Source organism: Perognathus longimembris, chromosome 5 (genome assembly GCF_023159225.1).
Source record: "Perognathus longimembris pacificus isolate PPM17 chromosome 5, ASM2315922v1, whole genome shotgun sequence".
Classification (NCBI taxonomy): Eukaryota; Metazoa; Chordata; class Mammalia; order Rodentia; family Heteromyidae; genus Perognathus; species Perognathus longimembris.
The window spans coordinates 50398396-50542574 of NC_063165.1; the positions used below are offsets into that span (position 1 = coordinate 50398396).

Genomic DNA, 144179 nt, shown 5'->3' on the forward strand with positions numbered 1-144179 from the left:
CCTATGTTGAAGTGTCTACTTGTCAGCAAACACAAATTATGAAGTACAATTCCTTTCTCTTCCACTTCATTTCTTGCTGTCAATTACATGCAGTGCCTTTCCCCTATCATCAATATACATGTTGGGTATCCCTTATCCAAAATGCCTGGAACCAGAAATATTTTGGATTTTGAGTATTTACATAAATGAGGTATCTTGAGGATGGGACTTGATTCTAAGTATGAAATTCATGTTTTATATTTTATACACAGTCTGAAGATAACATACACTTTCAGTGTGCCTGCATTTTCAGTAACCTATTACATAAAGGTCAGGAGTGGAATTTTCACTGTGGTGACATATCTGCACTCAAAATGTGGGTTTTTCCAGGTACTGGTGGCTAGCAACTGTAATACCAGTTACCTAGGAGGCTTGGCTCAGATCTGAGGTTGAGGCTCAAAACCAGTCTGGGCAGAAGTCTGAGAGACTCCATTTCCAAATAACCGGCAAAGACTGAACTGGAGGATTGGCACAAGTGGTAAGAGTGCCAGCTAGGAGTGGAAAAAGCCCAGTGAGAGTGTGAAGCTGAGTTCAAGCCTCAGTATTGGCACTAAAATTTTTTTTGAAGTTTTGGAACATGTTTCAGAGATGTTCAACTTGCACTGTCTACATATCAAAACTTTAATGCATGCAATGCTTTACATGAAACAACACTTGTCTGATTCTACTCTATCTTGTCTTTGTGAAATTTAAATCTAGGGAACGCTTATTGCTTTAGTTTATACATTGTTCTCTCAAATTAATCTGACACAGCTACTCAGTCTCTATTTTTTGCAGATGTAAACAACTGGAGTTCAGAAAGGATGATTTGAACGAGGTTACACAGATACAGCATCAAACTTTATGGTCTACGGGTCCTCAACAAGCAAGGTGGCACTAGCTATGCCACCTTGACAGTACTTCAAGGACTCTGCACCCATTAGCACACTGTACTGACCTCCCTCATGCTTTCAGTGCTTAAATCGTGAGGGGCAGCTCAGTGACATGCACACAACTGCTCACCAAATCACCTTCCACGACATCAACTGTCTGTATCTGTTCCTTCTATCGAGTACTCTGTTACTTCTGTGCCCTAGCGATTGGTCTTAGTCCTCTCATTCTCATTGTTGCTGACAGAAGCTGCTTAGGTTATAGAGGGAAACGACTACATTGGAGATTTGAAGGTTAAGTTTTACAGTTGCTCAAAAATCTAATGGAGTAACACTCTGGAAGGACTAAACAATCGCATATGACTTCAGGGGACTTAAAATACCAACCTTCCCCTCAGGACTACCCAGGAGAGCACAAAGGCCTTGGTCCGCTAGTGCTGTCAGGACCCCTTCCCACCTGGGGAGACTGGTGATCTCTTATCTTCAGGCCTGTGAATCCCCACAGAGCATCATCTCCCACTCTGTGGGTCCGTTCTTCTGAACAATGTCTCTTCCTCATTTCCACACTCCATTTGAATTCTGTCCATAAATTTGGGATTGTAAATAGGTGAATTTTTGACCATTGTATCTATTTCCACTGTATTGGTCTAAAGATATTTTCTATCTTCTGGAACCTGTTAACTAAAATTGTATTTCCTCTAAACCTATCTATCCTAAAACAAGGAATAATTCTACTCGGCAATCTGTTGAGATGTAAATTACTCAGCACAGTATCCAATACCTTTATACTCAATGTTTGCTTTAATTCTAAAGTACATCACTACAGACCATAAGTACCACTCAATGCCTTTCCAATGCTCAATTAGAGATGTTAGTAGCCTCAACCACCCAATACTTGTATCTAGCTCAGTGCTTGTTACTAAGTGCTCGATGTTGAATGAATGAATGCAGGGTCCATGTTTGGTGGCCCCCAGCAAAAGAACAGTCAAGTCAATATTGGACACACAATTACTATCACAGGCAATGCATCCTGTGGTTCCCCTCCCCATCCTGACAGATACCAGTTAAAGCTTATTGAGAACAGGAGAGGTAGAGACAATTAAGGTTACAACTTTGTAACTGTGTAAGTAGTTTGTAAGAAGTCTCTATCCTACAATTCAAGACCATTTTAAAATTTGGGTATGTCTAGCAACTTGGAAGATGTCACTTTTGTTTACAGTATTTTTCATCCTAGCTCTTACACATACATATTATATATTTGCACAGGTGCATGGAAAGAGTAAGTTTTGGTCTAAATGTCATTTTTATTCAAAAAATGACAAAGAAAAACGAACTCCCACATTTCAGTTTTACTTCATCTCTAATCCTTTATATGGATATAATTTACTCTAATATTGGGCTCACCACAGTGGGTGGTGGTAGAAATTCTACAGCTAACACTTCAGGGTAAAAAAAAAAAAATCTTAAAATTCTATCTCCAAACATACAACTAAAATAAAATTTTCCTATCCATTTTGTGCATAGTAAACTGTCAAGTAAGACTCAATGACAACACATTAATTCAAATTACTTTGATTTTATTTTCCATATAATCTTCGGGAGGTGGGAGAAGTGTCCTGTAGATCTCCCCACCCTTCTCTCTCCACCAGTTTGACTCAATAAGATGAACTGGGATCTAGAAAATGTATTAGTAGACTATCAGTGGTATTACTTCGTACAGGTGGGTTTACAGCACCATGCTACTAAGCCACGGTCCCAGGGCTGACCTTGGGAAGGACCAACGAGTTTAAATTGTTCTATGGACCCAGGCAACATTCCTAACTGGAGATCCATTTCTCACATGCATCCCACTGCCACAAGATAAGGTACTGGCAAAATGGTAGATGAAGGAAAACAAATCTATCTACACTAAGGAAAAACTTTCCATGTGTTCTCCTGATGGTGGCTTAATAAAACCTGATCTGTGAAGAAAAAAACCAGTCTTAGCTCTATGTTAAGCACATTTCAAGTCTAAAATAATCACAACAGTAACATCTGACTTGTGTTTAAGCATTGTCTAATAACATTGCACACAAAGCTCTAGTAAAGGCCTTGATAACTGTTACCCAACCCATCTGTTCTATATAAAGTCCATTTCTCTTTACTATTAATTATCTGTGTACCACAAGTTTTGCATATTTGCCATCAGCTATTTGGTTCAGAGTACTCTGAAAAACTCAGCTAGAAAACTATTCATAAAACTGTATTCTGTATTTTATTTTTCAAACAACCAGTGTCCACATTTAAAATGCAGATTTTGCAAATATAAGTTAATCTAATAGTTCAATTTAAAATAAAACAACTTTCTATAGTATCACAATACATAAAATGGTATAAACTCCAATGGCAAAATTATCTATATGACAACAGTGTCAAAAGTTGTGACACTCAGTAAACCTCCTAGTGCCGAGGTCAGTTTACACAACACTTCCATGTTCCATGACTACGCATGAAACCATCTCTCAGTGTTTATAAAGGCTCAGCAATCCATTCATGGCATAAAGACGGGGTCAAGCAAGATTTTTTTTTTTTTACAGTAACAATACAAATGTATTTAAACAAACAAAACCCTCCCAATTGTTCGAAAACAATTATATTTGGAAGGCAAAATATATTTAAAATACATTGACTTACTACTAAATTTCACTGTCAGGTTGCTGACTACTAATGTAAAAGTCTGTATTTAAAAATATCACAAATATCTTATTTAACAGTGAAAATTTCAATATGGTAAGTTTCATTGCAAAGCGACTTTCACCTGAGTAGATTTTGTAATTTAGTGCTCCTATTTTTGGGGGGAAGAAAAAGGACCCACTTTGTAACTGATACTGAGCTTGCAGCTGATCCCTTCAAACTGATCTCCTAAGGGGCCAAGAAATAATCCTCTGTAATGTTACCAAGACACATGACACACCGTCATAGACTTGTTCTGTCATTTTATGAACTCTCAGTATCTGTCATCTGTTTCCACTTAGCTACCCATTCAAGCATTGCAACTCAATTCATTCAGTTCTATACAGCAGTGTCTATATTATATACATGTTTAATTATCAATAGGAAATAGAAAATAAAAATTTACAGTGATTGAGAAAGGTCAGAAAGTGGGATAGGAAGAGTAATACTGTATAATCAGAATATCCTAGTAGCCTACCGGTTCCAATGACAGTTTCTCTTTTATTAGTTGAAATACAAAGAAGTCAAAGGGGATCCCAGGAAAATAACACTATATATCAGAAAATTCAACGTGCTCCACCATCAGGATTTCCATCACACATTTAATTTCTTCTGTACAATTTTTATAAACTTGTTTTTCTTTTCAAAAAATGATCAGACTTCCAGATCAAATTCAGCACTACACAGTACGCCCTTGAAGTAAAATGAGGTTACCTGCTTTATTTGGATACCAAGTTCCCTTCCAGACAGCATTAAAATAAAGACAAGTAAGACTACACAGATAAAATCCAGTATAATTCAAATCCAGCAATGAAAAATTTCCCCCATATTGTTGCAAAATTCTTTCTACTGAAATGCTTTGCTACAATAATAAAAAGCATACATTACATATAAAAGATACCAGTGTACTAAAAAGTGACAGAAGTGGACTAGCAAATCCTTCAAAGCACATTATATAAATGACTAGCATTTAAAAACGTTTCTCCTATAAAATGTAGGTCATATACATTTATAAATTGGCGTTTTTATTTCTAAAGCAGTGATGTGTGTTTAAATAACTTCTGTACAGTATAGTATCTACTCAATTCAAACTACAATAAGTTTGTCTTTCTTTGTATTGAAGTTAAATAAATTTATCTGTTCAGTTGAGAAACCAAGCTTGAAAAATAAGTATCTAAAAATCAAAGTAGAAAGTTCAGAATTGTTGAAATATAGCTATGAAATATGAAGAGAACTATCTATTTCATAATGAAGCTGAAGTCACCTCAAAACTTACGGGCTTGAATCTAAAACAGAAACAAATATTAAAATCCAAAGCAAAGCACAAAGTTAGGTAGGAGTACAGAAGCAAGAAAAAACAAAACAAAAACCAAAAAACCACATCCCTTCCTTCAGTGTGATGGGCACTAAGTTTTGCGGTCTTCCTCCATCTTGCAGAAGAGTGGTAAGGCCATTCAATGCTTAGTGAAAGTGAGTACAGACGAAGCCAGATATAGCCTGTCTCCCCTGCAACTTCAATTATGCTGTGTAAACAGTGTTACGTTCCAATAGGAGGAACAATGGAATTTGCTTATAAAAACTGATTAGAGATAATCATCAAATGAAATAAGGATAATAACTCTGAAATGTTTTTAGAACTTTCCTGATGCTACTTGTAAAGTTAGCACTGCTATGTATTATTGCTTACATACAGTACAACATCATATGCCTTCTAACATAAAGCAGTACTGTGATTTGTTTGTACATATTTACAGATTCTTAAAAACAAGCTGTAAAAACATTACATACTTTCAGACAATACAAATTAGCACATTGGTACTCACTTCAAAACAAATGGAATGCATAACATTAATAAACATCATAAAGGAAGACTCACATGAAAGTCCTTGATTGTCAAGACACGTTTATATATAAACTCTAACTGTGCAGAATTAAAAGATTCAATCATAGGTACATCCTTACTTGATGAACCGTATTTACAGCATGGTATTGCATAAAAAAATAAAATAATGTTTACAGGGTTTTACTTTTTTATCCATTGGATTAAAGAAAGCAACAAACATAACAAGAAATGTTTGTTTGCTTTAATTTGTTTCCTACCAAAGTTTAAGTGAAAAAAGGAAACACACGGTTTTTATTTGCAGAATATAGCAAACACAACTGGAAAATTATTTCCCTGAAATAAAGCAACTTGAAACGGAAAATATTTAAATTAAATTGCAGACTCAAAAATTTTTCTCACTGGTTATAATAGTACTTTTTCAAGTAAAGGTACTGTGAAAACACAAGTTGTAGTTTAAGAGGTTAGTACTACTATGAAATTCAGTACTACAGTAATGCCTACTTTTAAAGTTTCCCGGCTTTTTTTTTTAAACAGCCCTTTAAAAATCCAAATTAATAAAATGAAACAAGTGGCAAAAAGATCTAACCTTGCTGGCACTTTTACAAGTGTGTCTCATCTGTGGAAATGAAAGCCTGCCCTGAGCGTGAGGCCTTTCTCTCTCTCTAGAGGTAAAAGGACCCAACTGCTGGCATCCTCAGCCAGAGCTAAGGAGATGGGATTCCTACCTTATTAGGTAGCACGTTTGTATGTAGATTAAAGAATTTGGGAGCCACTCAACTAATCCAAACCAAATAAAACATATGTGCAATGTAATAATTTAAGTGAACCGGCCCCAACACCTTTGAGATGATGTTTGAGAGATACTACTTCACCTGAAGTGATTGCTTCCCATCTTCAAACATGAAAGAAAGGACCCAAAAAGCACGTCACTCACATTGAACAAAGGTTTAAGGGGTGCGAGAGTGATTTGCTCACTGAGAGAAAATGAGAAACATGGACTACAAAGGCTATCTTTCATATCCTCCATGTTTGAACCAAAAGCAGCACACAAGGCTACTTATTTTTTCCACTAATGCCCAGACAGACATTAAAATAACTTTCTAAACCAAAGTGGGGAAACCCAAACTGTTGAGATGTTTATCATGATGATAATACAAGGTAACTCTGGTAGGCATTTAAAATTTCACAGTAAGAGTGATGACTATATTTTAAATGGTAAGTCAATAAGTTATGCTGGCTAAGTATCAGTTATCTAAAAAATGCTTCTAAACCTGGTAGGAAAGTCTGCCATTATATAGATTTAAAGAAATGTGTTTAAGACAGGAATGCGACACCTGAAATGCTGTTTGCATAACCCCACTTTTAAAGGCCTTCCTTCCTAAGCTTACCCAAACTGCTCGGCAACAGTCACATTCTTAAAACTGTGCTGGTGAAAGTAAACAGAAAGCTTTACACTTGTACCAAGAACTACATCAAGTTTTCAAAAGAATATAATTTTTGATCAGGCTCAATTCAGGAAATAAATGCCTACTCTGAGGAAAATATAAATCCCTATCTAGGGAGAGCACAGTTCCATTTTTAACACCTCACTTGAACGAAGTCTTCCTGCAATTATGTGATGTACAACACAATACACATCAACCTTAAGATCAATAATGGCAGAACTTAAATATTTACTTCAAAGAAGTCTAAAATTCTTGAAAAAATTGACAGCCAACAATGCCATCAAAAGCGAAAACTAGTATTTCAAGAGAAGCTTAATAATGAAGGTATAGGAAACCACATTAAACATAATTTATATTCCTTATCATAAAAACATCAATATATGCAAAATAAACGATGTGAAGTGGGAAGGATGTTCCTTTGTTCCCTTTCTTGAGAACTTCCTTGGGATAACATTAAATAAGAGAAAAAAATAATTTAAATGGATAACATAGTCTCTACTGAAATGAAGAATGAAGACTTACAGGGCCAGTATACAGGTTAAAACAAAAAATTGACAAAGTAAAACTTTTATCTTCCAAGGGTCCTAGTTTTAATTTATCACTAAGTGCACTGTGATAAAGATGGCAGAAGTTTAAAATACAAAAACCAAACAGAACAAATTAAAGAGGACAGAATTAATATAACTAATGTTACTCTTCAAAAATCAAAGCTCTCCAATGTATAACTCAAACCATGGCTCTTCAGAAAAGTATATATGTATATATATAATATTAAAAGCACTATTTATTGTACCATGCTGTATTATTTTAAGACAAAATATAAAAAAAACATTCGTGATATAAGGATAAAGGCTGTAGTTTATTTAGATTTTGAAATGCAACAAAAATTTCCGATCACTCATCTAGCTGAAAAAGAAATTGTAGTTACTGGAATTAGTAAACACTTTTGGTTTGTAAAACTGTAATGAGCAGTGTTCATTAAAAAGTAACTCAAAATAAGCAATTAAAATGCCCACTTTAGTTTTTAGGATAGCTTAGTTATCCAATCTATCAAGAGTCTAGAAAGAGAAGGATTAAACCAGGTTTAACAGTTCCAAAGATACCCCAATTTCTTTTTATTGCCAAAAATTAAAATAGTCAATTATGAGATGATTATGACACAACCATTTCAAACCTAAAAATCTATTTTTTTTTACTTTGAGAGATCAAAAATACCAAATAGATTCTAAGTGCTCTATGTTAACCGAAGTGTATATGTAAAGTAAAATACAATTGAGCTTTAAAACATGGAATATACATTTGTGTAAGCATTATGTTCTTGGGAATGTAATCTACAGAATATTTTTTACTAAACCTTCGAAACCTTGATACTTGCACATGAAAAATCATAAAAAATATCTAGGTACAACTGTACAAAGAAACTGACACTAATATACATACTTTCAAAGAGAAGTGAATGCTTCAACAGTTGTGTGTTTTGGTAAAAGTTTTGAAAGTATGCATATTTTAAAAGTAATTAGGCTTTTAAATAGTGGAGTCTTAGACTATCAGGTTTTTATTACTTTTTTCTTAAAAAAAAACACGTCAATATAATGCAAAATGAAAATCAAGGGTATATGGCATATCATTCTTTTTAAAAGTTGGTTTCTTTCCCCCCAGAGGACAAACTAGTTGATTTAAGCCATACTCTCTTGACATTTAAACTTTAAGTTCACTGTCTGTAAAGTATACTCAGATTCCCTGCTGAAGTGCAATGACTATGCTGAAAAACTTAAAAACAAGTATGAGTAAATTTCACACAATTACTAATCTCCTAAGAATGTACAATGTTATCAGTTAGGAAACAATTGTGTCTTTTTTTTTCCTTTTGAACTTGGTGTAGGTGGAATAGCAAGTTTCTGATCTAAAACAAATAATGCATTGCTTCTATAAAGGTGACATGTAAGGCAGTTCAAAAAATGCTGACTAACCAAACAAAATGCAGTTATTGGATTATCTTGCTATTCATATCAGCTTAACTTATTATAACGCATTGCTCTTAACTCTGTACAGCACTCCATTTTACACAGAGTAACCCCACTCTTGATTAATCTGTTCTAAAGTGCCAGTATTATTTACACTTTTTTTTTTTTTTTTTTTAGCCAAAAGTCTGGCCAGTTGTGGCATCCGGTGAAGATGTCATCCCAGCTCTATTATCATTTACATTCACCAAGGGAAATTCTGAAAATTCAGCACTTGTCCCTGGCCCCCGAAGGTTCACCTGTCCATTGGCAGTGCTAAATTGAGTAGCTATTCCGGCTCTGGATCCATGATATGGAGCACGAAAGGGCTGTTCAAAGGAGCTCATTTGGTAAGCTTGATGGACAGGCTGAGCCTCAGCTTTCTTCTGAGAAGTCACCTGATCCAAAAAGTCCTGTGTTGATGTGGCAGAAGCATGGTTTGTCTCATCACCTGAAAAGGGAAATGAGTGCTGTGAATCACCAACTATTAGTCCAAAGTGGGACTTATCTGGAGTTGTTCTTAGTGGAGAATTCATTCCTGATCGAAAGCTATTGATGGGCATGGCTGCATAGACTTGTTTGTCTATGGAAGAGAATGCTGGTTGATTTGGAAGGGTCTGGTTATCAGTCACGAAGTTAAGGCTTGGGCTATTCAAATAGGCATCATTTTGGCTAGTTCTGTCCAAAGCCTGCTGCAGAAACTTTGAGTATTCCTGCAACATGTTGGCTTTGTCTGATGAGGATGCTTGGGAGCTTGATCCAACGTTCTCTGACTGGGTAACCTCAGGTACTTCTGAAGAATTAATTGATATGCTAGAAGTTACTTCAGTATCTGCAACACTGAAGGAAATCTCATGCTGTCCATTAGCTTTATGGGAATAATGATCCAACAGAGTCTGCAGTACCTCATCTGGAATAACATTTTTGTCATGATTACTTTTAATCTCCACATTCAGAGCCTGTGAGTCTAATATGGATGCTGTGGTGCTTTCATCAATGACACTTGCCACTGCTGCTTGTGTTACAGAAGGCTGGGAAGCTATAGTACCCACGTTCAGAGCATACTCCCTGCTATTGTTACTTGCTGCTTGAAGATACCGCTTCTTCTTCAAAAACTGCATGGCATCATCATAATTAGTACTGCTATGCACAGGTTTACTGGGCCCCTCTTGTAAGGTATCTACCTGATCAATGTCGGCATTGCCTTCTGAGTCCAGTAGAGCTTGTTTATCTACAAGTTCAAATGCATACTTTGAAACTTTGCTCTCTTCATAAGTGGACAAAGGTGAAATTGTTTGACTTTGCTCTAGTGGCTGTTTTAGACTTCTCTTACTATTAATCTTTTTGAGAACCAACTTTGGTGGATGAATTTCTCCTGATGCATCTTCTAAATGCGATCCTCCAACAGAAGAATGTGGCATTTCAACAGCATACTCTGCTACCATGTATTCATCTTTTACCTTAGTACTTGAAGAATAAAGAGGCAAATAATCATTTTTGTCTTTCTTCAGGTCAGATTTGTCCAAACCACTATCTTTGTCCATTCCAGATGACTTCTTTTCAGTTTTCTGCCTTTTCTTTTTTGGCAGTGAGTTATCTTTTGGTGATGTAGAAAAGCCAGAGTCTTCCTCAGATGTTAGAAGGCCACCTTTGATGGCACATCTGCTAAGTTTTTTGTCATGATTTTCATGGCACATACGTTTATGTTTCAATACACGATCTGTTCTGGAAAAATACTGTCGAAATCAGAAGTTGGAAGCAGATTTTTGTCAACAATGAAAAGAAAAAAGAAACAAAACAATAAGTACAATTATATAAATAATCCCAAACTAATTTTCTATTACAAATCTAGTTAATAAGAATTTAAAATCTTTCCAAATAGTTCTAGTAGTAAATAACATCTTCTAATTTATTAGAATTATTTGATTATGTAAGTAGAATAGAATAACTTCCAGCCACCCCTCTTACCTGTAAACAGTATTCACACTGGTAAGGTTTCTCTCCACTATGAGTTCTCTTATGCCTTTCCATATGATATTTTTGTATGAATCTCATACCACATTCATCACAGCGAAATGGTTTTTCACCTAGTACATGATAAAAGGTTTAAAACAAAACAATTATTATAAAATAATTAATTTTTTAAAACCACATACTCTCTTAAATAATGGCTTTTGACAACTGCAATCTGCCCTTTTTAAATGACAAAAGTCTTCCCTATATTAAAGGCTGGAAGCAGGAATACTCCCCTTTCCTCCCTTCTTTCTGTCACGTACATACACAGTATGCTCTCCTGGAGACCAGCACACCCCAGAGTAATACAGACATTCTTCCCATTCAGCAGCTGATATTTCCCGTGTTTTTCTTTTTTTTTGATCATAGCAAACAGTATCTTGAAATTAAAAAAAAACAACAACAACACCTAAATCCTAGGAAAATATTCTTTAAAATCCTATTTATTAAGATATAAAAGGACCTCTGAGACTAAATTTCTAAAGTAATGTTTGTTTACATTGATTCTTTTTCTCAACCCAAACCACCATTTCTCTTATCATCTGGGAAATGAACTGAGTACTATTAACTGGAGCCACAACTGCCCTTACCAACCCCATTGGAACAAAAGCCCTTAAGGACTTCTTAGCTATAAGGAAACATTACTGCGGAGCTCTAAATAGATGTTACTTATAAAAATCACAGTAAGTAATCACAGAGGAGGACCGGAAGTTATCTTAAACAATACTTGTTTGGGAAACTCCTATTTGTACTTATCATATCTTCAACAAAATTTTACTGAATACTGTTCTTCAATCCATAGCACTTTTTAACTCACTATTTGTTGTAGTGAGTTAAAAGCTTATGACATGCTATCTATCCTCAGAGAATTTATGGCACAGTTGAAAAAACAAGATAAACTTATAATGACATCTCACAGAACTATCAAAGTACCTACCCACCTCACATTTTACTGCTTTTGCCTTGATCCATGTTGTTCCTTCAGTCAAGAATTTGGCCTTTGAATGCTCAAGACACCAAATCCACTTTGACACCAAGCCTGAATCCCCTAGGACCCTTCCATTTACCCTCTCCTATGCCACTCACTACTCTTCAGTTCTTTTGTTCTTTTTAATGCCTGTCCTGAGGCTTGAGCTCAGGACCTGGGCATTGTCCTTGAGTTTTTATGCTCAAGGCTACCCCTCTACTACTTGAGCCACAGCTCCACTTCTGGCTTTTTGGTGATCCATGGGAGAGTTCCCCAGTATCAGCCGTCTCAATATCTAGGACTACAAGTGCAAGCCACCAGTGCTGAGCTTAGTTTTAGTCTTTACCAGAGTACATCTCTGTAGGTCAGAACCTAGACTTAACATAGTTCATAATACCTTGTCGATTTAAGCGCCTAATGAATGACACAGCTGATGCTTATTACAGTGAATCACTAGTGAAATAAATGGCACTTGAGCTGGTATGATTTGGAAAAACTTCTTGCAAGTGTTAGAATATAAGCTGGGTAGCACTTGAAAAGAGCTTTCTTGCCAAAATAAGAAAATCTGGGGACAAATAACAGAACTACCAAGAAGTTAAAAAATGGTAGAAATGGGGTCTACGATAATTTAATTTGGCAGCAAGAATATTAATTAAAACTGGAGAATGAAATTTTTGGTAGAAGAATTCAAGGTGGAAAAGATGGCTTTCAAACTGCTCTTGTGCTTCTGCAGAGGTACTGTTGCTGGCACACCAAAAGGTTCAAGGCTTGTCAAGAAAAATTCAGTTTGGGTTTTTTTGTTGTTATTGCTGGCACATGCATGTGTGTGCTCCCACTGGGGCTGAAACTCAGGGTATCATACTATTAGTTGGCTTTTGTGCTCCCACACAGAGATCTACCACTTGAGCTATACTATACCTCTACTTCAAGCTTTTTGTTGATTAACTATAGATTTGACCTACTGGGACTCCAAGCAAAGGTTAGAAGATAAAGCGTTTAACACAATGAATATAGACTAACATAATCATTTTACAGAAAAAGAAATCTTGATGCCCAGAAAAGTTAAAGCACTTTGCCAATAACTAATTAATGAAGTTGGGGCTGGGAATATGGCCTAGTGATGAGGCAAGCGCCTTGTATACATGAAGCCCTAGGTTCGATTCCTTAGCGCCACATATATAGAAAACAGCCAGAAGTGGCACTGTGGCTCAAGTGGCAGTGCTAGCTAGCCTTGAGCAAAAAGAAGCCAGGGACAATGCTCAGGCCCTGAGTCCAAGCCCCAGGACTGGCAAACAATTAATTAAGCAAGAGAAGCTAGGACACAATACCACATACCAAACAAGTTTAGAAATGAGAAAAAAGTAAATGTAAGGTAACAGAAAGTAATCTCAGGCTTAATATTGCTAAAAATGGGGAGAGATTAAATTGTCTGAAGGCAGAGGAACCGGGAGACAAAATACTGAATATGAACACTTTAAACTAATATGGAACCATTACAGTGAATAACAGAGGAATAAGAGAAAGGAAGACAAGGTGTAAATAATGTGGAAAGGCAAAAAAAGTGGTACACATTTTGAAACTGAGAATGCTGACCACAAGTGGCTTATATCCATAACCCTACTCAGGAACCTGAGATCTGAGAATCACCAGTCCAGGCAGGAGAGTCCATGAGACTCTTATCACCAGTTAACCACCAAAACACTAGAAGTGGAGCTGTGGTTCAAGTGGGAGAGTGCTAGTTTCAAGTGGAAAAAGCTAAAGGGTTAGGGATAGCATCCAGGTCATGAGTGCAAGCCCCAATATTAGCACAAATTAAAAAACATAAGAAACTGAGAATGTAGACAACAGAGCCCATTGAAGTTAAAAAGTTAAAGTCATTTTTCAAAAATGAGAAGGGAGAAAAATTCATGAGTTCATTATCACTCATCAATTCTGCCTGATATTCTTGGACTGGAAAATGGCAATATTTCTCAAGATCAAAATATCCAAAACAATCTTAAAGAGAATCAAATTGAAGGATTCACATATCAAGGTTTAAAAAGATTAACTGAAAAACTACAACAATCAAGAAAGATAAAGTGATGTAGTTTAAGGACAAATATATCAAAATACGGAATTCCTATTTTGGAAACCCTTACATTTATAGTGAAAGTTTTTGAAGAAGGTATCAAGGTAATGCAATAAAGAAAGAATAGTTCTGAACAAATTTACCTGGAGAATTTCACACTCATGCAAAAGAACAGAGTTGGACCCTTTCCTTATGTCATGAATAAAAGTAATTCAAAGTGGATCATAAACCTAAATTTGAGGGCTAAAACTATAAAAATAATAGAACAGGATACGATGTCTTCATAACCTTGGCTAAGAATAGTTTCTTAACTACAACAAAAGAACAATTGTTAGGTGTACTCCTGTAGTCCCAGCTACAGGATCATAGTTCAAGGCTATGCCGGGCAAAAATATCAGTGAGATCATATCTTAAAAACAAGCTGTGTTGGAGGTGGGGGTAGGAAGATCTCAGTTGAAGGTTTAGCACAGGCCACGCTAGTATGTAACTACCTGAAAAGTAAACCAGAAGCAAAAGGGTTGTTGGGGGGTTGAGGCTAACTGCAAGCATAAGCCCCTGAAGAGTTCAATCTGCAGACACATACACACACGTGCGTGCGTGCATGCATGCAGATACACACCTGTTGCTTATGGGTTGTGTAATATATGTATTTACATAGTTACACATACAGATACTACTACTACAACACAGGAAAAGAGGGAAGTCTTCCTCCTTCCCCTGTCCCATTTGTTTTGTTTATGGGAAGTTTTTATTCCAGTTTGATACAGCATACAAAAAACTAAATAAATAATTATTTTTCTGTTTCCCTCTTTTTGTGCCAGTAGTAGTAGTGCTTAAACTCAGGGCATGTCACTATTCCCTTAGCTTTCTCTCTCAAGGCTGGTGATCTACCACTTGATCCACATTCCTTTTTCCTTGTTAATTGGAGATAAGAAGCTTTGAGCTGGGATCCTTAGCTCTCAGCCTCTTGAACAGCCAAGATCACAGGCAGGAGCCACTGGCACTCATCTCCCTCTTTCTTCTAAAAGGACAGCAAATAAGTATACATTAATAAAAAACATTTATTAACTGTCCTTATTTTTCTTCAGTTAATATTATGTGTTGGAGCTCTAATTCATAAAAAGAGCTGTAAGTTATTTTTCTGACAGCAGATACTTTGCACTAATGGAAAATTACAGTACACTGTAACTTAACCCATCTCCTGTTATTTCCAAATAGAAATATTTTTAAAGTACACTAACTCATATACTACATTAAAAATATAATGGGCTGGGAATATGGCCTAGTGGCAAGAGTGCTTGCCTCACATACATGAAGCCCTGGGTTTGATTCCCCAGCACCACATATACAGAAAATGGCAAGAAGTGGCGCTGTGGCTCAAGTGGCAGAGTGCTAGCCTTGAGCAAAAAGAAGCCAGGACAGTGCTCAGGCCCTGAGTCCAAGCCCCAGGACTGGCCACAAAAAAAAAAATAAATAAATAAAATTAAAAAAAAATAAAATAAAAATAAATATATTAACTCATTTCTGTAATCCTAGCTACTCAGGAAGCTGAGATCGAGCATCGTTGGTTTGAAGACAGGGCAGCAAAGTCCTGGTGATGACTCTTATCTACAATTATCCACTCAAAAACTGGAAGTAGAGCTGTGGCTTAAAGTGGTAGAGCTCTAGCTTTGAGCAAAAGAGCTCAGGGACTGCACCTATATACCCTGAGTTCAAGCTCCACAACTCACCAAAAGCCAATAAAAACAAACAAACACATACATACATTAACTCATACTACAAGACAGATTCCTAGAGATAGAATTATTGACCAATATATATCTTGTGATTCTGAAACATATTACTGAATTGGTCTCAGATGTCATACATACTTCCACTAGCAATGAGTGAGTTTCCCTATAATCTCACCACTTGTTGTCAAACTGATTTTTTAAAATTTGTGCTACTGAGTTTTGAACTCAGGCCTTGAGCTTGCTAGGCCTCATACTCTACTACTTGAGCCACAAACTTTCTGATGACTGCATATCTAAAAATTGATTTAAAAAAAACACCTTAGTATGAGGTCAAGCCAATTTATATTTCATTTTTTTCTGTGAACTATCATTTCATTTTCACTTCTTTCTTTTGAGGGAAAGAGGATGGTCTTGAACTTTCAATCGTTTCAGCTTCTCAAAAACTAGAAGTGCACCCTTGCATCACCATACCTGGCTCAGTCTTTTTCTTGATAACTTTTTTTTTTCTCCCTAAGGGGGTTGGTCCATTGTCCACAGTAAGTTTTATGATTGTTTCCTATTGTTTTGCTCATATATACATACGTATATATATATATATATATGATCTGAGATGTTATTAAAAAAGGACTTCTTTACTCCAATCCATATTTTCACACACATAGTTGTAATCACTTTTCTTTCTTTCCAGTTGCAGCTTGAACTTGGGGCCTGGACACTTTCCCTGAGCTTTTTGCTCAAGCCTAGTTAGTGCTCTACCTCTTCAAGCCACAGTGACACTTCTGGTTTTCTGGTGGTTAAGTGGAGATAAGATTCCCACAGACTTTCCTACTTGGGCTGGCTTTGGACTGTGGACTCAGATCTCAGCTTCTTAGGAAGTTAGGAAGAAGCATAGAGGCAGAAAAGTGCAATAGACAAGATCTTCCTTCAAGTAGGTCCCATATAACTACTTTGTTGCCTCTTAGTAATGTCATAATATGAAACCAATAAAGAATTAATCCAACAACTGGATTGATCCAATATACAAGCCTTTTCGGGGTAATTAACTAGTAACACCAGGTGTCTTACTGGGATTTGCTTCCTTTTCCTTCTAATTCCTCAGTGCAGACAGATTCTGTAAGTAAACTATGTTTAAAGCTTACCAGTGACCTTCTGATGTTGTTAGGAGAAAACAAAAACTGAGTCCTTAAGTAGCCTCTGCCGTTCTCTCCAGTCTTGCTCACAATTTCCCCTCTGACTTCAGCTACTTCAGCTCTAATCTAAGTGCTCTTGTTTTATTTATTTAATTTTATTTATTTTTTTGGCCAGTCCTGGGGCTTGGACTCAGGGCCTGAGCACTCTCCCTGGCTTCTTTTTGCTCAAGGCTAGTACTCTGCCACTTGAGCCACAGTGCCACTTCTGGCCATGTTCTGTATGTGTGGTGCTGGGGAATCGAACCCAGGACTTCATGTATACAAGGCAAGCACTCTTGCCACTAGCCCATATTCCCAGCCCAGTGTTCTTCTTTTAATTCATAAAAACTATTTTGCCTTTCCTTGCTTGTAGGGTTTTCTTCTAAACGTCTCTGTAAAATTTCCTCAAATTAGTGCTTAAGGCATTTAACATTCAAGAAATTTTATTTATTAGCAACTAAAATATAAAAGAAAACTTTTAATGAAGAATTTAATAAAATCTATGTTGAAAATACTTATGCTGATATCTATGAAAATTTTGTTTAAGTCTAGATAATCAGTTGACAATAAATAGAAGCTTCTGACTAGCTTAAAAAACGATAAAAGATAGACAATAAAAGGTTTAAATAAAATAAATATTGAATTGACCAAAAATATTGAATTGACTGTTAAGTACTGTTGGGAGTTGGAGGCTCATGCCTGTAATCCTAGCTGTTCAGGAGGTCTGAGATTTGAGGATCACATTTCAAAGCCAGCGCAGGTAAGAGACTTGAATTAATTACCAAAAAGCCAGAAGTAGAACTGTGGCTCAAGTGGAAGAGCAAAAAGGCTCAGGGACAGTGAGTGCCGAGGCCCTGAGTTCAAGCCCCAGGACAGGCACACACCACAAGTACTACACTGGGGCTGGGAATGCAGCTTAGTGGTAGAATGCTTGCCTAGCATGCCTGAAGCCCTGGGCTTGAGTCCTCAGCACCACATAAACAGAAAAAGCCGGAAGTGGTGCTGTGGCTCAAGAGGTAGAGTTCAATCCTTGGGCAAAAAGAAGCCAGAGACAGTGCTCAGGCTGTGAGTCTTAAGTCCCAGGACTGGCAAAATAAACAAACAAACAAACAAACAAACGCCACATTTCTAGTCTTTTTTCCTTCCTGTAGTTATTTTTCAGGTAGAGTCTCACATTTTTGTCCAAAACCAGGCTCAGACCTCCATCCTCTACTTATAACTTCCCTCGTGGCTGGAATGACAGGCATATATCACCATTGTCTTGCTTACTGAGATGGAGTCTTTTGGGCCAGGCTGACCTCAAAATATAATTTTCCTGATTTTTGCTTCCCAAGTATCTGCGATTACAGATGTGGATCACTATGCCTCAACATTTCTTTCTTTTGTTTTTTGGGGGAGTGCTGATTCCAGAGCTTGAACTCAGGCTATCCCTGAGCTTTTTTGTTCAAGGTTAGCACTCTACCACTTGAGCCATTGCTTCATTTTTTTTTTTTTTTTTTTTTTTGGCTTTTTAGTGGTTACTTGGAGATTAGAGTCTCATGAACTTTCCTGCCAGGGCAGGCTTAGAACAGTGATCCTCAGATCTCAGCCTCTTCAGTAGCTAGGATTATAAGTGTAAGATATCACATCTGGCTTTCAATAGTTCTTAACTGTGAGAAACTATGTTTTATAAATATGTTATATAAACTGCTCTGATGATGTTCTATCTGTAAAACAGAGATCTCAGAAACAAAGATTAGATGAGATCATGTAAAGTTAAGAACAAAGCATAACACTTTAAACTAGTTCAGTAAATGTTAGTTATTAACAGAAATGAAGATGAAGATAGTAAATGACAATCGTATTTACATATTGGGTATACTTATAACCCAGTGAGTAGGCTATACATCCAAAATGAAAATGTCCTTAAGCTTAATAATAAGCTTCATCAAAGATGAAAATTATTGTAACAAATCTATGTATTAGAAATCATATATCTTATAATTTTGCTCAGAACTTTAGAGAACATGAGAGTATCTTCCAATGAAGGACTTTATCAGACTAAGGTGTCATGAAAATCAGGTTATAAAACACAATTGAAAGCAGCCACAGTCTCTCGGACTTTCCTGCCCAGACTGGCTTTCAATTGTGATCCTCAGATCTCAACCTCGAGTAGCTAGATTACAGGCCTGAGCCACAGATGCCCAGCAAGATATTATATTTGTAGGCAACAAAGTTTTTAAAACTCACTTTCCTAGTATAGAATTGTTTTATTCCCCAGGAATCAAGAACACAAAAAATTATCTTTAAGAAAAATTGGCAATGTTTGTCCATTTTAAAAAATAACAGGTTGAAATCAGACATGGTAAAAATACACCTGCAATCCTAGTACTCAAGAGATTGAGACCAAAGGTTCATAAATTTGGGGCCATTCTTGGTTACACAGCAAAACTCAGTCATTTAAAAATAAAAATGAATGAATGAATGAATAAAAACATATTGGGGTTATTACTTCCTCCAAGAAGGAAGTAAAGACTACTTCTTGCTTTTCTACGTTTTCTTTTGCAGAAGTGTAAAATACTATACACAAATAATGACTATATTTAAACTGGTCTAATCCTAAAGTTCTTACACTAAAAAGCTAGTAAGAAGAGAACTTATTTCTTGAAGGCTTCTGTAGGGTTTAGACTTCTAGCTTATGAAGTAGGCAACACTGAAAAATACAAATTACTTACAGTAATAGCAAAATTGTAAAAAAACAAAAAAACAACCACTATTCACAGTTCATCTAGGAACCATGAGGGAAAAGAACAAAATAAAAACCACTGACCTATTCAGAAGTCAACTGTAGATGAAATAGCCATTTCTGCCAGGCACCAGTGGCTTCACACCTGTCATCCTAGCTAGATAAGGCTGCGTGAGATAAAGAGGATCACAGTCTAGGCAAAAAAGTCCAGGTGATTCCATCTCAAGGAAAGAAGCAGAGTGAAGTACACAACTGTCACCCTAGCTATGGGAAGCCACAAACTGGCCATTCACATTACAGGCATACACACCTGGTCAGGAAATGAGTCTTCTGTGTAAAAAACTTTTAGTGCAAAAAGTATGGTTCAGCAGCAGAGCACCTGCCTAGCAATACAATACTCTGACTTCAACCCAGTGGGGCAAGAATTATGATAAGAAAACCATTTCCATATTTATTTTATTTTTTGCCAGTCCTGGGGCTTAGACTCAGGGCCTAAGCACTGTCCCTGGCTTCCTTTTTGTTCAAAATTAGCACTCTACCACTTGAGCCACAGCACCACTTCTGGCTTTTTCTATTTATGTGGTGCTGAGGAATTGAACCCAGGGCTTCATGCATGCTAGGCAAGCACCCTACCACTAAGCCACATTCCCAGCCCTTATTAATAGTTTTGTAGAGCAAAACCCAAACCTGGTTTCTGAAAATTTTATCTCCTTGGCAAGCTGTCTATGCCAGTGCTTTAGCAATCATAACATCAAGGGCTCACAGTGCAGATACCATGTTAACCACATAAACTGATCCACTTCCTTCATCTCACAATGTAAGAGTTGAGCTCTAACAATATCTATAACCTTTTCTTTCAATATGATGTCCTTGTTTATGCTGATAGAACTAAAACACCAGGACTTTGAAGAACATGAAGAGAAAGCTATTTTTTTAAATCAATAACTGACCTATATTGAAAGAAATACAAACTGTAGAATTAAGTTAGTCAAAGGTGAAACAACATTCTCTCCAACCCCACTCCACTAGCCTAACCAGTTAATAAAAAACAATAATGCCATTATTCAGCTTTTTAGCATGGCTATGCGTATTACATTCAAGAGAAGAGGATCCATATATGTTTTCAGATGTAGAGAATACTAGCTCTGGAGAATACTAGTTCCTCCTTATATAGAAGAGTTGTATGTATCTAAGTAGTGAAGACCTGAAAAAGAATCTTTTTTTTTTTAAAGAAACCTAGTAATTATGTGTAGTTTTGAATAATCTGGCTTATTTTCAAATTTTCTTTTATTTCAGGGGGAGAAAACTCACAAATCATTTCTATAAACTTCCTTATAAATTAGAAATGGTTCCATAACATTTTTATTAAATCTAATAAAAAATTCGGAAAACTGCTACAATTATTTAAAAAATGTAATTTTCCATACCAGAATATCAGATTTCTATAGCAATTTATTATTTAGAAAAATTCGGAAAAATCAAAGTAAAATTAAAAGTTGCACTGATTTTTTTTTTTTTGTGTGTGTGGCCAGTTCTAGGACTTGGACATAGGGCCTAAGCACTATCCACTTCTACTTCTTTTTTTTTTTCTCTTAAGCCACAGTGCCATTTCCAGCCTTTTCTGTTTATGTGGTGCTGAGGAATCCAACCCAGGGCTTCATGTGTGTTAGGCAAGCACTATACTGCTAAGCCACATTCCCAGCCCGCACTGAAGGTTTTTTGTTGTTGTTTTTAAATCCTCAGTCCTTTCCTTACCCTGACAATGAAGGTAGCATTTTCTTGCAGCAAAATGGTCAGTCACAAGGTAAGGAGAATACAATAGATCAGATGTTGTTCTAAATTATTATATATACATTTTAAAGATAGGAAGAAAAAGCCACCTTACATAAAAAATAGTTATGGGATCTGAGGGGAGGAGATTCCATGTTCCCCCAAGAGTCCACCACTCAGAGACAGTCTCAAGCAAAAAGATGGGTTTATTGGAGAGGTGTAAAGCGAACTGACCGGACAGGGATGCAGACTAGGGAGCTGAACTGTGACAGTGAAAAGAGGGCTGACAGGCCAGGGACACACACAGTGCAGATTCAGGAGCAGTCCTCAAATTGGGGGTTTATAAAGGTAAAAATGTAGCACATATGTAAGGGCTTGACAGAGAGGGTAGAGCAAGCAACAAACCAGTTAAGCAAGCCATTTACAGAAGCAGAATTTTGGGGTCAGGTTGACCTAATCTACTCCCCCCAACATTTCCTACCATGTATCCCTAATCAAGATGGAATCAGCTGTACTCCCTACAACAATTACCTTCTCAAAAGCAAATTTGCTATTGACACTGAAGGGCATACTTTAGTAAATTGCTGAGTATTGATTATGAACATGAAGAAAATGATCAGTTGGAGTTACTGTCTTCAACCTTAGCTTCAAGTCCTTACCTTTTCTCTCATAAACCCAAATATGCCCTAAGCAAATAATCTATAATATTCACTAATTGCTATATAATTACTAAAAAATAGCAATCCTGAGGATTTTTGTACTGTGAGAGTTTCCAGAGCCTTAATTTAAACAAATAAAGCTTTAACCAGAATTTTAGGATTCAACCTCTAGACAAGAAAGAACATCCCCTAAACAGTTATTTAATAAAGAAGCCCAAATCTATGAATAGTTAAGTAACAGCTGTCCAGGGCAAGTTAAGAAATGTTTTACTATTTGAAAACGACATTAGGTTATACTCTTTGCTGCTCAGATCAGCCAAGTAGGTAATGTTTTTCATCCATGTTGAAAATGGAGCAGAGAATGGGTTTGGGGTTGAGGGACTAGTAGATATTATAACAAGAGCTAAGGGGATGCAGAAGGCCATAAAAAAAAATGAGGCCTTTCAGAGAGAGGGCTTTCCTTACTACACAATCTTAGAGGATCAGCGGATAGGTAGCCTGCTACTGGCTTAACAATTTAAAAGTGGAGGACAGGGTAAGGGTGTGTGCACTTTGACACAAACAAAATTTAGGGCACTACTCTCCTGCCAGGAATAAAAACCATTTATAACACTGGGGAAAAAAGGCACCAAGGACAGAACAATATAGGTGATAAGAATATTGTTTTGGGTTCTACATATATAATCCCAAATAGATTTAGCTTATAGTTTATTTGACACCTTAATGTCTTTAGAAATAATCTACAAAGGGAGCAAAAAATATAAAGAAGGTTCTGACTAGGAGGTACATTGGGAAGAGCAAGATGCTGGGGAAGAATCCAGTTTGTCTTCAAAAGAAACTTTTCATTGCCACAAAATCCCAGTGACTGCTTTGCCATCATTCCTCTAAAGTCCTCATCTTCTTCTAAACTAATTTCTGAAAATAAGAGAACTCTGGTCTCCTTTTAAATGTTACTAAACAAGCATAAAGGCAGAGCCATACTTGGATTATTGGTAGAGGGGAAAAAAGACAAGGAAAAGAAAAAGAAAGACTCAAAAAGGTCAAAAGTTGTATTTTTTTTTAAACTTCTGGACCCATTCTTTCAGTCAATGTACTGTACTCTAGAATCACAGAGCCTTGAGCTGGAATCTTAGCTCATCATCTACTAGAATATATATAAAAGTTTCAACTTCTATGTGCTTCTCCTACTTCCTCATCTACCAAATGGAATACTAATAGCTTCTGCCCTTTAGTACTAATGTGAGATTATTTAAGAAAACATTTAACTGAAATTTAGAGAATTCTTAATAAATGTTGACTACCCTGCTTATCTTAAATCAAAGATTCCTCCATGGTCTGTTTTCTTAATCAGTGGAATTACAAGATGGTGACCAGCAGTTTAGAAAGAATAACTGGCTTGGCATGGTGGTCGATACCTATAATTCCAACATTCAGGAGGCTGAGGCAGGAGGATCACAGTTCCAGGACAGATTAGGTTACATAACTACTGTTTCAAACAACAGAAAACAGGCCTCTCACTACAAACACATATACACAATCTCTTTCCCCCCAAATACACACAAGACTTCACAATAAGGATATTGGAGTGTAGTAGTATTGTCTCAAAAAACTTCTTTTTCAGATCCAAAACCACTTACCGATTGCTCACAAACATTGACTGTATTTTTAACTTAGCCTCCCGCTGCTTTACTGTGAGGCCTTCCCTAAGTACCTTTCAACGAGTATCATACTTGGAGTACTTCGTAAAGACCCACAACACTTAATCACACTGTGTTTGTCTACGTAGCTACATCTCTAAAAAAAATTGCCTTACATCCTCTCTGTAGAAAACACTAGAGGTTCTGTAAATTTTTGTTGAATAAATGAACGGAACACCAAAACCTAGTAGGTAGGTATTCACAGAAGAAAATATTTAACTAATTTTATTTATCTGGTAAGGTATTATTACAAACATTTGAATTTAGTTGCAAGTCACATAAAATTACTTTCTCCTACAGTATATTCCCTTCCATCTGAAAGTGACAAATATTCACTTAAAAAAACTGAAACTAGCCAGGCTCACACCTGTAATCCTAGTTACTCAGGAGGCTGAGATCTGAGGATCATAGTTTGAAGCCAGCTTTGGCAATAAGCCTGTGAGATTCTCCACTCAACAGCCAAAAAAGCTAGAAGAACTTTCTATCTAGTGGTAGAGCTCTAGCCTTGAGCAAAAGAAGCTCCAAGACAGCACCCAAGCCCTGACTTTGTTTCCAGGACAGAAACAGGAAAAAAAAAAATCGGAAACTAAGTAGAAACTCACATGTAACCCTAGCCACTCAGGAGGTTCAGATCTGGAGGATCATGGTTTCAAGGCCTGTCTAGAGAGAAAAGCGCATGAGACCATCTCCAATTAACCAGCAAAAGGCTGTGTTGGAAGCATGGCTCAAGTGGTAAGAGTGCTAGCTGAGTAAGCAAGCCAAGAAAGTGAAAGGAACTCTGTTCAAACCCTGGTACTGGGAAAAGAAAAATAAAGCTGAAAACTTCCACCCAATACACACACATATTGTATAGTTGCAGCTGTTAAAGCAGATCAGTCACATTCATGCGTCTTGGATATTGCAGGAATGGGGATGAACTTAGGGCTTCTAAGCCATGCCCCGTAGTTCTTTTGTTTGTTTTTTTTTTTTTTGTTTTTTTTTTTTTTCAGGTAAGGGCTTGTACTTTTGCTGGGGTAGCCTTGAAATGCGACCATCCTTCTGCCTTCCTTGTGGCTGGGAGCTGTGTGTCGACACACGTCATCATACCCAACTTTTTGTGAGACAGAACTCATTAACTTTTTGCACAAGCTAGCCTCAAACCATGATCCCCTTATCTCTACCTCCTGAGTACTGAAATTATAGGTGCCCACTACTAAGTTTGGTCCCCACATTCATGCTTCTCTTTAGGGACAAGAAAAGCTGAAAACAAAATATTAGGCAGAAAAGAGGACAAGCTGTCCAAGGATCCCCTTCACACATTCTGCATATTATGAGAACACATCTAAATAACTAAGTACTTAATACAAACAAATGAGAAGAGAACAGAAGAGAAGAGAAGGAAAGAAAACGCCCAAAGAAATAACCTCTTTTATGCTTAGAGGCATCAACAGTCTTCCAAAGTCAATCTTAACTTAAAATTTTAAGGTATAAATTATTTTATAGTGATCTTCCAAAACAAATTTTAAGTCATTAACAACATGACTGAGAAACTGGAAGTTCCTAATCTTTCAAGATTCTATCTCTGTTGATAAAGTAAGCTTCATAATGAAATGGAGGAAAATGGGAAGGGAGGAGAACATTAATACTATCCTTAAGGGTCAAGGCAATTAGTTCACAGACTGATAATTTCACTTACCCTGAACCTGTTAAACACTTACAGAAACAAACAACTATTTCTGAAAAGTTTCCTTTGTTACTGAAAATATACATATTAGGTAACTGTAAAATGCTACTTCAAAGTAACTTACTGGGCTTGGACATTAAAGAACTGACTTCAAAAATTAATAATGATTTACAGAAGAGAAAATTAAGCTGTGATGATCTTAAGAAATAAAAACCTTTTAGTGGCAACAAGTTGTTGCTACTTAACTGAAAACTCTTCCCTACTTCTGAAATACTCATTTTAATGACCTCAGTACAGGTAGCAACACTCACCAGTATGGATCTTCTCATGTCTCTGCAGCAGGTACTTCTGTATGAAACGCATGTCACATTGACTACATTGAAATGGTTTTTCACCTTAAAATAATTTCACATCCATAAATTAGTTAATGGGTAAAACAACAGTTTTAAGTTACTATTTCTAAGGAAATATAAATCTTAGAAGCTCAGATTTTATAAGATTTTAATACATTCACATACTTTTAAAATATTTTTCATTAACAAGTTTACTTGCTCTTGAATTTTCCTCCAGTATTAAAAAAAAAATCATATTCTCACAGTCACAAAATGAGTCAAAGAAAAAGAAGAAAATAATTCAAAATAGAATTTAAAAATCACAAGTTGAGAAAGCACTTGAACCGATTAGAATATATAAAACCTTAACTGTCTCTTGTTCCTATCTGGAGGAAGACATGCCCATTCCATTCTCTGTTCTGATGGCTAACCAGGCCTTTTTGCCCTTTCAGCTTTTCTTCAGAACCATCTAAACACCCCTTTAGAAAAATAATCCTGTCTGCTTTAAATGTTCCCTCTCAAATGAAGTCATTCTTCTTAAGAGCAGTATTGTTTTGGTCTATTCTATGCTGAGAAGCCTTAAATATTCAATCCTGAAATATTCCAACCTTCATATTCTGTCTCCTTCCCTTCAAGCAACAAACTCTTTGTTTTGTTTTTGTTTTTTTGCCAGTCCTGGGCCTTGGACTCAGGGCCTGAGCACTGTCCCTGGCTTCCTTTTGCTCAAGGCTAGCACTCTGCCACTTGAGCCACAGCGCCACTTCTGGCCATTTTCTGTATATGTGGTGCTGGGGAATCGAACCCAGGGTCTCATGTATACGAGGCAAGCTCTCTTGCCACTAGGCCATATCCCCAGCCCCAAGCAACAAACTCTTAAAATAATCTACCCACCGGTTCTGGTGGCTCACACCTGTAATCCTAACTATTCAAGAGGCTGAGATCTGAGGCTCTCAGTTTGAAGCCAGCCCGGGAAGAAAAGTCCATGAGACTCTTAGCTCAATAAATTACTACCCCCCCCCCCCCAAAAAAAAGGCCAAAAGTCAAGCTGTGGCTCAAAAACAAAAAACAAAATGCTTGCCTTGAGCAAAAGGGGTCAGGGACAGCACTCAGGTCCTGAGTTAAGCCCTAGTACCATCACCAAAAAAAAAAAAAGGCGGGGGGGGGGGTGGTCTATCCAAGTCTCAAATTGGTCACAACCCATTAGTGATCTGACACTTTCATTTTGCTTTCTAAAAAATTATTTGTAATCTCTTTGCTATTTATTCCAAAGACTTTCACAATTCAGCTAACCTTCTCACAGTGTGACACTGTTGAACACAGCCTCTTTAGGACTGTCTCTTCTTTTTGGCTTTTGGGACACCATTGTATTTTTTCCACCTTTATTAATTCTGTCTCCTACTCAATTAATATGGCTAGCTTGCTTACCCAGGTCTGTGGTCAGTTTTTAGTTCTATTCTCAACAACTTTATAAATTCAGCTATCATTTTTTCATATTTGACTTCTAAATTCATATTATCATGCGCAGAAAAAGGAATACAGGTTTTAAGCATTTCCCTAGCTCAATGGAGTACTCTAAGGCAAATAATATCCAACTAAGACTAATTTTACAGATAATGTTAATTATTTTCTTATCTAAAGGTTTCCCTGGTTTCTTCCCAACTCTGAAATGATTAGCAATGCCAGGCTAGCTATACTCTTTACATGACAGTTACACAGAGATCATAAAACAAAGACAATAATTTTAATGGCTATATGCCCATTAATTCAATACCTGTATGAATGAAGACATGTCTCTGTAAGTGATAGTTCGTTCTAAAGGCAGCATTGCAGTGCTCACAAACATGAGATTTAGGGGTTTTCAAACCAAGTGATCCATCCTCATTAATTGTAAGGATCTAGTATATTTTTTTAAAAGGCAAAACAAAATAAAGAAATTTTAAAAATTAAACACTAATTTAAAAAATTATAATATAAACAATGGTTACCAGAGATTATAAAGTATTTTTCACAAATAATCTTGAAAAGACCATTAGAACTTATCCTTAATTTTAGGAAAGTAAAACATAACACAATAAATAAAAATCATTAGTAAAATCTTGGAAGCTCATTAAGTAATATCTCACCATTCTGACCTTCCTCTGTCATGCTGGTGGCTAACAGAGTTCTTCCCTAAGTATTCTCTGCTAGAATAAGCATAGTTACAGTTATAGTTTCAAACTCTCATCTATGTAAAGTCTTATGTTTTAGATATGGTCTAAATAAAAAAAAATAATGAATACAACGTAATATTAAGTGGCTATGAAAATACCTTGAGAAAACCATATACTTACATGGAAAGAACATCAAGTTTTGTTTTAAAAAAGTGAAGTTAAAAAAGTGAGGCTTATAACCCATGTGTAATTTTTATTAATTTCTGTACACAAAAGAACACATATAAGAAGATATATGCTTATATATGCATATAAACTATTTTAGAAGGATATTTATCTATACATATGTGCAAACACATTATAGACATTTATATAATGTACACAACCTTTGTTGTAATGCTTGTTGAACTGGATAAGAGATACAGCTGGGAGATTTTATACTACATACTTATAACATTTTTTGAACCATATCAATGCTTTATTATACTATTTTTTTAAGAGAAAATAAAGTTTCCTTGTGATTCTAAGTAGAATCTGGAATTTTCAGCCTACTTATCTCTAGAATTATTCTAAAGCTACCATAAACATATTTCTAAAAATATTTGTTGGATTAATAGGTGACAAGATGAGAAAGAAAGAAATTAATCTTATCTTCTTGGGATTGAGAAATTTTTGTTATCAGGATAATTAACAGAGAGCAGTTTTCAGCCTCATATATTCTAATTTATCGACAACTTTTCAACATGCAATAATAGACTACTTCTTATTATAGACAAGAGGCAGAGAAAATACTAAGATTCCCTTTTTAATTACGGAAGACAGAGAAATGGAAAAAAAAAAAAAGGTATGACGAAGCAAAGGAAACTGGAAGATAAGATCAAGAAGAGGATGGCCCCCTTGAGAAAAACAAGACTGGAAGGGAAGCATACAGAATGCAAGCTAAAGAAATGGTCCACTATAGGGAAAAGAAACATGGGAAGAAATATAAAAGACTATGGAAACTGATTAGGCCTGAAAATATACAACTATGACCCCCTCCAACCTTGAAAAGGGTATGAGTTACTAAGGAAAACAGGGTTTAATCTTTACCTTTTTTTTTTTTTACTTAAAACTGAGGAAAACACTTCTGCCTATACTATATGCAAATGAACTACAATTATTATGCAAATTATAAAGGACTTTTGGGCTCTGGGCAAACTGCCAATATGGTCAACAATGCTTCAAACTTTATGCACCCAAGTCCTAGAAGGAAAACAGTTGGCAGGAGAATGGAAGTGGGTGTCACGGTTTCCTGGACAGTAAGAATGGACAGTTTCACCTCTGGCCAGTTAAAAATTTTTTTCAACTCCTCCAAGTCACACAATAATATGCAAATTAACTGTAAAAAGGAAAAAAAAACCCACAAAACCTTTTTAAATAATGATTCAGATTTTTTCTTACATAAAGCATGTAGCAAAACAAGATAGTAAGTTTTACACATAAAGCAGAATTGAAATGCACCAGTTTTTTTCTTTAAGACATGTTAACAAGTAAGATCAAGGTAAGTTAAGTGCCAAAATCCATGGCAGTTCAATCACTTTTCTGGCACAGCAACTGCAAGGAAAGGCTTGTAAGGAACAAATGTGGTTAACGGTGACTGCCCAAAGCCTTTTATATTCAGTTATGGAGTTTTATTTTAGGTCATTGTTTTCTGACACAGAGGTCATGCTGCATTCACAGTAGGTACAAATCTAAATTCCAAGTTGAATTCTATTTTATTTTACTTATTTATTTTTGTTCCAGTTCTGAGCCCCTACGTGCCTTTTTGGTGATTAATTGGAGATAAGAATCTCAAGCCCAGGCTATCTCTGAACTTTGATCCTACGTTCAGCCTACTGAATAGCTAGGATTTCAGGTATGTACTACCAGCAGCCAGCAGGTGGAATTTTATGAAACACCCTTGGCTTGTGGGTAAAACCAAAGAAAAAGTCCAGCATGATAATTCTAAAAGCAGAAACATAAAGTTTTGGACTTTTGTATTTTTTTCTTGTCCTTTTGTTAGACCAGACCAACAAGTATCTATCTTACCTCAAACAAACACCAGTGGACTTTTCTGATCTGTAACTATTAAATGTATCTAAAAATTTTTTAATTAATTTATTTCTTTATTGTCAAAGTGATGTACAGAGGGGTTGCAGTTTCATATGTAAGGCAGTGTGTACATTTCTTATCCAACTTGCTACCTCCTCCCTCATTTTCCCCTGTATCTACATGTTTTTGTCTTTTCATGTCTAAATGTTCAAAGTTAAACCTGAGGGTGGAACAAAGTGAAATCTATATAAAACTGTTGACATGGCTGCTTTCTAGCCACTCCACACATCCCATATCACTTAACAAGAACAAAATCTTCAAATTATATGAGTATATGACACAGATAGGTGATCATGCAAAGAGCAAAGCCTCTTAGTGGCACAAAAGTAACAAATACATTAATATAGGCAAACCTTTTTTCCTTCCTAGGTAATAGACTTGGCTTTCTTGTTCCATCCTTTCAAGACCTTTTCATAGATAATGATTTACCTGTTCAGGATGGTTGCCCTAGAGATTAGCAATCTAACCTGATACTGAAATTATAAAATACTTTTGCTTTCCCGCCCCCCCCAACAATTTACAAACACCACCACAACAGAGAGATGAACTTTCCATTTTTTAATCCTAAAATACTTGCAGTATCATCTCTAGATTCTTTATCTTGTCCTGTCACTGCTGCTTCAGCAGAAATATAGTATATTATAAAGACCAAGTAAACAGATTCTCCTCTTACCAAGACAGACAGACAGACACAGGGACAGATCAACACAAATGCTAGCTTAAACGTATAAACTGAAACTATTAAAGTACATTTTAAAATAACAAGTTTTATAATATGGTCCTACATTGAGATTGGTTTCTAATCTCCTAAAATTCCAACGATAACTTAGAGAACAGAACTTAAATTATCATCAATTATAATCAAGAGAATTTGCTAAGTTAAAACAGAGGCTCTGGAGCTAAGAGTTTTTATTCTCTCTCCAAATCCAATTAGACATGGAATAACAGTACAACTCCTGGGACATAACAGTCACCCAGAGCAACAATCATCCCAATATGATCTTTGTAGCCAAGTTCCATTTTTACACTGTCTCTCTCTTCAAGATTTTTTTTTTTTGGGGTGGGGGGTTCAGTCCTGGGGCTTGAACTCAGGGCCTGAGCAATGTCCTGGCTTCTTTTTGCTCAAGGCTAGCACTCTACCACTTGAGCCACAGCACCACTTGTGGCCGTTTTCTATATATGTGGTGCTGGGGAAATCCAACCCAGGGCTTCATGTATATGAGGCGAGCACTCTAGCCACTAGGCCATATCCCCAGCCCCTCTCTTCAAGATTTTTCATTACCTCTCAGCTTACCAAACTTCCATTTTTAAATGGCAAGCTTCTGACCGAGCCAGAACAGCAAACTCATTGAAATCATAGCACAGTCCTTACAACTAATGTTCAGTATGATGACACTGAGCTTATGAAAGGTTCTTTCTTATTTCCTGATTTTGAAGATGTGTTCTAAAAGGTGGACATCATCCATGTTTTTTTAACAATGGTTCAGTTCTATAAAGAAATTTTCCCAGAATGCATTAACTGTCTAGGAAAATTAGATGCATAAAATGCAAATATAGTATTGTGTTCATTTTCTTCCTTAATATCTTAAAAGTACGAATTCATATTTTGTTTTACAATTAGTTCATATTTAAACCCACTTCTTCCTAAATCAGAGCAACATATAAAAGGTAGGACAAATGCTTGGTACATTTAGTTCTCTACTCCTTTTAAATAAATGTTCTCATTTAGTATCATTCAATTTTAAATGTTTTTGATAACAGAATCTCTAATCTTTCCTGGGAAGCAACTGTATAGTAAATTTCTGGGAAATTATCTATATAATTCATAATTTATTTGTATATTGGATATGTCTTACTTTTTAAGTGCTCAGTATAACTTTGAATATTCCATATTCATTCAGATGGCCTAAAGAGTTCTAAAAAATATATTCCTGGTTCTAAAATCAATACCTGATAAGAGACGAGGAATATAACAGGCACTCAAATTACTTTTCAATTACTAAAGAGTTTGAAAAACCTATAAAATTTATATTAAAAACTTTGTGTACACAACATCTCACTAAAATAGTACCACTTACATTTTACTGAACGGATTTTTAGGATTCACTAATGTTAACCTCCAAGTCCTGATAAAGCCCTTCTGTTTCCTAAGACATACAAGCCATCCATAAACTTCTGGTATTAAGACTTGAGGATCTCAAGCTTAATCTTTTAAAGAATAAAAACCCTGCAGAAAGAATCTCTTGGGATGGGGCCTATGTATCTATATCTAGAAAATGTCCTGAAGGAGACTAGCACAGAGCCAGAAGGGAGAATCACAGACATAAATGCAGTGAGGCTAAATTAAGTTTGACATATGTTTTGAACACTTCCAGTAACATTAGCTATTTGTGGTGCTAATATAAAACAAAAACAGGTTCATTGGGCAAAAGTGATGTTAAGATAAAATAGTAAAAATGATGCAAACGTGCATAGCATATCCATACATATGAGACATAAGTAATCACAAGTAGTCAAAAAAATAAAGCTTGGAAGTCTAACAGGAGATTTTATGGTTAGTGGCAAAAAGCTCTAAAATGGCAGTCTTTTTTTTATAAAGTTCTCTTACAATACACATGATTTTGTTTTTAATGTTTACAACATAATTACCAAGAAACTAAGAGCTAGAGGCATATGCATATATACACAATTTTGTTGACTAAAGTACAGCATATACAGGAGTAAAACTCCACGGAGTAAATCTTTCAAACAATTAACACACAGTTTTACAAAATGAATATCAGGAAGATAAAATGATTTAAACAATTTTGAAGGGGGGTAGGCTTGCTAGAGGAAGGAGGGATAGATGAATCGAAAGGGAACAGAGGACAAATACAGCCAGAATACTCAATGCACCTATACAATAAAGGAAGTGGGAAAGGTAAGTGAATCTTGGAGGAAAGGGCAGGAGGGATAAGGATAAATGATGGTAACGTAGGGGAGACTCATCAAGCAATGGACATGTTAAACTATAACCCCTTATGTAAGCATTTGACGTTCTTTAGAAAAAGAACAGACTAAGTTATAATTCAGGAATGTCTTCAAAAAGCTATTCAGAGCCAGGCACTGGTGGCTCACACCTGTAACCCTAGCTACTCAGGAGGCTGAGATCTGAAGACCACAGTTCAAAGCCAGCCTGGGCAGGTGTGTGAGACTCTTATCTCCAATTAATCACAGAAAAAAAAAGCCAGATATCGTCCTGGGGCTCAAGTGGTAGAGCACTCGCTTGAGTGAAAGGAGCTCAGGGACACCACCCAAGCCCAGAGATCAAGCCCCGTAATAGACAAACAAACAAAAAAAACCCATTTAGAAACAAAAAATTGTGGAACTACTGTGTATGTATGATTGATTGGTAGTTGTGTTTTTGGACAACTTATTAGAAAGATTAAAGTAGAGGGGAAAATAATTTGTAAATTATGTAGCCCTAGACTTGATATAACTAAAGACAAAAATCACAAAGAGGAACCTAAAAAAGAAAGCCCACCAAATTGATTTATATTTAAATGTACTAATGTTAAAAAGAAAACGCTCAGTCCTAAAAGAAGAAATTTGTATTTCCTGTACAGATTCCCAATCTGACACAATGATGACCACAAAAGTATTCATAATGGCAAGTCAAGATTTGGCAGTGGGGGTCCTCATATACTGATCCTCATGCCCCCTATTCTTCTGTTTTTTTTCCCACTCAGCTCACTCTTCTAATAATATTCCCAAAAATTACTCCCTAAACATTTTTATATAGATTACACTTAAGAGAAACTAAAAATCATTTACAAGAAATTTAAAACAAACAACACACACACAATGGTAGAGTGTATGTGAGAGAGAGAGAGAGAGAGAGAGAGTGTACTGGAGCTTGAACTCAGGGCTTGATTATTATTCCCTTAGCTTTCTCACTCAAGGCTAGTGCTCTACCATTTGAGTCACAGTTCCACTTACTGCTTTTTGATGGTTAATTGGAATTAAGAGTCTCACTGGCTTTTCTGCCTAGGCTGGCTATACATTGTGATCCTTAGAGTTCAACCTCCTAAGTAGCTAGGATTATAGGCACTAAATCATCTGTACCCAGCTAGAATAAGTTCCTTTTATGAAAAGCTTTCAGTATAACTTTTCTTAGCACATTCTTAAGAAAAATGTAAAACAACTTCTTATTTATATACACCTAGCCAGGCTTGACCCATACCTCTAACTCCAGCACTTAGAAGGCTGTGACAGGAGGGCCTCAAAGTACAGGCCACTTTGGATTACATGCAGGACACTGTCTCAAAAGAAGAGGGGATGGGGGTAGAGGGAAAAGGAGTGGAGAAAAAAATAGCCTTGCTCTATTATGTGGAACACAAGAACAACTTAAAGTTAGTTTTTGGTTTTCTCACACCTGCCTGTTACTTCTAATCACTTCATCTTTCTAAGACTTTCCTAATAACTGTTCTAAAACTCTGTTTTATGTACACTACTTAGAATAGATCAAGTCATTTTGCTGTTGTTTTTGTTTTGAGACAGTGGATCACCATACTGGCCTTGAGTAGCCTAGGCTCAAACTCACAACATTCCTGCCTCAGCCTCTTAATTGCTAGAATAACAGTAGGTACCACCTCATGGGGCAAGATATACAATACTCAGTTAGATTATGTCTTTCATCTTCCCACTATGTAGATTTATAAATACTACCTTTAGAGTACAAAATACTCCAGTGCTGGTGGCTCACAACTGTAACCACAGCTACAAAGGGGGCTGACTGAGACCTGAGAACTGCAGTTCAAAATTAGTTCAAGCAGGAAGTACAGAAATTAGCCAGAAGAGGCAGTGTGGCTCAAGTGGTAGAACAGCAGTCGTGAAGGGGAAAAAAAAAAAAAAAACAAGCCACAACTCAAGGCTCTGAGTTCAAGGCCAGGTACTAGAAAACACAGACATCTATGCTAGAATGTGTATATACAAACACAAAGGAAATACAAAATAATAAAATACCAATGAGTTTATCTCAATCTGATAAGCAAAACAACTCCAACCATTTTATCTATATTTTGAAACACTTAGCCCATGTCATCAAACACTCAACATATACTAGGAGAAAGCAATCTGTTTTAGTTTGAATTTTTAAAAAATATGATACTTCAGAACACCATCAGAAAAAATGAGATAATAAAATGCCTAGGAAAATGTAAAACTTACATTAATCATAATTTAAAACCTTAAATTACATTTTCTGTAGATCAATGGTAAACCCAAAGTAAAACAATTACTATTAAGATTTTTAAAATTACCTTTTTACTCAAAGCTTGGAAATACTCTATATATGAGGAACTTGGTTTATCCACTAAAGAACAACAACAAAAAGACGTATCCTAAAAATCACTGGGAAAAATATGACACCAAAGAAAGAAAAGAGAGAATTTCATAAAACATAAAAAATATCAATACAAATGAGAAAAACAAATTTAATATAACCAGAAATTCCAATCTTAAACAATAATTAGACTCCTATTGAAAGCTACAAAAAGCAAAGTTAAAATCCAAGGCTGGTGAGGGTGTAGACCTCTCAGGTCCACCTGAGTAGGAATATGACTGGTACAACACAGGGAAGGAGTGGTATTTTAAAGTTCATGTTCTTTGATTCAATGGCAAACCATTAATAAATGCACAAATACTTCAAGTCCAGCATGACTTAAATAAACTTTAAGATAATACATCAATTATTAAATATAACATGATTTTGTGAAAATATTATGTGCTAATAAAAATGTTTACAAAAACTATTATTGGGCTGAGGATGTAGGTCAGTGGTAGAGTGCTTGCTTAGCATTTTGCAAAGCACTGGTTTTGATTCACAATACCATTAAAAAAAAGAAGGGGAAAATGATTACTAAAGTGTAAAAATAATTTACATATGCTTCAAGGGTTATACGTCAGTAAACTAAATTTATCCACAAAAATCTGATAAAAGGGAATATAGCAGGAAGTCAAAATAGTTATCGCTAGGAAATGTTATTATGGGTTATTTTAGTCTCTAATTTCATTATTTGCTGTAATAGGCATACTTTTCTATCCCCAAACAGTGGTTAACTAATGAACTGTTTAACAACTGGCTTAGGGAATAGAACCACTTGTTGATTTCCATGGTATATACATTCCCACTATGGCTAATTACATATAAGCTACCAGTGGTTTTAGCAAATGGCTAACAAAATTCCTGAAATTTTAACAATAAGTTCTTGCAAGCCAGTCTGAGCTGTTCAAGCCCAACGTAGCTCCAGTTACACCACATTCCAAAGTATACAAGACAAATAAATAATGATGATGATTATGATGTGACTTTTAATCAAGAAAGCAGTCTTATTATATATAAGGTAAGAAAAAAAAGAAAAATAATTAGACATGCAAATCCACTGCACTGAGTTCACAGACTTAGTAGACATACCAAAATTCTGCACATAGTCAACTACCATGTACTAAAGAAAAAATTTTAAAGTACATATCTTCTAATAATAATTATTGCATCAATTAGTCCATTCATTTAGCCATAAAATATTAAAATTCCCATTTATGTCTCATAATCCTGGCTATGCCATACAGCTGTAAGTAGAATGCAGTCCCTGCTCTCATGGAGCTTACATTCTGTTAGAGGTACTCCACAACCTTTTTCTATGAACAACTGGTATAACTTTGTACAAAACCTTAATAGAAAAATAAGTTAATCTAATACGAATGAGAAGCAAGAATCCTAGATATCATTAGTTTTTAGAGAAAATACCACATGGGAAAAGAAAACTACATTTGTAGAAGAGAAGGATATGATTTTTTTTTTTTAAGGCAGAAAAATTGAAAGCTGAGGCCCATCACCTCCAAACACGCATGCATCCCTTTTCACTTCTACCTCCTGGTGGAAGCTGGTACAAAAATGAACTCTACTAAATTACATCAGACATTTACATTTGTCTTTAAGTCCAACCAGGTTCCTGCTCATAAGATAAATCAGGCTTGTGATTAAACGATTAGTGACCACCACCTTAATATATTCTCTTACTTTTGCAGGAGAACGTTGCTTCCGCTTCTTCTTTTTCTGTAAGTCTACTGGCTCTCTGATTTTTTTGTCTCTCATCAGTTGCTCAGATACATCAGTAAAAGTAATTTCCTGTTTTACACTTATCTGTTTAAAAACAAAAAGCTGATTTTAGAAATGCATAAAAAATCCATTGTGACAAAAAGCCATTGTATGTTTAATCCTTGCCTAAGCCTGCACATGGAAGTGCTCCACAGTGCCTATCTCTCTCTCTCTGTCTCTCTCTCTGTGCCAACTAAATAAGAGACCTCATTAATAAGGAGTTGAGAAATAAAGATCGTGAGTATATAAACTAAGGGAGAATAAGGTTTGTTATTTTAAATCTACCTTAAAAACAACTTAAAGATAAAGTGGGGAAAGATGATTACCAGGTCTAGTGGAAGGCTGGAAATGGCCATGCATATCTGTAATCCAAACTACTTAAAAGGCAGAGAGAGACTAATCTTGGTTTGAGGCCAGGCTGGAAAAAGTCAGCAAGAATCTATCTCAAAAACAAACTAGTGGGCACAGTGGCACGGGCCTATTATCCCAGCTACGGGGGAAGCGCAATGGCTAGATGCAGTGGTGTGAGCCTGTTATCCTCAGTGACATGGGAATACAGGCCAGGCCAGCCTGATGTTAAAGCAAGACCCCACCTAAAAATTCATCACTGCTAAAGGGACTCAAGGAGCAGGTAGAGCATCTGCCTAGAAAATGTGAGGTCCTAAATTCAATCCCCAGAATTGTCAAAACAAAAACATAAGCTAGTACAGTAGCACACGCCTGTTAGCCCAAGTACTAAAGAGATGGAGGTAAGAAGGCTATAATCCAACTGTAACAAGGTCAAAAACCTGAGACCCTTCTAAAAAAAAAAAACCAAACATAAAGCAAGGACACTGGAGAGGTGGCTCAAGCAGTAAAGCAAAAGACCTTGAGTTCAAATGCCAGTATCACCCCCACCTTTGCCCCCCCCCCAAAAAAAATAGTTGGGCACTGTAGTGTAAATCCCAGCTACTCAGGAGGCCAAAGTAGAAGTTCATTTAAGGGCCAAACTACACAAATGTTAGACTCTATCTCAAAAGTAAGCCAGGCAAAAAGTTCAAACTCCAGTGGGGTGGGAATGGGGAACCCACTAGTAGAAAACAGTAGAAAAGCAAACATTGTAACATCATTGACATACTAAGGTGATGCTAAAGTTGTAAGTACAAAAAAGATGGAAGTTCCAAAAGTCAATATAATATGGAGGGACAATTGGGATATTCAGATATGTCAGTGTGCTCTTTTACATCAAGAAAACAGCTGGGAGCTGGTGGATCACATCTGTAATCCTAACAATTCAGAAGATTGAGATCTGAAAATTGAAGTTTTTAAAGCCATCCCAGGCATGAAAGTCCATGAGATTTTTTTTTTCCTGTTCATTGTGAGGCTTGAACTCAGGTTATGGGCACTGTCCCTGAGCCTCTTTGTGCTCAAGGCTAGCACTCTTGAGCCACAGTGCCACTTCTAGTTTTTGAGTGGTTAATTAGAGTCTCATGGAGGCTTCTCTGTCCTGGCTGGTTTCAAACCAAGATCCTTAGATCTCAGCCTCCTGAGTAGTTAGCCACCAGCACCTGGCCCATGAGACTCAGAAGTGGAGCTGGAGCTCAAGTGGTAGAGAGCATTAGGCTTGAGCAAAAGAAGCTCAGGAACAGAGCCCAGGCCCTGAATTCAAGCTCTAAGTCTGGCACCAAGGAAGGGAGGAGAGGGGAGAGAAGGGGAGGGAGAAAGGAAAGGAAGAGAGAAAGAGGGAGGGAGGGAAAGAATTAGGAGATGGGAGAAGGGAGGAGAGGGGAAAGAAACAGCACAAAAATCTAAAGGAAGGAAAGAAAACAGCACAAAATTCTAAAAGATCCAATCAAAAGAAAAGACAAAATAGTACTCAGTATTTTCCTCGCCTTTACTAACGACCACTATGAAAACGAATGAGGTTTTAGACAACTACTTTGTACAAGACACAATGCTTATGGTATAAGAGAAACATTCCAGAAAACATGAAAATTTCAAAACTGTGATCCCATCTGTAGCTCTCAGTTCTTCAGAGTTGCTTGTTTAAAAGATACACACCAGAGTTCTAAGCTCACTAACAGTAGTCAATTTTCATCAGATCTGCTGATGTTCAGTCATCCCCCTTCACGGTTACATTTTCAATTTATCCTTGAAATCAAAACATACAAGTATCTTAAAACAAACATTCAACTCAACAAACTATAAAATATGGTAAAGCTTGTTAAGAATCATCGTAAGCAGAATGTGCTAATGACTACATTTTTAAAGACCACAATAAAAAAATATGGTGCAGACGATTATGAGTGACAGATTTCTGGTGTTAAATTGGAAGACAGCTATGTAGAAAGGGTTCATAATTTAAATGCTTAAGCCTGTGTCACAGATTTCTGACTGATAACATGAAAAGGCAGTTTTCATGAATTCCTGAAATGGAAGCACTGTGATAATTACAAATCAAGAAGCTTAGAAAAAAAAAGATTTTTACCTACTGACTTACAGAACAAAGATCATTCTAACAGTTTCTTTTGGCATAAATTATTTAGAGCACAACACAGAATAGTAAAATCACCACCATGACTTTAGAAAACAAACACTGTACCACCAGTGCACTGATGGTTTAATAAAATGCAACTATGTACTCAGGCTGAGTATAAGACAAAGGATACAGAGGCTTTAAGCACTGTGGAACTGTTCTGTCCTATTCTGTACATGTTCCATAGACTAATCCAAACATCTGCCAACTTAAAAACCATAAAGAATGTGGAAATACAGCATAGAACAAATGGAAACAGAGGAAGTCCTTCTGGCACAAGTGGCAGGTACAGTGTAAAAGATTCATAAATAAACATTGCAATTAGCAGCTATTGACAAACCGAAGAATTATATATGTGAACCATTTTAAAGAAGACTAATACAAACAGCTGAGCCTTTTACTGCCACTGACACGGGAACGGGTAATATTAATCTATCATTTTCTAATATAAGGTATATTTTTAAATATGATAAAACCATGAACCTAAACCTACAAGTTTTGGTGAGAGAAAGCACAGTGATCATCAATAGGTACATAATAATTTACACTTTTAGAATGCTCCAGTAGGCTTATCATTCATTCATAAATGGAATGATCTCCTCCCTACCATAACCTCTAAGCATGCTCTAAAAAGTGCATGGCCCAGCTTAAAGTACTCAGAAAAATGCAGGTAAATTATAAAACAAGAACTTATAAATATGACAATAAGAAGACAGTTACAAAGAGTTGAACATAAAAAGGCAAAAAGAACTAAGCCTTACTTTACCCAAGGAAGATGATAGTAGTGATCTATAAAAACTACCACCACAGAAAACCTTAAAGCCCAGCAGAGATATGTCTTACCCTTACCTTGAGAACTCTAGCAGGGCACTGGTAGCTGATGTCTACAATCCTAGCTACTCAAGGAAGCTGAAATCTAAGGATAACAGTTTGAAGCCAGCCGGGCCAAGAAAAATCCTTGAGTCTGTTTCCAATTAACCACCAAAAATGTTAGACTGTAGGTGTGGCTCAAGTGGTAGAGCATCAGCTACAGGAGAAGAAGCCAAGCAAGAGTGCAAGGCCCTGAGGTTCAAGACCTAATCATAGCACATACAAAGAAAGTCAAAAGTATAGAAATATTTGAGATTTAAAAACAAAACCAAAAAAACCTCTGGCTTCCCTCTGATCATTTAAGTTTAACCATTTTACCCAGTCTCATGAGCATCCTCAGGCCTACTTGAAAGCCTCAATCTCAAAGTTCTGCTCTCTCATTATCCACAAACACCATCACTATCAACAAATCTATGCTTCTTTCTTTAGAAATCAAGAATTGCATGGCACTGGTGGCTCACTCCTGTAATCCTAGCTACTCAGGAGGCTGACATCTGAGGATCATGGTTCAAAGCCAGATTGGGCAAGAAAGTCTATGAGACTCTAACCACCAGAAAACCGAAAATGGTGCTGTGGCTCAAATGGTAGAGCACTAGCGCCCAGGCCCTGATTCAAGCCTCACCACCACCACCACCACCACCACCACCACCACCCACAACACAACACAACAACAACAACAACAAAAAGGAAATCCAAAAAATTCACCTTCTAAAACCCAAGACTTGCTCATCCAATCCAAGTTCCCTCCAACATGGAAGTAGGTCCTACAGTTTCATGCTTCCTTACCCCCTGGTTCTGCCTATCTGCTTTTTTCTCAGAAATTTAAAAATATACCTCCTCTTTAATTTCTCAACAATGAATGTAAAAAGGCCCACTATATTGAAAAACTTCTTCCCCTTGATTCTCAAACCTGAAATCTGAGTCTATCTCACTTACTCACTACTTGTCTCTATCTCTGTCCCTCTTAGCTTTTGTGCTGTCTCTCTTAGCTTTTGCTCTCTTGGCTTTTTTACCCAAAGTTAGTGCTCAACCCCTTGAGCTACATCTCCATTTCCTAGAATGACTCTTTTCCAACACTTATTTCATTTCTGGCCTCCAAAATAAACTAGCCATGTTACTTTTATTCATTCAATAGTAAATGCCTACTCTAAGCTAAATTTAGTAACACTAATGTAAAAACAAAAGGCTTTACTGGAATCCAAATACATGCAAAGCACTAGATGTGGAGAACATTTAAGATCTCTTTTCCAAGGTCTTAAAATGTAGAGTTATGATACACCACAGGAATAAAAAAGAGAGAGAGAGGAAAAAACACCAATTTGTAATCCAAGACAACACATGTCACATTCTTACTAAAATGAATGGCACACAGAATAAAGGCAGGAATTTAAAGGGAGAACTGGGAAATGAAGACTTAAAATAAGTGCAGTAAGCTTTATGGATGAAACAAGAGTTAATTAGAAATACAACCATAACATACTTAACATATATTTTTCCTTTTATTTTTTTCTTCCAAATCTGCTTCCTTCCAGACTCAGTAATGCTATTAAGTGATATTACAAATATGTCACCAAATATAGTAATGAGGAATAAGCATGTTATCTGGTTTGTAAAATTGGGAGTAACTGACTCAGTGGAATCATGTTGGACTCTTCCTTCTTTACATTACCAACATTCTTCCTACATGCATACCAGCAAAATGTGTTTCACTCTATTTAACTTTAGGGTATTATCTCACAATGTAGTCTTCCACAAATAAATTAATGTAAAACTTTGCTTGTTGATTGTCTAGTGAGGAATGGGGCAAAACTGCCAGGCTGCCAACAGTATCAATTATAATCTTGCCATCTCAGCTATATAATCTTATTTTCAAGAAAAGACCTAAGTTACTTGGGGAAGGTATTTGTCCTTACCATCTCTCTATATCTGAAACCATATCCATGTGTTCTTACCCACTTTCAATTTCAGTTTTTGGATTCTCACTTACCCTCCCCTACTCACTGCAAGAAAGGAAGGTACCTTTGTTTTTCTTTGTGTCAAATGATTCTGCTCCCCCCATCCCCATCATCAAGGACCTATTGTTTTACCACTTCTCTAAAATGCAGTCCCTATTTCTCTTCCTAAAAGTACAACATTTCCTCTATAAAAATAAATGATCAGAGGATGTAATTTTTCCAATTATTATATTTCTATGGTCAAACATTTCTTTTCCAGTACTAGGGTTTGAACCTAGGACATTGTGTATGCTATGCAAGTACTCTACTATTGAGCTATATAGTTGGCATGACAAACATTTTGAAAAAATAATCTGTATTGGCATGTAGACAAAACTGTTACCAAATTCAGAAAAATGGTTGAGAATAAAAGTAGTGTACAGCCATTTATAAAGGATGTGTTTGTTAACTGGTCACCAAAAGGAATCTGTTCCAAAATATTGCCCAGGAAATTCTCAAGTTTAATCAAGGTGACCAGACCACATCAAGTGTTTAATTGTAAAAAAGCAAGATGCAACACAATTAACTGTACATTAACTGTACTGTATACATTAGCTAAAATTAGCAATATTTGGGGTGTTTATGAAATACAGGAGACATTTAAGGATGCACGTACTTCCAGGATGGTTTGGGCAAGAACAGTTAGGTGTAACTAGACTACAGGGGATTTCAATCTTCAAGCTCACAAAACTAAGGTAGAGGGTAGGGAAAGGAGCACACTGATAGGCCTTTGTGAGTCATGAAGCATTACCCTCTTCTTCTGTCAAATCTCAAATCAAATAAATTACATTTATCAAGCGAAGAAATGGGTAAGTGACCTTTCATTTTGAAAAGATCATAGGATCCAGAATACAAACTCTGATCCACTTTCCTTTATATTTCTAACTTTATATGTAGAGCTTAGGTGTTATATCAGCATCTTACAGTTTAGGTAACTACAAATAAAGTGGATAAGTGGTAACTCTTTTCCTACCCAGGAATCCTATTCTTCTACCCTCTATGACACCATATGAATTTAGTACTCTCCTTTGTCTCACAGCAGTCCTGGATCTCTCCTTCCAGCAATATACAGCTTTATTATCTAAGGGTGTCAGTACATTTACAAAAATGTTTTCAAACTGGGCGCTGGTGGCTCACGCTAATCTTAGCTACTCTGGAGGCTGAGATCTGAGCATCATGGTTCAAAGCCAGACTGGGCAGGAAAGTCCATGAACTCTTATCTCCAATTAGCCATCAGAAAACCAGAAGCGGTGCTATGGCTCAAGTGGCAGAGTCCTATCCTTGAGCAAAAAAGCTCAGGGTCTGTACTCAGGACCTGAGTTCAAGCCCCACAACCAACCAAAGCGGAGGAAAAAAAAAAAAAACCTTTTCAAGTGCAAAGACTCCTAAATTACCTTGATAATCTCTTTGATGTCAAATTTTCCGATTAAACTGCTTACATGATATACTTACCTTCTTTACTCTCTCCCTCTCTCATTAGTATACAACATCATTTTTGCAAAGGTTAATTAACATGTAATGTTATCATAGAATACCTTGGCAAGATATATGAGAATACAATTATAGAAAACCAGATAATGAAGAAATTTGCAAAAATGCAGAAACAATTTTCTTCTCACTGAATTTTGTTTGGAAAATTTGTAGTGAGTTTAAAATGTTATATTATACATATCATATATATATATATAAAACCTTATACATAATGAATAAAAGTAAATGATCTCAGGAATCCTCAATTTTTTTAAGAGCATAAAAGAGTCCCAATACCGTAAAGTTTAAAAACTATGCCAATACAACCTTTTTGTTTGTTTGGTTTTTGTTGCTTTTATTTACTTATTTGATTTTAATACTATAGGATCTCACTATGTAGCCCAGCCTAGCTTCAAACTCAAGATCCTACTGCCTTAGCCTTCCAAGTGCTGGGATCACAGATATACAGTCACCACCACCACCCTAACTAAACATTTAAAAATTTTTTTCCAGTGCCAGAGACGTCAGAGCCTCATGTACTCTACATAAGCACTCTAACCTTGTTTTCCCTTTTTCCTCCATCCAAACTCTTAACACAGATGCCTGGGCTCTACCAAAAAGTAAAGACCTGGGTATACATTCTGTGTGAGTATTTTCTAGTTGTGTCTGCTGAGCTCACTGATCAGGAATGATACCACACCTAGCACCCAGAACTTGAAATCATGGTGCTAGAGAAGCTGTTGTGCTGAAAAAAGGATTGGGATATGTCAGAAGGCCACAGCAGCCAGCATGAAAGAATTCCTAATGGCCAAATCTAAAAGAAAATAAGCAAGAAAAGAAGAAAGGACAATACTGGATTATAACACCACAGACTAACATAAATATCAATATGATAAACATACTGTGTCAGAATACTTCTCCAAGGTATTTGTCAATTGCAAAGGGAAAGATAAAATGTTATAGCAGGAAACCTGGCAGACACTACCTTACAAAGAATGAGGTTAACAGGGTTGGGGATTTAGTTCAGCAGAAGAGCACTTGCCTGGCAAATGCAAGGCCCTGAGTTCTGTCCAGAAAGAGGGGGGGTGGGAGGGGCGGCGGCTATAAAAGATAAAATAACAACAATAATAATAATGCAACTAAAGAATGGGGTTAAAATCACATATACATGCTATATTCTGCCTGGTATGATGGCCTGAGAAAGAACTATCATTTCTGTGGTATTGTTAGAACTGCAGAGCTTCAATCTAACTAGAAAAAACTTAGGACAAACTCAAGTTAAAAACATTCAACTAAATTATTGACCAGCACTTGGAAAAAGTATCAAGGCCAAAAAAGACTAGAAAAGACTGAGTACTTGCTAGAGATCGAAAGAGACTAAAAAGACACAGTTCCTAAATGAAATGGATTTCTGAACTGAATCCTGGAACAGAAAAGGGATGAAACAGGTAAGATGAAATAAGGCTAAAGTTTAATGGCATTTGCAATTTTAAGTTCCTGATTTTGATATCAGTACTATCGTTATATACATTTTAACACTAGGGGGAAGCTGAATGCAATATTAACTCTTAATTCTGCAACTTTTTTTTCTCCTTAGGAAGTCCTGGGGCTTGAACACTGTCCCTGGCTTCTTTTTGTTCAAGGCTAGCACTCTACCACTTGAGCCACATACATACACACACACACACACACACACACACACACACACACACACACACGTAAAGCAACAAAACTACAATATACTCTATGTAGTTATATGTAAGTCTAATAAATTCTTGATAGTAATTATAAACATTTCATCACCTTTCAATTTGTTAAGACCCACCTTACATTCAGTAAAACCAAATGAAATAACAATATCTCAAGAACCTCAAAGTACTAAATACAGTTGCTAATTTTTTACCATACAATTACAGGTAAATAATGACTTAGATATACAGATTTATCAATGCTACAAAACTTCTCTACATGAACATTTTTTGTTCAAAACTGTTAAAATAAATTAATCTTTCTTTAGATCATCCTTCAAACTTCCCTGCCTTGCAATATATTATCTATCTTATATCTAAAGATTTTTTTACTTTTTTTCTTTGCCCTCTATCCAAGATTAGGTCTAACTGTTGTTTTTCTTACCATTTCAATATATATCAATCTAGAAGCTGTATTTCATATTTCCTTTTCTACATAAGATATAATAATAGGTTGTGATTTTCATATATTTCCAGAAGAAGCCAAATTGGTCTTGTGAATCATAATTTGGCCTTAAGAAATCTATACTGAAGAAATAACCTTACATCACAACATCAACATAACAATATAACAAACAAGTACAACTGTCTACTACCCAATAATAAATACTAAGTTATAATACTGCTACATGGCATTATATAATTGGTAACAAGTATTACATTTGACTAATTTAATGACACATTTGTTCATGGTTTAAGTAATAAAGGTAAATATGTAAATACATTTTTAAGAATTTTACATAAATATATGCAGGGTGGAGAAAATTTTACACAAATATTTTTATACTTTATCAACAAGTATGCATTACTTTATAATCTTAAAATGTCCAATCAGTACATATCCCTAGTATTAATCAGAGAAAATATTTATTTACCATTATCTTAACATCCCTAAGTGGTTTTAAAAACTAAAACATTATGCCAACAACATAAAACTGAAAGTCTCGGGCTGGGGATATAGCCTAGTGGCAAGAGTGCCTGCCTCGGATACACGAGGCCCTAGGTTCGATTCCCCAGCACCACATATACGGAAAACGGCCAGAAGTGGCGCTGTGGCTCAAGTGGCAGAGTGCTAGCCTTGAGCGGGAAGAAGCCAGGGACAGTGCTCAGGCCCTGAGTCCAAGGCCCAGGACTGGCCAAAACAAACAAACAAACAAACAAAAAAAAAAAAAACAACTGAAAGTCTCTACAAGATGAATTTGTTACAATGAACACCATCAAATAAATCTCGATTCTCATTTTATATCACCAGCAAAAATCAATTCTAAATGAATTTAAATCTACATGGAGGGGAAAAAAAAGAAAGATCATAAGACTTAGATGTTCACAAAGGAAAATATTTTCCTGCTGTTGGGTTAGGTAAAAACTTCTTATAGTTTGAGAACACACAAGACAGTAACCAAAAGGAAAGGCTTATAAACTGAACCTTGTCTACTTATTATACAGCTCTTAACTCTTATTAATAGAAGGATAAAAAGGCAAGTCACTGTAGGAAATAAAAATTGCAATATGTATATACAACAGATTTTTAAAGAGATTATAGATGGGTAAGAGAAAAGAACACTCTAGTCAAAAAACTGAGCAAAAGAAGGATGTGTTCCCACATATAAATAATATATACATTGTCAAAAAATATGAGGGCAGGTGCGTGGCTCAGATGGTAGAGCACCTGCCTCACAAATATGAGGCCTTAAGTTCAAAAACTGTAGGAGAGGAGACGAGAAGACAGGAAGTCGGGGATGGAGGAGGTGAGTCACTTAAATAAAACAAAAATAAAAATCATACTGCAATTTCACTGTGTGCTGTGGCTAAAATTAAAATTTGGTATTTGACAATACCCAACAGCAAAGACACAAAACAACTCTCATAAAGTGTTGACACCAACCAAATACTTTTGGCAATAAACCCTAAAACTATATTATATATACATACATATGCATATATACATACATACATATGCCAACCTAGCTAATTCAATAAGGCAATAACCAACAGTAATGAGTACAAACATGCATCAAAAGATATATTCAAGAATATTCATAGCAGCACATTTCATAATGGCTAACATCTAGAAACCTCTCTGTCTCTCTCTCCTGGTGATGCTAGGGAATGCCTTGTTTAGTCTAAGTAAGCAGTCTGCACTGGGCCACACCTCCAGCCCACTGGAGAAACAATCAAAATGTTGTTATACTAAAATAAATTACACAAATGATACATTCATACAACTTTTGTACTGCACAGAAAGGAGAATAAACTATTACTACATAACACAAATATGTATCTTCTCAACAATGAAAAACAAAGAAACCAGACACTAGAATACATCATGTTTATGTCCAATCCATTATCAAATTAAAAAAGCTAACAGACCGTGATAAAAAGCACCAGGGTAGTAGTAGTAAGCTCTAAGAATTGAAGATGAGTTGTGACTAAGGCAGATAGAAGAGTGGAGGCTTCTGGAATGATAGTGATGTTCTGTGTCATGATCTGGGTACATGGGTAGTTATTTTTTATTAAATCCATCAAGATGCACACTTAACAATTTGTGTATTTTCCTATATGATTTATTTCCCAATAAAAACATACAGACCTGGAGAAAGAAATGTTAAAAATGTGCACAAACACACATGCATTCATTTACCATTATTTCACTCAAACTCCAAGCTAGCAATGACATAAATGTCAATCCATAAAGGGTGGCTAAATAAATGACAGCTTATCATTTAATTAGCTATTAGAATAAATAAGGCGGTTTTAAAGATAAAAAAATGAATCTTTATAAAATATGTCATATGCAAATTTCAAATGTATACATACCTTAACATTCACAGAAAATATATGCATTATAAGTTTAAAAACATAACAGAAACATACAATGCTTGCTTTTGAATTGAATTTTATAGAAGGATATCAATATTAGTGCTTTTGGGAATTAAAGTAGGTAAAGGCTAAAAAAAAGTAGGCAAAACGAAAGTTCTGTTTGTTTTGTGATGCTGAAGGCCAAGGCCTATCTAGCATGTTAGGAAAATGTTATACCACTTGGCTAGACTCCAGCCCAAGAATTTTAACCTTTTTCTCTTCCATACTGTTTTAGTTTGGTCTTGGTGGTGGTGATGATGTTGGTGGTGGTCGTTTCAGGTTTGACTCTGGTGGTACTAGGCAAGTGCTCTACCTCTTGAGCTATTCTCTGCTGTCTTTCTCATATTTACATTTGGGTCCCTCTCTAAGACATTTCCCTTTGTATATGCAAATATTTCAAACTCTGAAATGCTTCTAGTTCTCTGTGTTTCAGATAGAGAATAGCTGATTGTTTACTTATAAAGGTGAGATAAAGCCAGGCGTTGGTGGCTCATGCCTGTAATCCTAGCTATTCAGGAAGTTGAGATCTGAAGCACAAATCAAAGCCAGCCTGGACAGGAAAGCCTCTTTCTTATCTCCCGTTGTTAACAACCATAAAACAGAAAGTGGAGCTGTGGCTCGAAAGTGTTATAGAGCAAAGAACTCAGGGACAGTCCCTGAGTTCAAGCCCCAAAACGGAGGAAAGGAAGGGGAAAGGGAAGGGGAAGGGAGGGAGGGAAAGAAGGAAGAAGGGAGGAACAGAGATAAAGTCAGTAATAATCAATAGTATGACTCTTAAAGACTATGAAGCAACAATATTCAGTCTATGCTTTTTGTTCAGAAACTAATTCTTATCAAGTCAGACTTTAAGAAATGTGACACATGTAAGATCTTGCAAGAAAAGCTAGAGCTGACAGTAGTTACTATCAATTCTCTGAGTTTAATTCATTTACTTCTGAAAATTATATCCAAAGAATATGTCGAAGGAAAAAAGATTTGAAAGTATTTAAAAACTACTCTTAAAACATATAATGAAAAAAGCCAATTCAGTCACTTTAAGACTCAACAGGCCATATACCTAACAAAACTACTAAATTTAGTAATTTTTTTAAAATTGTAGATTGCTTAATTTAATATTTTGCCAGTCCTGAGGCTTGAACTCAGGGTCTGAGCACTGTCCCTGACTTCTTTTTGCTCAAGGCTAGCACTCTGCCACTTGAGCCACAGTCCACTTCCGGCTTTTTCTATATATGTGGTGCTGAGGAATCAAACCCAGGACTTCATGTATATGAGGCGAGCACTTTACCACTAGGCCATATTCCCAGCCCTTTTTAGTAAATTTTAAGAGAAATGAATAGCATTTAAGAATTGGTTACAACTTACAAATGACTACGAACAAGTACACAATGGATGACAAGTTGAAATTAAGTACAAAGAAGACACACCCTTTCAATGGTTAAGCAAATACAAAGGAAAATAGATTTGAAAGGCCAGTTATCACCAGTAAGTGCAATCCTTAGAGTACAAAATGTATGGCAAAAAGCACCTTTTTCACTTTTTTGGTGCTGGTCCTAAGCCTTGAACTTAAGAGGCCTGGGTACTGTCCTTGAGCTTTACTGATCAAAGCTAGTGCTTTTGAACCACAGTGCCACTTTCAGGTTTTTGGTAGTTAATTGCAGATGAGAGTCTCATGGGAGCCCAGCATCAGTGGCTCATGCCTATAATCCTAGCTACTCAGGAGGCTAAGATCTGAGGATCATGGTTTGAAGCTAGCCCAGGCAGGAAAGTCCCATGAGACTCTTTTCTCCAGTAAACTACTTAGAAAAAGCCAGAAGTGGTACTGTGCCTCAAGTGGATGAGCGCTAGCTAGCCTTGAGCAAAGAAGCTCAGGGGACAGTGCTCAGACCAAGTTCAAGCCCCAGAACCAGCAAAAATGAAGAAGCTTTCTAACACAATACTATCTTTATCTTTACTGTCTAGTACTGAAACCATGAGAAAAAAGGAGCCATGAAAAAATGTGAAAAGTGAGATTAAGGAACTGAAAATTTAATGTGCTTTAATTGTAAATATCTAACATGTTAGAAAATAAAAACATTTCAAATCATCTATATACAAGGGATTGAAATTACTCCTAAGGAACATCAGAGCTTAGCAGGACAAACCATCCTCTTCAAATAAGAACAATTTATCTACAATGCTAAGGCTTCTAGGCTTCTTCCTGGAGAAGAAATAATTATCACATGGGAAGCAGAACATTCTCCTTAACTGATGGGAGCTAACAACTTTTCCAAACTTGAACTGGGTGTATAGTTGATACAATGGTCATCCAGACCCCACTTGACCAATTCGGAGACAATCAACTTTAAGCCACCTGCCACCACCTCTGATGACTGGGGACATAATCATGATCAGGACAATTGAATAATCATGCACATCTCTCAGCCTATTTAACCTCTACATCATGGTCCTATCCTGAAGACAGCTGAAAATAATTAGCTGTTCTGTGGCTGTCAGTACCAATAATCAATTTCTCTTCTCTGCCCTTGATATTATCCTTTCTGTATTTGGCATATAGGGGCAATTGGCTGGAATGTGTCTAAAACTTGTTTCATACTGATTTAGAGTAAAGGGTCAAGATAAATTATGAAAGCTAACAATTACCATAAAGAAGAACTTGTTTTTAAATCATTACCGAACACTGACTTTTCCCTAGGGGTCAGAACCTAAAGTTATTAATAATTTGATAAAACTCAAATTCTTGTTCTGAATCAACAATAAAAAAGTTAGCATGAAAAAAGTTTTGAATAAGCATAATGAATAAGTAAGAATAAGCAACTTCTAAAAAAAGAAAACTATTGATGTGGTTAAAAATCCATTGTTTGTGTGTGTGTACATTGGTACTGGAGGTTGAAATGAGGGCCCATGGATTGTCCCTTAGCCTTTTTTGCTCAAGGATGGCACTCTACCAATTGAGCCACAACTTTTTGTTGGTTAATGAAATAAGGAGTCTCATGAACTTTTCTGCTAGTGCTGGCATCAAACCCCAATCCTGAAATCTTGGGTTTCCTCAGTAGCTAGAATGATTGCAGGCTTGAGCCAACAGTGCCTAGCTTTCAAAATCAATTTTTAAAAGGCTTTAGAATAATCTCAAAAGGACGTAAGGCTTATTAACTTTAAGTTTAAAGTCTACAGTTTGGGTTTCTAGGATCAAACTGTTTTATGGTGAGTATTTTCTTTTCCTTTTTTTTTATCAGTCCTGGGGCTTGAACTCAGGTCTGAGCACTGCCCTTGAGCTTTTTTGCTTAAAACTAGTGCTCTACTACTTTGAATCACAGCTCCACTTCCAATTTTCGGGTGGCTAACTGGAGATAAGAATCTCACACAGACTTTCCTACCCCCACTGATTTTAAATTGCAATACTCAGATCTCAGCCTCCTGAGTAGTGTAAACTACCACACCTGGTTTTATGTACATAATTATGTCTCCAAGACTTGCCTCTTACAACTCTGCCTCCCCCCCCCCCACTTTTTTTAAAGTACTGGTACCAGGGACTGAACATAATCACACTCTTCTCTTTCTTTGGGGGGGGGGGGGGAAGCTGGTCCTCGGGCTTGAACTCTTTGAGCTTCTTTTGCTCAAAGCTAGCACTCTACCACTTGAGCCAGAACATCACTTCAGCTTTTTCTGAGTAGTTTCTTAGAGATAAGCGTCTCATGGACTTTCCTGGCCAAAATCCTCAGATTCCTCCCTAAGTAGGCTGGTGCTCAGTTTTAATCTTTTATTTTCAATTTTAAAATGTGTTCATAATTATGTCTCCAAGACCTACCTCTTACCACTCTGACTTCTATTTTTTTAAATGCAGGTACCAGGGAATGGACCCAAGATTTCTTAGTCTTGTTCGATTTTTTCACTCACAGTTAATATCTACCACTTGAGCCAAATCTCCACTTTTGGCTTTGTTGTTGGCTTACTGGAGACACAATCTTCAGACTCACCTGCCCAGGGTGGCTTCAATCCTTGATTCTCAGATCTCAGCATCCTGAGTAACTATGATTATAGGCTTGAGCCATTGGCACACACTGCCTCACTCTGCCTTATCAGTGATACATGAGTAACAAGGATGAAATTTCTCATGTCTACTATGTTCTATTATGAAACAATGTTACAAAAATCCCTTAGCTCTGCCCACCTGTGTGGCATGATCCAGTTTTTCATAGCTTCATTGTGTAATTACTGTTTTCTAGGCATAATAGGACTCAACTTTGGATAACCACAAAAAAGGTAAACGTTTTAAGAGACACTGAAGAGAAATTATAGAAGAATTAAGAAAAGTTAAGAGTAGATTTTAAAAGCCTAGTATGATCCTATATGTAATAATACATATGAAAAAATGGCATAAAATACATGTTATAAGTGATTAGATCTATGTGATGTGTATTGTGGAGTATCTTGGGACTATGATCACCTTTGTCCATATAAAATCTGCACACCAATGTTCACAGCAGCTTTACTATAATAACCAATGCCTAAAAAAACCTTAATGTCCCTCAGTAAGAGAATTATTATTCCATGGTGCAGTTATACTATAAAACATGCTATAATAAAAAGGTAGTAAATAGTAAGAGGGAGTGAAATTGAGATACAGTGTAAAAGTGTGGAGATGTAACAATGAAACCTTCCCCAACCCCATATAACTTATATAAGCCAATAATTTTTTTTTAAAAAGCAAAAGCCCACAGTTAAGAGCTAATATAGTATATGTTAACTTCATAAAATTTGTTTATTTACTTGAATCACTTGAAAAAACTCCTGTTCACTAATGTTTTTTACAAATGTAACCAAATCATCATGGGAAGGTAGCTTAGATGATGGAGAATGAACTACTCTGGATAAAGACAGTAACATTAGTAAAAAATAAAAAGGAACAGGTTATTGATATACAAAACTTGGACAGTTCTCAAGAGCATTGTATTGAATGAATCTCAGAAATTCCTATTATATGATGTCATTAATAAGATGTTCCCACATTGAATAAGTTACAGTGATGGAAAACAGATTTAAGATGGCGGGGGGGGGGGGGGAGGAGGAAGATGCATGACTATACAGGGACAGATTTTTGTCTTTGTCGCCTCCTGATTCCCTATCCTCTTTTTGTCTAAGAACCACTTAGCCCTAAAGCCTTAAGCTGGGGCAAAACAATGTGCTCAATCTCAGTCAGGACGAAAAGACTTGTGCATGGGAAGGCTGCCCAATATAAGATGTCAGAATAGGACTGAGGGTATAGCCCTGTGGTAGACTGCTCACCTAGCAGTGTATGAGGCCCTGGAAAGGATCACCAGCACAGTCAACAAATAAAATAGGACTTCTTTCAAAATGTCAAGGCCCAAGCACAATGAGAAGATTTTCCACATAGAAGGTAAGTTCAGCAGGAGGTATTGGAGTCCAGGAAGTATATGAAGTGTCTGTGTTGTAGTGGAAGTACAGACAACCTAGAATTAGGCATCAGAGGAGAGTGAAGTAAAGAAAGGAATAAAGTGGGTGTGGACCAGCATGATCTATCAAAGCAGAATGCCATAAAGGGTGGGGGGTGTCTATGTGGTGTGAAGGCTCAGTTCAGGATGTCAAAGAACATGTAGGGAGAGAAAGGCATCCATATAGAAATGGAACAGCAAGTACTTCTGAGGAGACAGGATCCTAGACCCATGTTTATAGGTGATCACAGAGTATTTAATAAGTAAATAAAGGATAAAGAATCCAGGTGTGTGTGTGTGCGTGTACACACCTACATACATAGAACATGATTCCAACTATAGACAGGAGGAGGGAAAGGAAAGATGGGGGAAAAAAAAGGGTGAACAACAACAATGTATGAAGACATAGTCTCAATAAAAGCTGTTGACCAACAGAGGTTTTGGGAATGGGAATATAGAAAACAAAGGAGTTATTCTGAGCAAAATACAATATATGTACATCTGAAATGCCATAGTAAAATCCTTTGGTGCTATTTCAATACTAAAACGTACTTTTTTTTTTTTTTTCTGGTCCTGGGGCTGTGCTTCCACTCAGGACCTGGGCTCTGTCCTGGAGCCTCTGTGCTCAAGGCTGGTGCTCTACCACTTGAGCCACAACAGTACTTCAGGCTTTTTCTGTTTATGTGATACTGAGTAATCAATCCCAGGGCTTCATGTATGCAAGGCAAGTACTCTTTCACTAAGCCACATTCCCAGCCAAAAAGTACTAATTTTAATAACTAAAGAAAAATGGCAGGGGCTGGGGATATGGCCTAGTGGTAAAGTGTTCGCCTCGTATACATGAAGCCCTGGGTTTGATTCCCCAGCACCACATATATAGAAAATGGCCAGAACTGGCGCCGTGGCTCAAGTGGCAGAGTGCTAGCCTTGAGCAAAAAGAAGCCAGGGACAGTGCTCAGGCCCTGAGTCCAAGGCCCAGGACTGGCAAAAAAAAAAAAAAAAAAAGAAAAGAAAAGAAAAATGGCAGAAAACTCTAACGTTCTCTGCTGGAGGGTACCTACATAAGGGGGTTGAGTGAACTGGGATGGGGTAAATGAAGATGAATATGAGTCATGGAAATTTATGTCCAAGTAGGAAGAAAGTAAAACAAAATCTAAACAGCATGATAAGGATCAAGATCTTAGCCTCTAAATATTATTCTCTACTAAAGTGAACCAGGTATGAGGCAGGAAAAAGTATAAAGTAAGCCCAGAAACTGTGCCAAGAAGTAACAAAGTGTTCAGAGTGAAGAACAGAAAGCCAGTTTAAGGAGGTGTCCATTGGTCAAAACCTTTTTTTTTTTCAACCAAGGTTTTGTTACATCCCCTACTGGACAAATCTTAATAGAGCATTAAAATAATCTTAGTAACTTTTAACCTAAAGTAAAAATTAAAAACCTAAGTCAATATTGATCCACATAAACAAACAAGCAATTTTTAAAAATGCAACAGGGGAAGGCTGGGACGGTAACTCAGTGGTAAATAATTTGCCTAGCATCCAGGGCATGAGGCCCTGGATTCCAACTCCTAGAACAAGAAAGGGGAGGGGGGGAGGGAGAGAGGAAGGGAAAGGGAAAGAGATGGAGGGAGGAGAGAGGGAGAGAGAAAGGGGAAGGCAGATGGGAGAGAGAGAGAAAGGGGAAGGCAGATGGGAGGGAGGGAGGGAGGGAGGGAGCGGGGAGGGAGGGAGGGAGGGAGGGAGGGAAGACAGCTGAACAGTAAGAGTAACATACAGTGGCACAAACATGGCAACACTTCTATAATACTCCTGCCAAAAATATTTAACTTTGTAAGAAAAAAAAATCAGATAAGCTCAAGAACATTCTCAAAACATAGGAGATAACCCTACTAACAATTAAGTGCAACATAGGCTGATTTTGCAAATTAGCTACTAGAGACTTCAACAGTAACTGATGGAAGAAAATGCGTAGATAAGTAAAAATATCAAAGAATATAATTACACAACTTGACCTAATTGACAATTACAAAATAAACTCCATAACAAAAGCCAGATATATATTCTTTTCAAGTGAAACAAAATATTAACCAATTAGCTCATCTGCTAAGCACTGAAATGAAAATCTTAATAAATTTAAGGACTAAGTTCATTATATGTATTCTCTGACCACAACAGTAAGCTATCAGTGACAAAATATTGTCTCTAAATTAGAAGTTAACATTTCTAATTAACTCATGGGTCAAGAAGAAAAAAGAGAAAAAAATTTCAAAGTATTTTGAATTATACTAATGAAATTAACACCAAAAGTAACTTAAGAGAGTCTGGGGCTTCAAATGCTTATAACAAAAATGAAGAAAGTGGGTCAAGCATGATGAGATATGCATTATCCCAGCTACTCAGGAGGTAAAGTTAGTGAGACTTGTTGCAAAAACAATATGTAAACAAAAGGGCTGGGGGTTTGGCTCAAATAGCAAAGCACTCATCTAGCACGTATAGGCCCTATATTCAGTCCCCAGTACTGCTAAACACACACAAAGGAAAGGAAGCGAATTCTAAAATCAGTTATTCCATCTTCTACTTTAAAAAGTAGGGAAATAAGAGCAAATGAAAAGTGAAGAAAAGGCAACAATAGATAATGAAAGTTTAATCAGTCAAAAGGAAAAAAACCTTGATTCATGGAAGAAGCCAGGAAAATTGATAAATCTCTACTCTGACTAAGAAAGAGATGAGTAAAACCAACATGTCTGCTCAGACTAAGAAAAAGACAAATTCCAATATCAACAATAAGAGCAATATCATCACCACAGGGTAGAGATACAGCTCAGTGTGGCACAGTGGTAGAAGGCCTAACAAGCATGAAGACCTGAATTCTAACTCCTGTACTAAAGAATTACAGCTAACTTTTGTGGGGAGGGAGGAAGTCAAGGGGAGAGGAGTTTGATCTCCTTATGTACCCTCTGGCCTACAACTCCAGATACTATGGGAGAAGGGGGGGGGGCAGGGAGGGAGAAAAGGAAGAAAGATCACCAGAGGCTGGGAATATGGCCTAGTGGTAAAGTGCTCGCCTGTATACATGAAGCCCTGGGTTCGATCCTCAGCACCACATATATAGAAAAAGCCAGAAGTGGCACTGTGGCTCAAGTGGTAGAGTGCTACCCTTGAGCAAAAAGAAGTCAGGGACAGTACTCAGGCCCTGAGTTCAAGCCCCAGGACTAGCAAAAAAAAAAAAAAGAAAGAAAGAGAGAGAGAGAGAAAGATCACCAGAGGTCCTTCAGACAATTCAAGAAACTGGCAAGAATTTGTCAAGTAAATAGTCAAGAGAAAATGGACAACTTTCTTGACAGATACAATTTACCAACACTTAAGGCAAGGAAAGAATTTTAGCCTGGGCATTGGTGGCTCACACCTAGAATCCTAGCTACTCAGAAGGCTGGTATCTGTATATCACCATTCAGAGCCAGCCCAGACAGGAAAGTCTGTGAGACTCTTAGTTCTCACAAACCAGCAAAAAAACCAGAAGTGGAGCTATAGCTCAAGTGGAAGAGTGCTAGCCTTGAGTGAGAAAGCTAAGGGATAGTACTCAGGCTAAGACTTTCAAGCTCCAGTAAGGGCACACACACAGACACTCAGAGAAAGGGGGGGGGGGACGACAGAAGGGGGGGGGGAGGGAGGGAGGGAGGGAGGGAGGGAGGGAGGGAGGGAGGGAGGGAGGGAAGGAAGGGACAAATATAAATAACTTTATATATGTTTTTTAAAATTAAACTTATAATGTAAAACTTTCTACAAAGAGAATTTACCATTAGCCTTAGTGGGAAATCCTGTCAAATCTGCAAAGTAGAAATAATAAATTACAATGAATTATACCAACACTCTTTCAATAGATACAGGAAATACTTCCTATCCCATTTATGATGAAACTAACATACCAACATATAGTCATAAGTATTGCAGAAAAAGATATAGATTAATATCCATCATAAAAACACATACAATGGTAATGTATATACAGGAACATATAAATAACACATCATGATGAAGTATGGTTTATCCCATGACCAAGGTTTAACATTCACCATACTAAGAGAATGAAAAAATAATAATTATCTTGTAATCATCTCAATAGACGCAGAAAAAGCACTTAAAAATCCCTTTGTGGTTAAAAACATCTAAGCAAATGAAAAATAATGTCAACCTAAGAAAAGTCAACTGTGGCTGGACGCAGCAGTAATTCTAGCTAACTGGGGAAGCAGAGATGGGGGATGGTGGGTCTAGAGACAGGGATGGTGGGTCAAAGCTAGCCCAATTACCAAGTTTTTGAAATTCCATCTTAGCTAATGGCTGGGCATCATGAAGTAATAAGCCTGTTATCACCAGTGATAGGAAGCACAAATAGAAGGATTCCAACCCAGGGAATAAAATAAGACCCTACCTGAAACTAATCAAGGCAAACAAGGGTCTAGTGGTGTGTGGCTCAAGTGGTAGGTATGCCTAACTTGGCTAATTCCTATAATCCTAGCTACTCGGGAGGCTAAAATCTGACGACTGAGGTTTGAAGCCAGTCTGAGCAGACAAATTTCCAATTAGTCAGCAAAAAGCTGACCACCAAATGGTGGTAGAGCATCAGTGAAAATGCCAAGTGAAAGCTTGAGGCACAGAATTCAAGCCTCAGTACCAACACAATCTCCACACATACCCCCATAAGAACTTGCAGCCAACATTAATTTTTTTTTGGGGGGGGGAGTGTATACCTTAAAGCACAATGACAACTATCTTTGAAGCAAAGAAATAAGTTAGGGCTGGGAATGTGGCTTAGTGATAGAGTGCTTGCCTAGCATGCATGAAGCCCTGAAGTTTAATTCCTCAGTACCACATAAACAGAAAAGGCCAGATAGCACTGTGGCTCAAGTGGTATAGCGCTGGCCTTGAGCACAGAGAGGTTCAGAGACAGAGCCCAGGATCAGCAAAAAAAAGAAAAGAAAAGAGAAAAGAAAAGGTTATAATGAAAATCACACAAAAAGAACGTTTTTAGGCTGTGAACAGGAATTTGTCAACAAAAAACAGTATAATCATAGGCAATATGTACAAAACTAATAAAAAAAAATACAAGCCAGGCTCTTGTAGAACATACCTATAATCCTACCTACCACAATCTGAGGGTCTAAGAGACTTTTACTTCCAATAAACCAGCAAAAGGTTGGAAAGGTGTGACTAAAGTGGGAGAGAACCAGCCTTGAGAGAAAAAGACAAGGAAGCTCTGTGAGGCCAATAGTTTTCAAGCCCTAGTACCAACACAAAACCAAAAAATAATAGAAGAAAAATAGTGGAGGTGGGCAACTAATCTGAGATGCTTAAAGTATGATAGAGGGTGTAGGGTTAAACAACTGTAGAAGGAGCTAAGAGAGGTCTGATTACAGACTTTGACAATGAGAAACCACTAATGAAAGTTTAACTAGGAAAATGTTACATATTTCACTTAGAAAGATCATTATATAGACAATCTAGAAGACAAGACTCGGGCTATTGCAATCTATAGACTACTTCATCCAACAACAGAATGTATGTTCTTCACAAGATCACATGGAATATTCACCAAAATACTGACAATAAATAATGTACTTCTAGTAATAGTCCAAAGAACAAATCTTCAAGAAAAATTAAGACATACTGAACTAAATGAAAGTAAAAAGTCAACATATCAAAATCCTGTGTAATACAGCTAAAGTAGTGCTTAGAAGATTACAATACTGAATACATATTTAAAAATAAATATCTAAAATTAAAAACCTCTAACATTACACTTATCACACAAAAGAAAACAAATTAAACTTAAACTAAGTGTAAAAAAAATAATAAAAATTAGAGGAGACATTGATTAACTGAAAACAGGAAAGCAACAGAGAAAAATCAACGGGACCAAAAACTATTTCTGAAAATTATCAATAACATTTGAATCCTTCTGTATACAGGGGGTGACTTCTCAGGGAGAAGTTGTTCAACAGATACAGAGTTTCAGTTTTAACATTAAGAAGTTCTAGGGGCTGGGGATATGGCCTAGTGGCAAGAGTGCTTGCCTCCCATACATGAAGCCCTAGGTTTGACTCCCCAGCACCACATATATAGAAAATGGCCAGAAGTGGCTCTGTGGCTCAAGTGGCAGAGTGCTAGCCTTGAGCGGGAAGAAGCCAGGGACAGTGCTCAGGCCCTGAGTCCAAGGCCCAGGACCGGCCAAAAAAAAAAAAAAGAAGAAGTTCTAGAGATTTGTTGTAGAACACTGAGAATACAGTGTTAAAACAGTATGAGACTATAAATTTAATAATGATTAAAATGGAGTACAGTGATCCAGACCAGCCCTGGTATAAAAATGAGAGACTTAAGAAAAAAACCTAATACTGAATGGTCTGGAGATGTGACTCAAACAGAAGATTGCTTGCTTACCTGGCAAGTACAAGGCTTTGAGTTCAAACCCCAATACCACCAAAAAAAAAAAAAAAAAAAAAAAAGATGGGGAGTGGTCATAAGGAATATTCTAAGCAGAAAGTATCAAGACTATGATGGAAAAAGTCCATCTTATTAGATAAACTGAAAGGAAATAGGTTTAATAAAGCAAAAAGAACAGATTAGAACTATATGATGACTGTGATTTTACTAAGCATGGTATAAAAATAAGGGTGTAAGACCAAGATGGATAGTGCACATCTGTAATCCCAGTTAGCACTCAGAGGAAGCTGAGATAAGACGAACTATCAACTTTCAGGCCTGCCTGGGCTACACAGTGAGACCAAATAGATGATAGATGGATAGATAGATAAGACTGATTGATAGATAGGCAGGCAGGCAAAAAAGGATGGATGGATGGATGGATGGATGGATGGGAGAAAGATATAAGAACCTGTGTAAGGTAACTAGATAATAGTGATATGCATTATATGTTTTGTGTGTGTATGTGCGCGCACACGCACGTGCCTATCTTTGTGTGTGCCCTGGGGTTTGAACTCAGTGCCTGAGCACTGTTACCAAGATTTTTTTGCTCAAGTCTAGCCATCTACCACTTGACCCATAACTCCACTTTTGGCTTTTTTTTTGGGGGGGGGGGGTGGCTAGTTGGAGATAAGAGTCTCATGGACTTTACTTCAAGGAGTAGCTTCAAACTGTAGTCCTCAGGTTTCAGCCTCCTGAGTTCCTAGGGTTATAGAAATAAGCTACCAGCTCCTGGCATGATACACATTTTAAGCAAGTAGAGAAAACAGAGAAGATAGAAATGTACCAAGAAAAATTAAAGAAAGGAAGAAGGCTGAGGTTATAGCTCAATTGTAGAATGTGTTCTTAGCATGCGCATTGTAGAGTGTGTTCTTAGCATGCAAGAGGTTCTGAGTTCAACTAAGACACCCCCCCTGCCCCCCGCCAGCCAAACAAAAGTATCAAAAAGGGGCAAGAACTTCAAGGAAAACTCCTGGATTTTTCCTAAATATATTTAGGATTCAAATTCCCTGCTCTTTCAGAAGAATCCAGAAGTTAAACAAGCACTTAAACTTGGAGTACACACAATTCTGACAGAAATAATGTTATCTTGGAAAAGATAAGCTTCTAAAATAATATAACACACAAACTTAATTTCAGCTTTCAAATATGATTAGTCAATATTTTACTAAGCCTGTTCAAGAGCATTATCCTTTGACTATTGAAGAGTAGAAACTGAAATTTCTTTGAAGACATGCAATATTATTAACACAAAACATTTCTAACTGTAACTTCAATGTCTGATAAAAGAATTACTTACAGGGACATTAAGTGCATATTGTAGTCCTTGAGGAAGTCTTTCATGTGTCTCCATCTGCTCTTCATCATTTTTCACTGTCTCCTCATGGACCATGAGTTCATCATGCGATATCATGTCCTGCTGTCTCATCTCACTTTCTTGTAACACTTCTTCTGCAGCAAGGATCTCCTGGTGAGGCAGACTTCGATCTTGAAGTACTGACTCCTGCAGTTCTCCAGACACCGTAGACTGGCCAGACACTCCACCCATTACAACCATTGCCCTGGAAGACTGCATTTCGTCTATGCCGCCACATTTAAGAAATAATCCTTCCAGTTTGTCGTCAATGTTCATGCTTAAGTATAACTGCCTAGAAAGACCAAGTATGGCAACAAAGCATAATAAGTTAGTTTTATATGGTAACATTTTAAAAAATATTAAATTATGAAAGGTATGTATGTAAAAAAAAAGAAAGGTATGCATGTAAACAGAATCTTTATTCCTGTAGTTCAAAATTTTTAAATTTCCAAGATAGACTTCCAAACGTTAATGGAGTAAAACCTAAGTTTTCATTTTGATATTAAAGCACTAAATTTTAAGCTGTTTTATTACTGAAAAAATGGCTGGTCCCACTGGCTTTTGTAATCTTAAGATATTCAGGAGATAGATATTGGGAAAATCAATGTTCAAGGCCAGTAGGGTTCTGAATAGAGATGGTGGGGATATGGGAACCATTTCAACCAGTGGCACATCTGTCATCCCAGGAATGGGAAAGGCACAGGGAAAGGACTGCAGTCGGGTCAACACCAGCAAAATGTAAGACCCTACTTCCAAAAGAAAGCAAGAAGGGATAGAGCATAAAGTCCTGAGATCAAACCCTAGTACTCTCCTGCCATCCCCAAAATAAACTCAACATAAAACAAATTGGAAAAAAGTATGTGTAATTTTAATAATTTTTGTAATTTAAAGGATTCATATACAGACAGAGAAGTCAAAGTAGGAATCCCAAATGTCACCATTTGAAACAGTGTTATCATATATTTTGCCTACCACCACTGGTATTAAGTTTTTCTTTTCTTTCTTTCTTTTTTTTTTTTTTTTGGCCAGTCCTGGGACTTGGGACTCAGGGCCTGAGCACTGGGGTCCCTGGCTTCTTTCTTGCTCAAGGCTAGCATTCTGCCACTTGAGCCACAGCACCACTTCTGGCCGTTTTCTGTATATGTGGTGCTGGGGAATTGATCCCAGGGCTTCATGTATACCAGGCAAACACTCTTGCTACTAGGTCATATTCCCAGCCCCCCTGGCTTCTTTTTGCTCAAGGCTAGCACTCCACCACTTGAACAACAGGGCCACTTCCGGCTTTTTCTGTTTATGTAGTGCTGAGGAATTGAACCCAGAGCTTCATGTATCCAAGGCAAGCACTCTACCACTAAGCCACATTCTCAGCCCCAGTAAGTTTTTCTTAAAAGAAAAAAAAATACATCTAGCTGAGCAAGACAGTACATATCTGTGATACTAGCACTCAGGGACTAGGAGAAGACTACATTCAAGGTCAGGTTGGGCTATGGCAAAAACCTTGTCTCAAAGTACAAAGTTACAAAATTTTAAAAATTATATCTGATGTTGAGGAAGTAAAACACAACAGTCATCTATAGATAAGGAGTATAATTTAGACTATTTTCTTTTTTGCCAGTCCTGGGGCTTGGACTCAGGGCTGAGCACTGTCCCTGGCTTTTTTTTGCTCAAGACTAGCAATCTACCTCTTGAACCACAGCGCCACTTCTGACTTTTTCTATATATGTGGTGCTGAGGAACTGAACCCAGGGCTTCATGTATGTTAAGGCAAGCACTCTACCACTAGACCATATTCCCGGATATAGACTATTTTCAAAGGCCATTTAGTAATATATGAAGTTTCAAAGATGTACACATTCTTTCAGTCTGCATTTAGAAATTTATCTCAGTGAAACTTTCTTTTCTTTACTTTTCTTTTTATTTGGTGCTAGTTCCGGGCCTTGAACTCAGGGAATGGGCACTGTCCCTGAGATTTTTTTTCTCAAAGTTACTTCTCTACCACTTGTGCCACAGTTCCACCTCTGGCTTTTTTGGTGGTTAACTGGAAATAAGAGTCTCATGGGAACCTGACCTGGCTGGCTCTGAACTGTGACCCGCAGATCTCAGTCGCCTGACTAGGTAGGATTACAGGCATGAGCACCAGTGATCAGCAATGGTATGTGACAATCTTGGTGAAATTGATCCTTTGTGTATCCTAGAAACATACACAAAGATATAAACATATGACTATATCTATTTTTTTAACTGTAAGTAAGAACTGTTAACTAGGAAACTGCGTAAAGTTAATAAAAATCATTGAATTGTATGCTTTCAACAAGTGAATTTTACTATAGGTAACGTATCTAAGTAAACTTTCAACAATCAAATCATAACAGTGGGGACCACCCTTTGGGTTTGCAGGAGATCTTATTGAAAGGTGTCCAGAAATGGACATTTCAAAATAATGAAAGGAAGTCTAGTTGCATAGGCATGCTCATCCTGCTAGGTTTTAAGATGTGAATCCTATTACCTGAACTTTTTAGAAGTTATTGTAATAAAGGTGAAACACAAAATAATACACAGTCATAAAAGGTTTTCCTGGAAAGTATTTGAACATGTGGGAAAATACAGTAAAAAAAAACTGCATGTTCATGTCCATATGTAAATATATTTAGGCTTCTCTAAAATGACAACATTAAGATTAAGTGGGTAAAAAAAAAATCTGTGTGTGTGTGTGTCAGTCCTGAGACTTGTATTCAGTGCCTAGGCACTGTCCCTGAGTTTTTGAAGGCTATTGCTCTACCACACCTTCAGTTCTGGCTTTTTAGTGGTTAATTGGAGATAAGAGTCTTAAGAACTTTTCTGCCTGCTTTGAACCATGATCCTTGAGTAGCTAGGAGGAGTAACTAGACATGAGCCATCATTAGTGCCTAGCAAAATTATGTGGTTTTTTTCCCCTCACATTTAACTCTTATGGCAAACTTTCTACACTAAAGTATTACTTTTTACAAATGTTAAAATAATTCCTTTTCGAAGGGGCAGTATTGGGGTTGAATTCAGGGCCCCATGCTTGCTCGGCAAAAGTTTTACCACTTTTGCCTCATTGCTATCACTAAACTGACATATCAAACATCACTGCTACTAATATTCTTAGTCACACATGATTAAACTAATTCAATAAATTGTGGTGGTAAGAAATTATGAACTAGATGCTACAAACATAATTATATTATTTTGTCCATTATTACAGAAAAGTCAAGCAGTATTTTAAATCTGTTCTTTTAACTTGGTTCCTGTAAATGCATGTTCTATTTTGTTATTATAGCAACTGATGTAACAACCATGAAACCCTAAGAAACATCATCTCAAAGAAGACCAAAATGTTGTTTAAAGTAGATTTTATAGATTACATGTATGTATGTGTGGTGACCCTGGGGCTTGTGAGTTATTTTTGCTCAAAACTAGTGCTCTACCACTTGAGCCACAGCTTGACTTCCTGGAGCCCAAGATGATTGAAAGTTATTGCAGGAGGGAATGTAGGGGAGGGGGAAAGGGCTAGATGCCCAACTTTTAGTTAACAGGCCCAGAAAAAGCATCTTTAAGTTGACTGGCATTAGGACAATGAAACATGGCACATTCTCTACACCATTTTTCTAAGACTAGATTTGTCCTATTTTCTTTTTCCATTAGGTTTGTGAAAGTTCTTTTATCCTTAGAAAGTTGTATTTCATTTCCTGTCCAACTTAACTGTGCCCAGGGACAAACTGAGTGAGATGTGATATAAGTATGGTTCACTTGATTTCAAAGAAATTTAAGAATTTTTTGCATATATGTGCGAGTCCTGAGGCTTGAACTCAGGGCCTGGGTACTGTCTCTGGGTTTTTTGCTCAAGCGCACTCTACCACTTTGAGCCACACACAGTTCCACTTATAGCTTTTTGCTGGTTAAAGATTGAGTCTCACTGACTTTCCTGGCCCTATGACTCTGAACTGTGATCCTTGTATCTCAGCCTCCTGAGCTAGGATTACAGGTGCTAGCCACCAGCACCTGACTTTGAAAGATAATAAACAGAGTAGGAAAGAAAGGAAGGGACTTGGCTGAAATCAATTTCTCCTAAATCTCCCCCTAAATTTCCATCACACTGAATTCCTTTACACTTCCAAGATTTATTCTTTCATTATAACCATCCTTACAAAGTGGGAAGGAATAAGAATACGAATCATCAGAGGGCTACCACAGTTATTTGCTCCTTTGTTCGTTTGTTAAAGTGGATGGAGCCACGCCCTCACAACTCTTTGTATGTGTTAATTTTTTTTTGAATAGTGGCTTACTTTCTGCCTGGGCTAGCTTGGAGCTCCTTTCTTCTATTTATGCTTCCCATGTGGGTGGAATGACAGGTGTGTCCCACTGTGTACCCAGCTTTTTATTGGTTGAGATACAGTCTCATGAACTTTTTGCCCAGGCTAGCATCCAACTTCGATCCTCATGGTCTCAGCCTCCCAAGGTAGATAATGGTTACAGGTGTGAGCTACCACACCTAACTAGCATGTGTTAACCTTCCAGCATGTTTTTATTTTATTTACTTGGCTATACTGGGGTTTGAACTCAGGGCTTCAGGCTTGCTAGACAGGCACTCTAACACTTGAGTATGCATTTTTAAATGTTTAGTAAAGCATATGAGAGCTTTGAGATTGCCTAAGAACTACCAGAGGGAAAGGCAAAAACTATGTAGCACAAAACTGGGGGGTATACAAACAATAATAATCTTTTTTTTTTTTTTTTTTTTTTGCCAGTCCTGGGGCTTGGACTCAGGGCCTGAGCACTGTCCCTGGCTTCTTTTTGCTCAAGGCTAGCACTCTGCCACTTGAGCCACAGCGCCACTTCTGGCCATTTTCTGTATATGTGGTGCTGGGGAATCGAACCCAGGGCCTCAGGTATATGAGGCAGGCACTCTTGCCACTAGGCCATATCCCCGGCCCAATAATAATCTTTGTAAGAACATACTTTCAAGTCAGGAGCCAGTGGTTCATGCCTGTCATCCTAGCTACTCAGGAAGCTAGATCTGAGGATCACGATTTGAAGCCATTTGAAGCCAGCTCAGGCAATAAGTAAGACTCTTACCTCCAATTAATTACAGAAAGAGGTAGGAATGGCACAGTGACTAAAGTGGTAGGCACTTACCTTAAGCAAAAAGAAGCTCAAGGACAGCATCCAAGCCCAGAGTTCAAGCCCCAGGACTAGCCAAAAACAAACAAACAAAAAAAAACAAAAACACATATTTTCCCTAAATAAGAGAGCTTTGTACTCCCAACCTTTACCACCATGCTTCCTACTGAAAATTGTTTTTAGCTTGTAAAAATAATATTAACTGTAGCAGTTTAGGTAATTCTTTGATTCCTCAGGCCTAACAGCAAAGATGATTTAAAGAGAACATGTATCTGCCATTTGACTCTACCTATTGTCATTTTCTAATTTAATGTTCCTTATCTATGTGCAAAAACTTAGAAACTAAGCTTAAAAGATTTATGAGTTACCAGAGAATACATAAGCTTTGAGTTAGGGCTTTTAATAAGGAATTAAAACGTGAGCTTTTAACAAACACAATTGTGACCATTATTTCCAAAACTCAGTACTATATAGGCTTGCATTCAGAAGACTAAGTTAACATAAGTATACCATGCAAAGCTGGGTAGTACTACTCATTTATTATCAACTATACAAGGTGATTAAAATTTTAGAAAGTTTTTAAATGAGCTTTACTCAGTTAATGAAGAATTAAACTGGAATTTCAAATCAAGCTTATCTGGCTCAATTCATTTCTACCAAAACACACATCTTTCCTGACTTGAAAAGGTCCTAGACATGTCAATAAGTCATTGAATTCATTCTCTGTTCAACACCTACTCTAAGGTCCTAGACATGTCAATAAGTCATTGAATTCATTCTCTGTTCAACACCTACTCTAAGGATACTCCATTCTACTTGGCTTTGTAAAGGAACCAAACTCTTCAACTGGCTGTTCCATCTCATGACTAAATGGGAGTTTTCTAGTATGAAACTGCTTTTTAAAAAGAACTCCAGTAGATTGGATCCTTTCTACATTTCCTTTGCTTCCGTCCATTTCTCCTTCCCATCCCTCCATCCGTCTCTTTTTTGCCAGGGCCTTAGACTTGCCCAGGTGGCACTCTACCATTTGAGTCATGCTGCTAGCTAAGCATTTTACTGGTATTTTGGAGATAGTCTCTTAAGACTTTCCTGCCCAGGTTGGCCTGGAACTGGGATCCTCTGGATATCAACCTCCTGAGTAGCTAGGATTATAGGCATGAGCCATTAGTGCCCTGCTTTTTTTCTATACTTTGTACTTTCCAATTTCTGCCTATCACTTACACAGTGAATTACCCCCCCACCCCCCCACACACATGCCCGAGTGTCTGTGTGAATACTTGCACGCATGCATGCATGTGGCACGCATGCATGTGTTAGTACTCAGCACCTTGTAATCTTGTTTAGTTTTGCCTCTCAAGGTTGGAGTTCTATCACTTGAGCCACATCTTCACCTCCAGCTTCTTGATGGTTAGTTGGAGCTCAGACACTCCACTTTGTCTGCTTGGGCTGCTGTCAAACCTCAATCTTTAGATCTTAGCCTCCTGAGTAGTTAGGATTAGAGGTATGAGCCACCAGTGCCCAGATCTACAGTGGTTTTCTTTTGGCGGGGAGCCAGTCCTGAGGCTTGAACTCAGGGCCTGGGCACTGTCCCTGAGCCTCTCTGTACTCAAGGCTAGCACTCTACCACGTCAGCCACTGCACCACTTCCGGGTTTTTTCTGTTTATGTGATACTGAGGAATGGAACCCAGGGAGTCATGCATGCTAGGCAAGCACTCTACCACTAAGCTACATTCTCATAATACTTTTTTTTTTTGGCTAGTTCGGGGCCTTGAACTCAGGGCCTGAGCATTGTCCCTGGCTTCTTTTTGCTCAAGGCTAGCACTCTGCCACTTGAGCCACAGCACCACTTCTGGCGGTTTTCTATTTCTGTGGTGCTGGGAAATCAAACCTAGGGCTTCATGTATACGAGGCAAGCATTCTTGCCACTAGGCCATGTTCCCAGCCCCTCATTCCCATAATTCGCTCATGGGTTTAGTGTATCATCTTAAACTACCTTCTTTTCTTCATTTTTTTTCTAAAAACCACTACCAGAAAAACCTCTGACCTTTACTTTTTCATTTCTAATGGGAAAGCAGAAAAACAAAAACAAAAAAAAAAATCTAAATATGGCTGGTAAATCAAAGAACAGTACAAAAGATATACCTATATCAAAGAAAGGAAGTTATAAGATTTAAAGTAAAAACATATATGCAGGCTTCTGTAATAATCCTCTAAAAAATTTTTGTGTGTGTGTGCCAATCCTTGAGCTTGAAATCAGGGCCTGGGCACTGTCCCTAAGTTTTTTTTGTTTTTGCTCAAGGCTAATGCTCTGTAACTTAAGCCACAGTTCCACTTCCTACTTTTTAGTGGTTAGAGATAAGAGTTTCAGAGATTTTCCTACCTAGGTTGGGCTTTCAAAGCATAATCTTCAGATCTCAATTTTCTTGAGTAGTTAGGATTATGGGAATGAGCCTCTGGTGCCCAGCTTCTCTAAAAATTTTGAAAGCACTTTCCCCTTTAGAATATGGACAAAATCTATCTGCCACTTATTACTTTAATTTGCATTCAAACATGAAATACATTTCTCACTTAAAGATCTTGCATTATTTGAATATCTTATTTATCAAGTTTGGCAATAAATTACCACCCATCAACTGCCAATGAATAATGTAGAACTTCAACTACCTAAGTCAAATGGAGTTTAATGGGCAAGCTCAGGAACTTAAATATCATTTTACATTCTATGTAAAGAATAATTTCCCAAGTTCATAATAATCTATCAAAACTCATTCAAATAAAAAAGAAACCTCACTCTAAGGCAGGAGAGATATTCAAGGAATTTGTTCTGAAACAAGTAAAAGAGAAAAGGTCTATCTCAGAAATTACTTTTTATGTTTTTGTGTAGTTGTATTTGGTACTACAGCAGGTTTGTACATGCTAGGCAAGTATTCTACCACTGAGCTACATACAGGTTACAGGCCCACCCTTTACAAATTACTTTTGATTTACATCATTTCCAGCAAATTGATTTGCTTGAGGATACTAGTTACATTAGTATTGGTAACCATTCATAAGACAATGAGAAATTATGTTTTGGGTTTTTGTTGTGTGTGGCGGGTTTTTTTGTTTTGTTTTTCCCTTCCCCCAATCCTAGGGCTTGAACTCAGGGCTTGGGCACTACCCTTGAGCTTCCTTTGCTCAAGGACATCACTTGAGCCACACAGCTCCACTTGTATTTTTGGCAGTTAATTGGAGGTAAGAGTCTTGTGGACTTCCCTACCTGGGCTGGCTTTGAACTGCAATCCTCAGACCTCAGCCTCCTGAGTAGCTAGGATTACAGGTGTGAGCCACTGGTGCCCAGCTGAGAAATTACTTTTTAAAAATGACGTCCATTTTTGGGCTGGGAATATGGACTAGTGGCAAGAGCGCTTGCCTCGTATACATGAAGCCCTGGGTTCGATTCCTCAGCAACACATATATAGAAAAGGCTAGAAGTGGAGCTGTGGCTCAAGTGGCAGAGTGCTAGCCTTGAGCAAAAAGAAGCCAGGGACAGTGCTCAGGCCCTGAGTCCAAGCCCCAGGACTGGCAAAAAAAAAAAAAAAAAAAAAATTATGAGAATGTGGCTTAGTGGTAGAGTGCTTGCCTAGCATGCATGACACCCTGGGTTCCATTCCTCAGTATCACATAAACAGAAAAACCCGAAAATGGTGCAGTGGCTGAAGTGGTAAGAGTGTTAGCCTTGAGTACAGAGAGGCTCAGGGACAGTGCCCAGGAATAAGGGAGGAGGTAACATAGTACAAGAAGTATACCCATGGCCTAACATATGAAACTGTAACCCCTCCGTACATCACTTTGACCATAATTATTTTTTTTAAAGGATGTCCATTTTTAAAGTGCTACTAGTTCAAAAATTCCTAACTAGGAGCATTGTTCACAACAATGGCAACCGGACACATGGTCTTTTCCTGATTACTAACATTAACAACACAAAATGTAAATGGTTACTAGCACAATTATTAACCAAAAAATTTACAGTATTACAACTAGATGAAAATACAATGATTTCTTAATCAGAGAAAATAAATTCATAAATATTCAAACCAAAGTTACTATAATAATTATTAACTTTGGTTATTGGGCATTTCTACATTAACATTGAAGCCTCACTTTAAAATACTACAATCTAAGAATATACTGCATTCCAAATATCACTAAAGTCTTTGAAAATAATGTAATGATGATATTTAGATATATTAGATATTAGATATATTAAAACAGCAAATAGGGGCTGGGGATATGGCCTAGTGGCAAGAGAGCTTGCCTTGTATACATGAGGCCCTGGGTTCGATTCCCCAGCACCACATATACAGAAAACGGCCAGAAGTGGCGCTGTGGCTCAAGTGGCAGAGTGCTAGCCTTGAGCAAAAGGAAGCCAGGGACAGTGCTCAGGCCCCGAGTCCAAGGCCCAGGACTGGCCAAAAAAAACAAAAACAAAAAAAAAAAACAAAAACAAAAAAGCCCAGCAAATATATGCCAACTTAAACTTTTAAAAATACCCTTAATATTTTGGTTTGGAATTCATCTTTGTCTTTTAGGAGGGACAAAGGAGGGCACAGAAAGGGAGGGAGGAAGGGTGAACAAATGCAGTCAAGGTAGGCAATATATACTAAGTGGAAAATCAGCTATGCAACTTATGGGCAGGGACAGGATGGGAAAGAAGGGATGACATTGTCAAAAAAAAAGGAAATACTCATTACTGACATAAAATGGTAACTCCTCAATACACCACCATAATAATAATACCTTTTTTTTAATTTCAAAAAAAATTACCTTTAACAAAGGAAAAGTAAAAGGCAAACTAAAAGGAATCTCACATTTTATTGTTTCTAGTTATTGTATCCGTTACATTTTATGACAATATAAATAACTCATATATTAATATGTGAACTATTGATTATATTAGACAACTAAATTTTTTATAGTCTTATATGATAAAAGGAACATAAAAATACATTTTGAGTAGTTCATGATGTCTGATACCTATAATTCCAGCTACTTAGGATGGGGAGTTAAGAAGTTCACAGTTTGAGGCCAGCCCCAGTAAAAAGTGAGACCCTACCTAAAAGACAAGCCAAGGCGCTGGGGATATGGCCTAGTGGCAAGAGTGTTCGCCTTGTATACATGAAGCCCTGGGTTCAATTCCCCAGCACCACATATACAGAAAATGGCCAGAAGTGGCGCTGTGGCTCAAGTGGCAGAGTGCTAGTCTTGAGCAAAAGGAAGCCAGGGACAGTGCTCAGGCTCAAGACAGGCAAAAAAAAAAAAAGACAAGACAAGTGTACTGGCACATTATTTTAATCCCAGATATTTGGAAGGAAGAGATATGAAAATCACAGTCCAGGAAAAAATGTGAGACCCAATAAAAATAAAGAAAAAATATTCTTGAGAATGGTTTACGTCATAGACCACCTGCCTAGCAGGCACAAAGTCCTGAAGCCAAAACCCCAGATCCAGCCAAGTGTGGTGGCTCATGCTCATTATCCTAACTATATTATGCAAGGCAGAAATCAGGAAGATCTCAGTCTGATGCCAACCTAAGCAGTAAGTCCATGAGACCCCAAATCAACCTATATTATCTAGGTAACGTGGCACGTCTGTCATCCCATCTACACAGAGAGCATAATTAAGCCAGGTGCCAATGGCTCATGCCTGTAATCCTAGCTACTTAGGATGCTGAGATGAGAATCATGATTTAAAGCCAGCCTGGGCAGGAATGTCCATGAGACTCCACTAAACTACTAAAACAGGTCAAAAGTGGAGCTGTGGCTCAAGTGACAGTTACAGTGTTGAGCAAAGGAAGCTCACAGACAGAGCCCAGGCCCAAAGTTCAAACCCCAGGACTAGCAGGAAAAGAAGACAAAACAAAGCAAAACAATAGGATGACTATGGTCCAAGTCAGCTTGTACAAAAAGTCAATCACTATTTGCGCTATCTGGAAAACAACTAAAACTAACACCAAAAGGACTGGAGCTGTGACTCAAGTAGCAAAGCATCTACCTAGCAAGCACAAGACCCTAAATTCAAATTGTAGTAACACACACATACTTTCCTACATATTATAAACAGACACTTAATACCTATCTAATGGATATTTTCAATATATTCTATGTAGTAATAACCAAAGTTCATTTCAGGACAGAATAGTGTTAGCTATTTAAATCAATCTCACTTTGTTTTCAAAACAGAAAGTAAATCTGACACAAACCTAGCATGACAAGCCAGGTAACTGTCTTCCTAGAAAATATGCTCTCCTTCCTGCCTAATAATAAAAACTACGTAAAACATGTGACAGCCTAAGACCAAGCATCCCATTTAACTAGTTATGGTCATATGACAAAGTTATAAGCAATATAGTTACCATCTAGGGCAACAAGATAGGAAGAATACAAATACAGTCCGGTGGTAGAAGAAAGCACACTTAGTATGAGTGATGCCCTGGGTTCAATCACTAGCACCAAAACAAGAAAAGAAAAAGAAAATCAGAGCAAGATTGGAAGAAGAGGTCAGTCTTATCAAAGAATATTGTGTGCATCTATGGATACGTTAAAATAAAACTGCCCATAACAACTGACAACAAACAAATAAAAAGAACTGAGTCTAGATCATAATAATTCTAGAACCTCATACAACTGAACAAGCTTGCGTGCAGTTTTCAAACAAATACAAGTATACTTTTACTAGCCTATAGCAATAGCCAAGTCTATATAATAATTAAATACTACTATTTCAAATATAAAATGATTCCTGAATCATTTGTTAAGATTACTTTTTATAATATAGGCAAATATAAATATAATATGTACAACTGTACAGTAGTTAGTATGGTTTATCATATTCCTAAAATTATACACTTAGATTTAATAGGTCTTTTTTTTTTTTTTTTGGCCAGTCCTGGGCCTTGGACTCAGGGCCTGAGCACTGTCCCTGGCTTCTTCCCGCTCTGCCACTTGAGCCACAGCGCCACTTCTGGCCGTTTTCTGTATATGTGGTGCTGGGGAATCGAACCTAGGGCCTCGTGTATCCGAGGCAGGCACTCTTGCCACTAGGCTATATCCCCAGCCCTAATAGGTCTATTTTTTCAAGCATTAAAATAGTTTCATTCTGGGGCTGGGGATATGGCCTAGTGGCAAGAGCGCTTGCCTTGTATACTTGAAGCCCTGGGTTCGATTCCCCAGCACCACATATACAGAAAATGGTCAGGAGTGGCGCTGTGACTCAAGTGGTAGAGTGCTAGCCTTGAGCAAAAAGAAGCCAGGGACATTGCTCAGGCCCTGAGTCCAAGGCCCAGGACTGGCCAAAAAAAAAAAAAAAAAAAAATAGTTTCATTCTGGGAAATGTTAAGGACAGGAGGACAAATATGCATTGTTAAGAAAAAAAGGTTAAATAAGAAAAAATGTTAAAGAATGAGGAAAAGGCTGACTCTGATCAAGTTGTTATATACATAAAGTGACATATTAAACTGAAGCCCCTTTGTACAACTATTTGAAGAAAATAATAACTATTTGAAGAAAAACTATTGAAGAAAATAAAACCTTTTAAATATTACAAAAAAGGAAACATCTCTTAATTTCACTTATGATTAACTTAATATATACATATACTGTGTTAAACTGAAATTAAAATCTTAAACAGCATCATTCATCAATTCTGACTAAAATTTTCATGAGAAAAAAAATTAAATCAAGTAAAAAAGTTTATTTTGTAAGTAAAAACCAAAGCAGAAACTATTATACAAACCAAACATGAAATTTTAACTGTAAAAACAAAATGTTTTCGTACTAGAAAAAAAATCTATTTTCTCAGCATTCTGTAAAGTAAGTATTAAAATTACCTGAGCCTAAGGTAAAAATGAAGACTTCAAGGAAAGGAAAGCTGTAGAGTTGAGAAAGAAACCATGGTTGAGTTTCTACCTTTCATAGGCTTCGAAAACCTTTATACCACTTCAACCAATTATGACATTCAGTTCCTACAATAAAGCACATACACAACAAACAAAACACATTAGAGGGGGGGGAAATGCAATTCAGATACAGGCATGAGTCACCAGCACCCAACTCATACATGTAGTCTTGAAAGTATAAAATTAAGTTATTTTTAAAACAATATTTCAACACTTACTATATTCTTAAAAGTTCAATTCCTAATAGAGCTATTTATTGCTCAGTATCCTTCCATTTCAGAATTTTCCTGGATAGTCACATTTATTTGTTTTTCCAGACAAAACCTTTTGTCAAAAATAAAATTTGTTGCTTATTACTAGCAAGACTGTAATGTATATAAGTCCTAGTATTCTGAGCAGGAAGAAATCACAGTATTAATTGCATATTTGGTAAAATGCCATTTTTAACAATTATAAGAGATAACAAAAATGTGACCCATATTCATAAAAGTAGCAGTTTATACAAACTGTTTTGGAATATGCCCCACATATTAATTTAGGTGAAAATTTCAAAACATCTATGTTGTGTTAATAAAGGAAACTGTGTTTTAAATACTTTTTTTTTTTTTTTTTTTTTTTTTTTGGCCAGTCCTGGGCCTTGGACTCAGGGCCTGAGCACTGTCCCTGGCTTCTTCCCGCTCAAGGCTAGCACTCTGCCACTTGAGCCACAGCGCCGCTTCTGGCCGTTTTCTGTATATGTGGTGCTGGGGAATCGAACCTAGGGCCTCGGGTATACCGAGGCAGGCACTCTTGCCGCTAGGCTATATCCCCAGCCCTTAAATACTTTTAAATTGTGAAAAGCAGTTAACAAATAAGATACAAATAAAAATTTCAATAAAGGCACCAAAATTATGTAAAAGAATCAAATGGAAATTCTGAGTTAAAGAACATAATCACTAAAATTAAGTTTATGAGAAGGGCTTGTGGGCTGGGAATATGGCCTAGGGGCAAGAGTGCTTGCCTCATATACATGAAGCCCTGGGTTCGATTCCTCAGCACCACATATATAGAAACTGGGCTGGGGATATGGCCTAGTGGCAAGAGTGCTTGCCTCACATACATAAGGCCCTGGGTTCAATTCCCCAGCACCACATATACAGAATATACAGAAGTGGCGCTGTGGCTCAAGTGGCAGAGTGCTAGCGTTGAGTAAAAAAAAGAAGCCAGGGACAGTGCTCAGGCCCTCAGTTCAAGGCCCAGGACAGCCAAAAAAAAAAAAAAAAAAAAAGGCTCAACAGCTGACTCAAGGTGACAGAAGAAAAAAAACAGCAAGCTTAAAGACACATCATAGAAATTGCCCAATTAAACATATAGGAGGGAAAAAAAGACTGAAGGAAAAAGTAAATAAGACCCTCAAAGACAGGTAGGACAACATCCAGCCTAAGTTACGGAGAAGGAAATAAAGCAACATTTAATAAAATTCATGTCAATACTGTGTATATGTAAATAGCCTGGCCATCAGGCCATTTCGAGCCAATAGTCACATCCAGTGCAGCTCTGCACTGGAGACTAAGGGTGTGGTTTGTAAGTATGATCTATGAAATAACTGGTATGAATTCCCATGTACACCTGTGTAAATAGATTTTTTAACTAAAATGTACTTTAAGATAAAAATCTGTAAATAAATGATTTATAAATTTAAAAAAGGTGGAATCACATATGCAAAGAGCTGAAAAAAAAGCAAAGCTATTCTTCAAAAATACAAAAATGAAGACATTCCCAGTTAAACAAAGGCTGAGAAATTTTGCTAGTAGACTTAACTTGCATGAAATACTAAAGCAAGTCTGTCCAGCTAACAAGACTCAAATATAAGGAAAAAATGAGAGTACCAGAAATAGTAACACATCTAAAAAGGTATCAACATACCTTTCCTTATTTCTTCTCTTCTTTAAAAGATATAAGAGGATACCAAGCATTGATTAAAACACAGTTCTGCTGGATTTATAACATACATAGATGGATATGGCAATAGTAACATCCAATTGAGGAGAGAACATGGAGCCATTCTGAACAAAATTCCTCTGTTTTACTGATAATAAGCAAACTGTTATAATGCATACTATAACTTCATCACCAACTACAATAGAAATATCTTTTTTTTTTTGGCTGCCAGTCCTTGGGCTTGAACTCAGGGCCTAAGTACTGTCCCTGGCTTCTTTATTTTGTTCAAGGCTAGCACTCTACCACTTGAGCCACAGCGCCATTTCTGGCTTTTTCTATATATGTAGTGCTGAGAAATCGAATCCAGGGCTTCATGTATTTGAGGCAAGCACTCTACCACTAGGCCATATTGCCAGCCTGAAAATATCTTTTTGAATACAGTTTAAAAATCAGAACAAATCACCAAACTAACTAATATGGCACACTAAAAAAAATTAATACTAAAGACAAGAGAGATACAGGGGAAAAAAACAGTAAAGCACTATGAAAGAAATGGAAAGATGAAAAATGTAAAACCCAATGAAACCTATAATCAAATGACCTAAACAACACAAAGGAAAGGCCAAGACTGTGAGGCTGTGCATGCTTACACAAAAATTAAACTCTACAATGCCAATAAGATACAACACTATGTACAAGATTGAAAGTCAAAAGATGACAAAAAGAATGTATTATACAAGCCGGATGCCGGTGGCTCACACCTGTAATCCTAGCTACTCAGGAAGCTGAAATCTGAGGATCATGGTTGGAAGCCAGCCCAGGCAAGAAACTCCTTGAGATTCTTATCACCAATAAACTACTCAGAAGAAGGGGAGATGGAGCTGTGGCTCTAATTGTAGAGGGGTAGTCTAGAGCACAAAGAGGCTCAGGGACAGCACCTAGGCTGAGTACAAGACAAAGACGAATACACGATGAAGACAAGACAAAACAACAAGGATGACAACAAAGAAGAAGGAAGAAGAAGAAAAGAGAAAGAAAAAGGAGAAAGGAGGGAAGGAGAAGGAGGAAGGAAGAGGGAGGGGGGAGGAAGGAGGGAGGAAGAGGAGTGTATTATACAGTAAACAATACAATACAGTATACAATACAGTATACAATAAAGGAACTAGAGGCCAGGTGTGATAGCTCAGGCCTGTAATCCAGGCTACTCAGGGGGAATCGAGAGGGAGAACTTCAATTCCAGATCAGCCAGAGCAAAAAGTCAGAAAGACTATACATCAACCAAAAAGACAGGTGTGGTGATCACATTAGTAATCCCAGTCATATGAAAGGCATAGGGTCACAGTCCAATGGCATCCCTAGTTAAAAAACATAAGACCCTATCTAAAAAAATAACTAAAGCAAAAAAAAAAAAACAAAAACTGGAGGTGGGGCTCAGTAGGAGAGCATTCACCTAGCAAGTGTGATGCCTTGAGATCAAACCCCAGCACTGCCTAAAAAAATCATAGTAAAATAATAAGGAAGCTGGAGCCGACATATTAATATCAGACAAAAAAAAGCTATGGTAAGACATGAAAGACAAAGAATAGATCTAATAATGATGAAGAATCAATAAACCACAATATATAAGGGGGTGACATTGGCCAAAACACTGTATTTATAAACTGCTTTGTTGTATGGCAACTCTTTTGTACAACTACTTACACATAAGAAATTAACCAAAAAGAGAAAAAGAGAAAGGAAGAGCAATTGTATATGCACCTAAAGCAAAGCCCCAAACTAATAAATAACTAATACTAAAAAATAATTATATTTTTCCTTCTCAACTATGACTAAGAAAAAGAGAAAACTCAACAACTATAGTTATAAATTCAATACCAAAATTAAGAATATAAAAGACTTATACCATATTACCAACCAACTAAACTAGAATATATAAAAAACTGGGATATGTAAAAAATTCTACCAAACAATAGAATAAACATTGTTTCCAAACATATCCAAACATTCTCTAACATAGACCACAACACTAAAACTCTAAGACAAGCCTCAAGAAAAACACAATGTAAAAGAACTTATGTCCTACAAAGTATGTTCTTCAGTCATAACAGAATGAGACATCAAGGGCTGGGAATGTGGCTCAGTGGTAGAGTGCTTGCCTAGCATGCATGAAGCCCTGGGGGTTCAATTCCTCAGTACCACATAAAAAGTCAGAAGTGGTGCTATGGCTCAAGTGTACTAGCCTTGAGCAAAAGAAGCTCAAGAACAGTGCCTAGGCCCTGAGTTCAAGCCCCAGGACTGGCTGAAAAAAAAAAAAAAAAGAAAAAAAGAATGAGACATCATATCAAATTTAATTTACTTTTTGTGATATATAGTTTAAAATATGAATTTATGGTGAATATTTTTGGTATAAGCAACAAATGTAGAGATCTAGCTTTACCTTTTTACAGATGACTAATCAATTGTCCTCATTCTATTACTAAATGACTAATTTTTTTCTGTATTTTTAAAAACACCAGTTATCATTTACTAAATTTGGAGTGTATTTGGGGCACCTGTGTCATTTATTCAACTTTTCCAAGTACCATAGGTTCACTAAATCTAAAATTACTTTTTAGTAATTAAAATAGTTACTTTATGTCTTACTAAGAAAGAAAAAGAATGTCGAACTATGACAAATCAGAAATTCTTGTCATCCAATGACAATGTGGAGGAATGTGGAGGTAAAGAGCTTTAAACTTTACCCAGAATTCTCTACTCCACTCTACTACAGCCATGATAGCACGTTAATACAAAAAGGGCAAATAGTATACATAAAAGATCACATAAACAGATATCTGAAAAATATATGGCCAAAATAATGAAAAACAAGCTCAAACTCACTCATAAGAGGAAAGATCATCAAGGCTGATAAAAGTAGGGGAGAAAACGAGTTTAAATGAAAGAAGTTCAAGGAAAATTAAGAAAAATAAAATCTTTTTCCTATATCCATCTTTTGCTGCATATTGCTCATTAATTATATTACAAAATCTTCCTCCTTTGAATAATGAAATAAAATTCAAATTTCATAACAAAAAAGAGGAAAGATAATCAACAAAAACCATTGATCTCTATAAAATGTTTAGCATTAGCTAGTACTGTCAAAGCGAAAAAAAGTGCTCATTGTGATAAAACTACTGATACTAGCTATACTTTTAAGACTTAAGCAATTTATCCACTACACTATTTAATGTATACACTATTTGTCACAACAGTTTTTCCTTTAAGAATTTCAACTGTTGATATTTTTCAAAATATATGTGAAGATGTTCCAAGAACATTCAAGGCAGGCATCAATAGCTCACATCTGTTAATACTAACTACTCAGGAAGCTGAGATTTGAGGACTGTGGTGCAAAGCCAGTCTGAAAAGGAAAGTCCGTGAGACCCTTATTTCTAATTAATACCAAAAAACAAAAAACAGAAGCAGAGCTCAAGTAGTTGAGTGCCAGCTTTGAGCAAAAAACCTCAGGGACAGCACCAAAGCCCTGAGCCCCCATACTGGCACCAAAAAAGAAATATTCAAGGGCTAGGAATATGGCCTGGTGGTAAAATGCTTGCCTTGCATACATGGAGCCCTGGGTTCGATTCCTCAGCACCACATATATAGAAAACAGCCAGAAGTGGCACTGTGGCTCAAGTGGTAGAGTGCCAGAGTTGAGCAAAAGAAGCCAGGGACAGTGCCCAGGCCCTGAGTTCAAGCCCCAAGACTGGCAAAAAGAAAAAAGAAAAAAGAAATTTAATATGTAACCATGTATAACAATTTAAAAAAATAAATAAAAACCTGTATCCATAGGTGGGTAATCAAAGCAGTTATGGCACATCCAAAAACTAGGACACTCAGAGTGTAATGAGAAGAAATGATATACAAAGAAAAGGAAATCTAGTTAACTGAGAAAAGATAATGAACTTTATTCTGTGTAACTAGTAACTGTGTAACTGATTCTTTTCAGTGTATAAATGTTACATCTAGTAATGCTTTGCTATACATATGTCCATGAGATATGCCAATAGTATAAAAACAAAAGGGATGATCTGGTAAACGCAGAGTCCTACCCAACAGTTCTGAGTATGAGTGTTCACATGCAAGGACATGTTAAAAGAAATAACAAAGACTGAGTAAAATAATGTTGAGTTACCTCTGTAAAATATGTCAGGCAAATGCCCATCCCGCCAGATAACTTAGTTGAAAACTCCAAGCTGTTGATTCTTCCCTTGTCCTACGAAAGTAAAGTACAGGTTATTCTCTAAAGAAGTTGGATTAGACATCATCTTAAAGACAAGCAAAATCCTTTTTATAGTAGATACCACTAAATTAGAAACATAATTACTAATTAATACTTGACCCAACTCTAATGACCTACTAATTACAAATGATTATCACAAAGATGATACATTGGATTTATTAGATTTTCAAACTAGTTTCTAATTAAGCATTAAGATTTCTTTAGACAGGTGTAGGTGGCTCACACCTGTAATCCTAGCTACTCAGGAGGCTGAGATCTGAGGGTCGTGATTCAAAGGCAGCCCAGGCATAAGTCTGTGAGACTCTTATCTCCAATAAACTACTCAGAAAAAGCCAGAAGTGGAGCTGTGGCTCAAGTGGTAGAGCCTTACTCTTGAGTACAAAGAGACTCAGGGACAGCATCCAGGCCCAGAGTTCAAGCCCAGAACCAGCCAGAAAAAAAAAAAAAGAAGAAGCCATAAAATGCAAAAAGTGGAATAAGAAATTTTCAAATTCTTTTGAAAATAATGAAAAACATAAAAATTTGAAAGAAAAAAAAGAAGTATATGGGAGATGCAAAAAAAAGAAAATAATGAAAAACAGTAATTCAAAGTTAGATTATTTTATCAATATTAAACAAGTCTTTTTGATATTTAGCATTTTCTAGTCCCTAGTTAGTAGCTGCTAAACTACTTTAAACAAAAAAAAAATCTTAAAAATAATTCATTTCTACTAAGCACTTAACTGCCTTCCTCAAAGTCTTTTAGTCTACCATTCAAAAGAGCATATGCCTTTCCTCTCAATTATATGTGTGGCGGTGCTGAGACAAAAATCTATTATTACTCAGGTTGAACTTGAATTCCTGTGCTTGGCTCCTCCAACACAAGAAGCTGGGGAACTGCAAGTACATGCACTATGCCATACTCAAAATTTATTTTTAAATGTTTCTATAACAAAAGAACAAAAAGTTGTGAGACTAAACCTACACTAAGAGCAGGTAAAGCAAAACTGCATCTGCTTTACACTGCTATTCACTATTCCATTTTATGAGATTACACATTTTCTCTTTTTAATATTATACATTTTCTATATAATCACTGTATTTGACTTTCACAAGCAATAGCAAAGCTGCAGAAATAGTTAAACAGAAAGGCACAAGAGATAGAAAGTTATTATCAAATAACACATCTTAATATTATGAATCTTTCTGAAAGTTGATGTTATCCACTCCACAACCAAGACATTATGACATATCTCATCACATATGTTAACAATACATTAGCATCAAAGAATATAAGTGGGTATGTTTAAAAAAAAAAAAGACTCAACAAGGAACACATGCTATGCCAAACACAAAATAATTTACTCAAAGTCTTGTTCACAAACACTATTTTTTACTATCTTTCCCATCACAAACTTTCCTTTACCCACAACTGCCCTAAACAACATACTCTTGATTTCTGGAACCCTAATTCATATATCATTCTGACAATTTCACTTCTCCTTTAAATCTACTCTATTCTCTCTCGTCTACTTTTTTCCACCAAGAATGAGAAGAATCTACTAAGATGGAAACTAAATCTCTACAGGTATGAGAACCTATGTTATAAGAATAGCACTCATTCCCTATACTATAGTTTAGATCTCTTCCTTTTCCTGTCCAATTGTCTCACTTCAGCACTTGAGGAATTTGATCAAAGACTTGGCAATTCTTTGATTAAAGATTTTGCTAGCTAAACAGCTCTTGATTATTATCACTTGGGAAGGTATAAGGACTAAGACTAAAAACATACTTTTTGTTTGGTTTTGTTTTTGTTGCCAGTCCTGGGGCATGGATTCAGGGCCTGAGCACTGTCCTTGGCTTCTTTTTGCTCAAGGCTAGCATTCTACCACTTGAGCCACAGCGCCACTTCCGGCTTTTTTCTATATATGTGGTGCTGAGGAATCGAACCCAGGGCTTCATGTATACAAGGCGAGCACTTTACCACTAGGCCATATTCCCAGCCCCTAAAAACATACTTTTAAAGAATATCATCCCATCTAATATATCAATCAAGACATTTCTTAATCAGCCAATAACAGTGAATATTATTAGATATATAATACTATAATACATTTTCCACAGTTAAGAATTTTTACATCTACTTAGGAGTTAAAGCTATTTTCCAACCCGGAGCAGTGGGCTACACTGGTAATCCTAGCTTCTCAAGAGGCTGAGATTGGGAAAACTGAGATTCAAGGCCAGCCCCAGTGAAAAAATCTGTAAGACCCCTTTCTCAACCAATAGCCGGGCATGGAGGCAAGTTTCTATTATCCCAGCTAGGAGGCTTGAGGTCAGGAGAGAGGTTACAGACCAGCCTGTGCAAAAAGAATCCATGAGACTCCATCTCAATAAAGAAGCTGAGCATGGTGCCACATGCCTGTCATCTCAGATACTCAAAGAGTAAAAAAGGAAGACTGAAGTTCAGGCACAGGCAAAAATCAAGACTTCATCTTAAAACAATGTGGGCAAAAAGAGCTAAAGTTTAGAACACCCACCAAGCAAATATAAGGCCCTGAGTTCAAGCCCCAATGCCATTAAAAAAAAAAAAAAGCTATTTTCTACCAATACCAAGTTTTACTTAGCACAAAAGGAAGTAAATTAGTTATTTCATAGGAACTAATTGTTGCCATTCTTCCACTATTTAGTTCTAACAACGTTCTAAGACCACTAACCAGTGGTCTAATTTGTTAAAATAGTAAATTCAGTCAATATTCTTCTATCTGACATCCAGGTACAACACATTAAGAGATGCTTAAAATGCAATGGTCTCTGCCTAAAGAAGTTCACTATTTAGCAGGGATACAAGTACACACACCAGGGCTGGGAGTATGGCCTAGTGGCAAGAGTGCTTGCCTCCTACACATGAAACTCTTGGTTCGATTCCCCAGCACCACGTATATGGAAAACGGCCAGAGGGGGTGCTGTGGCTCAGGTGTGCCTTTAGCAAAAAGAAGCCAGGGACAGTGCTCAGGCCGTGAGTCCAAGGTCCAGGACTGGCAAAAACAAAAAAAACAAGTACACACACCATTAAGTGTTTGGGATATTGTACTAATACAAAAGTAAATGCAAAAGCTTGAACTCAAGCAATCAATCATTAAAAAAGCAAAGTACAGGGCTGGGGGTATGGCCTAGTGGCAAGAGTGCCTGCCTCATATACATGAGGCCCTGGGTTCGATTCCCCAGCACCACATATACAGAAAATGGCCAGAAGGGGCGCTGTGGCTCAAGTGGCAGAGTGCTAGCCTTGAGCAAAAAGAAGCCAGGGACAGTGCTCAGGCCCTGAGTCCAAGCCCCAGGACTGGCCAAAAAAAAAAAAGCAAAGTATAGAGCAATTAATTCTGCCTGTGGTTCCTTCTAAAAAAAACCTGATCTTTTAATGTTGATTATACACATTAAAATTGCAAAGAATGGCCAAGCCCTGGTGGCTCACGCCTGTAATCCTAAACTACACAGGAGGATGAGATCTGAGGATTGCGGTTCGAAGACATTATTATATTGAAGTATTTATTATTCGGTTTGCTTTTTTTCCAGCCTGGGCAGCAAAGTCTATGAGACTCTTATTTCCACTAAACTAACAAAAAAATTGGGGAGTGGAGCTGTGGCTCAAGTGGTAGAGCAGCAGCAGTCTTGAGCAAAAACACTTAGGGACAGCAGCCAGGCCCTGAGTTCAACCCCTAGTACCTGTACCAAAGTGGGGGAAAATCAGTGTAGATAATCCTTATCAACATTATGCTAAAAGAAAGAAGACTTACAGAAGAACAAATATTGCACAATTCCCATTTTTTGAGATAGGGTCTTGTGTTTTGCCTGGGCTAGCCTGGATCATGATCCTCTCCATCTCTATTTTCTAAGGAGTTAGAATCACAGGCATAAGCTACAGGCATGGCTAAAAAAAAAAAATAAAAATCTTTTAACTACTATTTTTCAAAATACTGTCAAAAGTGAAGATAAGCAGATCTGATAAAGACAGTATCTAGAATATACAAAGAACTCTTACAAGCCAACAATAGGAAGGAAACTTAAAAAATGGGCAAATAAGTTGTTAATACACATTTTTAAATGGTATTATAAAGGTGACATACAGAGGGGTTACTGTTTCATAAGTCAGGTAACAAGTACATTTCATTTTGCACAATGTCATTCCTTCCTTTGCTCTCTCCCAGTTTTTCCCTCCTGTTCCACCCGCAAGTTGAAGAGACATTTTTCTGAAGATTTACAAATGGTCAAGCAAGGCCTGGGGATATGGCCTAGTGGCAAGAGAGCTTGCCTCGTATACATGAAGCCCTGGGTTCAATTCCCCAGCACCACATATATAGAAAACGGCCAGAAGTGGCGCTGTGGCTCAAGTGGTAGAGTGCTAGCCTTGAGCAAAGAGAAGCCAGGGACAGTGCTCAGGCCCTGAGTCCAAGCCCCAGGACTGGCAAAAAAAAAAAAAACAAAAAACTGGTCAAGCAACATGAAGAGATGTTCAACATCATTAGCCATTACAGACATGGAAATCAAAACTGTTTATAGATAGAAACAAACTATGGGGCTGGGAATATGGCCGAGTGGTAGAGTGCTTGCCTCAAATACATGAAGCCCTGGGTTTGATTCCTCAGCACCACATATGTATAGAAAAAGCCAGAAGGGGCACTGTGGCTCAAGTGGTGGAGTGCTAGCCTTGAGCAAAAAGAAGCCAAGGACAGTGCTCAGGCCCTGAGTTCAAGTGCCAGGACTGGCAAAACAAACAACTACTACTCTACTCTCAAACCTCAACAATCAACACAGGAAATTTTTGACCACTGGTCATGAAGAAGTACATAACACTAACAATCAGTTCTCTAAATTCTGCAAGCAGACATAGAAGGCCATCTACTTTATAATTCCATTCATATGCAATGTACAGAACAGACAAATTCTTAGAAAGATGAATAATTTCCAATGCTGGATAGAAAAAAGGGAGTAACTGCTAATGAAGAGTATTTATTTGGGGTGATAAAAGTATCCTAAAATTCATTTTGGCTGATGGCTACATAACTCTGTGAATACACTAAAAAATACTTTATGGTACATCTTAATGCATAAATTGTATGACATAATAAGCTGTTTAAGGTAAACTAATTGATGCTTGAATCTGCTTCAAAATAATATGGAAGATCCATATAAAGGCTATCTCATGGCCATTTATTTGGTATTTATACTATATACATTGTATATAACTATACTATAAATCATATTATAAATCACATTTGTGTGTATGCGCGCATGCCTATGTCCATCAAAAGGCTTGAATTCAGGGCCTGGGCTATCTCTGAGCCTTTTTTGCTCAAGGCTAACCCTCTACCACTTTGAGTGACAGCTTCACTTCCTGTTTTTAGTGCTTAATTATAAAAGAATCTCACGAACTTTCTTGCCTAGGCTGGCTTTAAATTATGATTCTCAGATCTCAGCCATCTGAGTAACTAGGATTACAGATATAAGCCATCAAGGCATGGCTATAAATTCTTTTTAATAAACAATTCATTCCCAGTTGAACTATATAAGCTTACTAATTCCAATCAAGTGCAGACATAAACAAGATTATCCTAAGGCAAGAGAACCAGAAGAGCTAGAATAATTTTGAATTAAGTGTCCAAAAAGAAATGGAACTTTTTACCTGAGTTATATAACTGTAACCCCTCTGTACATCACCTTTATAATAACAATTAAGAAATTTTAAGGGCTGGGGATATAGCCTAGTGGCAAGAGTGCCTGCCTCGGATACACGAGGTCCTAGGTTCGATTCCCCAGCACCACATATACAGAAAACGGCCAGAAGCGGCGCTGTGGCTCAAGTAGCAGAGTGCTAGCCTTGAGCGGGAAGAAGCCAAGGACAGTGCTCAGGCCCTGAGTCCAAGGCCCAGGACTGGCCAAAAAAAAAAAAAAAGAAATTTTAAAATAAGTTCTATGGACTATAGTAATCAAGTTAAGTACAGTCACAGAAGGATCATAAAACACATACATCAATGGAACAGGAGAGTCCAAAAACAGATCAACACAAATAGGTTCAACTGATATTCAACAAAGGAACAAAAACTATTCAACTGAGGAAGGACAGTGTTTCAACAAATGGTGAACATCTATAGGCAAAAAGAAAAGAGACTTCACCACTTACAATAATAATAACCAAAAATTAATCCAAACAAATTATGAACTTAAGAAGGTATAAATACAAAACTATAAAACTTGTAGACACAGAAGTCATCCTTGAAGCAAAGGGTGTTGGATTTGGCACGAAAAGCAGGCTTTTGAAGAAACTGAAAAGAAACTTAAGTTAATCAAAATTAAAAATATTTTTCCACAAACGAATTTGTTATAATGCAAGATAAGCCAGACACTAGTGGCTTATGCCTGTAATCCTGTCTACTCAAGAGACTGAGATCTAAAGGTCAAAGCAGGGGGAGGGAGGGGGGCATGATATATGCCCATGAGACTCTTATCTCCAATTAGTCACAGAAAAGCCAGAAGTGGTGCTGGGGCTCAAGTGATAGACTGCTGGCCTTGAGCAAAAGGAGCTCAGGGTCAGTGCCCAGGCCCACAGTGCAAGATCTAGTACGGGGGCAGGGGGTGGGGGGGAGATGAAAGATGAGCAGTCTATGCCACTTACAGACTGAGGGAAATGTTTGCAAATATAACTTTAAAAAAAGTCTTAAATCTAAGCTGAGTATCAAGGGCTCATGTCTATAATCCTAGCTACTCAAGAGGCTGAGATCTGACAATCCTAGCTCAAAAACAACCATTAAGACAGTCATTGAGACTATTATCTTCAATTAGTGAACAAATAGCTGAAACTGGAAGCTTGGCTCAAGTGACAGCCATAAGCCAAAAAGCTGAGCAAGAGAATAAAGTCTTAAGTTCAAGCACCAGTAATGGTAGAGCACTTGCCTAACAAGTACAAAGCCTTGAGTTCAATCCCCAGGGATTAACTTATTAGTAGTAAATAACTGATCTGGCTAGAAAATGGGCACAAAAGATACAAACATTTCACCAAAAGTGAAATCTGGATAGCAAGTAAGTACATTAAAAGATGTTTGGTGTGACCAGCCATCAGAGAAATGCAAATAAAAACTATAATATCACATCTGAAATTTATATTTAGTAAAACCAATCTCATGCATTACTGATGCCCATGTAAAGTCCTAGAGTCACACTGCAAAACAATCTGGAAATGACTCTCCTCTCCCTAGGGCCTCATACCAGGCTAGCACTCTACACTGAGCTACAAGCCTGCCAGAGTGGGGAAGTTTCTTAAATGACTAAATATGTATTTCCCCTGCAGCCCAGCCATCTCAACCTTGATCTCAAATAAATAAAAGCTTTTGTTTACACAAAATCTTGCATATAAATGCTCATCACTCCTTTTTTTTATTTTTTTTATTTTTTTGGCCAGTCCTGGGCCTTGGACTCAGGGCCTGAGCACTGTCCCTGGCTTCCTTTTGCTCAAGGCTAGCACTCTGCCACTTAAGCCACAGCGCCATTTCTGGCCGTTTTTCTGTATATGTGGTGCTGGGGAATTGAACCCAGGGCCTCATGTATACAAGCTCTCTTGACACTAGGCCATATCCCCAGCCCCACTCCTTTCTTTTTAATAGCAAAATATTGGAATATATCAAAAGCCCTTCAATAGGATAAAAATCAAGATCCTATTCCAAAAACAAGAATGGAAGTATGGATCAAGTGATGGAGTACCTGCACAGCAAGCACAAGGCCCCAAGTTCAATCCACAGAACTGACATTACATACATACGTGAAAGCATACTTCTTGAATGCATGTAAACAAGCTGATACTGAAAATCTTACAAGGGTTATATTGTAATACCAGGTTACAAATTTCAACCAATGTATATGAATCTGAAAAGGTAACAATTCATTAAAAAATACTGAAGAGTACTTCTCAATACCTTCCTAAATTATTATTTAATTATTTAAATATTATTGGGGGGGGGATGGTACTAGAGTAGGAACTCAAGGTCCCTGGGTTGCTAGGCAAAAGCCCTACCACCTGAGCCACACCTGGCCCTGGAGATCAAGTTAAGCAAAATAAACCAAGCTCAGAGAGATAAATATGGCATTTTTTTTGCACATATGTAGAATTTACACCTAAAAAAATAGTATGATATGACTGTAAAAGTGGGACTTTTTGTGAGGGGATACTAGCTGGTGGGAGGAAGAAGAAAAGAGATATGGCAGAGATATTATGGAAGTATAATAGATGTATGTATGAAAAATAGCAAAATGAAGCCCAACAGGCCATCAAGAGACCACTTAAGGGAGACTGGATTGACAAGGAAGAAGGTGCTTATGGCCAGGAGCACAATACCTTAATAAAAATTCCCAATGTCCACAAAAACAAAAACAAAACCTGTTATAAAGGGAGAGTGTGATTAAGAATGATATAGATGGAATAAATTTGAACATAACACATTAAATGCATGTTGTAAATATTACAATGAACCACTTTGTATAATACAATAAAAACTCCTTAAAGAAACTAATGTTGGGGGCTGGGAATATGGCCTAGTGGCAAGAGTGCTTGCCTTGCATACATGAGGCCCTGGGTTCGATTCCCCAGCACCACGTATACAGAAAACGGCCAGAAGTGGCGCTGTGGCTCAAGTGGCAGAGTGCTAGCCTTGAGCAAAAAGAAGCCAGGGACAGTGCTCAAGCCCTGAGTTCAAGGCCCAGGACTGGCAAAAAAAAAAAAAAAAAAGAAACTAATGTTAACTACATCAAGAATACATGATATAATGTTCTTTCCCTTGGTAATATGATTAAAATAAATTTCAAGTGAGTTAATCAAACTAAAACCAAATTATGGTTGAACAACTTGAGCTCTGTATTATCCATGGCACCCTAAGTTACAATCTCTCTCAAATGTACTTTCCTCACCCACAAACTGAACTAGCCAAACTTGTTAAGCTTCCAGATCTAAAATCTTGTGTTCGAACATACTTTGACCTATGTTCATTCTAACAAGAACTATGGGGAAATATTTATAATACTTGATACAGAGATGCCAATTACATACCAGATCATTTCCTTAAGTTTAAAACACTTGGGAAAATTGTTCTGAAAATATTAATTAGGGTTCCTCAAAATCAGTACTGACATTCTGTCCTAGATGACTTGTTTCTTGCAAAGGTTGTCAAGTACACTGCAAGATAGTTAGCATGTATCAACCAGAAGCCAGTAAAATTTCCCAGCAAGACAACCAAAAAAATAACTCTTGACACTCCTAAATATCACTTCTAGTTTAAAAATCACTATAGTACCAAAATGCACTACAGCTTTTTGAAGATGGGAAGGAAAAAAAAAAAAGTGCTTTTGGTTTAAGATATAGAGGAAAGGCCAGAAGTGTTTTTCTTACACAACAGGAAGGTCCAATTGCAACTCAGATATCATAAAAGACATGGTACTCTTCTGTATGGGGCTGACTAAAAAAAAAAATTAACCAAATACTGTTGTATGTTGTTAATGTAGTAATAATGAGAACAGTACCCAGTGCTGTAGGGGAAATCAACAGGTATTTTCTATCTTTACTTTTGTTAAGCATCCTCCATAAAGAGGTCCAAAGGTTTTGCTTTTGTTTGGGTCTGGACTGCCTGAAACTTAAAGATTCTCCTGCCTCAACCTCCCAAGAGTTGAGATAACAGGTCTGCACCACCACTCCAAGTTTATGGATTTTAACATAATTCTACACCTCCCTAGTACTTTGAGGAGACAAAACATTCTCACATTACTAGCTACTTTCTAACCACTAAAAATACCTGAATGAAAACCATATTCACTCAGCTCAGTATCACAGCATCTACTTTAATCAAATACATGGTATAAATCCCATTAAAAGTAACTAGCACTAAGGAATAGCCTTTATGTTTTTTAAAGGTCAAAGAAATTCAGCTAAAAAATTACATTTAAGCTAAAATATTCCAGCAGAAAATTAAACGTTGCCACGCTTACTTTATAGCTCTTTAATACTGCCAATAAAACGAAACAGACAAATACCCAGTTTCATTAGTCTATTCTTGGATAGGTCATCAGACTGGGAATAAGAGACCCAGAGTCTATATCCAGCTGCAAAACCAACGAGCAATCTCAAGCAAATTATTCGCTCAGGCTAAGATTCTACAGCCATATCATGCTGACGATACTGAAAATCTGCTCAGAAAGTAGAGACTACCTCCTACACCTAAAGGATAACTGCAAACATATAAATCTAAAAATCTGAAAAGGATTTTATTTATAGCAACGTTTAGCATACTTGAAATTGCAGAAGTCTTTATCATTGCTCCTTACAAAATTAATCTTTTAAAATCACACATGCATGGTTTTGCAAAACACTATCTGCGAACTAAGTAAGTCATAATTATTATGTAAAACCGAAAGGCTGTTTTAAATTCAAGCTGTAGGACAGAACTTCAACTTTGCATGTCCTAACTTCAGCTTTTAGTCCACTATAAAAAATTATTTACTGGCGCCGCTGGAAAGTGCTTTGCAAAATTTGCCCCATAGCCTAATTCTGGAACGGCCTTCGGACCAATTCTCACTGCAGAACAGGCCGTTTTTAGTAAGTTTTCCACCACGATGCCGGAGGCTTGCGTTTTCGCTCTTGACTTCACATAACGCCTGGTGTAGAAACCCAGGTTCCGAGCCTGACCTTTTTCCCGCGGGCCATAAAGCTGTAAAGCACCGAGCAATTCCACAGACCGCCTTGGGGACAGGGGAAGTCCATTAGCCCAGGGCGCCCGCGGCCAGACAGACAGCAGTCAGCCGCGGAGGGGCACTCTCAGGGTTCCCCGGCGGCCAGGAGGAGCGCCCTGAGTTCCCGGAGCCCGGGCGGCGCGCCCCAGGACCGTCCTCGCTCGGGAAAGCGCGCAAGCGCAGGCTTCGGCGGCACACGGACGCTCGCCTGCGCGCGCACCCGCTCCCACACACAACAAAAGGAGCCGTGGGAGCCGCGTGCGGAGGTCTGCTAGCACGCTCAGCCGGGCCTCCTCCCGCCCCAGCCGGCTCAATGAGCATGGCGCCCCCGCGCGGCCGGCCCTGCCGGCGCTCGGGGCCCAGCTCCACGCCGCGACTTCGCCCCGCCTGCCGTGGGCGGCGAGATCCCCTGGGCAGATCCGGCTCTGCTCTGGGAGCCCAGAACCCACGAGGGTCCCTACTTAGTCGACACTCCTACATCCACAGTCTGCTAATGCCTCTTTTCCCCATTGACCACTTATCAACAGCATTCAACACAAGAGAACAGACCTGTAAATACCAGTCTTATACGGAGAAAGAGTTCAGTAACCACTTCCCTGACCTTCCTGTTCTCCTTACCTTAAGCATCTTCTCTAAACCTTTCCATTTTACTCCTGAAATTTACTTCGTAAATCTCTTCCATGACATCCCCTATTTAGCTATTCAAATATTTCCCCAAAAGTCTTTGTACAGCTACTTAAATAAGTAATTGCTCCAAAACAAACACGTCCTACCAAATCAATTCATAATTTTCTCAAACATTTTTCTAGTCTGTTCACATTCTCTCAAAACACTATCAAGACTCCCAAAATCTAGGCAAAAAGAAGAGCTCTACTACTGAACTATACCCCAGCTCCAGCCCCAATAACTTCATCAATCTTTCCACACATTCTCTAACAATTTATTTGAACCATTCATAACCAGGCCAATTTCCCTAAGACTAAGTGTGCACATACTAACATTTATTCAGGATCTTGCAGAACATCAAATGTGTTATTTCATTCCAGTCCCTGGGACATACAGTAGTGTCTACCCTCATTTAAAAAGAAAAATCCTCCATGCCAACACAGGTTTTCGGGCATCCAACTCTGTGACATCAGTTACTATATAAATTTACAGTTACCATTTAACATATATACCTCTCCATTTCTAAACCAATACATTATATTCATTTTAGTCTGTTCCACACAATCCACCCAAATATTCAGAACATACTCTACTTGCCTGAGGCAAGTAAATTTTGTTGGTTAAGAGATAGGAATAAACAATTCTGTGGAAAGTACCTGCCTGCCAAGCACAAGATCCTCAATTCAATTCTTAGCATCACAAAAAAATTTTATGAGCTAACTAAAGTGATAACCCCTCTACCTTTTTCTTTTGCCAGTCTGGGGCTTGAAGTCAGGGTATCAGCTTCTTTGTGTTCAGGGTTAGAGCTCTACCACTTGAGAGCCACAGCGCTAGTTCCAGCTTTTTCTGAGTAGTTCACTGAAGGAGGAGATAAGAGTCTCACAGACTTTCCTGCCTTGGCTGGCTTTTAACCACAATCCTCAGATCTTAGCCTCCTACGTAACTAGGACTACAGGCATGAGCCGAGAGCATCCTGACCCTCTACCTTCTGAAAGATTCAAATTTTGCCTTGCTCTGGTGAATGACTAGAAATTACAGAAGGGAAAAAGTGACAATTGCCAAGAAACTAGAAACTGAACCTAATCCTGAAGGGGAGATGCACTAGGACAGAACACCCACATTCTGTTTATTCTGCTTCTGTCACATTTTTGCCACTTAATGTTTCTGCCCTACATATGTTCTCTCTGAAATACAAATTCACATCAAAAACTGATCTGAAAATGAAAGTATTTCTGCTTAGAGGTTCAAAGAGTCAGCTAGGTGAGAAATATAATCTAAATTATGTTAGAATACAACATTGATCCCCTAAAGATACAAAAATGTCAGTTGCTGGGAACACAGCAAACCACTCAAGAACAATATGAAAAACCACATCAAGCAAATGCTTGATACTATAAGGAAAAAGGTGGTGGAAAACAAAGTTTGACAAAAATAGTTACTAGTGGGCTGGGAATATGGCCTAGTGGTAAAGTGCTCCCCTCATATACATGAAGCCCTGGGTTGGATTCCTCAGCACCACCTATACAGAAAAAGCTGGAAGGGGCACTGTGGCTCAAGTGGTAGAGTGCTAGCCTTGAGCAAAAAGAAGCCAGGAACAGTGCTCAGGCCGGGAGTTCAAGACCCAGGACTGGCAAAAACAAAACAAAACAAAAAAATAGATACTACTACAGAACAAGACAAACTAAAGGCTGAAAGCTGAGTTAGAAGCAAAAGAGTAAGAAGCTGGTCTATGTCTTAATATCATCAACCTAATAAGTATAATGAAAGATTTTTTTTAAGCTAGCAGTTAAATTTAAGCTATATTTGTTTCTGAAATTGGCAAGAAAACTCCTTTGGATATGTTGATGAAATGGTAAGTAACAACCAGAAATAAGCCAAGAAATTATATTTTGAATTATGTGTCTGGGAGGCATCTATATACAGGTAAAGAGGAAAGACAAAGAAAACTGAGAACATTTAATACATGAAATGAGCCAGCCATTGGACAAAGAATCAGGAACTGGAGGCAGAAACTAGAGAATCACAAATTCGAGGTCAGTCTGTAATCCAGACAACTGGTTTCAGGGTCCACTGCTCACTTTCGAGTGGCCTTTACTTTCTCTTTACTAAATAAATTCTTTACAACTGTGGAAAAGTGAAATAAAAATAAAGAGAATGGAAAAACCTGAGTTAAAATCATGACAGAGGAGAAATGAGTGGCCATTTTAGATCCCTCAAAAATCTAAAAAAGGTCTTCCTACCATGTCTCTCATTCATTCCACTTTTCCCTACATAGTAATTATTTCCTAGGTAGCATGTTTACTGCAGGGTACTCCTTCCCCTTTTCATCTTATTTTTAATCACATTCAAGTCCACTCCTAACCCCTTGTTCATTTCTAGTCCATCCATTTACTAGTTTCTATGAGATTGTGAACGTTCTATTGTCAACCAACTACATCATATCTTTTTTTTTTTTTTTTTTTTTTTTTTTTTGGCCAGTCCTGGGCCTTGGACTCAGGGCCTGAGCACTGTCCCTGGCTTCTTCCCGCTCAAGGCTAGCACTCTGCCACTTGAGCCACAGCGCCGCTTCTGGCCGTTTTCTGTATATGTGGTGCTGGGGAATCGAACCTAGGGCCTCGTGTATCCGAGGCAGGCACTCTTGCCACTAGGCTATATCCCCAGCCCCACTACATCATATCTTTTGCATTTCTAATCTACCTAATCTTTAATACTTTTTTCAATGTCTCATTTCTAATCCACAGATATCTCTTAGTAGCATTTATATCAGTAATTGCATGTGAATGGTTATGATTCAGCAAGTTAGTTATTGTATAAAGAAAATGAAAGCACAATTAAATGTAATAAATCTACCCATTTTTCTCAGTATTCATGCCTCAAAAACAACTTGGGATTTTATCATTTCTTCCCTGGACTGTTTGACCATTCCTTTCATCTCAAACTGGACACTTCCTGGACAACCTTTTTGTCTCCTGTCAGCTCTGCCATTCTCCTACTCCTCTAGCTCATTAAAAATCATACAGCTGCTTGCTTCCCAGAGTCACTCCCACTCATTATATCACTAAAAAAAGCTTTGCAGTTCACATTATTCACTTAAACCATTCTTTCTGCAACATCTACCAAGCCCTGGCATAGTCTCAGTATCATTTATCTAATCATTTGATTCTGACTTGTCCCATATTCTCCACCACTTCAACAAGGTTGCCTAACCTTCCTAAGAGCCTAAAATTTTCATCTTGCACTTCAGCCACCCATACAAACATACTAAAAAACGAGGCCATCAATTGGAAGTGCTCTAACTTCAGACATGCCTTTTTTAAAACCAGTCATCTATATTGTAGTTACATACCTGCTCTTTAATGTTGTGTAGTACCACATATTCCCAACATAATTTAGGCCTGTGCATCAGCTACTTCAGTACTGCCTTCTGCAGAATATCATGACCTTCCAATGTACTCTGTGCATCCCCGTGGACAGAAAAATCTTCATGTTTTCTCCAACCCATACATGAACTGTTAAGTACCACCAGAAAGCTATGAATTTTCCATAACAGATTTATTTTAAATACAACTCTCCATCTCATTAACTAATCTAAATCATTGTCATATTTAAGTCCTTAATCTTAGCAAACTCTCAATTCCTTCCATAAATCCCCCTCAAATCACACCTTCTCCACCTGTAATCCTCTTTACTTCTAAAATGCTATATCTTCATCCATCTGTTACTTCCTGTCTCATTTTGGAATAAGAGTTGTTCTTTTTTTAACTCAGGACCTGGGCGCTGTCACTGTGTTTTTTCACTCATGGCTAGAGCCTCTACCACTTGATCTCCACTGCCAGCTGTTCGATGGTTAGCTGGAGGTATGAGCCTCACAGACTTTCCTGCCCAGAATGGCTTTGAACCTTGATCCTTAGTTCTTGTGTGTTTTGTAGGGCTAGAATTACAGGCATGAGGCACCAGTGACCAACTGTTGTTCTTCCTTCTTAAACTGTGGTGGGAGTGTTGCTCATGATCAAACTCAGGGCTTTACACATGTTAGGCAAGCACTCACTCTACTACTCATTTTAGGTAGGATCTTGTGAAGGCCAGGCCAATCTTCAATTTGCCATGTAGCCTTGGCTAGCCTCAGCCTCTCTATCTTCCTGCTTTATCCATAATGTCTGAGTAGCTGGGATTAGGAATGTGTGACACTACACCACATCATTTCCATTCTTTTCTATATCTACCCCTTTCCTTTTATTCCCATCACTATAAAAGATCCTCAACAGTTCACAGTTTTGCCACAGTCTTCTAACTCTATCTTCCAGTTACCAAGTTCTCCATTCCAAAAAAAAAGACCAGCTTATCATTGTTAAGCCATCTCATTATTTTCTCACTCAAAAACCATCCATCATTCCCCACTACGTATTGAGTCAAGTTACAACTCTTTATTTACACTTCCAAAAAATAGAAACTATTCGGTTGTTTAATAAACATGGAATAGATTTTTTTTTTAAAGGTATATTTGGGGCTGGGGATGGTTTATTGGTGGCTTAGTGGTAGGGTGCTCGCCTAACATGCATAAAGCCCTGGGTTTGATTCCTCAGTACCACATACACAGAAAAAGCCAGAAGTGGCAGCTGTGGCTCAAGTGGTAGAGTGCTAGCCTTGGGCAAAAGAACTCAGGGGACAGTGCCCAGGCCCTGAGTTCAAGCCCCAGGTCTGACCAAAAATTAAAAAACAAAAAGGTACATTCACATAATGAAATCCCAAGATATGAAAAAAAAATTGCTATATACAACCAACCTAGATGAATCTCATAGGCAAGAACAAAAACTATGATTTTACTTATCTGAACTTCAAAAACACACAGAACTACTATTACAATAAATACAGTCACACAGAACTACTATTATAATAAAGATAGTGTGAGTTACTGTGGATTATAGGAAGCATTCTGGAGGTAACACATAAAGAGCCTTCTAGATTATTAGATATTAGCTGATGATAAATACATAAATGTATTCGTAAGAAACTTTCATTATCCTGTATCTTTATGGTTAGAGTGCTAATTGATATAATATATATAGCAAATATATACACATATGCATAAATATACACACACATAAATAACAAATATACCTACATATAAGCTTGGTATATATACACATATATAATGTACATAAAATTTTAACAATCAACTTGCTGTACATTTTAAGATCTACTACTTCTCACCTTTATTTCTCCCCACTCTTCAACATGGACTCTAAATCTAAACCAGCCCTAAATATACCCAGAACTTGGGGCTGGGGATATGGCCTAGTGGCAAGAGTGCCTGCCTGATATACATGAGGCCCTGGGTTCGATTCCCCAGCACCACATATGCAGAAAACGGCCAGAAGTGGCGCTGTGGCTCAAGTGGCAGAGTGCTAGCCTTGAGCAAAAAGAAGCCAGGGACAGTGCTCAGGCCCTGAGTCCAAGCCCCAAGACTGGCAAAAAAAAATAATAAATTAAAAAAAAATATATATATATATATACACCCAGAACTTTTCTCAGTCATATACCCTAACTATCCTGCCTATTATCATCCTGCTTATTCAAGTTCTAAACTACAGCCCTATTTCTCCACAAACCCACTCTGACCAAAGCAGTCTCTTAGGTCAACGATAGAAACATGAACATTTTGCCCATAAATTCCTGAACATGACTGCAGGAGAGCCAGTGAGGCTCTTATCTCCAATAAACCACAAGAAAACTGGAAGTGGCACTGTGGCTCAAGTGGTAGAGTGCTAGCCTTGAACTGAAGAGCTCAGGGACTGCACCTAGGCCTAGAATTCAAGCCCCACAACTGAAGAAAAAAAATAAAGAAAACATAACATACGAGAGAATCCAACAACTGGATGGGAAGGGTATGGAAAGGGCTGCCACAGTATTAATCTTTTGTATGAGTATTTATACATGTGTTAGGTGAAGAAATGACTTAAATTCTTTAATATGGGCCATATAGCTTAAATTTTTTTTTTAAAAAAACTAACTCACCTTTCCCCACAGTACCTAGATTCTTACTTCCATGTCTTTGTTTATACTAGTTCCTCAAGTTGGAATGCTGTTTCAGTAACCTCTGCCACTTCACCACTCAAAACCAGTTAAAATTGGGGGGGGGGGGGGGGGTAGCAAGTCCTGGGGCTTGAATTCAAGGCCTGGGTACTAACCCTGAGCTTCTTTTGCTCAAGGCTAGCACTCTGCCACTTGAGCCACAGTACCACTTCTGGCTTTTCCTATAAATGTGGTGCTGAGGAATCAAACCCAGGGCTTCTTCATGTATACAAGGCAAGCACTCTACCACTAGGCCATATTCCCAGCCCGCTTGCGCATATATTTTTATCAGCCCCAATACATCCTGTGTATAAAAAGGAAAGTTATAGATAGATCAATAAGACAGAAACACAATATACAGACAATTCAGATTGCTTAAATTATCACAAAGACTTAACTCACTCATTTGTTCAGCAAATATGCATCCCACTGGACCCACACCCTCAGGTCTTTTTTCTAATTCAGAAAGTAGCTTTGAGGGTTGGGATGTAGCTCAGTGGCAAAGCACGTGCCTAGCAAGTGCAACATCCTGGGTTCAATCCCCAGTACCAAAAAAGACAAAAAAAACGTATTTTGGAAAGTAGCTTTGAGAAAAGTGTACAGGAAAATGTCAAGATAACTGGACCAAGTTGACTTGTGCTCTTGATTCAGAGACCAAGGAATCTGTAGGGTACAGAATCAGAAAAGAATAAACTAGTAGTCACACTGGACATAAATTGATATAGACTGCACAACTGTTGCAGGAGGCTCAATATCTACCCAACAAGTGTGAACTTGAAAACAAACCAGTAAGAGTTGCTAAAACAGGGGCTGGGAATATGGCCTAGTGGTGAAGTGCTCGCCTCATATACATGAAGCTCTCTGGGTTTGGTTCCTCAGCACCACATATACGCTCAGGCCCTGAGTCCACGCCCCAGGACTGGTAACAAAAACAAAACAAAACAAGAGTCGCTAAAACAAAAAAATGCAGAAAACATTCTGACAAAAATAGATCCTGACTGTAGGTTTATTCTAGGGCTGTAACATAAATTTGGAACTATTTAGCTTCTCTCTGAAATCTCTAAGGAATTCTTTCAAATATCCAGCTAAAGTATGGTCCCTTTAAATCCTTTCCCCCCCTTAGCCACTATTCTCCATTTTTCGGTTCTTGGTGAACTTTTAGCTTGCTCAAAATAATGCATGTTTGTAAACAAACATGCCCCAGAAATTATCTATATATTCAAAAGTCAGTGTCATCCTCTTTAAAGTTATCTTGAGGCTATCACTGTTTATCTATTCATTTCATCTATTCAACTTTGATACAGTAAACCAACATTTAGCTAGTGCTTAATACCAAGCTGTTTTCCAAAATCAGTTAAAATTTCAACCAAGAAAATCATTCCAATTTCTTTAACTGCATTAAAGCAAAACTATTATTTGCACAGTTTGATATGAACTGACCATCACCATTTCTAAAAATCTAATCTTAGCTAGGCACCACTGGCTCATGCCTGTAATCCTAACTACTAAGGAGACTGAGATCTGAAGATCACAGTTCAAAGCCAGCCTGGGCTGCCTATGAGATTCTTATCTCCAAATAACCACCAGAAAACTGGAAGTAGTGCTGTGGCTCACGTGGTAGAGCCTTGAGCTGAAGAGCTCAGGACAGTGCACAGGCCCAAAGTTCAAGCCCCACAACAACAACAACAACAACAACAACAAAATCTAATCTTTCAGAGGAAAAAGACTGTCAACAAAGACTATTCAAGCTAACAAGTCTTGTATTATTATTATAAATATACCACCTTGGGGAGGGATGGATGAGAATGTTGAAAGAGGTGACACTGATCAAAATATACTCTTCATAAACTTCAAAATATATTGTATTCATAAACTTCTTTGTTAAATGGAAACTCCTTCATACAAGTACTTAAAATAGCAAAAAATAAAAATTTTAAAACGCACAAAAAGAATAGAGTGGAAAGAATACAAACAAAATGTATCATCTTAGAGGAGGATTTCTGAACTCAAAGAATAAGGAATGTCTTACTTTTATAAGTCCTTCCCCCAACAGTACACAATACTCAATAAATAGTTGTAGAAAATGGTGCTAGAGGTGCAAAAGTAATTTTAAAAAGATGTTCCAAAATTCCAACACCACTGAAAATGACTGCCAAAATATTAAAATTCTCAGCCTGGCATAGTGGCTCAAATCTGTAATCCCAGGTAGTTGGAAGGCAGCAATCAAGGAACAGCAGTTTGAAGCCAGCCTCAGTAAAAAGACATGTGCGAGATTCCATCTCAACCAGGTTAGATACAGTGACATCACCCCCAGAAACGACAGTAATCATACAAATGGAGGAATCGCAGCTCAGGCCTGTGGAGGAATAAAGTGAGACCCTACCTCAAAAAATACCCATGTAAAAAGACAAGTGGCGGATTGTATGCCTGGCAAGAGTAAGGTCCTAAATTCAATCTGCAAATTAAAAAAGAAAAATCACCAAATTAAAAAAGAAAAACTAAAATTCTCATGTGGAGTTGTTTTCTGTTGTTTTTGATACCAGTCCTGGGGCTTAAACTCATGGCCTGGACACTGTCTCTAAGCACTTTTGTTCAAGACTAGCACTCTACCATCTTCACTTCCAGGATTTTGTGGTTAATCGTAGGTAAGAGTTTCTGGTACTTTTCCTGCCTGGAGTGGCTGTTAACCAGTGGCTCATGTCTATAATCCTAACTACTCGGGATGTTCAGACTTGATTATCATAGTTTGAAGCCATTCCCAGCAATCCATGAGGCTCCAATTTACCACCAAAAAGTCAGAAATAGAGCTGTAACTCAAGTGGGAAAGTGTCAGCCTGAGCAAAAAAAGTTAATAAAAGCTAAGGGATAGCAACTAGGTCATGAGTTCAAGCCCCAGGACTGACCAAAAAAAAAAAAAAAAGAAAGAAAAGAAAAGAAAAAAAGAAAAAGGAAGAAAGAAAAAGGACCGGGACTGGGGATATGGCCTAGTGGCAAGAGTGCCTGCCTCGGATACACGAGGCCCTGGGTTCGATTCCCCAGCACCACATATACAGAAAATGGCCAGAAGTGGCGCTGTGGCTCAAGTGGCAGAGTGCTAGCCTTGAGCAAAAAGAAGCCAGGGACAGTGCTCAGGCCCAGAGTCCAAGCCCCATGACTGGCAAAAAAAAAAAAAAAGAAAGAAAGAAAAAAAGAAAGAAAAAGGACCCAGTGTCCTGACCCAGACCAATTCATTCCAGATTAAATAAGACTCAGAGTCTCTTATCTCACCCTTAAGTGTTTTTGCAGATTATGAATCCTTTCTAATTCATTCTCTTCTTCTTCCCTCAAACAAAATGCCCACCAGCCAGGAAACAGTGGCTCACACCTGTAATCATAGCTACTCAGGAGGCTGAGATCTGAAGAGCACAGTTCAAAGCCAGCCTGGGTAGCAAAGACTCTTAGCTCCAACTAACCACCAGAAAACCGAAGTGGACCTGTGGCTTTTGAGCAGAAAAGATCAGGGACATTGCTCAGGCCTGAGTCCAGAGTTAAGATATTCCTTCTGTTCTTCACTTTTTCATCATATAGACGTAATATCCCTACAGAATCAACAATTTCATACAGTCCCACCAACACCACTATTTTCTAGTAGTAAGTCAACAGGTATTAATTAAAAATTAAGAATCAATCTGAGTTGACCACCAGTGGCCCATGCCTGTAATCCCAGCTACTCAGGAAGCTGAGATTTGAGGCTATCAGTTCAAAGTCAGCCAAAGCAAAAAAGTCTGTGACTCATCTCCTATTAACCACCAAAAAGCCAGAAGTAGAGCTGAAGCTCAACTGGTAGAGTGCCAGTCATAAGCGAAAATACTAAGGGGCAGCACCCAGGTCCTGAGTCCAAGCCCTAGTACAAGCACAGTCAAAGGCACAGGTGCATGTGCACATAGATGCATGCAAGCCCACTAACAAACACAAAGAACCAAATGACTGGGCTTCACCAGAGATTAAAAGTCTCAACTCTACAACAGGTTACAATCTATTTTCCATCTGCAAAACAAAGAGAGAATAATTCCTATAAGTAAATACAAAAATTAGCAAATATGGTAAAATTACAAATCTACATGTTACAGAACACTGTTGTTATGCAGAATAAGGAAGCCTTTCAAGATTAAATAACTTCTGGCACCAAAGGTAAAAGAAGCTAAACAACGGACCCGGAGTTCAAATCCCAGTACCAGCACCAAAAATTTTTAAAAGGCTGAAAATGTGGCTTAGTGGTAGAGTGCTTGCCTAGCAGGCACAAAGCCCTGGGCTCGATTCCTCAGCACCACATAAACTGTGGCTCAAGAGATAAGTAAGAGTGCTAGCCTTGAGCATAAAGAAAGCGGAGACAGTGCTCAGGCCCTACATCCCAGCCCCAGGACTGGCACCAAAGAAAACCCACCCAGATAACTTCCTAAAAGAAGTGGAATAGCTACTACTCCCCTCTCTATGTCCATCATGCTGACCCCTACCTCATATACCAACTTCAAAAAAACTAAAATATTTTATGTCTCCATCCCAACAAATGAGCTTTTTCTTTTATATCATATTCCCACCATATTAGTGACTGTAACACAAAATTAATTTCCTTATAGTTACTACAAATTTCAGTCTCATCACTGTAAGGTAAATCTTCATATTCAGTATATTAAAAATTCCCTCCGAATTATCTTTTCAAGCCGTTTGCCTGTGGCTCCTGCCTGTAATCCCAGCTACTCAGGAGGCTGAGGTCTGAGGATTGCAGTTCTAAACCATCTGGGGCAGGAAAGTCCATGAGATTTTTATCTCCAATAAACTACTCAGAAAAAGCTGGAAATGGCACTGTGGGTCAAGTAGTAGAACACTAGCCTTGAGCAAAAAAAAGCTCAGTGACAGCACCCAGGCCCAGAGTTCAAGCCCCAGGACTGGCAAAATTATCAACACTTCCATTAAACTCTACTGCTCTTTTTCTTCCCCTCCTCATCACATTCTATATTTCTTCCCTGCCCCACCCACTCAGGAAAAAGAATTGCAGCAAAGAGCTGGGCACAGTGGCTTATGCCTATAATCTAGCTACATGATTGGCAAAGATGGGAAGACTGAAGTTCAAGGTCAGCGGGGCAAGGTCAACCAATAAGAAGCTAGGAAATATCTTCAGTCATCCCAACTATTCTAGAAGCATGAGTAGGAGGATTTTGGACAACCTAGGTATAAAGGCAAACCTTATTAGAAAAGTAACAAAAGCAAAAAAAGGATCAAGGGACAGAGCACTTGCCTGGCAAGTGCAAGGTCCTGAGTTTTAAATTCCAATGACACCAATAAGTAAGATAGGGAGAAAGGAAGAGAAGGAGAAAAGGTGAGCAAGCCCTCAGGGGTCATTTTAATGCCTTCCCAGATTCTATGCACTAAAATTCTCCAGAAGACTATCAAAGAATACTGTAACCTGTTAACTAATTCCAAAATGAACAATCATCATTGTCAAGTATGCCTCATTTCTTAAGAGCAAATCTAATGTCGCAAAGATGCTGTTTCCTACAACACAGTTTTCTTTGGATTCATCCAAACTTCCCTTACAATTAGACAGTCATATTTAATATTTCCAGCCTACTTAAATGCTTCTCTCTACTTAAACAAAGCCCTCAGATTCAAAAGCTTAACATAGCGGGGAAGTCAAGAGATACAGACTAGGTGGCTGGGAATGTGGCCTAGTAGAAGAGTGCTTGCCTCGCATACATGAGGCCCTGGGTTCGATTCCTCAACACCACATACACAGAAAAGGCCAGAAGTGGCACTGTGGCTCAAGTGGCAGAGTGCTAGCCTTGAGCAAAAAGAAGCCAGGGACAGTGCTCAGGCCCTGAGTTCAAGCCCCAGGAATTGGGGGGGGGGGGGAGGAGAAGATACAGACAAAAACTGTTAGGCTCTAAAATAAAGGTCTAAGAATTATACTTAAAGACAGCATCAAATAAAGAAAAAATACTATAATGGATAACAGAGGAGAGAAAGAAAGGATAAAAAAAGGTTAGTATAAACCACACCAATCTTTCTCACTTAGGAAAGTCTTGACTCCTAGCTACTCAAGAGGCTGAGTTCTGGAACATTGCAGTTTGAGGCCAGCTGGACAGAAAAGTTCACTAGATTCCATCCCCAAAATAATCAGCTAAATGAAAGGCTGGAGGCATGGCACAAGTGCTAAGACATCAGCCTAGCAAGTGTATCGCCCTGGAGCCAGGCATGGTAGTGTATGCCTATGATCCCAGCACTGAGGTGGCTGAAGCAGGAGGACAGAGTTTGAGGCCAGCCTGGGATACAATGCAAGTTACAGGTCAGTCTCAAAAATGGTGTATGTCTATTACTTGAAGATCTGAAGAAAAACATGAAAAGAACTAAAGTATTAGTGCTTAGAAGCTGCAGCTTCTAGAAAGCAGAATTGCAATGGGTACAGAGGAAGCTATTTCTTTTCATTATAAGTCCCACAAAAAAATTTTAATTTATCCATGTATTAATATTTTTAGGAGGATGAGGGTAAAAAAGTCCATGCTATATTTAAGGGCATTATACTTGCAATAAAAGGAAAAGATAACATTCAGTACTAGCTGGAGGAGGAATACCGGCTCTCTCAAACTATGGTTAATAATAAAAGTGGGCACATCATGCTATGTAAAACAAGCAAGCCATTTTAAAAAGTGACTAATTCTAAATGTATTGATAGAAAGTTTCCCAAAGTGCTCAAATAACACAAACCTGGATTCTTTCTATAAGAAAATGTGTAGTTAAAAAATCCCCTCTAAGGTGAAGCTTGGCCCCAGCCCACAGCCCCCCAGGGGTGGTTTATGCTACAGCCATCTGGGTGAGGACCACCTGATGGAGATGGGCTTCCACCTCACCACTACAAACCAGTGGGCCCCAGCTTCAGGCTCAAGTTCTGGGCTTCCACCTCACCACTACAAACCAGTGGGCCCCAGCTTCAGCCTCAAGTTCTAGAGTTGGAGCGACCCAGCCTCATCTAGATGGGGCTCCTCCATCCAGAGCCACCTTGAGCCCAGTACACCTGACTCAGAACACTTCCTCTAAACATTTCCACATTTTAAAAGTATTATGATGTATATGTTTGTAGAAATAAATGAAATTCCTTCCTGCCTGAGGAAAAAAAAAAGAAATCCCCTCTACTCTAATGCTAAATTAGCAGCATCCTTCTGTAGAGCTATTTTGCTAAATGACATATTTCATTTCATCTTCCCCATTAATCTCTCTTCACCTTCGATAACCATAAAAAGATTTTTCACACTTAAAATACCCAGTTGGAAAAAAATTACAACATATTTGGATATAGTTTCTCTTAATACTAAAAGGTAAATAAGCAAGTAAGTTTTTTTAAAAGCATAGTCCTCACTCAGAATTATCTCCAGGAAATCTGGCATGGACTTTGTAAATCCAACAGACCCTACCTAGTTCATTTCCTGACAGACGTTAAATGTCCCTCCAACCTGGGTCTAGAATCTTCCAGTCATCCGTCTCTTAAGATTCCTCTAGACCTCAGATAACTGATCTTGACCTACTGACAACCTAAAACCAAAACAGATTCTGTAGGCTCCCCCATCCTGCATGCTTATATTTTGCTTACAGCTTTATTTTCTTCAACACCACCATGCCTCAATGAGAGAATACAAGGAGAACTGTGAATGGTGAAAGATCTCCCGCCAACCCCACAAGTACAGAACCAGTCCAGCAAATTAAGACTCATTTGAGTCTAGATACAAATGGAGCCTTCAAACAAGGGTTTGCATAAACTTCCCTCGGCACCGCTGACTGCAATCTCGGGTACTGCAATCTAGGCATGGCACCCACTCTTCCCGGACCACTTCAACTGGGCAGCAAAGAAAACGGCCAACCCAAGTAATTTCCATTGCCAGCATAGGGTTCCTGCAGCCTCTGATAGGTGACAATACTTCAAATTTGCTAAACTCCATGGCATCAAGAATTCCCATAGGCCAGGCTCTTTCTCAAGGTCTGTCTCAGAGGTTTTTATACTCAGTAGTGCAGGGCTGAAACGAGTCAGACTAAGGGAGAAATCCTCGGTGAACTCCCCCCCTCCCCCCCCACACAGTCAACCTCGGCCCAGACCCACACACTTACCAGATGCCATCTACTGAGGATCCCAAACAGGTTCGGAACTAGGCCATGCTGGCCCATCTGGAATAACTCTTTAGTCCTTGGGCCAGCATTTGTTAATTATGCCACATCTGTCTATTCTATTATGCATTCCCTGCATCTTCTCTAATATTTCGCCCTCCCTCTGGCTCCCGACTCTCTCCTTTCTATCCGCGGCAAGTCCTCTACGCCTCCTCTCCTGGCTTCAGAAACGCTTCAGTTCTTTGCAGAGGCAAATCCCCGAACCGATCTGCACAATGAACACCCCTCCGAACCCTCAAGACTCCTCGCCACGGCCGCCCCCTGCATTCCTCCAACCTAGCCCGCATCTTCCCTCCGGCCTTGGTCGCCGCTTTCACGCTCGCACCATGTTTCCTGCAAGCATTCCCTTCCCTCCAAAGCCCGGGGCCTTCCTTCCCTTCCCTCCCTCCCCGAGAGCGCACACGGGCAGGCCCGGTGACTGCGGCCTGCCGAGCCCACAGCACTGCACCAGGCACGGCGGACAGACAGGACACCTGGGGGGGGGGGGTCTCTCCGGCCTCCTCACACCCACAGGCGGTAGCGCGGGCCTCCCCGCGCGAGCATCCCACCCGGGTCACCCCACTCACACACTCACACACACACCGTCAGGCCGCGGAGGCCGCTCGCTTGCCTCCGCCATCCCCCCCCCCCCCCCCCACTCTTCAAGCTCCGCTCGCAATCCCCGCAACCCACCATCCTCGCCCAGCTTCCCACCGAAGCCAGCCCAGCGTGGCCAGGGCCTCGGCCGGCCGCTCCCCGGGCCTCCCCCACCCCACCCCGCCTGGCCGCGGCTCCCCTCCCCGGTCAGGCCGTTACCGCCGCGCGCTCCCCCCCCCCCACGCCGCCCCCTCCCCGCCCTCCCCCGGGCCCGGGCCTGCCAGGCCCAGCGTTTACCGCGGGCCGCCGGGAGGACGGACGGACGGGCGCCGAGTCGCGCGGTCACCAACGGCAGCCGACGGCAGCTCCCACCTTCCTACAGGGCCTGGAGAGGAGGGGAAGGGGGGAGGGGGGAGAACTTTGGCTGTGGCAGCTTCGGCAACAGCTCCCACCCCAGCGCCTTTCTCCTCTTCCTCCCCCTCCTCCTCCTCCTCCTCCTCTTCCTCCTTCTCTTCCTCCTCCCAGAGCAGTCGAGAGGCAGACATGCCGTGGCTAGAGCGCCGCCGCCGTCGCCGCCGCCGCCGCCGCCGCGCAGTGCACTGTGGGAAGCCCCGCACACGGGAATCGCTGCGCGCCCGCCCTCGCCCTCGCCCTTACCCTTACCCGGCTCGGCGACCCGGCCGCGAGACCCAGCGTGGCTTCGGTTCCGGTGCCTGCGTGTCACCAACTCGGCGTGGCCGGGAAAGCTGGCTTGGCGCCGCGGCCTCCCCTCAGCCCGCGACGGGGCCCCGAAGGAAGAGCCTGAGGACTGAGGAAACCCGTCCTCTGAGAGGCGGGTACGCCCCCCGCCCGCCCCCTGCGATCCTGGCCTCGGGGCCGCGGCGGCCAGCCACCCCGGGGAGCGCGTGGAGGGCGGGAACCTGGGTGAAAGGTGGTCGGCCTGCATTTCTTGGCGTGTTTTGTTTTTATCCTCTCTTACCTAGCCCTCTTCCCCCCTCCCCCCACTCCCCCGCCAAGCCACCTTTTCCGGAAAACAAAACCCTGCGCCCTTGAAACTCGTCAACTCTTGGCGTCTGCACACAGATGCCAGCGGTGAGCGCCGGGAAAGATCGAGAAGCCGGGCCCTGCAGCCTGTGAGGCCGGACTCACAGGTAGTTAAGTTCACCCAGAACCCACCCTTCGGGCTGTACGGCTGCCAAGACTTATTACCGATCTCTATGGAGCCGAGTAAGGTGGCACAGGTTGTCTCGTCCTCCGGGAGCCCTTTAAGTGACCTTCGCCCAGCCCTAACCTCCTCTTGGGGGCCTTGATCTAAATAATTTTAGGCGCCCCCAGGGTGCCTCTTCATTCTGCCGGTGACTTGCTGGCGGCTTGCTAGTACTGGGGCTTTGTGTCCCCACTCTGGGACAAGGTCAGCCCAGTTAGCACAAAAGATGATGCTCAGGGATTGTTAGGTGAGATGGAACACCTTCAATATGGTTTCCTCCTAATAATCTGAAGGTTTTATTTAGCACCTTTTTGCAATATTTAAACATAACCCCTGAGGGGAAAGGGCATGAAAATACCTACACCACCATTCTGGAATTCTCCTTCCCTAGTCCACACCCACCTTTCCCCACCCCATGCCAACTGAATGTTCATTTGAATAGTGCTTTTTGGCAAAACTCCAAACTCCAGCATTATGCACTTGTGATGACACTGAATTAGATTACTGTCTGCAAGGTTAATGTGCCCCCAGGCATTAGCCTTAGTAAATCGTGATGCCTGTTTAGAAATAGCTGAGGCCCAAAGGTTCAGCTTAATTTAGACTCAGGTAACCAAGAAGAGCAAGGATGAGCCACAGCTCCACAATTAACTCTCCACGTGCTTTTGCCACTAAAAAGCATAAATTTTAATAAGATGACAGTGCATATTCTGAATGTTAATTGCAACGAATTAGTGATATAAGCTAGAGCAAGGGACAGGTATCTGGAGGACAGCCTTCTGGCAACTACTAGCATCTGCAATGACATAAAATTCAGATGTGAAAATTAAAAAAAAAAAACAAAACACACCTCTGGCAGAAAAGAAGCAGACTCAGTATTAGGCAGTTAGGAAACCAATTACTGAAAAGGACTGAAGGCCTGGAGATTACACCCAATGGTATAGTTGGTTGGTTTGCCACTAGAAATAGGCCTAGTTCTCTGCTTTGAGTTATAACTGAGAAACAACGACCTAAAATGGATAGTGACCACAGCAGTGCTAGATCCTTTGTGTGTGTGAGTATATGTGCAGGTACTGGGGCTTGAACTTCATAGCTTCATACTCACTTGGATTTATTCACGAAAGGCTACTACTCTACCACTTGAGTGACACCTCTACTTCCACATTTTTTTTCTGGCTAATTGAACATACATGTCTAATGGACTTTCCTACCCAGGCTGGCTTTGAACCACAATTCTCAGATTTCAGCCTCCTGAGTAGCAAGGATTGCAGGCATGAGCCATCAGCACCCAGCAAGTTATACCCTTTATTATAAGTTGTACCTCTAGAAATATTTCTCCACTGATTACCTCAGAAAAACACTGGCCCTTGGCAACTGACAGTGACATATTGCAGGTAACTGGGTGTGCCACCTTCACCATCTTTTTTTTTTTTTTTTTGGCCAGTCCTGGGCCTTGGACTCAGGGCCTGAGCACTGTCCCTGGCTTCTTCCCGCTCAAGGCTAGCACTCCGCCACTTGAGCCACAGCGCCGCTTCTGGCCGTTTTCTGTATATGTGGTGCTGGGGAATCGAACCTAGGGCCTCGTGTATCCGAGGCAGGCACTCTTGCCACTAGGCTATATCCCCAGCCCCTACCTTCACCATCTTAACCTTCATGCTTCTGCGTGTGTTATGTATAGTGTAATGTAACACTATCCCACATATAGACTTGCACAATCATCCCTGCTCAATATCTAGAATGGTTCCAGTACAGCAAAACTCTCATACTACCTGTTAAAGTTTGTGTCTGAAATGTCCCTCAAAAAAAAAAGCTTATATGTTGAAGGCTAGACCCCAGTCAATACATCAGTGTTCAGAAGTGGGAAAAGATAAGATCAGAGGCTCTACCCTCTTTGGTGGCTTCTTTAATGCACTATTGGAAGGTGGTGGAAGCATTAGGTTACTGGGGATATCCCTTTGAAAGATTCCTGGCCACTTCTGCCTTGGCTGCCATGAGGTAAACAGCTGTGCTCCACTGCACACTCACTGCCTAACCACAAGCCCATGAAACAACAGACCCTCTGAAACCATGAGTAAAATAAGCCTTTCCTCCTTAGTCTCAGGTACTTTCTCACAGTAATAGAATACTGAGTTAACACTCAAATTCCCCCCTGCCCTGTCTTCTACTAACCACCAATCATCTCTCTCTCTAGGTTTGTCATTTCAGAAATATTACATAAACAGAAGCACTCATATAACACCTAACTTTTTGAGACTGGCTTTTCACTGAGTGCAGTGCCTTTGAGTTTTATCTAAGTTGTTCCACATATCACACATTCTTTGTGGAGGAATATTAGTCTATTCTTTGGATATACCTCTTGGTTCATCCATTTCCCCAATTATAGTTAGCTTGTTTGCAAGGTTTTTTTTGTTGGCTATCACAGATAAAGATGCTATGATCCCTTGTACACAGGTTTTGTGTTTTTTAGGAAATTGCTACACTCCTTTCCCAGAGTGACCATCATTATATTTCTACCAGTAATGTATGATAAATCCAGTTTCTCTCCATCCTTCCAGCATGATCACTGGAATTTTGTTTGTTTTGCTAGTAGGTGTGTATTTTAGTTCCTTAAAAAAAAAAAAGAAGAAGGTGGCAGCTGGGCACCAGTGGCTCATACCTATAATCCTAGCCACTTAGAAGGCTGAGAACTGAAGCTTGCCATTTGTATCCAGCCCAGGAAAAAAGTCTGTGAGATTCTTATCTCCACTAAACTACCAAAAAGCCAGAAGTTGAGCTGTGGCTCAAGTGATAGAGAAATAGCCTTGAGCAAAATAAGCTCAGGGACAGAGGCTAGGCCCTGAGTTCAAGCCCCAGGAGTGGCAAAAAAAAAAAGTAATGGCAATTAGACATTTTTCTCATTCTAGAGCTTCTCAAAGATTTCACATATTTAAGCTGGGCATAATGGAGCAGACCTGACAGGTTCTACTGGACAGGCTGAGGCAAGATGATTGCTTGAGATGGACTGGCACCAAAAGAAAGAGGCTTCTCTCAAAACTGACTCTTGAGTAAGATACATTCTTTTTTTTTTTTTTTTTTTTTTTTTTTTGCCAGTCCTGGGGCTTGGACTCAGGGTCTGAGCACTGTCCCTGTCTTCTTTTTGCTCAAGGCTAGCACTCTGCCACTTGAGTCACAGCGCCACTTCTGGCCATTTTCTGTATATGTGGTGCTGGGGAATTGAACCCAGGGCCTCATGTATATGAGGCAGGCACTCTTACCACTAGGCCATATCCCCAGCCCCGTAAGATACATTCTTAACTCCCCAGCTCCTACTTTCATTGGAAGCAGCACAGGAATGGAAGGAGGAAGGGTGAGCAAATGCAGTCATTGTATTCAAATGTATACAATATGTAAAAAAAATGAACTATATTGTAGCCACCCTGGAAGACTGTTTGGAAGTTCCTAAAAAAAAAAACTCAACATAGAACTACCCCATGATCTAGCCAGACCACTGTCTACATCTACCAAGAACAGTACAAGTCAGGATGCGGAAAAGACATTTGCACATCCATGTTCACTGCTGCACTATTCACAATAGCCACGCTATGAAAACAGCCCAGGTGTCCTACAATTAATGAGTGGATAAAAAAAAAACCAACGTGGGACATATATACAATGGAATTTTACTCATCCACTAGAAAGCATAATTATGTCATTTGCAGGTAAATGGATGGACCTAGAGCAGATCATGTCAAGTGAAGTAAGCCAAGCTCTGAGAGACAAACCACATGTTTTCTCTCATATAGGAAAACGATCTAAAATACAACTGGATATGATAATTTACACAGGACTCTACGCCTTCACATACAGACTAGAGGAGGATACCCTGATAGGAGGAACCCAAAGGTGTAACAAATTCCAGGAAATGGAAACGGGTTTTTTTGGTGGCAGTGGTGGTGTTTGTTTTAGTTGTGTGTGTGTCTTTTTAGAGTGGGAGAGGGAAAGAACAGAAAGGGAAGGAAGTGAACAAATGCAGTCATGGTATTTAGTATATACTGCATGGAAAATGAACATATAGTAGGCAGGGTCAGGAGGGGGAAACGGGGAAAGTAAGGAAGGGGTAACATCGTCCAAAAAAAAAGAAATGTACATTTTACCTAACTTATGAAATGGTAACCCCTGTTTACAGCTTATTAATAGCAATAAAATTATATTTCTTAAAAACATTTGTGGTTTAGGGACAAGAGGGGGAAGATAGAGGAGAACAAAGGAAGGAGTGACACTGTCCAAGAAGCATTGCACTCATACCTGACTTACAGAATTATAACCCTTCGTACAGTTGCCTAATAATAACAATTTTAGAAAAAGAAAAACCTGTGGGTTCCATTTCATAAAAAGTAATGGCAAGGAATGTGGCTTAGTGGTACAGTGCTCGCCTAGCATGCATGAAGCCCTAGGTTTGATTCCTGAACACCACATATATAGGAAAGGCCAGAAGTGGCACTGTGTCTCAAGAGGTAGAGTGCTAGCCTTGAGCAAAAAGAAGCCAGGGACAGTGTTCAGGCCCTGAGTCCAAGCCCCAGGACTGGCAAAAAAAAAAAAAAAAGTAATGGCAATTAGACATTTTTCTCATTCTAGAGCTTTTCAAAGATTTCACATATTTAAGCTGGGCATAATGGAGCAGACCTGACAGGTTCTACTGGAAAGGCTGAGGCAAGATTATTGCTTGAGCCTAGAAGCTTGAGGCCAGCCCTGGGAAAATGACCTGGAGTGTGTGTGTGATTCTTTTTTTTTTTTAGCAAAGAGATTTGTTACATGACAGCCACAGAAAGAACACATCAGTTTATCTTCAGCCATCTTCTTGGGCACAGAACCAAGCTTTAGATTTTACAAAGAAATGGGGAGTAGGGGAAAGAGGTATCCGTAATTATTGAACATTTCTGGTCAAAATATGGCTGGGCTTATCATTTCAGACCTGTTCCCAGAGAGATTCTGAAGAAGTTACTGCTTATCACTTCAGGGGTGTGAGCAGTCGCCGTCTGGAATGTGGTCTGTCCCAGATGCTCCTCAGTTCCTTAGGGGCAGTTTTGGTTCCTTGTCATAAAGACCTTACCAATCAGTCCTGACATTCCTGGAAAAATGATCTTGGGGGGAAAACAAAAGTATTTCACACATTTGCATATTGATGAAATATTGTGATGTAATACAGAAATGGTTCTTTTTCATTTTTCTAGTCTTCATATAATTTTATGTAAAAACATGTCAGAAGTCTAAACTTACTAAATTTATACTGAAATACCAAAGTATATATGACATATATACGTATATACCAACGTATGTACCAACCACCTCTGTCTATATTCATATAGATAGATATAAATAGATATAGACACACAAACCAAAGTACATTGAAATTAGTCTGTTTCTAAAGAATGTGTAGAACAACAGAGGGGAGGGCTAGTGACCTCCACAACCATCTTTCTACCAGCCAATGTGCAGCTTAAGTATTTATTTAAAAAATAAAACCATATATGAGGGACTAAAAGCACTATAAAAAGGTGAAGCAGGTACCTGGTTGCACTGAAGTCCATCACCTATGAGGTAACTATGGTTTGAAGAAGACAAGGGAAAGATGTAAGAGGGAAGTGTTGGGTAAGAGGGAAGTGTTGGCTTGAAGCTGCTTCACCTTTCCATTCACTAACTGATTTTTCATAAAGGCAACCATTTTGCACTTTGCTAAAGAGGATTACATAGCTACTACCTCTGAACACAAGACCTGGGCTGGGCTGGAGCTCAGAGGTTGTGAGTCACCTGGGCTCAATCTTCTACCACAACCCACCTAAGTACTAGGGTTCAAAGAAGAGTTGGACTAAGCTCAATAGGAGCTCTTAGACTAGTGGGGGAGACACATAAAAGGTGAGATAATTTCAGCATAATATATTGATAGCAGAAGGATGTTCAGGGTGTTTGGGGTTCCAAAACAGATGGTGCCTACAGACTGATATATCATTCTGGTATTCGAATAAAACTTTCCACCTTTTGAAACTCAAAGGTTAAATTCTTTAGATTTCAAACCTCATGCACAACTTTGTTTCACATTAAGAGAAATATTTGGCTGGGTGCTAGTGGGTCATACCTGTAATTCTAGGTACTCCAGAGGCCAAAATCTGGGGATCAAAGTTCAAAGCCAACTTAAGCAGAAAACTCTGTGAAACTCTTTTCTCTAACGACCAAAAGCCAGAAGTGGAGCTGTGGATCAAGTGGCACACAGTCAACCATGATCAGAAAAGCCAGGTGAGAGATCAAGGCCCTGAGTTCAAGCCCCAGCACTGGTACACACACACACACATATGCACGCACACACACATATGCATGCACATACACAAATCAAAATCAGATGAAAGTGACACTAGTGGTGAGCAGAAATGATGGCATTGATGACAAAGGAAGTAACTTTCTAACTGTTTTACCTTATGTTTAACATTTCTTAAAGGCAGCCATTTTTCCCAAAAATAGATAAGCTCCATTCTTCCCTTACAAAAGAAAAGATGGGGAGGGCTGTGGAGAAAAGCTCAAAAACTCAGCTGGTTTGGGGCTCTGTAAAGTGATAAGCTTCAGTGTGACTGTGAAAGTCATTATCCATCTGGCCTCAGACCACATATCACCTGTCGGTCTGTCTCCACCCCTGCCTGTCTCCCTCTAGCAGGCAGATATGACATCCAAACAGCCAGAGTCCATAAGGGCACCCCCAAGTCAGCAAGGATGGTTAATATTTGGGGCATTTCATTTCAAAAGCCAGGAAAGGGTGAAGTCCATTGAGAAAGTTTCCATCTTCTTTGTTTTATTAATGTTTTGGAATGGCTGGTGACTACAGTCAAATTACTCTGTACTCGCATGAAAATGGAACCCAGTAACTTGAGGGGATGAGTGAGGTTGGGACAGACGGGGTGGGGGGTGCGGGGGGGGGGGGGGCGGAGAACAATGGGAGTAGTAACATTGGTCAAGATGCACTGTACTCATAAATGGACATGCTGAATTGAAACCCTTGTCCAACTAAAAAATACTTTTTAAAAATGGAGCATTTTCACAGAAATAGAGGGATGAAGAGTAAACAAATGCAGCAATGTTTCAACACTATGTTGAAAATGAACTGTCCAACTTGTGGGTGGGGATGAGAGGGGAAACCTGAGAGAAAGCAAGGGAAGTAGTGACATTATCCAAAAAGAAATATACTCTTTAGCTTATTTATGTTAGTGTAATCCCTCTGTATATCACCTTTATAATAACAAAACTTTTCATTTTTTTCTCTTAATTTTATTTCTCTTATTTAATTTTGTTTATGTGGTACTGAGGAATCAAACCCAGGGCAAGCACTCTACCACTAAGCCACATTCCCAGTCCCAAATGTATGTGTGTGCGTGTGTGTGTGTGTGTCTTTTGCCGGTCCTGGAGCTTGGGACTCGGGTCCTGAACACTGTCCCTGGCTTCTTTTTTGCTTAGTGCTAGCACTCAACTTAGTTACTGTAAAATCTTCATTCTATTTCCCTATGTCCCTCATTGCCATGATCCTATGGCCCTATCACCAGTTTTAAAGGTCTAGAACCTCAGCAAAGGGAGATAAATAGAATAAAATATAATATAGTAACCATAACATTAAATGTACTGAAAACACACAAGAGCTGTAGGCTTTAATATTCCTTTTGCTGTGGCTTGCCATTCTTTGCTAGTTCCTATGCTTTTGTCTTTCTGAGCAACTGCATATACACCATCACAGGTATGTGCAAGCAGAACTAACACAGCATGTGCTTTTGTGCTTTGGGTGGGTTAGGTTTACTTAGGTGTTTTTAGTATGAAGATTTCAAGAAAATTCAGAGCTAACTGCCCATTGGGAAAAGATTGGGTAACCCCTGGGTTCATTTGTAAGTTTCTTGAAAACATTTTGCTCACAGAACATCAAGCTGTTTTACACATAAGCACATGTGACTAAATGAAGGAGCGATGTAAGGTAAAGAAGGTGTTATGGCTGGGCACTGGTGGCTCATGACTGTAATACTAGCTACTCAGGAGGCTGAGAGCTGAGGATCATGGTTCAAAGCCCCAATTAACTAGCAAAAAACTGGTAGAGGTGTGGCTCAAATGGTAGAGCCCTAGCTTTGAGCAAAAAAGCCAAGTAGGTGTGAGTCCCTGAGTTTAAGCCCGAGTACCAGGGGAAACGCTGAGAAGTGATGTTTGAAGGTATTAGATGTGCTGAGGGAGCCTCAGTGACATTAAAATGGTGCCGTGACCTGGTGGAAATACTGTGATGCCAATCTCAACCACACTGGGCTGGCAAGTTTCTAAACAGAATTCCCACAGGAGTCTGTCCGGGTGTGTTAGTGCATATATGTAGTCCCAATATTTTGGAGACACTGCCCCCCCCCAAAAAAAAACACCAAAAAAATAAAAATGCAAAAGAATCCAGACTATCCAGATTAGTGGGAAGTGAGGTGCTTCCTTAATCTGTGCTAGGCCCAGTGTTTCCCAAATCCTATCATATAAGCAAGCAGGAAGTGTGGCCTTCCAGAGCTATTTCTGTCCCTGTGCCACCATCTGGAAAACCAGAGCATCGCCCTTGATACATGAGATGACAGTGAACAAAGGTTAGAGTGCTCAGGTCTTCATCCCTCTTCCCACCCTGCTTGCCAAGGAACAAAGAAAGCAGAGATGGGGGAAAGAGAGAAGGGAGGAGATAGAGAAGAGAGGGGAGAGTGGAGAGAGAGAAAGCAGAGTCTGCAAGGTCATAGAAATGACTGGACTTGGTTGTGTACGTATTCTATAATCTGCTCACCCAGATCATCAGCTCCTGGGGGACCAGGCTTGTGAGCCATTTCTGTGATCTTTGCGATCCTCCCTTCCTCTACCAGCGCAAGCCACCTCAGGCTCCTCTGGGTTCCTCTAAGTTCCTGCTTACCTACTCTTCCCACTTGCTGGACCATCCTCCTCCCATATATTTGTCTTGAACAACAATTCTCCCTCAATCTTAGCTTCCTGACTAGCTGGGATTTTAAGCATGAGCCACCAACACCCAGCTACACACACACACACACACACACACACACACACAGACAGTGAGTGTGTGTGTGTGTGTGTGTGTGTGTGTTACTTGGGTGGGGATTAGGCCCTAGTTCTATTGACCACTAGACAGTATGTATCATACTGAGTGTCAGGGAGCCTCAATCCATGGAGAAATCCAGACATTTCTTTTTCATTCATAGAACAAATTGTTTTTGAATGTTGGGTACTATACTAGATACTAGAAATATTACAGCGAACAAAAACATATTCTACTCCCAAAAGAGTTGGATGAGTGAAACCTGAACGGAGTGCTTCAGTTTAGGAAGTCTGCTCCAACACAGGGATGAGCACCGGATGGTGGGGGAGGATGTAACCCAGGCCAGGGGTGAGGACCGCCTCCCACAGGTGGCATTCAAGCTGCCACTTGCAAAGAAGGCAGAGGAAGGAGATGGCATGTGAAGAGAGACCCAGTGCCACCAAGAGCTCAGAATGTTCAACTCACAAGTCGTTCTGAATGAATACAGCCAAGAGGTGGTTAAAATTATATATAATTTATAATAAATAAAAATGTATCATGATAGAAAAAGGATGTATATCAGTCTTTCTGCTGCTATATGTAGACAGACAGGTAGATAGATAGATAGATATGGAGAGAGAGAGAGATTGGGGGAGGGAGGGAGAGAACTTTCCTCAAAGTCTAGGTGGTAAGCAATATGATTTTTTTTTCATGGTTCTAGGTGATTGAACCAGACTTCCTGAATACCAGGCCAGTGCTCTATCCCTTAAACTGTACCCTTATCCCACAATAAGATTTTAGATGGCACACAGACTAAAGGTTTTTTTGCTATTGTTTTATTTTTTTCTTTTTTAGTGAATGCATTTAATATGTATTATTAATATATATACATATATATCAGTGCTACACATTATTTCCAATTTATCATTTCTTAGGAAGAGGCTGAGCAACAAAACTCATCCAATTTACAGACCGAATGTTAAATATGTGACGTTACATTTGGTTCATGAGCAAGCATAAGTGAGCACTGTTGAGGAAGATCTGCCGGAGGCCAGCAGATTGTTACTGAGTGAGAAGTAATATGACAAGACGTCTGGGTTAGAAAGAACACTGTGCTTATAGAGATTTTGCTGGGACAGAGAATCCCATTTTCTGTTGCTATAACAGAATGCTTGAGAATGAGTAATTGAACACTAGAACTGTATTTGGTTCATGATTCTAGATGATGGGAGGTCCAAAAGTAGGGTGCCATCGTGTGGGCCTTTGTCTTCTGTCCTCTGTCATCCCATGGCAAAAGGAAGAAGGGCAAGAGAGCATAAAGTGGGAGATAGAAAGAGCCAGATTCCTTATTTTTTAATTTTTGGAATGTACTGGGTTTGAAATCAAGGCTCCATATTTATGTAGCTTGCTTGCTTTACCTGCTGGTTCTTTACCACTCACTTGAACCAAACCTCTGATTCTGCTTTTTGTTGGTTATTTAGGGAATAGAGTCACACAGACTTTTCTGCCTAGGCTGGCTTAGAACATCCATCTTCCAGATCTCCTAAGTAGCTAGGATCATAGGCATAAACCACCAGTGCCTGGCTCAGGCTCACTTTTACAACAAATCCATTCTCACAGAAACTAACTTCCTCCCACTATAGCAACACTAATCCATTCAACCTCATGATGTTCTTCTTAGATTCTATTTCTATCAAAAAATTAGTATATTGGAGATTATATGCTTCAAACACAGGAATTTTCAGGAATCCGTTCAAACCATGACCAGCAGTATTAGCTATACTTCCTGTTGAGGCCTTAAAGTAGTAAATGACAGTAGTTTTTCAATAAACCAAAATAGGACCAGATAATTAAATAGTTCCACATGTAGCCCAATGGCATTACACAATCTTTAGGGGGATGTGTGTTTGTTTTTCATTACAATAACAAATGCCTTAGCTAATCTGTTTATAAAGATAAAAGGTTTATTATGGTCCACAGTTTCAGAGGTTTCAGTCCATGATTGGTTGGTCTTTTGCATTTGGGCTTGAGGTGAGGCAGTACACTGTTACAAAGCCACTTACCTATGGCCAAAATGCAAAAAAGGAAAAGAGGAAGGAGAGCTGGTCCCCCAATCACCCCTCCAAGGAAATGCATCTGGTAAACCCAAAGAGCTCTCACCAGGCTCTACCACTTCCAATGGTTTTGAGGCCTGGGCCTCTGGAGGACAGTTAGCCAAATCATAGTGCATGTTAGTACATGCATATGCATTCCAGTGAATCTTTACTGGGTCATAGTATCCAATGTTTTTTATACTGTAGGTCAAGATCAAAGAAAGGTTAAAAACTCCCAGAAATAAGCTAATGAGAAAGGCAGCTACTGCAGTATTTCATTCATTAACTCACCTTGTATTCACAGAGAGCATGCTATTTGAAAAATACCATTCTAGGCACCAAGAATATAGTTGGTGAACAAAACAAAACAATATGACTGATATCACAGAATTTATGTGTGTTTTTTCTTAAGTGCTGAGAATTAATTGACGGCCTCACAGATGCAAAGCACAGACTCTACCACTGAGCTAGATCCCCAACCCACATGTTTCCACTTTGCTGAGAACAGGACAATGAGTAAGTAAATTCCTTAGACAATGTAAGAGATGGCAAGTTCTTAAAAAGTGATAAACCCATCTGAGCACCAGTGGCTCACACCTATAATCCTAGCTACTCAGGAGGCTGAGATCTGAGAATTATGGTTCAAAGCCACCAAGACAGAAAAGCCCATGAGACTCTTATTCCCAATTAACCAACAAAAATCCAGAGGTGGAGGTATGACTCAAGTGGTAGAGTGCTAGCCTTGAGCAAAAAGAAAAACCCAGGGACAGTACCCAAGCCCTGAGTTCAAGTCCCAGATCAGACCAAAAACAAACAAATAAACAAACAGACAAAAAAAACCCTACATAAACCCAGAGGAGAAATATGGGCATTGCACTGGTGGTTTTTATGCTGCCATGTCCCAAACCCAGAGATGAATAGTGGTGGCCAGAATGTCATAGCTATCAGTGTGAGTTGAATGTAGGAAGGATTGAGGGAGGTTGTTAGGTTGACAGTACAAGTTAAGAGAAGTGGATGATTTGGATGTATATTTAAGAGGTGGAATGAATATAGGGTTTAGCGAGAAAAATAGATTTGGAGACTGATGATAAAAAAAAGAACAGCTAATGCCTAGTCTAAACATAGTAACCAGTGTGATCACATGATTGTTCTGCTCTAACCCTCCCACAGGTCCCTGTTGTACTCAGAGTAAAACACAAAATCTTTCCAATAATTAAGGTTGTATGTGATCTGGGGTTGAATAGCTCACTGACAGTCTCTCTAATAAGCCCCTCTTGTCTTGACTGTTCCAACTGCCCACTTTGGCTGGTCCTCAAGACCTCAAGTAAGGTTCTAATCAAGACCTTTGTACTAATTGTCGGCTCTTCTTCCAAATATTCATAGGGTACAGTCTTTGTCTCTGTCAAGTGTTACTTGGAGCAGGGAGTACAGGGCAGTCCAGTGTAGCCTTGAACTCATTTGTCTCCTGCCTCCGCCTCCTTAGGCTGGGATTAAAGGCATATATCACTATTCCTGGCTGAATGTATCTTTTTTCTGATTTTTTTTTTTTTTTTTTTTGCCAGTGCTGGAGCTTGAACTCGGGGCTTCAGTCTAGCACCCTACCACTTGAGCCACAGCTCCACTTGAACATCTCATTCTTTTTTTTTTTTTTTTTTTTTTTTTGCCAGTCCTGGGGCTTGGACTCAGGGCCTGAGCACTGTCCCCGGCTTCTTTTTGCTCAAGGCTAGCACTCTGCCACTTGAACCACAGGGCCACTTCTGGCCATTTTCTATATATGTGGTGCTGGGGAATCGAACCCAGGGCTTCATGTATACGAGGCAAGCACACTTGAACATCTCATTCTTGAAGCGTCTGTGTTCCTCACCCTGCCTAAAACTCCTTGACATTCACTCCCTCACCTGCTCATCTTCCTCCTGTAGCCCTTATTGTAAGATAGATAAATAGCACTCCAATATGTTACGTAACTTATTTATTATCCTTACTGTCTCCCTCCCCATAAAAATGTAACTCCTTGAACCTAGAACACTACATGGTACCTTGTAGGTCCTCTAAAATTTGTGGAATAAACATGTAAGATAACTGTTAGGTTTCTTGCTTGAACAACCCATGGAGACCCAGCAAACCTGGGAGGATCTAAGACATGGTAGGAAGTGATGAATTCAGATTTGGACATACTCAGATAATGTCTTGGGACACTCTTGTCCAGGTGGGAATGCACTGGAGGCAGTTGAATATGTGGATTTGGCTGTCAAAGGGCCAAAGATCACTGGGATAACTGGCCAACAGATGGCATATGTATGAAACAATGAAAGCATAAGAGCCCTGAAGAAAGAGAAGAGAAACAGGGTCAGGGAGTTAAGAGGAAAAGAAGTTGTGAAAGTCCATGGGAAAGTAGTTATTGCTGTATAAAAATTACCCTAAACAGCTGAGCACTGGTGGCTTATGCCTGTAATCCTACCTTCTCAGGAAGCTGAGAGATAAGGATCACAGTTTGAAGCCAGCCTAGTCAGGAAAGTCCACGAGACTCTTATCTTCACTAAACTACCCAAAAAGCTGGAAATAGAGCTGTGACTCAAGTGGTGGATACCTAAACTTGAGCAAAAAGAAGATCGGGGCCCGGTGCCTGTGGGTCCAGTGCCGGGTCTAGTCCCACAAGCTAGGGGCTCAATGTGACAAGAATGATCCCATCACACACCAATTGCAAACCCAGGCTTCTGGTACTTTCTGACTGAGCAGAGTTTCTCACAGCTCTGTCTTCAGATGTGACAATTTGCTAAATTGCTTACAGATCTCAGAGAAATATTTTACTTAGAGCTTGCCAGTTTATTATAAAGAATCCAGACAGCCAGGTGAAGATGAGGGAGAGGCTTGGAGGAGTCCGGAGTGCAGAAACATCTATCCCTGCTGAGAAAGAGTATGCCTCCCTCCTGGCCTGTAGATTCATCCACCACCCCACATGTTCAGACTCTGTTCTTGCGTGATTTTTTTTTTTTTTGCCAGTCCTAGGCCTTGGACTCAGGGCCTGGGCACTGTCCCTGGCTTCTTTTTGCTCAAGGCTAGCACTCTACCATTTGAGCCACAGCTCCACTTCCAGCTTTTTCTGTTTATGTGGTGCTGAGGAATTGAACCCAGGGCTTTGTGTGTGCTAGACAAGCACTCTACCACTAAGCCACATTCCCAGCCCTTGCAAAAATTTTCATAAGACTTAGTTTCTAGCCCCTCTGGTAGGTCAGCAGGTAAGACTGAAAGCTTCAGCCCTGAAGTCAGTTGTTATTTCTGGGAACCAGTTCTATCCTGAGGCTATCTGCAGTGGGGGGCATAAGTTACCGCATGAGCATAAATTCAGGTGTGATCAAAAAGGGGCTCATTATAAATTAATAAATAGAGGATTGGGATTTAGTTCAGTGGTATAGCACTTACCTGGCATATGCTAGGACCTAAGTTTGACCCCCAGCAATGAAAATAAAAAGAAAAAAAAAGACACTCTTATCCCTCAGTAAATTCCAAGGGTTTTAGGGGCTCTGTGGCAGGAACCTGGAACAAAGATCAAACACATTTCTTAATGTGCCACACATTATTTCAGTGGAATCCACACATGGCTTAGCTGAACTCTCTGGGTCTCTTACAAGGCCATAATCATAATGTTAGCTCCAGCCATGATCTCATCTGTAGGCCTGACTGGGAAGTGGATTCTCTTCCAAACTGAGGGCTGTAAGGCTGAGGGCATTGGATCTTTCTCCTGTGGGTCTCTCCCAGGCAGATCGCAGCCTAGGATTTGGACTCACGAGAGCAAATGCAAGAATGAGAGAAAGTGTGCAGGAAAAGCTCCTCTCCTATGGCCTCTCAGTAGGGCTAGGTCACCCCATCACACTTTTGCCTTGCTCCATTCCTTACATAGAAGTTATGGGGCTTAGCCAACACAACGGGAAGAGATTGTGAAGGGAATGAACACCAGGAAGTGGGACTCAATAGGAGCCATTGTGAAATAGCCTTCTATGAACGCTTCATCAGCAATGTTAAAAGTCATAGGGTGCAGTGTCCCAGAGATGAGGCAATAAGGAGAAGCCATTTATAATTTTACAGAGAGCTGGATTTAGGAGTGTGTGGGGGCAAAGGTCAGACTGTGATGTAGTGAAGAGTGAGTCAGGAGGGAAGGAATGAAGACAGTGAGTACAGACAACTTCTCAAGATGCTTTAGGTATGAAGCAAAAAACAGAAATAGGAGGAAGGAATGGTGTCAAAGCCAAATTGTGTGTGTGTGTGTGTGTGTGTGTGTGTGTGTGTGTGTGCACGTGCGCATTTGGGCATGCGCTTAAATCAGAAGAAATAGCCAGGCACAGTGGATGAATCTTGTAATCCTAGCTACTTAGAAGGCAGAAATGTGTAGATCATGGTTCAAGGCCAGTTCGGTATAAAAGATCAAGAGACTCTATCTCAACCAGTGGCTTGGTGCAGTGGCATATGGTTGTCATTCCAGCTACTCAGGGAAGCACAAATAGGAAGACCACAATCCAGGCCTGCCCAAGCATACACTGAGACACTAACTCAAACATAATAAACACTAAAAGGGCCAGGAACTTGGCTCAAGTGGTAGCGCTCCTGCCTAGTAAGGGGTGAGGTCCTGGATTTAAAATCCAGTACCATAAAAATGTTGTTGTTGTTTTTTAATTGGAAGAGAAGTAAATAAATTCAAGTTATTGGGTAGCCATGAATAGAAAGAGAGAAAGAAGAGAGGGAGGGAGGGAGGGAGGGAGGGAGGGAGGGAGGAAAGACAGAAGAAAGGGGAGAATGGAAGGAGAAAAGGAGGCAGTGAGGCAAAAAGGATGGAAGAGGGAGGAAAAGAAGGAAGGAAGAGGGGAGGGGAGGAAAGGGAGGGGGAAATTTATTTCATCCTCCTTAAGTGAAGAGATCATTTCCTCAGGAAAAAATTGGAGGTGATGTGGGAAGAAATTACAGGCATTTGGAGAACTTAAAATTAGTGCATTCAAACAAAAACAGACAGTTTTGGGAAAACGCTTTGAGATTAGAACTCCTGAAGTTGTAGTAGTATCATTGTGTTTCCGGAAGGAATCCAGAAGAAAAGATAGTGAGAGCTTACATAGCTGCCATGTATTACCTGTCTAGCCTCACTGTATTCAAGCTTTATTTGTGGAATTTCATTTGATACAACTTTGTAAGGTAACCTTTTCTTTTTTTGCTGGTCCTGGGGCTCAAACTCAGGGCCTGGGCTCTGGCCTTGAGCCTCACTGTGCTCAAGACTAGCACTCTACCACTTGAGCCACAGCCCCACTTTGGCTTTTTCTGAGTAGTTTATTGGAGATAAGAGACTCATGGACTTTCCTGCCAGTGCTGGCTTCAATCCATGATCCTCAGATCTCAGCCTCCTGAGTTGTTAGGATTACAGGCATGAGGCACCGGCACACAACAAGGTAACACTTTTTATCATCATTACTAGACCAGGGAACGAGAGTGAGAGAACTAAAGTAACTTGTCCAATGTCACATAGTAAGGAAAAGGTGAAATTTGAAATCAGCCTCTAAGTCATTGTGTTTCAAAGTGTAGCCCTGGTTAGCAGCATGTGCATATCTCGGGAATATGAGAGAAATGCAACTAAGCACTGAGCACACGCTGCTTTCAATGTGCCTTGCAGGTAACTGAAGGCCCAGATGCCTGAGTGGTACTGTGTCAGGTGATGCCAGCTCTCAGGGCACAAGTCAACAGGGTATGATCATGATGAGATAATTCAGGGCCTGGGTACTGTCCCTGAGCTCTTCAGCTCAAGGCTAATGTTCCACCACTTTGAGCTACAGTGCCTCTTCTGGTTTTCTGGTAGTTAATTGGAGATAAGAATCTCCCAAACTTTCCAGCTCTGGCTAACTTTGAACTATGATCCTCAGATTTCAGCCTCTGGAGTAGCTAGGATTACAATCATGAACTACCAGTCCCCAGCAAGAGAATTCTTTGGAAGGTAACTGGGTAGAGATGACTTCTAAAATGGTGATTCATATTACCAGAAGAGGAGGAACTTTTAAAAAGAGAAATGTTAAATTTAATCTTGGACAAGCCCAGTTCTGAAGTTCTTCTAGGTAACAAAGTAGGGTGATTAGGCAAATGAATATATGCCTCAGAATATGAAGAGGGTATAAAGAAAGGCCCTGGAGACAGGCCTGTCATTTTTAGGATAAGAGTACAAATAACCACAAAATTTTATAGCTAAAAGTTGTTTGCAAACAACTTCTCAGGCCATCAGGTTGCAAGATATAAAGAACTGATTGTTTAACTGGGCACTAGTGGCTCATGCCTATAATCCTAGCTACTCAGGAGGCTGACATCTGAGGATTGAGGCCCAAGCACAAAAGTCCATGAGAATCTTATCTCCAATTAACCACCAGAAAACCCAAAGTGGAGCTGTGGCTCACAGTGGTAGAGCACAGTGGTAAAACTTTATGACTGACAAAAAAAAGAAAGAGAGAGAGGGAATTGATTAATTACATTGCTTCACATATTTCATGCTAGAACTATACATACAATTAGCCCTCAATATCAACAGATTAACTACGATGCAGCATAAACATTCCAGGAAAAAAAAAAAGTTGTCTTGCCCATCATAATGGTTCATGACTATAATCATAGCTATTCAGGAGGCTGAGACCTGAGGATCACAGGTAGAAGCAAGCAAGGGTAGAAAAGTCTTTAAGACTGTATCTGGAATTAATGATCAAAATGCCATATTAGAGGCATGGTTCAAGTGGTAGGGTATCATGTGAGCACAAGAGTCAATTAAGCATATGAGGCTCTGAATTCAAGCCCTGGTAATACACACTCAAAATTGTTTTGGCCAGGCATGATGGCATAGCAATAATTTAAGTTCTGATATGGCCAAGGCAGGAGGATTTCTTGGAGACTTTGCCTCCAAAACCAAACAAGAAAACAAAACTGTGCTATACCTTTGCAGGCAGTTGTCTTGTGGGTATCCCCTAAATAATATAGCAACTATTTACATTGTATATTGTATTAGATATTATAAATAATCCAGGCTATGGGGCTGGGGATATGGCCTAGTGGCAAGAGTGCCTGCCTCATATACATGAGGCCCTGGGTTCAATTCCCCAGCACCACATATACAGAAAATGGCCAGAAGTGGCGCTGTGACTCAAGTGGCAGAGTGCTAGCCTTGAGCAAAAAAAGAAGCCAGGGACAGTGCTCAGGCCCTGAGTCCAAGCCCCAGGACTGGCCAAAAAAAAAAAAAAAAAATCCAGGCTATGGACATGGGTTCAAGGCAAATACTACACCTTTTTGTTGGTTCTCCTGTCATTTTTGAAATAGTACTTGTTATGTGGCCCAAACTGGTTTCAACTCTTGGGATAAAGAGATCTTTCCATCCCAAGTAGCTGGGACTATAAGTGTGTACTACTACATCCAGATAAGGGTTCTGTTTTTCTGTGTGTGTGCATGTGTGTGTGTGTGTGTGTGTGTGTGTGTGTGTGTGTGTGTGTGTGTGCATGTACCATGCTAGAGATCAAATCCAAGGTCTCATGCATGGAGAGCACTTCTAATACTGAGCCACATACCCAGTCCTTAAACCAATTTATGTAAAGGATTTAAACATCCACAGATTCTGGTATCAATGGGGTTTCCTGAAATTATTCCCCCTGAAGATACTGAGGAACCAACAAAACATCACACATAATCAAATCATAACAAATAAAATACAAGATAATTTTTTTTTTTTTGGCCAGTCCTGGGCCTTGGACTCAGGGCCTGAGCACTGTCCCTGGCTTCTTCCCGCTCAAGGCTAGCACTCTGCCACCTGAGCCACAGCACCCCTTCTGGCCGTTTTCCATATATGTGGTGCTGGGGAATCGAACCAAGAGCTTCATGTGTAGGAGGCAAGCACTCTTGCCACTAGGCCATATTCCCAGCCCCATTTTAAAAAAAAAATTTTTTTTTTGGCCAGTCCTGGGCCTTGAACTCAGGGCCTGAGCACTGTCCCTGGCTTCTTTTTGCTCAAGGCTAGCACTCTGCCACTTGAGCCACAGCGCCACTTCTGGCCGTTTTCTGTATATGTGGTGCTGGGAAATCGAACCCAGGGCCTCATGTATACAAGGCAAGCACTCTTGCCACTAGGCCATATCCCCAGCCCAAGATAATTTGATAATTAACAATATTATTATTATTATTAAACAGTACATAATGTTTCTCAGCCATTCTGTACAACTGCTGTAAATACTTAACTATATCTACTCAACAATAAGGATAAAGTAAGAATGTATCACTAGGTAACTTATTGTGCAAAGTTGATAAAGTGCACCCCAATACCTGAACAAAATAGAAAAAAGCAACAGCCACCTCCACCAGCAGCAACAGCATGAATGTGTATGCAGAGCAAGAGATGTGAAGTTCTAGGGCCTGAATGCTCAGTAGAGAGGCTGTCGAAAGTTCCAGGCCACGCTATATACTGAGTGCTGAGTCTGGAGTGCCCAGAGACACCTGGGTGGTCTCTACTCATTTACAGTGCTATGTTTGCTATACAGAGATGTCTATCACACACAATTGAGGGCACGGCCCTTTTGTCCTAGCATGAGAGTGGATGAGAGATGATCGAGGGAGAGCAGGTGCCAGTAGGAAGAGAGTGAGGCAACAAGGATGGGACTCTGGGAATCAAAACAATGCCTGCAGGGTAGAAGGGTTGGAGTTACACGAAGAGGGGTGTTGTGCACCAAATGGTATATGCCCAGAGAATTCACATATCAAGATATAGCCTTCAGTGTGATGGTGGGAGATGGGGCTGATAGTTAGGTCTGGGAGATAGTTAGGTCATGGGGCTGGCTCCCTCTTGAAAGGGGTTGGTGCCAAACCCTTCACGAGCTTTCCATGATGCGAGGATACAGTGAGGAGTCGGCGTTCTGGAACTCAGAAAAGGGTCTTCACCAGAACCTGAAATCTCAGACTTTAACATTGTGAGAAATAATTTTGTTTTTCTAAACCATCTATCTATCCCAGTGAAGTGACTCATGGTTGCTAGAGAGCAAGCCAAACTAAGACAAGGGGAAGTAGTTAAAATAAGGGATGAGGAGCCTATGCCATGGAATACTGAGGAACTCTTGTATTCTCTCTGTACACACACACACACACACACACACACACACACACACACACACACACACAATGTTTCTGGAGATTCACCCACAAACTCCATTACGTCCATGTTCTAGCTACAGAAATATGCCATATTTTCTCTGTGGATCTCAGTAGTCCCATGGCAGATCCACGTGACTCTCTCTTGGGTTCATCTTTGCTGAAATCTCAGGTGTTTGTTTTCTTTTTATAGTGGGGAGCACTTTGCCTTCAGGGTGCACTTAGCAATGTCTGGGGACACATTGAGTGATCACAACTCGTGGGTAGAGGACAGGGGTGCTGCCAAACATCCAACCACACACAAAAAGACCCCCAAAACAAAACAAATGCCAGCCCCAAATATGCATGGTGTTGATACTGAGAAACCCAGAGTAGCTGCACGTGAGTTGTTTCTGCCTGACTGGGATCAAAGGCAGCAAGCCGCGATGGCTCTAGAATCAGGCAGATATGGGACCATGACCTTAAGCATGTCTTTAACCTTGGCTCCTTCATCTCATAATTACTCTAACATCTGTAGACATGTATATTACATGACCTAATATATATTTAAAAGATGTAGCACAATAGCTGGCCACATGTTAAATAACATCGTCTTGCATCAACAAAAGTGATAACAATATCCTAACAAAAACAATACCTTAAGTTTTTGTTTGTGTGTTTTGTGCTGGAACCAGGGCTTGAACTCAGTGCCTCTTTTTCTTGATTGGCTTTTTCACTCAAAACTGGTACTCTACCACTTGATCCACAACTCCAGTTCTGCATTTTTGCTAGTTAACTGAAGATGAAGTCTTAAGGACTTTTCTGCCTAGACTGGGCTTTGAACCACCATCCTCAGTTCTCTGCTTCCTGAGTAGTTAGGATTATTTGAGCAATATTTAATTGTTTGGATATATTACAGTTTATTTTCCTTAGCAGACTTTTGAATTGATTCACCAGGAAGGGGATCTCTTGGTCCTATGAGAAGGGATATTTAATTTTGTAAGAAACTGCAAGGCACTAGTGGCCCATCCTATAACGCTACCTTCTCAGGGGGCTGAAATCTGGAGGACTGAAGTTCAAAGCTATCTAAGGCAGAAAAGTCCCCAAGACTCAATCTCCAAAATAACTGGGGGCATGGTTCAAGTGGTAGAGCACCAGCCCTGAAGAGCACTAGGCCTCTGACTTCAAGCTCAAATACAGGTAAAGGGGGAAAAAGGGATACATTGTTTCCAGACTGACCATCACTTTTCATTATCTAAATCCTTGCTGGCACTTGGTGCTGCTGTTTGTCTTGTTCTGTATCTTAATTGCAGTCACTCTAGATGACAGGGAGCAGTATCTTGATGATTGGGTTGGATTTTGTTTTTTGAACATGTGGGTTTTGTATGTGTGTGTGTTTTACATTTTCAGTTGTTTATTTATTTGATTTTTATGCTGGCACTGGAGCTTGAACTTGGGACCTGGGCACTGTCCCTAAGTTCTTTTTGCTCAAGGCTCGCACTCTCCCACTTGAACCATCGCTCCACTTCTGGCATTTTATGGTTAAATGAAAATAAGAATACCGTGGAGTTTTCCTGACTGGGCTGGCTTGTACCATGACCTTCAGATCTCAGCCTCCTGAGTAGCTAGGATTACAGGCATGAGCTACCAGTTCCCTGCCATTTGTTTATGTTTTTATTTGTGAAAGGATCTCACTGTGTTGCTCAGCTGATCTTGAGCTGGTCCTGAGCTCACGGGATCTTCCTGCTTCAGCCTCACAGTGCTGACACCACACCGGGATCTTCCTGCCTCAGCCTCACAGTGCTGACACCACACCGACAAGCCACACTTCACTTTCACTGTGTTTCCAATTTGCATGTTCCCTAATCTCTTGCAATGTTAAACTCCTTTCTTCCAGCTGCATTTGAACACATACAGGCCTTTCTGAGTGCTGAAAATCCACACAAAGACTACAGCTGGTAGGTAGAAATAAACAGCACATTTCCCCTGCCAGGCGCAAAATGCGTGCCTGCTGTCGGTGCCCCCAGCTCCCGGCAGGGCAGAGCCGTCTGGTTCTGTGTCCTCTCGAGCAACCCAAGCTGCAGCCCATCTGCGTCATCCCTGAGGTGTAATTAGAGGCTGGAGGTGCCCACGTGTCTCATTTTTAGGATCCTGTGGGCTACATTTGGCCCAGATTAGGTTATACTTTAGGCTTTTCACTGTGTGCACCCTGTATCTCCTCTCCTCTCCTCAGCGTTCTTTTTCTCAGAAGACGCTTCAAAGAACCAGTGGGTCTGGGCTGGTTCAGAATTTCATTCTCTGAGGACAGGAGGGTGCTAGAGGCCTTGGCCAGGCACCGTCCCTAAAGCAGGAAAGGAAAAACACAGAACCCAGCAGCCCTCAAGGGCTCAACAGCTCCATTTGCTAAAATAGTCCATCCACAGAACGCCTGTTAGTGTCACAAGTGGGCGCTGGTCCTGCTCACATCCTGACAGCCTTCCTTCCTCCTCTGTTCTCCCACGGAGCCCACCGTGCCTCGCCTCCTGGGCATGCTTTCGAGGTCACATACAGCACGGCCGAGTATGTGTGGATTTCCCATCCACAATAAAGGAATTGGAGTAATAATAGGAGCAAACATTTATATTATGAGCAATCATATTCATGAAGATTTATTTGCTGATTGCTGCTGGGAATCCAACTCAGGGGGACTGGTGCATGCTAAGCTATTCTCCCAACCCCAATTATTCCTTAGTGTAGGTACATCCCAGGCAGGGAGTGGAGGCAGCCTCAACTGATAGGGCGAGCTGGGGAAGAGAGAGAGGATGGCATCTCTTTATGAAGGTAGCCAAGTTCTCTCTCACTTGAGTGGAGACAAGAACCCACCTGATGTCTTTTATACCGAGGCGTGCTTGTTTTCAGAGACACAGGCCATAGACAGCTACGCATTTTCCCCACCACTGCACCTGTCAAGAGATTTTAGCGGCATGAAAGACCCGAAGCTGCATGGCAATAACCTACGTTTGGGGAATAATCCGTGTTTATTTTTTTTTCATTGTTTAAGGAATTTTATTAAAGCAAGAATTTTATAATCCAAATTATGTTTCCTCACACAGTTATCAATTCTGTTACTTAGAACTGACATCCTGAGCTATTCCACAGTAAAGAATTACAAAATTAAAGAAAGGAATGCTTTAAATTTTTGTACTTGGCTGAAAATTCTTTTTCCCAGGGTCTATAAAACATTAATTTGTTTTTATATTTTACTATTTTTGTAGGGTTTTTTTGTTGTTTGTAAATCAAGTAATCTAGGACTAGCACCTGTCAAGAGATTTTAGCAGCATGAAAGACCTGAAGCTGCATGGCAGTAACCTACGTTTGGGGAATAATCCGTGTTTAAAAAAAAAAAAAATCTGAAAAAGACAAGTTCCTTCTGGCTGGCTCCATGTAGGGTCAGGCGAAAGACTGACCATACTGCGCAGGCGTGGAAGGAAGCAAGCTCTCCCTTTTAAGAAGCTACTTCAACTCATTTCTGGAGCCAGCCTGCTATAAATTTAGCCGTTGAATTTTCATATTTCTGAGTTGTTGCACTAGCCAGCAAACCTGCTAAGCTTCTGTCAATGTCTCTGCTGGAGTGAAAAGGTATGAACACATTGAAACCCTCACATGTAAGGTCCACAGGAAAGTAAATGCAAAATAGAAAGAAAGTAAATAGAAGCTGGGAGCTTATACTTGTAATCCTGGCTACTCAGGAGGCTGACACCTGGAAGATTGTGTTCAAAGCTAGCCTGGGCAAAAAAAAGCCTCTGAGACTCTCTGAGATCTCTAATGAACCAACAAAATGCCAGGCTGGAAGTGTGTCTCAATGGTCAGAGTATCAGCCATAAGAAAGGAAGCTGAGTAAGCGTGGGAGACCCTGAGTTCAAGCACGCACACACACACACACACACACACACACACACACACACAAAGTGAATAAACAACTTTTCAAATAGAAAATATTTGAGTGCTTTCTGTGTGGGGTTCTCTGTGTGCATTATCTAAAATGTACCCGATTTTACCTAACATACTTGTGAGTTGCCTGTTAGAAGACTGAATAGTTGGGGCTGGGAATGTGGCTTAGTGGTAGAGTGCTTGCCTAGCATGCATGACACCCTGGGTTCAATTCCTCAGCACCACATAAGCAGAAATGGTGCTGTGGCTCAAGTGATAGAGTGCTAGCCTTGAGGAAAAGCAGCTCAGGGACAGTGCCTGTTACCAGGTTCAAGGGAGGAGACTCCACGTCCCTCCAAGAGTCCACCACTCAGAGACAGTCTCAAGCAAAAAGATGGACTTACTGGGGAAGCAAAAAGGGAACTGACCAGCCAGGGATGCAGCACAGATTCAGGAGCTGAAATTGCCACCCCTAACAGTCCTCAAGCTGGGATTTATAAAGGTAAAAGCATAGCACAGATGTAGGGGGTTGATGCAGGGGGTAGAGCAAACAACAGGCAAGTTAAGCAAGCCATTTGCAGAAGCAGAATTTTGCAGTCGTTCACCTAATATTTAACTTCATTTTAACAACTGCTACCATGTTTCCCTAATCAAGATGGAGTCAACTCTACTCCCCTCCAACATTTGCTACCATGTAACATGCCCAGGCCCTGAGTTCAAGCCCCAAGACTGGCTAAAAAAAATAAGTCTGAACAGTTTAGGTATTTGTCCAAGGCCAGTTGGATAGCTTCTGTCTGAAATAGGATCAGTCTGCTTTTGAGCCTAAGGTCTCCCTCCTCATCCAGGCAAGTCTAATACCACAATCATCCAGCAGGAAGGAAAAATCCCCCCAGTAAGAATACTCAGCAGCATGTGGGAATTTTCACACTGAGTCTGCCCCATGAATAAGGCCTGTAATTCCACCAACCACACAGAGCCCGCTGCAGCAGCGGCACAGAGCTGTGAAGGATAGGCCTAAGGTCCTGTGGCCAGGGATTGTTTAAAAAGCAGCACTACCTGGGTGCCAGTGGCTCACTAGCTACTCAGGAGGCTGAGATCTAAGGATCAAGGTTCAGAGTCAGTCCCGGCAGGAAAGTCTCTTATCTCCAAAAAGCTGGAAGTGGAGCTGTAGCTCAAGTGGTAGAGCACTAGCCTTAAAGGGGGGGGGGGGAAGCTCAGGGATAGTGCCCAGGCTGTGAGTTCAAGCCTCAGGATTGGAACAAAAAGAATAGAGCAGGACTGGGGCTTGAATGAGGGGTCAGGACTAGAGACTGGTGTTGCACCCAAAGGGGAGCACAGCTACCCTGTAACCTCCAGCGGAGGCCGCACCAGGGAGAAGCTCCAGGCCGGACCAGGGAGAAGCTCCACAGTCCACGCAGGCAGAGAAACCTGATCATGTTTCCATTCACCAAAACATAGTGATGCAACTGTGACTCTGAGGTAATGTCTGGGCCGGCCATGATCACAGACCCAGACCTTCACCCTCTGCTGTGAATGCCAACAAGAGCTAAGACTGCAGGGACCTTTTCCAGGTGCCAGCCTCCCTGTTCAGAGTGCCACATTTCATCTTCACCACAGCCCTATGAGACAAGTACTTTTCTTATGCCTACCCTTCTTGTAGACAAGGAAACTGAGGCAAAGGGGTTAAATAACCTGCCTCAGATCTTACAGTGTACTTGGTGGAGGTGGGATTCTAATAGGGCTCTCAAGCCTCAGGCCAGATTGCAGTGTAAGCATTTGTGGGATCCAGGAGCTGGGGCAAGGCAGTGCTAGGAAAGTCAGAAAGGACTGGAATCATGAGTGAGGGTCAACTTCCCCGAGAAGGCCACATGACACTGAGGAGGAAGTCAATGGAAGCCAATGGAGAATGGCCATGGTTAAAAGAGGGATGGATACATCAAGCTAATGCAAGTTTGTCACTTCAATGCTGTTTGGTAAGAACATATGCAATTTATTCTAGGTAACTGCATATGCAAAATGTAGTCATGAACTGTAAAAGTATTAATAAATAAATGAGGATTGGAGCAGGAGAAGCCACTGAAGGAGACAAAGAAGGTGCAACAAGTGGGAAGAGGCAATCAGGCTTGCACAATGGCAGAGGAGGGGTAGGAAGGAGGGCAGACTAGTCCATACTTGGGTGCTGCAAGGACATTGGAAAGAAAGGTCTGGGGCAAAGTCAATGCACCTGGTCGTTGGAAGCTTGTGTTACTGAGGATCTGAGTTATTCTATAAAGGTACAGATTTGGCTACTCTAATACCGACCAAAAATAATAGTGAGAACTTATGTCTCCCTCCTATTAAACAGTCTGGCCTAAACAGCTCAGAAGTAATGTGGCATTGCCACACTCTTGGTAACCATGTTCCTTCCATCTTGTTGTTCTGCCATTTTCAGCCTGACATTTCCATCTCTGGTCTACAATAAGGATCCTCATATCCATCCACCTTCGAGTTGATGTGAAGACAAAAGCATAAATGGATAGCATGTCCCTTCTTTTTATAGGGACAACCCAAGAGTTAAAAACAGCAGCAAACCTAGCTGCACGAGAACCTAGAAAATTTTCTGGGCAGTCTATCATATAACTAAAATTGGTGGGTTCTGCTTCTAAGGAAGAAGATAAAAGATACAGCACTGCAACTCTACCTTAAAAGTCATTGGTCACCTTTGTGGTCACAGTCCCAATGAGTGGACTAAATGAATTTTCAGGAAGATGACAGGGTAAACAGAAATTAGCCACTCTCTGAGAAGACTATTGCCATTAGAAATGGACAGAAAACTCATAGCAGTTTGCAGAGTAGCTGAATAAGGAAATGGTTTGCTCAAGAAATGGAGGGATTGGGCATATATGTATGCAGAGGAGCAAGAAAAATCAAGCAAGGAGAGAGACCAGATGCCGGTGAGGGTGAGGACCCATGATGGGACAAGGCTTAAAAGAACCTGGAATAAGAAGGGCTTGAGGTGAGGCTGGAGAAATTAGCCTTGGATGCTTCTTTCTTGAACAAGAGAGGAGACGACAGTGAGGCAAGAGCTGCAGACATTCTAATGTAAAGAGTAGGAAAGCTGAGCAAACCTGGACTGAAGAGGCCTCATCACAGTCATGTAAGTGAGACCATCTGCCTCCATAAACTGTGGCCTCTGGTGAAGACTGCTGGGCACTTAGAAATCTAGGAAAGATGTTGTATCTGCCAGGTGAGCGCCCCACTGCCTAAGGCCCTGCTGCCTCTCCTAGATTAATGAATATGCAGCACCTGCCTCCCCACAGAGTTAGAAACCTATGGCAGAGCTGCTTCCAACCCAGAAAGCCAAGCAAACAGTGTGAATGCAGAGTTGCCCTCAGTAAATATTTGTTATGTGAATGCATGAATGAATGAACAAACATATTTACTACTCTCTCACTTTGGATAGCTGCACATGTTCAGCACATTTAAATTCCTCTTCAACGACTGCCTGCCATTTCACATCACAGACTTCATTTCCAAATCTGTTTTCCTTTTCCTTTCGAACGTAAGCATTCTGTGTTCTTTGGAATTTCGGAGATGTTGCAGATTTTATTAGGCAACCTTAAGGTCTCATGTTTGAGTTGTTAGAGCTGCTTCTGAGGATCCTGTCAAACTGTATGCATTGACTTCCTCCAGTTTAAAGAAAGATCGTCAATGATAGGTTGACTGGACAGTGGATATAACTTTAGTGGTAGAATATTTGCTTGGTATACACTGGATGGTAGGTCTGATCCCCATCACAGAAAAACCCAAAACAAGCACAAAAAATGATTTAAATAATACTTGGTTGGATCTTTTTCTTTGAGTGTGGTTTTTTTTGTTGTTCTCTTAAAAGGAAAGTATATATTCACAGAAGTCTTCTGTGTATTAATTTCCAGTTAACACAATGTTACATCATTGCAGACATTAAATACTCTATGAGAACTCAAGCATCTGGATTTCCTAGACATAAGCAAGCAATCCTTCTCCTGTCCTAGTTTATGTGTTTTTTTTTTTTTTTTTTTTTTTTTTTTTTTTTTTGCCAGTCCTGGGGCTTGGACTCAGGGCCTGAGCACTGTCCCTGGCTTCTTTTTGCTCAAGGCTAGCACTCTGCCACTTGAGTCACAGCGCCACTTCTGGCCATTTTCTGTATATGTGGTGCTGGGGAATCGAACCCAGGGCTTCAAGTATACGAGGCAAGTGCTCTTGCCACTAGGCCATATCCCCAGCCCTATGAGTTTCTTATCTATACTTTGTACACAGTTTTTAGAGAAGGCTGAAATTAGGAGACACTCAGATTGGATGCTGTCTTATCAGTCACCAACCATTCACAACACCAGAAAGACTTTTATTGGAAAGCCTCTCTAAGCCAGGTGTCGGTGTCTCACACTGGAATCCTAGCTACATAGCAAACTGAGATCTGAGAATCACAGTTTGAAGACTGCCTACGCAGAAAAGCCTGGGAGACTCTTATCTCTAATTAACCAGCCAAAAGCTGGAAGTGGAAGGTGTGATTCAAGTGGTAGAGCATCAGCCTTGAACAAGAACAACAAAAAGCTCATTGGGGGGGAGGGGGGAATGAGGGAGGAGGTAACAAAGAGTACAAGAAATGTATCCAATGCCTAACGTATGAAACTGTAACCACTCTGTACATCAGTTTGACAATAAAAATTAAAAAAAAAAAAAGCTCATTGAGAGCACAAGACCCTGATTACAAGCCACAGAAAGGAAGGCAGACAGGAAGGAAGGAAGGAAGGAAGGAAGGAAGGAAGGAAGGAAGGAAGGAAGGAAGGAAGGAAGGAAGGAAACAGAGAGAGAGAGAGAGAGTGTCATTGTATGTGACAAGAACAACCAAAGTAATGAAGCACCAGTGGGCACTCCCACATCAGATACTTTTGTGGGACAGTCTCCAGCCTGAGTCCACTTATTCTACTGTAAGACACAAGGGATCTTCATGACAGAAGGAGCCTCCAGGTTCAAGTCTCACAAGTGTAGAGGCCATGGGCAAGAGGAAGGATGACATCACTTCTCATTACCATTCTCTGTCTGGCTCCGACCTGAAGCAGCTCTCACCTTCAGACTGCCAGCTCCCCAAGCAGCCTGTGCCAGCTGAAGGGCACAGCTGCTTCTGATCCACTACCTGACTGGATCTCCCTGTCTTGCCAGACAAGACATTTTCTAGAACACTCATGAGAGCTCTGACTCTCTAGCACAAGACAAAAATGGACAGACAAGGGAGACAACCGTCCTCTTGCTCCAAAGGAAGTGCCTCTTGGGATATTACCTCTGTCTCCTTTCTGCCCTTTCAGAACAATGTTCTAGGCAGGGGTGCAGGGCACCAAAACCAATCATCCAATATTGTTCTCAACCCTTCCCTGCCTTCCTAAATAGTCTACCAACTTCTGTCCAGAAAACATTCAGGAGCTATGTATCCTTTTTTTTTTTTTTATACCAATCATGGGGATTGAACTCAAGGCCTAGACTGTCCCTGAGCTTCTCTTTGTTCAAGACTAGCACTCTACCACTTGAGCCACAGCTCCAACTCCAACTTTTTAAAAATAGTTCATTGAAGATAAGAGTCTTACAGACTTTCCTGCCTAGTCTGGCTTCAAACTGAAATCCTCAAATCTCAGCCTCCCGAGAAGCTGGAATTACAGGCATGAGCCACTGACACGTGGCCCTGTATCACTTTTGTTTTTTTGTTTTTGTTTTTTGCCAGTCCTGGGCCTTGGACTCAAGGCCTGAGCACTGTCCCTGGCTTCTTTTTGCTTAAGGCTAGCACTCTACCACTTGAGCCACAGCGCCACTTCTGGCCGTTTTCTATATATGTGGTGGTGAGGAATCAAACCCAGGGCTTCATGTATGGGAGGCAAGCACTCTTGCCACTAGGCCACATTCCCACCCCCCTGTATCACTTTTGATTGACATAGGAGCCTCTAACTTTTCAGCTAGCACCCTAGATTTGCTGTGAGAGAGGATGTTAGGGGAACTATTTTTCCCCCAGGTAATAGGGCACATTTTCTTACCTAGATTTTCTTTTTCCTTTTCTGCCAGTTGTGTGTGTATGTGTTTGTGTGTGTGTGTGTTTGGGGTGTGTGTGTATAAGTGTGTGTGTGAGTGTCCACCCTTCCCCTCTTTTCCATACTACAAAGATTACACTCTGTGGAGCCTACACACTTTTAAGATATTTATCAATGAGAATGAAATTGTGATGCTTCGTCTAGGTTGTCAACCTGATTGGATTGACAAACACCTAGATGTGGAAAGCTCATTTTCTTCAGGTGTTTCTGGAGATGATTAACTAAGGGAGAAGATCTCTGAATGTGGGTAGCACCATCCCACAGGCCCAGCTGGAGGACGAGAGTGAGGGGAGGTTGGTTCCTTGTTTCTGCTTCCTGGCTGCTGTAGGTTGAGCTGCTCAGCTCCACCACACCCTCCCTGCTCTGATGGACTGAAACTTCTGAAACTCTAAATCAAAAGAAATCCTCTCAGGGTGCTGGTGGCTCAGGCCTGAAATCCTAGCTAATCAGGAAGCTGTGATCTAAGGATCACGGTTCAAAAACAGCCAGGACAGGGAAGTCTGTGAGACTCTTCTCTCCAATTAACTGCCAGAAAACTGGAAGTTGCACTGTGGCTCAAATGGTATAGCACTAGCCTTGAGCAAAAAGAGCTCAGGGACAGTGAGTGCCCAGGCCCCAAGTTCAAGCCCTATGACTGACCAAAAAAGAAACAACACAAAAAAACAACAACAAAAACCCCCACCTTCCTCCCTAACATTCACATAAAGTAATCTGTCACACCTACATAACATCTATGAGGAGTGCACAATGTGTAAAGGTACTAAAATTACAAAGTAGCATTTGTGTTTAATGTGTGATTACAAATCAGTGTGAAATCTTGTCCATTATTCCTGACTCCATGGTTATAGACCTAAGACAGGCCTCAGGGAGGTATCTTGGGCTGACACCACTGCCTGCAGTGTCACCTGCCTGGGCCTGGCTCCCTTTTCTAGTTACAGGGAAGCAAGCTCACGTGCTGTGTGTGTGACTCTAGCCCCACCCCACCCCCGCACTTCCAACATATCTGATATTTCATACTAAGTGTTTGCTTCTGGGTGTCCAACTTTAAGAAGCACACTAACAGATTGGAGCAGGCAACCAGGTGGTCAGGAATCTGGAAAGCACATTCCACCACCAGGAACAAGAGAAAGAGAATGCAGGCCTGAGAAGAGAGGGCTGTGGAGGGAAGAACTGTCACTGGCACCTGACCCCAGAGAACCAGAGCCTGCACTGGGAGATTGGTACACGCGATGTTCTCAGCCAAACTTACAGGATACCTTTCTCACATGAACCCAGTTCCATCGAAGTGGTACAGACTGTTTTAGAAAGACAATAAGTGCCTCTTCGAGACTATTCCAGCCGTGGTTAGCTGCCCTCCAGTAGAGATGTTCTGGACAGGATTCTTTTGTTGGCTAGGACTCTTCCTCCAAGTCCACCAGTGTCTATTTCTATGCAGAAGACAGAGAGCTCCAGAGGCTTGGGTGACTGCGATCCTATTAATCCTCGACTCCCGCTTGGCTCCCGACTTCAGTCAGCTCTCACCTATTATTACGAGCCTTTGAAATTCTGACATGCTTTCTGGGAATTTCAAATGTTCCCTTCTATAGGGTGACACAGCCCTGGGGGTTTTACATTTGAAACTTCAAAGCTGCTTTGGAGCATCAAGGTTTGCTTTGATTCTCTCAAAGGTTCCTAGGAAAAGTGTCTTGAACTTTGGAAATTTACACCTATGGATAACTTACTGGTTAGCTTGAAAGTCCCTCTGAAATATATGGTTAACCTACCTTTGCTCTTCTGGGAGATGAGGCCTGCCTCTAATCTGGAACAGTCTAGAGCCCCGGTTCCCAACCTGCCTACACATCAACATCGCCACAAGCTCTCCCAGGCCGGGCTCCATTCTCATGGTGCTGACTCTACTGAGCTGAGCCAGGGCCCCGAGGCATCCTAACCAAGCAGCCAGGGCCCAGAAGTTCTGCTCCCTAAGATTTAAGGAGATTCTATGTGACCCATGCTCCTCTCAGAAATCATTTCAGATGACCAGTTTACTCCAGTTCTAGAGAATTAATAGTGTGAATGTACTCCAAAATACTACTCTAGAACAAAGAGATCTTCCTTCCTTCCTTCCTTCCTTCCTTCCTTCCTTCCTTCCTTCCTTCCTTCCTTCCTTCTTTCCTTCCTTCCTTCCTTCCTTCCTTCCTTCCTTCCTTCCTTCCTTCTTTGTTGGTGGTGCTGGAGTTTGAACTCAAAGTTTCACACTTGCTAGACAGGAGCTATACCACTGAGCCATACCTCCAGCCCTTCTTTCACACTGGTTATTTTAAAGATACGGTCTTGTTGCCTGGTGCCAGTGGGTCATGCCTGTCATCCTGGCTACACAGGAGGCTGAGTTCTAAGGATCCCAGTTGAAGGCCAACCCGGGTAGAAATATTCAAGAGACTCTATCTCCAATTAACCAGCATAGAAGCTGGACTAGAGGTGTGGCTAAGGTAGTAGAGCACCAGCTGTGAACAAAAAAAAGGCCAAGTAAAAGTGTGATGCCTAACTTCAAACCCTAGCACCAACCCCCGCCCCCTCACACACACACACACACACACACACACACACACACACACACACACCCCACTTTATGTTTCCTGTCATAGCTGGGATGATGGGCACATGTCACTATGCTCAGAAGCATTCTCAAGAACCTTTGTGCCCAGGCTAGCATAGAACTTTATTCTTCCTGATCTTAGCCTCACATACAGCCAGAATGACATTAGCGAGCCACTGTACCTGTCTTTCCTTTCCTTTCCTTTCCTTTCATCTTTTCGTTTTCTTTTGGTGCTTGGATGGAACCTAGGGCCTTGTGAATATTAAGTAAGTACTTTACTTCTGAACAATACACCCAGTCCCATGTGAATTCTACTTATATGTTGTTGGTCTTTGATGTACATGGGCTTCCAGACTCCACTATGACAGAGGACTGAGTGGGATGGGGATTAAGAGATAGGTTTACATTCCTAACATCAGAAGTAGGGATTTGTAGTTAATCCATAATCAGCTATAGGTCTCTTTGCTTGTTTGTTTGGCAGTACTAGGGGTTGAACTCAGGACCTCATACTTGCTAGGCATCCCTTGGATGCCCCTTGCCAAAGCACAGCTTGCTGTGCCTGGACAAGAACACCTTTCTCTGAAATTTCCAAAGTCTCAGACACAGCTCACTCCTATAAGGGGTGGGGGTGGGGGCTTCTGGACATGTGCATTCAAGCTGATTGTATTCTATAAGGGTTGTTACCTAGGAGACTCATGCTCACTGCTGGATCTGGGTCCTCCCACAGGAAAGCAAAGACCACAAGGCCCAGAGCTCACTGCCCTGGTCTCTGCACTCGTCCAAGTTCAAAGCCTAGAAAACATCTGACACAGGAGGTGCTTATGAAATACATTCAATGGATTCAATGAAGGCGTAAATCAAATTACAATCAGGGCCCAGATAAAACCCTATAAATTCTAAAGTCACTTAGAAGGAAATAAGTTAAACGCTATCTCTACATTCTAGTTTCCCCAGAGCATCATGGTAGAACTCAGACAGCAGCAGGGGTCTGGACATCATCACAAAGGGAACTGGCGAGGAACTGTGTGGCCAGTCCAAACACAAGTCAGTCTATAAGGAGCCATTCAGCATTGTAGCACATACCTATAATCCCAGTTCAAAAGATTGACTGAGGAGAACTGAGACCATCCTGGACTTCATAGCAAGATTTTGTCTAAAGATAAATAAGCAAATAAATTATCAGCCTTAACTTTCTCACAGCTGAGCCCTGAACACCTAAATCCCTTTGAAATGGAGCATCATGGAAATCCCCTTCACAGAGCTGCTCCCCGAAGGCAGGGGCTGATCTGATTTCTCCCAAGACTCAAAGCAACATCATTCCATTTATACCCATCCTGGTATACCTTGCTTCGCCCTGCCGGACCATGTATCACCAAGCCCTTCTCCACAAAGGAGCTCAGAGCAAGCTTTATTTATTCTCCTTTTTTTTTTGGGGGGGGGGGAGGGATATTTCAGAGAACTAGAATTAAGGTTGTCAAGCCAACCATGTTAGGAATTACCTGTTAAAGAAAGATGCACAAATTTGAGGGAAGTAAAAGAAGCCAGGCAGCCGCATTCTCCTAGTCTCTGAGCCTTAGAGCACAGGCCTCAGAGAACAGAAATTCTCTCCTGGAGTAGAGATTGTGGCATCCTATGAGCAGATTCAGACTGACCACCTTTCCTCTGGGCTCTCACGTGACCTGTGGAGAAAGAGGAGGGAGGGCAAAAAGGAGATCGAAAGGGGAGGGAGGGCAACACTGGCTCTTTCTCGTTCTCCTTAGCCTGGCACTAACTGCATGACTTGGCTAAGCATAGCTGTTCTCATTCTCATCTTTGGCTGCCACAATACATTGATTTACTTTTTTGTTTTGAGGCTCTATCAGCTTTCTGATAAAAAGGAATCTATGATGTGTCAAGGTAGCTATGGCTGGTGACAATGGGCATAGGCAAGAATCCAATTCTTGGGCCAGTAATTAATATGCTGAACTTCTTTATTGATCCCATTCTTTATATGGGATTTTTAAAAGAAGGGATTCCATACTGGTGATCTGAGTGCTAGTTTCCCGAGTGGGAAAGTCTCAGCTCTGCATCATTCAGAGAGGAAAGATGGCTCCCATTGGACCGTGCCTCTGCCAGGCAGCACATCACGATGGAACGGGAAGATCTCCAACAATAACCTGTGATTGTGAATGACAAGGCTCGTGTGGGGAGGATTCTAATCATGGGGGCATTGTTCCAGATAGTAATGACCTCTCCCTTCCTGTTGCGGACTTCAAAATACCATTCTACTCAAGGGATCATGTGTTTAGGAAATGTCACCCTGTTCTTTACGATCCCCAGTCCTATGAGTACTGGGGCTGGAGAGCGCAGACTGAGAGACGGATAGCACACAGAGAGCAGTATGTGGCCGGCACTGCCTACTGGAGCCTTTTTCTAATTCCCCTTAAAATGCATGCAGATGCAGGAAATGATTAAAAACTTCAAGTCACTCAGACATTTAAAGAATGTGCATCTGACAAATGCTGAGTAAACAGTCACTGCTTTTAAGAAACTTACAGTCTAGTCACTAGACCAAACTGATACACTTAAGTGCCACTAAATAACAAAGTACCCCTAAACTTAGTGGCTTAAAGCAATTCTCTAGTGCCTCATGCCTGTAATCCTACCTACTCTGGGTACTGAAATTGAGGATCACAGTTCAAAGCCAGCCCAAGCAGAAGTCATGTGATTCTTACCTCCAATTAACCAGCAAAAAGCCAGAAGTGGAAGTGTGG

At 39.6% G+C, this 144179-nt stretch overlaps 1 protein-coding gene and 1 long non-coding RNA gene across 5 annotated transcripts; one reads left to right on the forward strand and one right to left on the reverse strand.

Annotated features, from left to right (window-relative positions):
- Positions 1-3740: 3740 nt before the first annotated feature.
- Positions 3741-107870, reverse strand: Znf148 (zinc finger protein 148). 4 transcript variants are annotated; one of them, XM_048346803.1, is made up of 10 exons: positions 107688-107870; positions 87148-87265; positions 81036-81116; positions 74873-75007; positions 61803-62151; positions 37045-37167; positions 27476-27599; positions 25684-25767; positions 10877-10995; positions 3741-10644 (listed from the first exon to the last, which is right to left on the reverse strand). In XM_048346803.1, the coding sequence occupies exons 5-10, from the start codon at positions 62133-62135 to the stop codon at positions 9046-9048; spliced, it is 2382 nt and encodes a 793-aa protein (XP_048202760.1). In that variant the 5' UTR covers positions 62136-62151; positions 74873-75007; positions 81036-81116; positions 87148-87265; positions 107688-107870; the 3' UTR covers positions 3741-9045. The 4 variants fall into 4 exon arrangements, with proteins under 4 accessions (XP_048202760.1, XP_048202762.1, XP_048202759.1 ...); XM_048346805.1 differs by lacking the exons at positions 87148-87265; positions 107688-107870 and adding exons at positions 84276-84279; positions 89607-89619; XM_048346802.1 differs by lacking the exon at positions 87148-87265.
- On the forward strand, positions 70258-93594 carry LOC125351796. The gene is made up of 2 exons (XR_007211019.1): positions 70258-70334; positions 93520-93594. It is a non-coding gene; the product is annotated as an uncharacterized LOC125351796 (long non-coding RNA).
- Positions 107871-144179: the final 36309 nt, after the last annotated feature.

Coding starts and splice junctions, on each gene's coding strand:
- Znf148 (XM_048346802.1), bottom strand. CDS start 62,135: ATGAACATTGACGACAAACTGGAAGGATTATTTCTTAAATGTGGCGGC. Junction 37,168..61,802: donor AATATGCACTTAATGTCCCT/GTAAGTAATTCT, acceptor GTTTTTAAACAG/ATAAGTGTAAAACAGGAAAT. Junction 10,645..10,876: donor AGTGTGAATACTGTTTACAG/GTAAGAGGGGTG, acceptor TGATTTCGACAG/TATTTTTCCAGAACAGATCG.